At 37.8% G+C, this 144179-nt stretch overlaps 1 long non-coding RNA gene and 1 other non-coding gene across 5 annotated transcripts; both read left to right on the top strand.

Moving 5' to 3' along the window:
- Positions 1-49277: 49277 nt before the first annotated feature.
- Positions 49278-134663, top strand: LOC140608356 (uncharacterized). 4 transcript variants are annotated; one of them, XR_012010371.1, is made up of 5 exons: positions 49278-49341; positions 51716-51762; positions 73048-73128; positions 77534-77600; positions 134388-134663. It is a non-coding gene; the product is annotated as an uncharacterized lncRNA (long non-coding RNA). The 4 variants fall into 4 exon arrangements; XR_012010370.1 differs by lacking the exon at positions 77534-77600 and adding an exon at positions 122688-122772 and having other exon boundaries at positions 73048-73150; XR_012010368.1 differs by lacking the exon at positions 77534-77600.
- Positions 119664-119771, top strand: LOC140608478 (U6 spliceosomal RNA). Its single transcript, XR_012010503.1, has one exon. It is a non-coding gene; the product is annotated as a U6 spliceosomal RNA (small nuclear RNA).
- Positions 134664-144179: the final 9516 nt, after the last annotated feature.

Raw genomic sequence — 144179 nt, 5'->3', positions numbered from 1 at the left:
GTGATGTGCTTGAGAAAATTTTCATTTGTTCTAGCAAAGAAGTGAGTTTTTCATCTAGTTAAATGTTTTGCATTTAACGATTGTCTTAAATTCCAAACTACTTTAATTTTGAATGTTTTTCTTCTAGGAATATTTTGTACCTTTTCCTGGTCAGCAAAATCTAAGAGCCAGGGAGCCACTGGTATAGGTTTCAAGAAGTTATGTGTATCAAGAGAACTTTGGAGCTTTTTCAAGCTATGCACTTTGGTCCCTTGCCCCAAATTCCAACCTATCCCTGTTCTCCCAGGGTGTGATAAAATTTTTCAAAGTTCATATGTTCTGTCTCTTTCATAAGACTTTTCCAACTGTCTTATAGGGGCACATCAAAACAGGAAGAAAGGGGCAGCCTGGGTGGCTCAGTGGTTTAGCGCTGCCTTCGGCCCAGGGCATGATCCTGGAGACCTGGGATCAAGTCCCACATCAGGCTCCTTGGATAGAGCCTGCTTCTCCCTCTGCCTGTGTCTCTACCTCTCTCTCTCTCTCTCTCTATCCTGTGTCTCTCATGAATAAATAAATAAAATCTTAAAAAAAAAAAAAACAGGAAGAAAGATGTGGATGAGATTGCATAGGTTAAAAAAAAAAAATCTCACAGGACATTCTGATATTTCAACCATTCAACCCTAGTTTGAGAGCAATCACTTTCTACATAGTGTTAGGTTTTGAGTTTTACAAGTAGATTTCAGGGACTAGGAGATTAAGAATTTAAGAAACAGAGGTGCTAACAGTATAAGTACCTTAAGATTAACTGGATACAAGTCCCATAATCTGGAGACCAAATGCTTGGCCTGAAATATGGTAGATTATGATAATAGACATTTGCCATCATTAAGATTTAGGCAAGGGGAAAGGTATATTAGCTTTCAGTGGACAGGAACCTGCTAAACTAAACTTTTATGAAGATACAATCTGATTTTTGCTTGGCTGTTTCTTGGATTTTTCTATGCTTCAAATATCTAATGAATCTATATAGTATCTTCTGTTTTCTGGATCCTAGACACGTATTCTGAAATGGGACTCCCGACTTTTCTGAAATCCCCATAGCAGAGTGTGTGCTATTATATTATTTTTAAAGAATTTGTTTATATTTATGCATTCATTCAATTACTTATTCAACATATCCTTATTAGTCACTAAATGTAGATGATGGCAACACAATGAAATGATTAACACATCTTTGCATTCAACACTATTCATGATTCTATAAAACAAGTGGTACACATGCCAAAGAATCTCAAACTACATTCTGAATAGTTAATAACTTAGAATTATGAAGCTGCCCAGAAAAGAGTACATAGTTTAATCTCACATTTGTTCTTTAGCAGATAATTATGATTCTCCTGATTATATTGTTTCAAACTTTAAAGTATTTGGAAAAAAGATATTACTAAGAATATAGCTACTTGAAATGTAACCATCTACCACAGTAACATTAGAGGAAACATTTCTAAAACTTTAGAATCCTGTTAAGAGAGGAATGTGGGTTTGAGATTCAGATAGAAGTAAGGGCAGCTGAGTGGCTCAGTAGTTGAGCCTTTGGCTCAGGTCATGATCCTGGGGTTCTGGGATGAGTCTGGCATCAGGCTCCCCACAGGGAGACTGCTTTTGCCTCTGCCTATGTCTCTGCCTCTCTTTCTGTTTCTCATAAATGAATAAAATCTTTAAAAAAACTCAACACCAAAACCAAAAGACTAGTTCATAACAGCACTATTCATAACCAGAAGGTGGAAGCAACCCAAGTGTCCCTTTACAGATGAATGGAAAAACAAAATGTAGTGTGTGTGTGTGTGTGTGTGTGTGTGTGTGTGTGTATCAATCACAGAATATTCAGCTGTAGGAAGGAAATTGACACATGTTTAACATGGATGAACCCTGGGGACATCATGCTAGGTGAAATAAGTCACTCACAAAAAGACCTGTATGATTCTACTTATATGAAGTACCTAGAGTGGTCAAATTAATAGAGATAGCATGGTGGTTGTCAGGGGCTAGGGGAAAGGAGGGATGAGGAGTTGTTTAATGGGAATAGCAAAAGAATTTCAGTTTTGCAAGATGAAAAGAGTTCTGGATTGGTTATACATTGGTGTGAATGCACTAAATACTACAACATACATTTAAAGATGGTTAAAATGGCAAATCTTAAGCATATTTTACCACAATTATAGGATAGAGTGAAAAGCTCTAGAAAATAAAATAATTTTATTATAGTCTTTTTTTCTCTAACTTATGACCTTACATAGTCCGCCGTACAATTTTGAACTGTAATAACCTTGATATTAGGACATCGGGAATGTAATTTGTACAACTTGAAACATCTTTCCAGATGACCCTCGTTGCCCTTCATCAAGATTGTGTAAACAGTTCAGAGAGGTTAAAAACCTTGCTGGAACATAGCTGTTTGCGGAAATATGTAGATCAGTTTTCTCTGATCTTGGCCATGGTGGAGCACAGACCTTATTAACTTTTTCACTATGTTTTCAGTGTTTTCTTAGATTTCCATTGCTGCCAGTCAGGGGCCCAGGCACGTCCAGTTTTATCCCTGCCTGACAAGGTTAAGCCAGTTGATGATCTGCATTTCTGGTCAGCTTTATTTTCCATAGATTTCTCCTGATAACACATACTCTAGAGTTCACACTATGGTTAGCAGCTGAAAAGAAGTCCAAAGAATTTTAATATTCAATAATTTTCTAAGAGTAATTTTCTATGTGCCTGTGTCCTCTATGGAAAAAATATAGTTAGCATAAAAGACTTTTTTTTTTGGATTCTACATTAAGCAAAATTCAAAATCTAAACTTACTGATGATCCCTGCCTTTTATGCTGTCTCCAAATCAACCTATTTAGTGTTTCCTTCAGTTCTATTCTAAAAAGCGAACAAAGTATTCTGCTGTGTGCTCTGACATTCTGAACTAATATGGGGAATTATGATTAAGTTGATCATTAAGCTTCAGTAAATATTTTAGGAGTACTTGCATTCTGAAAACAGGTGTTAAAATGAAGATAAGGCTTGCTTTTACTCCTGTGTTGGATGGATACAAATATGACTAGTAGATATTTTGATTAAGTTCAGATTGTAACAAAAATAAATATAAATCCTCTGTACTAAACCTAGTTCTTTTCCTATTGCACTGACTGCTGGTTAATTGTTCTTTCTTTCAGAACACTGTTAACCAACTCATTTGTCTACCTCAGCTGATTCATTATTTTTTCAGTATTTGGTGATAGTAAATATACTTGTTTTTAATAACTAGAATAGATGATGAGTAATTTCCATAAATCAAAGCCCAAAGCTTTCTAATGGTTTGTAGGACTCCTCTCTCATCCTGAATTAAGAGATTTGGAAGTAAAGCAAAATTCCAGAGCTCATACTTGGAAAGAGGTCTTTATCTTGCTGACTATCACCTGCCTCTCATGAGCAGTCAGTTCTGGCGATGAAACAAGATGGTACCTCCTGCAAGGCTCTAGGGATGGGACAAGGAGAGTGAAATCCATGACATGGAGGGAATTGGGGGTAGGGGAGAAGAAAGTGAAAATTGAAGATGGGACCGTGTGAGGCAAAGTTCTTCCTCATAAGTTCACAGATCAAGGAAGATATTTAGGTCCAATCCCAGCAAGAAGCTCTTATCTGCCAAGGAGAGATAATAATGCTTCTTGATATCTCCTTTTCAGTGATGGAAATCCCTTGTATGAAAAGATACAAAACCCAAATTCATAACCTGATTCTCAACTAAAGGGGAACCAGAAACCAGCCCCTAGGAACACTGATTTGAGTTCCAGGTAGTCGACTGGATTTAAGAACTAGGGTCCTGCTTCTAAAGTGACCTGAGGGAGAACTAGGATCTGGGAACCTAAAGAAAAGAGTGTTTTCAGAGCCCATTTGTGAACATACCAGATGCCCAACACTCACTCATTTGGGACTGAAGTGGCAGGTAAAGTGTTACAGGCAGCTGGAATGGGGTTAGGACAGGTGGGCGCATTTATGAAGTAATGTAAGATAAAAACTGACAGAAGGTATTGGCATGAGGTTATCCACTCGCCCCCTCCCATCTTAGTTCTTTCTCCCTCGTAGTGAGGTCGACTGCCACCTGCAGGTCAAACCTTACCAGAATTCCAAGGTCATTTTCAACCATCAATAAGAGATTCCCTTTAGGATAATATCAATGGACTCTGCAAGAAGTCCTTACAGTTAGGTGGAAGTGACCATTTAGTTCTGATAACTGAGTTTCACTATCTCAGGAACTTTCTAGAACTGTCTTCTTGGATTCCCACATTTATTCAGTAATTATTTGTTGAAGATCTACTGACAGGCCTAGGGAATGCAGAAGTGTGCAGAATGGATAAAACTGTTTCCTGCCCTGTGACTTCTGACCCAAGGCAGAGGTCCCACTATCTGCTGCTGGTTTCCTAATGTACATTTATCTGCTTTGGAAGCAGGCCTCCTCACCTCTGGGTCACTTATGGTTGACATTCCATCCAGATATTTTATTCTTTCCCTTTAGATTTCCTACATTTATCTGTCTGATTGCACTACTGACACCCACCTAGCTCTGGCTCCCGGATGATCCTCCCACACTGGCTTTTCTCTATTTGCTCCCCATTCAGTGAGCACATCTGCTTCCAGGTCTGGCTCTGAGTCTGCATGATTCAATTAACATAATCTGGGACATAATGCCAAAAGGTGATAGGTTTTGATCCCAGGACCCTGGGATCAGAACCTGAGCTGATGGCAGATGCTCAATCACTGAGCCACCCTGGCACCCCAAGATTGATAGTTTTCTAAGTACAATGTCACAAGAATGTGGACTGGAGGCACATCTAAATTCAAAACTAGCTTTACCATTTCTAGCAAGTAACCCAAGACAAGTTACGTATACTTTTTCAGTCTATTTCATTATATGTAAGCTACTCAAAATACCTCTCAGGGTTTTTGAGAGGTCCAAATGGGATAATGTATGTCAGGCAAGTGGGATACAGTAGGTACTCTAGGATGGTTCTCTACCTCTTTAAGCAGCTTCATTATCTCATTTGATAATGACAGTAATCATGAAGAAAGCCAGACAGGGAGATAATTCCTATCCTGCAGATACAGACACTGAGCCTTAGGAGAGTTAAGTTACATCAAGTAGGTCAGAGGAGGAGCTAGTATGAAAAGCCAAGAGCTAACTTCTGTTCGGTGTTGTTGTTTTTTCCCATTAAATTGTGCCTCTTCTAACAACAACAACAACAACAACAAAACCAAATTAAATTCTACCACTACTTATTTTAGAAATGTTGGTCAAGGGGCTCCCTGGTAGCTCAGTTCATTAAGATTCCAACTCTTGATTTCCTCTCAAGTCTCAGTTCATGATATCTGTTCTCACTGGGTGTGGAGCCTACTTAGGACTCTAGTTCTCCAGGCACCTGGGTGGCTCAGTTGGTTAAGTGTCTGCCTTTGGCTCAGGTTGTGATCCCAGGGTCCTGGGACTGAGTCCTGCCTTGAGCTCCCTGCTTTTCCCTCTCCCTCTGCCTGTCACTCCCCCTGCTTGTGTTCTTTCTCTCTCTCTCTTTCTCTCTCTCTCGATTTGTCACATATATGTATTTTAAAGATTCTAGTTCTCCTTCTCCCTCTGCCCCCTCCTCCCTTCTCACAAGCATGTTTTTTTTTTCTCTCTGTCTTAAAAAAAAAAAAAAGTATTTGTCGATAGCTTATAGTTTTTTTTTTCTCTGCTCATTTCTTCCTGTCAATCTTCTGTTAATTTGTCCATGCTGAATATAAATGCGATGTGGAAAAGGATAATAACTGTCTGACAATAGACAAAGTATATTTAGTTCTTACTGTGTAGCAGGTCCTGAAAATATTGTAAATGTTTATCATTTACAACCCTTGTCTACATTTTAGAATGATAGAACTGAGAATGTTCATGAGCTCACCTTAGCAAAGCCAGCAAGGGACAGATTATGCATTTCACGGAAATCTGACATCGGAGTCTAAAATTACTTAATTCTTAGTTACCTCTTTATGTAAGTGATGAATGTACTTGTTATTTATTGCTATCTGTCTTAGCATTTTATATTGGTGGCTAAATATCTGCTTATACCAGTGTAGACTGAAGGGGGCACAGCCAGCACAAAGTGAAGAGAAGACTTTTAATTTCCAATTTACTGCCAACAGGAACAAGCTTAGAAATCTGTGCTGTGACCTCAGGCTATTTTTATGGAAGAGGAAGGATGACTCAGAGGGCAGAACCAACAGCACAGAGCCAGGAGTTACAGAAAATTATTCCGGGAGAGTGAGACTGGCCTATCATCAAGAAAGTGGTGCTAGCTTGTGCTGGAACCAGTGGCAAATGGGCGGGTGGAAGAAAGGAAAGAAGGAAGATGTTGAAAAGGAAGCAAGAAAAATATCATTTATTTTAGATGATGTGATAAGTTATTTTAGGTTTTACATATAAATTGAATTCTTAGATTTCAAAGATTAATATAAATTTGTTAAGCCTTTCAGGTAAAACCTTCAACTTTCAAAGGCAAACTATTAGATTGACATCAGGCTTTTGAAAACTCTTATGCAAAGAGAACAAGAGAGCACATTAAAAAAAATGAATGGGGGATCCCTGGGTGGCTCAGCGGTTTGGTGCCTGCCATTGGCTCAGGGCAGGAGTTCCCGGATCGGATCGAGTTCCACATCGGGGTCCCTGCATGGAGCCTGCTTCTCCCTCTGCCTGTGTCTCTGCTTCTCTCTCTCTCTCTCTCTCTCTCTCTCTCTCTCTCATGAATAAATAAATAAAATCTTTTAAAAAAATAAAAAAAAATGAATGATAAGAACATGAGGGCATGATAATAGGATATAGGAATTAAAGTGAAAGAGACTTCAGTATCCAAAACTGGACCAATTTGAAGAACAAAACAGTCAATAGTGTTGAATTATAACTTATAGATTGGTATTAGTGAGTCCACACTGCTATAAATAAGTGGGGCTAAGGAATAGCTCTTTCCTATGGAAGAACTCAAATGAGTAAATGTAGAAGGAATGGCAGAAATATAAGCACAACATTATATAGGCAAAGACCTTAGTAATAAAATTTTTGCAAGCCAATAATGCTAAAATCAGTGGGCAGAGGTTTGAAGAGAAATAGGATATTAACATAGATTGAAGTATCTCCCAAGATACCAGAGGGAAAACTTAAGTGGACAAACCTGGAAAAGGCTTTTTGCCAAAGTGATCATGGTTAAGCTATTGACTTTATAAATCCCTAGACATGTAAAGCAAGAGAAGGGTACAACATCACATCTATGATATTCCTTTTTTAAAGAGCCTTCTTTATTTCAGAGTACAAGCATGAGCAGGGGAGGGGCAGAGGGAGAAGCAGCCTCCCTCTTGAGCAGGGACTTCTCAGATATGGGGCTCCATCCCAGGACCCTGCGATCAAGACCTGAACTGAAGGCAGAGGCTTAATGGACTGAGCCACCCAGATGCCCTACATCTATGACATTCTTAACAAAAATTTATAATTTCATTATCATGAGAATACCAGAAAGGCCAAAATGGAGATGTATTTTACAAAACAACTAACCAGTACTCATCAAATTATCAAGGTGTGGGAAGACTGAGAAACCATCACAGATTAGGGGAGAGTAAGGACACACAGTTAAATGAGATGTGTGACTGTGGATTGGATGCTTGAACATAAAAAGGATCCTAGTGTGGGAAAAGCTGATGTAATTTTAATAAGGTTTGTAGCTGATAGTATTGTTTCAATGTTTTCTGTTCTTGATAACTATACTGATTATGTAAAATATGAGGGGAAACTGGGTGTATTCATTCCAGTTGATTAAAACTTTCAATGTTAAAGGCAAAACTATAAAACTTCTGGAAGACAATTTTGAAGCAGTATGGCCTTTGAGTAAGAAAGCATTTTGTAAGACACCCAAAACTTAAACCGTAAATAGAATGACTAATGAATTATCACATTAAAATGAACAACTATTGATGCTACAAAGTAAACAAAAAAGGAACAAAAACCTAGATGCTACAAACCTAAAGCTAAGAAAGAATTGGCATTATAAATATATAAAACCTATATAAAGAGTTCCTACTAATCAAGAAGTAAAACACAAATTTACTAAATAGTAAAGTAGGTAAAAGCATGAATATCCTTTCATTGAAACATACATGACTGGCTCATAAACATATGAAGATGTTTAATTTCATTAGTCATCAGTAAAATGAAATAAAATTCAAATGCCATTTAACATTTCTGAAACTTGCAAAAACAAAAAAGTTAGATACTAAAGTGTGGGAGAGGATATGGATCAATGGAAAGCTTGTTCACTGCTGGTGGGACTATTAATTGTTAGAACCTCTTTGCAAAAAGTGTAGCTCTATCCAGTAAAAGTAGAATTTGTGAATTTGTGTTTAGGAGTCCTTGATCTAAGTCCTGGAAGAATTTCTGCACAGAAACATCTTGAGATCTATATAAAAATGTTCATAGTCACAGGATTCTGAGGAGTCAAAAATCAGAAAAATTCCCAATGGTCATCAACTATAGAATATAAAAATAAGCGTATTTGTAATAAATGGCAGTATATACAAAGAAATGAAAGCTACAAAGTCAATCTAAGTGAATCTTAAGTATGTGAAAGAAGCAATGCATACTTTGTGATTTTATTCACACAGTGCTGTAAAAGATAGCAAAACTAAACTGTTTAGGGATTCACACATAAAAAAGCAAAACTATAAAAAGAAAGGAATGATAAATTCAGATGGAGATTGCCCTTGGAAGGAAGGGAGAGGTGATCAAAAGGAGACACACCCAGGAGTCCTGTAATATATTGGTAATGTCTATTTCTCTATATACATTCTATGTAAAATCTATATAAAAGAATGTTACGTCTCATATACCAAATAGTATTATAAAATGAAAACATTTTTCAAGAAAAGAAAAATATTGCCTGAAAAAATACCTATTTATCAAAAGCCTCTGCTCTTATAGAATGTTTTTTTGCAGCTTGAACATTGAACACATAGAAAATTCTCTCCCTAATTTGTTACTTCAAATGACCCCAGAATTCTTTTTTAAAAGAAGTTTCACTGTTTAAGAATGGGGTCATGAGTTTCCAGGCTGTTTTTCTGATCAAGAAAAAAAAAAGTGAAGATAAGTTAGCTTCAGTTCCATCCCACACTTAAGTCACTGAAGCACGTTAGTCCACACTCGGCCATCTGCCATGCGATGTGCAGCCAGGGCAGGGAAAGCAGCCCGTGTGAATTCAGAGACTTATCTCTCTGACATTCTGGTCCAGAAAAGAGAAACAGAAATCTAGTACTATCTATTGAGCTGACATTTTCCCACAGTCTGTCTCAAATTTCATAGTCCTTGTTAAGTAAGTTGATAATATCAGTCCTATCCCCAGTGGGCAGATGTTAATGTCATTTAAATAGAATATGAGGAGGGGATTCAATGAACCAAAAACCTCACTGAGAGTACTGAGACATCAAAGATGGAGAATGTAGGAGAAAAGCAAAAATTCTTTGCCTCACCATTTTTTTTTTCAAATTATTTAACCCTTGATGGAGGAGAGGCAAAGAGAGTCCACCTTTATTTATTTATTTATTTTCTTTAAGCAGATGCAGTTGTCTCTGGAATACCTGTTTTACTTTCTTCCCCTTTTTCCTTCTCTGCCTTTGCTTTATTCCTTCCAACTTTTAAAATACCCTTAATATTCTTACAGATCGGTTGAGTAGGGACAAAGCCAAGGTTAAAGATTAAGTGGGGGTGATTATGGATTTGTTTTTTCCTTTTTCTTCAAATACCAATCAATGCAGGCTGAGTGGGAGAATAATTGGTTTTCACTGCCACTTGCATTAAGACTTAGTGTGAGCAAAATATGTAACCTAAATTGTTCTCCACTGATGGAAAACTTTTCTATCGATTATCTTTTCAAATTTTAAGAAAATGTTAAAATGAGTGGCAGACTTTGGGGAAACAGCAAGATGGGAATATAATATGGTCAGTTTTGATGTGTGAGGTCCTGGTCCCACAAACAGATGTGGCTGTCGTCTTCCTATTCACAACTGTGTGTATTTCTATGCAGCATTAAGCAAAGGGGATATGTAACAAGTATTTAGGATTATTTATGTACTGAATTAAATGACTGGGATCATGACTTTGTTTAGCCATATAAGGGGATTAAAAACATTCACCTTCTAAATTCTAGAACAACACTTTCTGATTCGAAAATAAGATTTTTTTGTTGTTGTTTTGGTTGTAGGTGGTAAAATGAAGAATTCTGTATGGCTACTAAAAGGAATAGCAAATGAATTGCATCAATTACATTTCGAAGGACGTCTACTTATGCTAAATAAAATCAGTAATTCCACTTGTAGAAAAAGATTGGTATAGATGAAAATTTCTTAGGAATTTTTGGCCTATAAAACAAGTTTCCATATAAAACCTCTTCGGTTCTCCAAAACCATATGCTAATCTGCAAAAGTGTAATTTGAGGGATTGAAAAAGAGTGATTATCAGAGTGGGAAGACCTATCTGCAAAATTTTCTATTGGCTTGAAAATTTACGAATCAGAATAAATTTCCAGATGACTACTGATAAAATACAAATTACCTTGGGTGAGTAAGACCTTACATACAAACACCTATATTAACATTCTAGCATGGAGTTGTTTTTTAAACGAAGGAGCAAAAGTAAAAACATGATTAAGTGAGCATTCTACAACCAGATAAGAGAGAATTAGTATAAGTTGCAGTAAAGTGATCCAGCTAGGTTCTTTGCTTTTAGAGCCTTTGTTCTTGCAGTGTTTCCCGTTTTAACACAGGATCAAATTTTTAAATTAAAGGGATTAAAGCTCTTATTGGGGGAATTTCATGCTTCACCCAGTGGGTGAGACCGAGTGTTGTCTGGGAGGATGTGGAGGCGTTTTCATACCCCTGAATTCACATGGAGGAAGCAGCTGCTCACTCCCGTTGTGAGGGGTGATTATAAGCTTGAGACTCATTATCTTTTTCAGCTTGTAAACAGGCTCTGAGGACAGTTTTCAAATACAATTGTATAGCAAAATATTTACTTTCCCAAAAAACTCTAAGTATTTTGAAATATACCTATTTTTGTAAATGCTCTGGTAGATCTGATAAGAGTCCTATTAGAATATTTTCCTCCTAAGGAAGATTGCCACATGAAAATAGTAGAAGAGTTTTGAAGGGAAAGACAAAAGTGCTCTCACATTTAATAGCTGGGTGACTTTGATTTAATCTCCATGCTCCTCTAAGCCTCAGTTTCCATATTGGTAAAATTGGAATAATATCCTCTGTTGTATGGGGTTGTTCTAACATATATTAGAAAACAGTACATGAGGTAACACAATGTTTGTAACAAGTGGATTTCTAAATTCTTAGGAAGAATGACAGTGCTTTGCTCGGAATAGGCAAACAGTGAATACAGTATTGATGTATGTGAATTCAACACAGAACAATTATGTGTCTCTTCAAATAATTTCTTTGTGATACATTACTTTTCATTGATGTTGTCTTCAACTAAAGTATATTAAGGAGGAGTAGACTCTTTCTCAAGAAAATCCTCAGTCCTGTCTGCATTATCTGTACATTTGATGCCTATTGGCACTTCTCATAAATGTCATATTGATGCCGTTTTTATCCTGAATTTGGATTTTTGTAACTTTTCCTACAATGAAGTATGTATCTGCTACTTTAATTAGGAGCCATGGTATGTCCAACAATACTGCATGTGAGGCTATCATTGATATTACAAATTCAAACCTAGTCCAATTTGCTAATTTTTTTTAGTGATAAACAACTCTTAATGACGTTTATATATATCCTAGGTGATGATGAATGTAAACTTGATAGAAGAGATGGTATTTCATAGGGGTTTTGTTCTACCAAAAATCCTGGTTGCTTTGCTGAATTAAATTCTCTGCACACTCTGCTGGCCCCTAGTTCAGCTCAGATCCATATTTAATTGCATTCCTTTTCTAGGCTTTCTTAGAACTTCTGAAATAAATTCTTACTCTGTATTTATCTGGCTAAGTCCTACAGCAAGTGGCTTCTACCCTCACAGCAGTCCCATACATTGTGCTAAAGTAACTGGGCTGCTTAGAAGCCCCTGTTCTTTTTTTTTTTTTTTTTTTTAATTTTTATTTATTTATGATAGAGAGAGAGAGAGAAGCGCAGAGACAGAGGCAGAGGGAGAAGCAGGCTCCATGCACCGGGAGCCCGACGTGGGACTCGATCCCGGGTCTCCAGGATCGCGCCCTGGGCCAAAGGCAGGCGCCAAACCGCTGCGCCACCCAGGGATCCCTAGAAGCCCCTGTTCTTAATGCTAAATGGTGCTGCTGCCAAGCATGGCCCTCCTCTCTTTGCATGAGATCCCACTGATCCTCACTGGGGGCAAGATCTCCAGAATCCTGAGAAACTGAAATATACAAATGGATAGTAGCTAAGACCATACAAAAAGTCGAACTCTGATCTACCATCTGTAGCAACCAGCCAGGAAACCCAAGTTCTCTCCACTAACCAGTTGAGAAGCCAGCCTACTATCTATAAGTCAGACTTATAGGAAGTCAGACTACTATCTCTAATAACCAGCCTCAACCCACACCCCGTAAAATAACCTCTGTAACAATCAACCCCATATGGCTAGGACTTGATTTGTAACTGACAGCTTTCTTAATTTTATTTCTGCTTCCAACTTAGAACCAACCAGAGGGTGCTAAGTATGAATCCCTAGACAATGGCATATGATGCCCTGCTTCTAGTTAGCCTACCTCCAGCTCCCCTATGCCAACAGCCCCCAATCAGGGCATATTTGGAGCCTTCCTTTTTTTCCACTATGAAGCTTTCCTACCCCTCAGCCTGCCTTTGAGTTTTGACTAAAGTGCAAGTGACAGAGGGTGACTCACTTGCTGTAGCAAGCAAGCTCTGGATATGTAGCCTTTGCCTGTTCTCATTTGGTTGGTCTTTGTGTATTTCCCCACCTGGTTTTTGGCATGGTCACTATGGTTTGTTGAGGTTGGCCCTTATACCAGTGCTATGCCTGACCAAAGATTCCAGTTCTCCATGCCAAGTTTTACCTCCTCAGCCCAGAATTATGGTATATAGGTTGGCTGCTCCTTACCAGCTCTGTTCACCCACCCAGAGTTCAGGCTGAATTAGTCCTCTGGACACAAGGAGTGGTTCTTTCTTTCATTGTCATGCTCAATGGTTCATTGGGCAGGCTTATGTTTTAGACCGCCCATGTCTATTCCACTAGGTTTTCTTTGGGGGTGTACCTCTCCTGCAACAAGATAGTCAAGATCCTTTTTTTTTCTTTTGCTAGGACAGTGAAAAATAAAAATCTGAGTGAAATATCTGGTTTACCTTACTACAGTTAACTGAATTTCATCTCACTAGAATTTAAACAGCTTTTCTGAAAGTAGGCTTCGGCTGAACATTTTAGTTAGATAGATGTTCAGTATCTGAATGGCTAGATTTGAAAATTCTATGCTGAAATCCTTAGGATTGAGCAATTTATACTGCCTTTATACTGTCTACCTGCTATGCGGCAGACGGTACATTTATACATATCTCAGTGACTGTTCTTCCAGCCACTTCTCCTATGTCCTTCATCCCAGTTTATCTTCTTGTGGCTCTTTAGATTTTAGGGCCTGGAAAGTGCTCTTTTGTTGTTTTATGTTAAAAACAATCAATTTTTCATGATCAAGCATGTGGTTTACTTATTTCTTCTGAAGATACAATATCTTACTGTTTCAAGACTGCTTTATGGGGTAATCTCTATGCATGCACTAGATAAAACATGTTAAAATGTACCATTTGTGGTACACTTGGTGCAAATAACCTAGATGACTTGGCATCTGATGAGCAGATGTCTTGTATACTAGGCTAAGGTCATATATTGACAAGGGATGACAATGTTGTTACAGTTTACTTCTCTGGAGCTCTCCTTTGGCAGGGATGTTAAGATACATCCTGACTTCAGAAATATTAAAATATCTGAAAAATTCATCTTCGAATTCAGAAGCAGTCACTACAAAATGAGCCAAGTCCCATCCCTCCCCACTTCAAAAGCTTAGCCAGGTTGTGCCATCAAGTTAGGTGAGCACCTGAAAAAGACACCACCTTTAGAGGCTTGTTGCAGGAGTCAAAGGCCTAAAAAGAAACTGAATTCCTCCCTTTCTCTTCTCAAAGCAAATTCTATTTTTCTACCTTCAAAATACATTTCTGCTCTGTGCACTGGTGTGACATCTCTCTGCTGCAACCACATTTCAAGACCCTGCATTTTTGTTCCTGGACCACTGCAGGGGCTCTGCCTTCATCTGTTCCCTCCTCCTCTCTGTCCTCCACAGCACAGGGAAAATATCTTAACACATGTAATAACATCTCTTTCCTGTTCACAACACTTCAGTGGATGCCAGGTGCAAAGTGAGTGAAATCCCAACTCCTCCCTGATGGGGCTTGCCACCTTTTCCAACTCCATTTTGTGCCTTTCCCCCATCCCACTCCGGTTCTGCCCCCCATTCCCATTCCTTGTATCTGTCAAGCTCTTCTGTGGCAGGGGAACACCCACCCACCCTAATGCCACGATCACCTTCTCACTGCTAACTCACCATTTTTCAGGTCTTGACTTGAATGACAACTCCTCAGAGAGGCTTTCCTGCCAGCCCTGTTGACATAAGGCTTCCTCCCACCATTTCCTCCCCTCTGCCATCTGCAGTTCTTCTACTACGCCATTTATTCCTTCTGTAGCCCTCCTCATCATGTGAAATTGCATATTGATTTGTTGGTAAATAGACTAATCTCTATGAGGGGAAGCAGACTGTTTGCTTGGTCACTTAAGTGCTCAGCACATAGTAGTGATACATAATTAATGGTTTGTGGGATAGGAGCTTCAAATGACAGGACTCCAGACATGGGACTGGAGAACTGTGCCAGCAGCCAAGACCCCCTCCCCCAAGCCTAGAGGAAGAAGCATATCTAGTAGAGCAGTATTTCCTAGTGGAAAGAATATTGGATAGGAATGAGAGGCCTGGTTTTGCCATGTCATAGCTGTATTAACTGGAAGTGAGTACTTAACCTGACTATAATTCTGTTTATTTTTATAAAGGAGATAATCATGCCTACTCATTAATTATTGAGAGAGTATATGAGACTGATGTGCATGAAATTGCCAGGCAAAGTGAAGTCATTATTCAGATAGGGAGGCAAGGAGCAAGTTGTAGGAATTGTTTAAGGCAGAGACTTTGTCACAGCAGCTGATAAATGGCCAGGCACTGTCCCAGGTATAGGACCAGAGCCTGACTGGGAAAGGTGTGACAGATTGTAAGTTTCCAGAGTTACTGAGTTCAGGATCCGTAGTTTTCCACTGCCAGGGTCAGAATTTGTCCCATTGTTTTTTGGAGATGAAGGTGCCTGGGCAGGTACCAGGACTCTGGTGATAGGTTTGAGAAGGCCTCTGAGTAAGGGATGTGATAGCCTTGCTCCTGGTTTTTCTGTTTCCCTCCATACCTGTAGGCTCCCATTTTGTCCTATTTCTTTCACCCTATCAATTTCTTCTATAAAGAGCAGAAAGGCACTCACAACTGACACTCAGAAGAATGTTTGTCTTATAACAGGTAGTCACGGTCTTAACCTAAATAAATGAAACTTTGTAAAATCTTAGGCCTTACCTGACGAATTGGGCATTTGGGAATGATTTGCTTTGTATGCCTCCTCTGTAAATGTCTGTGCTTGTGGCAGAGGTGGCTGTCTCTTAGAATTCACGCCCTTCTGTCCTGTGTATAGACTGTGGGAAGTGGCTGCCTAGCCAGGACTGCACATGTGAGTCCCCTTCCAAGTCGAGCACCGTGTGTGATGTGTGTCGCTTCTAGGCCAAGGCATCTGGTCAGTGCTGTGCCTTCTTCATGCTCCCTGTCCCCTCCCACCACTGAATGCAGATGACAGGGCTCTGAAGAATGGGAGAGCCAGAGCTTGGAGCCTGTGTCCTTACCCCCCATATGGTGGAAAGCACTCTGCCCTCCCACCTTACGCTGTTAGATGAGAGAGAAATAAACTTCTGTTGGGTCAAACCATTGAATTTTTGCTTGGTTCGTTACAACCACTAGTGTTGTTACAAACATGGGAGGTATTTTCTGGGATTAAAATTGAAGACTGGAAGTAATTCTGCTTGATATTCAAATCGGAAGATCCCAAAGTATAACTAAACATATTAGGACGTAAATGATCTAATGCCCAAGCAGAAGTTAGCACCAGTTATATAATCTAAATACCAGTGACCAGGGAAACAACCATCAAAGATCAAAATACTGAGCAGCATTAGCAGAGTACAATTTCCTAATCTGTAAATCAGTTTGGAGACTCTTCTTTTTGTGCATCTTCTAAGATGATCAAACTGCTGGAGTTGAATCATGAAAACCTGTAAAGCAAGTTAAAGGCTGTAATCTCTGTATCTATCAGATGATGATTTATTTTTATTTTTGACACTGCATCTTCCTATCTTTTTTTTTTTTTTTAAATCTTTGTCTGCCTTATTGTTTCTCACATTACTTTGAGAGTAAGCCAGAAGGTGGTAAAAGCTTGTGTTTCTCCAGCTCACGGAAACAGCTGACATCCTGTCTCTCTCTATTAATGAGTAATAGACAGGTGGATACTTACCAGTGGCTCCAGCTGAATTATGACAAGACCCATCATGAGCCAGGCTGGGAGGCTTGTCTACTGTGTGAGTCAGGGTGGTTCAATAGAACAGCTCCTGGGTTTCTCAGCAAGTGGGGACAAGTCTGCACATCACTGGCACTCTCTAAATAGTCCTAACAGTTGTTTTTGTAAAGGCCCTTACAATTATTCTCTCTGCTGATGTTTGTTTTGTAGAAAATCTGTTGGGTCTTTTATAGGTGAAGCTAAAGCATGCAGAGTTTCAAAACCTTGCTGCATGTTAACAACGGCACCAGAATTCAGTGTTCATGAGAATGGGACACGTGAAAGAGGCCCCTGGCAAGTTATGGCCCTTGTCGCTGGGAAGCTATGCTAATATAATGTCAGGGTGAAAGAGTCTTCTTGGTTGCCCACAGAAATAATGCAGCTTGTTGCTGTTACCTTGGTGAAGCCTGTATGTGGTAACCTTCCTTCAGAAAGCTTCCAGGGTTTACGGGTATTATTCTTTCATCAAGCCATTCATGGAGCAGGTGTGAAGTATTAGCATCCCTTCATAAGGGCGGTGGAGACAAAGTCGTTTGCTGAAGATGTTATTCACCTCCAATGTTTTGCTGAAGGTGTTATTCACCTCCAATGTTTTCTTTCACCTTCTTGGAGCTGTGTCTCCTCTACCCAAGTGAACTGTGTAAATCAGAGTCAGGCATTACACTTGTAAGTGAGTCCATTTCTAGTGTTATCAAGCCTGGAGTGAATCTCATCAAACTTTGCAAATAACTGACTGAATGTATGAATCAAAGAGGTGAGGTGAGGTTTGAAATGACTGGGTGAATATGAGAGCATGCGGTCTTATTGTCAAGACTTTTCTTTTGTTAGCATTAAGAAAGCAGAGTGTGCAACTCCTACATAATTCTTATTGCAGGCAGTTTCTTTTTCTTTTTCTTTTTTTTTCCTCTTTTGTCTGTCTTTCAGATTTTAGCTATTCATTTGACAGCACAAGCAAGGGGAGTGACAGGCAGAGGGAGAGGGAGAAACGGACTCCCCTCTGAGCAGGGAGCCTGATGAGGGGCTTGATCCCAGGACCCTGGGATCATGACCTGAAACGGAAGCAGATGCTTAACCAACTGAGCCCCCCAGTTACCCCTACTTGTCATAGGCAATTTCTTAAGTAGGGCCAACCTTGCTTTCAAATGTGGATATTTTGTACACCATCAGTCTAGCTTATCTGATACATGATGGCAAAACTCCCTTGTGTTGGAAGAAGGGAACTCAATAAGTAAAGCCCCACAACTATGCCAATGGCAAAAAAGGTGAATGCAGTTGTTTGCCAGCTCAAATGATACGGGAAGAAGAATGATTGTGATTCCTGAGATAAATATAAGCAAAAACGAGTTTCACAGGGAAACTGAGAGACAAGAGCATAACCTAGGCTATATCCGTGTCTTCTAACTTGATGGCATAACTGTCAGAACACCAGGGTTGGCCCACTGGGCTGGATGCTGGAGAAGATAGGGAGCTGACTATAATTAAATGGTATGACTTAGATTTTTCAATTTGAGCCCTGTACAGGATATTTCAGAAGAAAGGCATCTGATAGAATTGAAAACCATGAGCTTTGACTTCGTTCAGACTTGTGTTTATGTATTTGGCTTCGTCACTCACCAGTTCTGTGAGTTTGGATTTGGATTTAACCTCTCATTGCTGCAGTTTTCCTATTTATGAAATGGATTACTTCTACCATTATTGTGAGGTACTCTTCTAATTATTTTATTGCATTTAATTAGGTAGTTTGACTAGTTTTTTGAGAGCAAAGTATCTTAGAAAATGAATGTGGGAATGGTTTTTGTTTTAGGATCCTTTCTAGATATTTTAACATATCAGGTACCATTATCTTGACATTGATCCGCCTTTAACAAGAAAATTCCCTATTATCCATTATGTAGTAAAATATGTGAAATATGAGTTGGGGATACTGTGGTGAATATTGAATTATAGATACCCACCAGCTTTTAGCACAGGCTTGATCCAAAGCCTAGTGGATGAAGTTAGCAAAGTATTATGAAACAGTGATCTTAAAGATAGAGAATAAATCTACTTGAGAATATTAATTAGAAGTCGATGCATATCCTCTGTAAATTTATATATAATATAAATATATTTCACTAAAGAGCAGAGCTGTTTGCTATCTGTAGTAGCTGTAAATATCACATGAGAGGACTTTATTTAGTAAACTATTTTTTATATTGATTTGTTATATATCAAACCAAAATTTAGAAATAAGTTTCTTAGTAATTGGTAATTTTGCTGATGTTTAATATAACAGTGTGTGTGTGGGGTGGGGAATGTAATCCCGGGCATTACTTTTTAACCTCATTTTCTTATTGAAAGTTATTTCTTTTTTAAACTTTTTCAATGGAAAAATGTAAACATATTTAGTAGACAGGACAGTGTAGTGAAACTCTACCCATAGTCCAAATTCAGTAATTACTAATTCTGAACCAAATCTTGTTCCATCTATTCCTTCATGAGTTCCCCTTCCTCGTATTTTTAAAAATATATTTTTTAGAACAGTGAAAAAACTTGCCTATGGTAGTTTTTTGGACTTTTATTGTTTTTGCTGGCCTTGACAGTTTTGAGTACTTCTTAGGATATCCTGTAGAATGGCCCTTATTTGGAATTTATCTCCTGTTTTTCTCATAGCAGACTGGAGTATGGGTTACTAGGAGGAAGACCACAGAGGTCAAGTGCCATTTTTATCACATTACACCCAGGATACATATTATCAACATGATTTCTGAATGATGTTGACCTTGGTCACTTGGCTGAGGTGACGTTTGTCAGGTCTCTCTGCTATAAAGCTAATTGACCCTCTGCTACCATCTCCATACTGGGGATGACACTATGTACAGCCCGTGCCTCAGGAGAGAGGGATTATACTCCTCCTCCTGAAGGAAATAATTACATAAATTATTTGGAATTTTTCTGCAGGGGACATGTCTCTTTCCCAATTAACACTCTATTCCATTATTATAATCATGTTATTCTGAGGCAAACTCCAGATATTTTTTCTCTTGTAAATATTTCAGTATTTACAAAAACATGATAAACCCCTTTATTTTATTTTAAAAAATCTTTTATTTGTCTATTCAACAGGTACCGGATATTTTTAATTTGGAATATGAATTTTCTAAAATAAAATTACATTCCAAAATTAAATACTTGAATACATGTGAACTCGATAAATACTTATTGAGCATCTGGTATATGCCAAGTGTTATGCCAAGTTCTGGGAATATAATGAATCAGAATAGAAGATGGATAGGAAGTCACATTTAAACCAATGTTACTTGTCTTGCTTCCTTTGCCTCAACATAGATAATGAAAAGGGCTTCGATTGTGCTGGACAGAAATAAAAACTATGTTCTCATTTTAAAGTTGAAATTGAATTATAACATAGTTAAGTGACTTCACCAAGGTCATTGGACTAGTGAGATGTTCTAATGTGACTTACTCTCAGACAGGGTGGTGTCAAAGTTTAACCAGGATCTGTGAACAGTTTCTGTAAATGGACAGATGTTTAATATTTTAGGCTTTATACCACTTATGATCTTTGTTGCTTTTTTAAAGTGTTGGAAGGAAGAAAATGTAAAATCCAGTCTTAGCTCAGAGATGGGGGTGCGGTAAAAACAAACTACAAGCTGGATTTTGCCCACAGGTCGTGTTTCTCCAATCCCTGCTAACCATTGCACTCTATTGCCTCCTATCATCATAATCATAGTCAGAATCCCTAAGAAACTCTGCCATCTCTGAGGGCTTAATTCTTCCTTTGACAGATTAGGTCCATTTCCTCTTGTCATCCTATAAAATTATGCTACACTAGGCTTGATTTCCCAGGTAATCTGTCCACCAGATATGTCCTTTTAGGGTCTAGGTAAAGGAATATAAAGAACTCAAAGACCCCCACATCTCAAGGAAATCTGAATTTGGTGGTGGATTTGAGTGATTTCCCACAGTACAAAAGGGTAAGTGGCTTACCTAAGCAGTGGAAATGCTATAAATAGTTCTTCACAAACAAAGAGGGCAACTTTGCCCTTTGTAGTCACAACTCCACCATTGAATCTTCCTCATTGCTTCTGTGGGAAACCCACTCACCCATTAGGCATGTATAGCCATCTGGAAGAAGGCTTTCTGATTGAGAAAGACACTCCAGCAACTCAATACCTTATTTTTAAAAAAAGACCTTCTCTCGTGAATTGTGAATGAGGACTAGACCCAGTCAAGGGTCAGGTCACGGTCCTGACTCTCACTGAAAGGCAGTCAGCTCCTGATTCTTCATGGTCTATACTTCTGAAAAATCATAAAGTGGGCTGAGATGTCATGGGTAAAAACTAAAGATGAATGTAAGCTCACTGGAATTTGGTATCGCTAGGTACATTTATTGGATCCTCAATGTGATATGGGCCTTGTTGAGCAATTCACGGAGATTATCTCCCTGATGCTCATAACTTGATGAGGTTAGCATCATGTGCCCATTTCACAGTTGAAGTGTAGATAAGTTAAACAACTCAAAAACAGATACGTCTGATTGTAAAGTTCCAATGGGTAATTGACTACCTACTAGCTAAGCACACAAGTTTTGCTGGAAGAGTACCTGCCATCTAATACCTTCTAAATACCAGGTAGGTTGCTGGGTGCTAAGGCTATTATGAGCAGGGTGATGGAGAGGGGAAGTTCCAGCTCTTAGGAGGTGTGTATCCTCTTCTCCCTTTGAGGTCAGCACCCCGCAACTTCCATGTGTCTTTCCACCTCCACATTCACCTTTGCCTGTGGTAACATTCATTATCTATGTCTTTCACACCCATGTAAGAGTTGCTATCTTTCCTTTACACCCTTTCTCCTATTGGTGGAAAATGTGGTGGGTCATGACAAACATGGATATTTTAGTGTGTCCACATGTCACCTGAAGAGGCCCTTGATGCACATTGACCTCCTGGACTCTTAGTTTCTCTAGCTATAGAGAGGACAAACTATATGTGACAACTATTGTCTAGGGAAATATAGGCACTTTCTACTTAGAAACATCCTCAGGGTGGATATTCCTTAAATATTTTTGTGGTCTGGATATTTGCTATGAGCTTTCTTGCCATTTTTAATTAACCAATTCATTTCCCTACATCTCAGCTCCATTGATCCTGGAGCATACCTTTCCAGTTTGATGAAGCAGGCCTGTGATTTTTTAGAGTCACAACAGTATAAGAATGCCACAATTGTGTGACAATGTGAGCTACTCATCTGCCAACTTTGAAGAGATCCAACCACATAATTTATTGTGAGCTTCCCTAGCTCCAGATCTCAGTAGTTGGTCCTGGAGAAACCCAGGGATCAGAAGCTTCATTAGACACTTTTGGCTAAGAATATTGTTTTTCACAATCAGGCAGCTTATATTATAGTTCTGAGACTTCCAAGCGGTTGAGTTGGACAATTTGTCTAATCTCTAATCTCCATTATAAAATGGGGTAAGACTACCTCCTAGAGCTGTAACAAAGGGTACTTCTTCACATTAGCCACAAATAATTCATAAATATTGGTCATTATTTAAAATAATACGAAGTTGTTAAAATGTCTAATTTATACTATAATTTTGGTATTGTATAGATTTATTCTGATCTTGGTCTAATTTTTTTTCCTTTTATAATCATTTTCAACTTATTTTATTCACTTACACTTTTATTCAACTCTTAGAATGTTCTTGGTATGCTTAATGTCCTAGGGGGAAAAGAAATAAGCTAGTTTCTGTCCTGAGGAATTGGTAATTTGCTAGAAGATTGGGTATATACAACCAGACATTTAAGCAAAAACAAAACAATATGTCGGCATTAATGTCACAGATCTGTGCTTCTCAAGCCTTACTGTACATGTGGATTTCTTAGGATCTTGTTAAAATACAGCTCCTGATTCAAGTCTGGAGTGAGGCCCATGCTGCTGGTCTGCAAATATACTTTGAATAGCATGATCAATGCTGCAGGATTGAAAGAGTGCAGAGACTAATATTGACCCTGCCTTGTCCATAATATTAACAAAAGCAAGAAAACTACATGAACTTTTTCGACACCATTTTGTAGGTAGAAGTTTAATATATTTTCATGATAATGAGGGCAGTTATTTTCTACCAGGAAGGCTAGAGCAGAGTTTGCAACTCCATTCACGGCAATCTTGCAAACCCTAAAACACAGAGTAGTCATATCTTCTGTTTTCTTCCTAGTTTTTCTAATTTTTTTTCTAAATTTCTATTTTATTCACTTTTTTCCCTAAATTTCTATTTTATTCACACTTTTTTTCTATTTTATTCACACTTGTAAAGTCACCTCAAATATTTACCTAAGAGAGGTAAACTAGAAGCCATTGCATTTCATTTCATTGTTTTAGATACCACTGGTTGGAAAAAAAAATTCAAAGGTTTTAAGTTGAAAGTTAAATCCGAATGAAATAGACCATCTGTTAACTAATTCTAATGATGCAACATCTTCAGTCAGTTAAATCAGGAGCTCTGTTTTGTTGTTGTTTGCTTTTTGTCAGGGGAAAAGCTTTAAGTGTTAGAACCATATATTAAACATCATCTACATATATTTTCATTTAGGTATTATGAAGATCAGCTAAGCTATGATAATGCTCTTTAGGAATGACAAGTAGTAATACGGCCTAGAATCCTGGATGGAAGATTCTGCTCAGCTATTTCTTCAGACTCGAGTGTTGGAATGTCAGTGAGTGTTGTCAGGACATTGCTGGGTTCAAAGGAGAGTGGCTTTGGTGGATCTCTCTTATTTATTTCACAAATATCTCTGTCCTATTCACTTTTATCTAAAGACTTGCTATTATTTCTGCTTTTGTCCTGCTTCACTTTCATCTCATGTATCAGGGATTGAAACCCTGGTTCCTCTAATTGTGTCTGACATGAAGCTGTCAATCTTATCTCTGAGGCCTTCATTGAAATGTTCCAGATGTGTGACAGGCTCTAGGATCGCAGGCGCGACTGGCCTCTCATTCTTAAATGGTCAGTGCATCCTCTCTTTCCCCAGCCTCTAGGCCTGTCCACTAAAGTCATGCATGTAATGTTACTTCAAAGCACCTTTCTTATCCAGCCTTTTATTTTCCTCCTTCAGAAAATGACCAGCATAGTGTGTCATTTTCTCTTATTGGCAGTGTGTAAGTCTTCAGTTCCCAAAGGGAGCACAAAGATAAATCCCTTTCTAGAGTTTTACATCTTCAACTCACTAGTCCAAGCTCTTATAAATTGGATTTATGAATAAAATTGCAAATATAGTTTCCACATTCGCGTAGGCCCCAGATCAAATGAAAGTAATTGAAGGGGAGTGTTCTAAATCCTTGATCATCTGCCTGTCCATTTATTGTTTGTAAATGACCTTTTAAAATTGTAAGTCTCCAGAAAGCTCACGTTGGAGCTATTCACATTTCTTTACAAGTGTTTCTTCTCCAGTCTGGACTATAGGTAGATGTATAGACAAAATGACTCATCTTCAGGGCATTACACTTCGATTGAACTGTATTCATTTTAGACTTAAGTCAATGTGTCTTATTTAAAGTCTAGCTGTACCCATTGTTCTTTTGTTGTTGTTAATATCCTACGAATCAGTATGACAGTGCTACTTTCTTACCCTCAATTCCTTTTGGCTTTATATCACCAGCTTATTCTTCCTTGATGGTCACAATTAAGGGCAAATGTTGTTGCTCCAACATTTTTATTCTACTTCTGAGTGGTTAAAAAGTCAGCAAGGTATGCGAAGACATTATTGGATATATATTTTTAAATTTTTCTTTTTTGTTTCAAAATTTTTAATTTTTTGTTTCAAATTTTTATTTAAATTCTAGTTAGTTAGTATATAATATTGGTTTCAAGAGTAGAATTTACTGATTCATCATCACTTACATATAACACTCAGGGCTCAACACAACAAATGCCCTCCTTAATACCCATCACCCACTTAGGCCATCCCTGCCCACCTTCCTCATAGCAACCCTCAGTTTGTTCTCTACAGGTAAGTATCTCTTATGGCTTCCTTCTCTTTCCCCCCACCTTTCCCTATGTTCATCTATTTTCCTTCTTGAACTCCACATGAGTGAAATCATATGGTATTTGTCTTTCTGACTGACTTGTTTCACTTAGCATAATACATTCTCACTCTATCCACATCATTTCAAATGGCAAAATTTCATTCTTTTTGATGGCTGAGTAATATTCTGTGTGTGCATGTACACCACTTCTTTATCCACTCATCAGTCGATGGACATTTGAGCTCTTTCCCTCACCGGCTACTGTTGATAATGCTGCTATAAACATTGGGGTGCATGTACCCCTTTGGATCAATATATTTGGCTAGAGAATATCCAGACTTCTGACCTTACGTTCCTACCAGTTTTGTGTATTATTCCATCTGACTGCTTATTTGTCTTTCACTTGACTACATCTCCTGGAATGTTTGGACTCCCCATCTCCATTAACAGAGCAGTACCCCTTTCCTCTCAGGGGCAGCCTAGTTCATTGCCACTGAATTACTGAAAATTAGTTTTTACAAAAACTTTTTCATCTTTAGTTCAGGTTATAAAATAAAGTAGCTGTAGATATTTTTATAAATTTTAAACATGTATTTTTATCATTTAAAAAGGAATTAAATGCATCAGATGAAGGAAGGAATACTTAATATGGGTAGTTGGCTCTTCTTCCACTTTAACACGAATATGAATATGGAAATAGAATGGGGCCTAAGATCCTGTATTTCCAAGAAACACCAAGGTAATGCTGCTGCTGGTGTTCTGGGTGCCACACTTTGAGTGTGAGGCCCTAGGAGCTTAGACTTTCTCTATTCTCAAATCACAACTAATGATTAGCTTTGCCTATTAATTGTATATCAATTTTTTCCCCAGCTACCAAGATCTGTTATAGAAATTTCAGACAATACAGAAATAAAAAACGTAGGAAGCCAAAGTTCTCAATAATCTTTCCTCCTAGAGACAGCTGCTGTCAACAATCTAATGCATATTCTTCCAAATTATTTTCTATGTATGACTATCTTTCAGGAAATGAACTCATTCAAAACCTTCTGTTCTTGCTTTTTTCACTTTCCAATATGTTTCAAGCTTTCTTCCCCCATGTAAGAACCTGTAGTCTTTCATTCTATTTTAAGGATGGTTCATGTATGCATTAGGTTTTTATGTTAGGAAATTTACATAAACAAATTTTTAAAAATAAAAATAGCATTTTTGGCAGGATCCAATGTTATATACATGAATAGTTTAAAATAGAAGTTAACTTGTCTCTAGATCATGCAGTGATGGCACTTTTTAAGGAAAGAGCAAGCAGAGTCAAATGAGACCCTCTGGTCTGGTTAGAGAGGAGACCTTTTCCTCTCTGAAATGACAGTCTCCTGGGGCTTACGTGGAGGCCTAGGTTTGGGTTACATAAGGATGAGGACTATAGAAGGATATAAGGATATCCTGGGGTTTGCCTAAGATCTACCACTCAGAGTCTGGAGATCTGTGAAAATATCTGGGGATGCTCACTGTCCTTCCTCCCATTGCCAGGGCTGGAGTCCCCAAAAGCCTTTAGCCTCAGGCATACAAGTGAGTTGCTCCACACAGCTGTAGGGCAATGGCTGGTGGCCTGAGCAGTTCCCCAGCCCAAGGCAGGGTAACTTTTAGAGGTAGTGGCTGCTTCAGAGGGATGAGAGTAGTACTACAGACCCAGCTTAGAGACCTACTCTCCCTGGAGGGTAAGAGTGGTGGTCTGTGCCACCTGCCAGAGACTGATATTCTCCATTTAGAAAGGGGGCCTGGGTGTCTGTGCAGAGAAGCTGTTTTATACAAACAGTAGGCAGATTAAACTAAAAATTGCTCTTATTGTACACCTAAAACCAATATTACACTGTATGTTAACTGGAATTTATCTTTTTTTATTTTTAAAAGATTTTATTTATTCATGAGAAACGCAGACAGAGGCAGAAACATAGGCAGAAGGAGAAGCAGGCTCCCCCACAAGGAGCCTGATGTGGGACTTGATCCCAGGACTCCGGGATCACAACCTCAGCTAAAGGCAGATGCTCAACCACTGAACCACACAAGCATCCCTGTTACCTGGACTTTAAATAAAAACTTAATGGGGCACCTGGCTCGCTCAGTCGGTGGAGAGCTTAGGACTCTTGATCTCCACGTCATGAATTCAAGCCCCATATTGGGCATATAGCTTACTTAAGACAAACAAACCCTTAAGCACACAGAATATAGTATATAATAAACAACATACAGGAAAAATTGCTCTTCAAGTGGCTGCTTAGGCTATAGGGACACCCATACTGGCTTGAGCTGTATACCTTTGATTCCATATCAGGAATCCGTGAAGCCAAATGTCTATGTCCTTTCTCTGTCTCTCACGTAAGAATAAGAATTTCTGGCCAGAATTTCTTCTTCCTTAAATTCCCATCAGAATAGGAATGACCGGCCTGAGATCTTTGCCATTAACTTCACTGAGAATCTTTCCACGATAAAAAGACACTCTTCACCTCCCACCCCCAGCCCCCACATAAGGCTAGAAATATGATAGATTCAGTTAATCTTCAACAGGCAATTTCAGACGTTTTAGATCCACTTCTACCGTGTGATTAATTGCTTCAATGTTTGGCAAGTATTAAACGGGAGAGTTTCTGGGGCGGAAGTCGGGTGCAGGCTGCAGCTGGCCCGCTGTTTGTTACTGCTCAGGCCCAGCCTCTGCTCTCCCTCAACAAAGCACAGCTGCTTCGTGTCTGTCACAATCAATGGGATGACATTTCCCAACTGGTAATTACCAAAAGGATTCCTGTTGATGCCTTTTGGAACTGCCAATCTGGAAGGTAGCTCTTGGCTCCTGCTGAGTACAGTATGTCTGCAGTTGGGCTTTTTATCTCCATTTTCATACTGGAACTGAAAGAAAGGTTTGTGTGGAGACTTGCAGCTTACTCCCTAGCACACCTCTTCCTTCCCCTCACCTGTCTACATGTTAAGAATATCACAGAAGGTTCTCAAATCCTCTGCATACGCAGGATAAGACTGGTCTAGGAGTCAACTAGGAAAAAAGGTGCTGAAGAAGCATGAACAAAAGCACTAATGTGAGTTGTAAATTAAAGTTTTTACCCCCTTTTCACCCCCCAAACAGAAAAGCATACAATTGGTTATTTTCTGGGTCCATAAATGAGAGTCTTCCTCATGGTTTGGTGTTCACTGAAGAGAAGAATTCAGAATTCACTGGATACAGGAATCTAGGAAAAACACTCTCTTCACATAATATGTACAGTCTTTCAGGCACCAGGATGCTGTTTAGTAGGTAATTTTTAAAGGAAAATAAATAAGGCTGTGGCCAGGTGGTTCTACAGGAGGGATCAATCTGTAAACATGTATCAGAGAGGATTACATTTACTCCTTCCTTCCGTTGATTCATGGCAGGGGTGCTATATGCCAGGCTTTCTGTTAGGTGCTGAGAACTGGAGCAGTGCCATGGAGGTGGGGATAGCACTGATGCTATTCAGATAGCATACCACATTGAAGTTGAGAGACTCTCTCCTTCTACCTGTACTATTCTTACCAATCCTGGGCTCATAAAGTCCTAGATTCTCAAACATATACTAGTTTCCTTACTTTTATCATATTTTGGTGAGGTAGTTATGGCCTCTGAGCCTTGGAGTTAAAAAAAAAAATAAGGCACATTGAATGTAATTGGATTAGAGGACTCAGGCACATGAGTGTGGCTAAGATGGACAGGCAATGAGAAATTGAGGGCAGAGTAGAAATTTAAAATGGTAAAAAAAAAATTCATGAAAAGGAAGAAAAACAAAGACTAACTTAGTACAGATTTATTGTTCAAAGATTGAGGTAGTTTGAGAAGAGTGCCAAGACCAAAAGCAGATTGGTGGCTGCCAGGGGCTGGCGATAGTGGAGAATGGGTACCACTGTTAATGGGTTAGAGTTTCTTTTTGAACTGAGAAAAATGTTCTAAAATTAGATAGTGATGGTTACACAACTCTGAATATACTAAAACTCACTGAATTGTATACTTGAAAGGGGTGAAATTTAAAGTATATCTATATCTATAGTATATCTATACATAAACTATATCTCAAACCTGTTATTAAAAAAAAAAAAGGCACTGATTCAAGCTTGACTAAGATCAAGTGCCATCTTTCTGTGAGGTAGGAACCTAAATAAGTGTTCCTGCAACAGACAGTCTTACTTCTGAATCCCTGGTAAACTTAGTTTCTCCACAGGAGGAACGTACCCAAGTAAATTTCACCCAAGTATATATTTTAAGGGGGAAACTTTATAGCTTAGGCAATGGTGGAAGGTGAGAGAATATCAATTATGAGAACTGTCAATATGGTAGAATTGATATTATAAATATTTGTGTATCTAAAATGAATACAAGAAACAAGCCAAAAACTGATATGTGGGAAAGCTATTTACCTTTGCTGTTCAAGATAGTAGCGTCTAGTCACACAAGGCTAAAAGTTTGAGCTAATTAAATTTAATCAAATAAATTTAAGTTCAGTTTTTTGGTCACACTAGTCATGTTTCAAGTGCTCAGTAGACTCATGTAACTAGTGGCTACAAGGTAGATATAGATGTTCCACTGGAGAGCTCTGCTCTAGGTGTTAGGTGGTGTGGTGCTGTATCTGCACAACATGCCACAGTTTGCCTTCACAGGATAACCTAGAACAAAGTCTCTTTCTCAAGAATCTGCATTGACAGTCCATTGAAACCTAGGTTCGTCCCATTGAAAATGTGAAGCCTCATTGCATCATTCATGGCTTCAATCAGCAGCAAGCCGAGCTTCCTCAGAATCCTTAGGTTAGCACTCTTGAAGCTTAGATTTTATTCTGAAATCTACATGAAATTTCTTTGTAGTGTTTCAGATATTTATTTCACTTTTTATGCCTTTTTTTTTTAGGTACATAGTTTAAAAAGCTGATATAGATATTTGACAAACACTCATGGCTACATCCCAAATATTTACCTCCCAGAACCTTACTTACTCTTGGGCAAATAATGTCTTTGTTTTCTTTGTCCTAATTTCCTGGCCTATCAAATGGAATTTTTACTTTCCTTCATTGTGGCATTATAAAATTAAGATTTGGGGATTATCTTTATAAGGTGCCACAAAGAAGAGAACGGTGTAAGGTAAATAATTATTATAAGATTTCTTTTAAAAATTATCTTTATTGACAGTAATATTAGGTAACACCCGAAAAAATACATAAAGGAGAAATCAAAAAGCCACCTGTTAAGATACCTCTCAGAGGGAAATGTTCTGAACATTTGGTTATAGTTGTTCATCTTCGCTTTATACTATATATACAGTTTCACAGAATTGGAAGTGTATTGCCTATACCTTTGATTTCTAGTCCTAAGCTTAGCCAGCTTCACTGTAGAATTGTGGTTAACAACATCAACCCTGGTGCCCTCACTGCCTGTCTACAATGGCCAGCTGTGCACCTTACTAGCTATATAACCTTGGTCAAATCACTTAATTGCTCTTTGTTTCAGTGCCTTGAATTCTATGATGGGGATAATAATAGTGCCTAACTCTCAAGGTAGTTGTGAGGTTCAAATGAGTTAACGTGAGTAAAGCACATGTAATGATGCATGGCAGACAGCATTTGCTATGGTTACTACAAATAGGACTGGTTTTAGCCACTATTTGAGCTTTGCAGGACTGAAGTCCCTCTTGAAAATTTCCTCTGCACTCAAGGGTTCCTGAGGTCTCCCAGGGGAAACCATCCAGTCTGTCCATTCCAGTCTGTGAGTAGAATCTACCACAGTTTTTCTCACTCTGCCTGCCTTCAGTTCTCTGCTCTTAAAATGGCTCTAGGTCTCTTGACTGTTAGTAGTGATTAGGATACATAAGAATCCAGAGCCATGCTAAATATGCTGCTTACCAATTCTTCCAAAGCCAGTACTCTTAGAGGGTACCAGACTGTTGGAGTTTTCGTGTAAAAATGGGAAGGCCCCTTCCGATTCTGTGTTGTAGAACCCAACTGTACTCCAAAGGGGCTGGCTTTTGTTTTGTTTCTATTCTATAGAGTAGATGATCATAAATCCAGAATTTCTTTCTTGCTAATACTGGTATTCTTTCAGGATTCATAGTAATAACTTATAGAAATTTAAGTCCCTCTCCTGTAAAAGGGTATGGAAGGAATGCAAAAAAGTGGGTGGAGAAGGGAGGGAGTAAAATCTTGTCTCATCTCTCACAACTCCTCACTTACGTAGAAGTTTAAGCTCCATGAAGATAGGTATTTGTCCACTGTCTCCTATAATACCATAAAATCTTAGGCCCATAAAAACTCATTAGAGATATTAAAATATATTATTTCCAATGTTAGAAGAAGAAGAAAAGAAAGTAATACTTACAAAGTAACTATATGCTAGAAACTCTGAATATGTGACCTCTTACAGCTTTATAGTGAACTCTCAGGGGGCACCTACTATTCTCATTTTCGTACAGATGAAGTAACTGAGTCTAAGAAAATTTAAGCAGTTCCCCAGGTCCCACCATGAGTAGGTGACAAAAATCTGGGTTCTCCTTCAGATCTGTGTAATAGACCCCAAGTAATTCTCAAAGGACAGAGCAATAATTTGACCATGGACAAAATTCAGTTTTACTTAATTGAATTTATTCTTAGGTTAGAATAAATTTAGGTTCATTTCTATTAGGAAGAACATCTATTACTTAGTAAAAAAAAAAAAAAAAAAGGTTTGGTAAAAACATTTCTCATCTGCCCTTGTTATCAAATAATTCTTAAACTGCATTTAGGCAAAGCATATAAATATACCTTGAAATATGAATTTTAAAATTCAACTAAACAATTCGAGTTATAGTCAACCTATACTTACATTTTATTTTAGAAGTTTTAAAGGGATTCCCAAATGTGTATTTCCACACTTTTGGTTCTCATCTAGCAGAGGAATAGAGGTGGTGGTTGAGTTTCTCTAAGACCATTTTTCAAGCATTCTTTTGAGTTTCTCTCTTAGGCTCTTTATTAAAGCTAGTTTAACTTTAGCCAAGTCCTTATTTTCTAAGGGGCACCATTTTCTCTCCTGCTGCCACTGTGGATTACTTTGGAAAAATGTGTTTGAACAAGGAGCCATGCTATCTTTCTACTTGAGCATTTGAGCTCCCCGGTTGCTTAGGACCATTCACATCTTTCCAGGCTTCAGACTCAATGGAATCTTCATGAAAAAGTGAAACACAGTGAAATAAATCATGAGAAGGTCTGTTTACTTTAGGTCAGATATTGAACTTCTGATATGTGGTCATTAAGGTGAGTGGAAGTAAACATCCTCTTTAACTATCCAGGATAAAGAAAGTTCACAATAATTTCTTTTGTTCCTTATCTCTGTTTCTCAATGAAGTGTCACCAAATGGCAGTTGCTGGAATGCAGCCATTTCCTCTGCAAGGTATTCATCGGCAGATCTATGTCAGTTGATTTTTAGATCTAGCTTTCCTGTTGTTTCACCGTGATGAAATAACAAGTGGTAACTTATTTAATCAATAGAGTCTGCTTTCTTAATATACTTCAGGTGTAATAGAAGCTAGCCTCATATAACTGACCTGGTGTATTTGCCTTCCATTTCTTCTCATACCAGTGACCCTTTAGTCAACAGAGTTCCACTTTCCTGTGAAAATCATGAGACTGAGTTGAGATGATCTCATCGGCTTGGTTTATGACATTGCTTATTTGGTAGATTTTATTAGACTTTTTCCAAAAGCACATTGCTCCTGTCAGATCTAAATATCTTACAATATTGGTAAGGTACCTTTAATATTTCAAGATAAACTATTAACTAGTTTTAACAAATATTGACCTCGCCATAACAGGTTGACTGGTTTGCGAAACTGGTGGCAACTGCTAGAGATAAAAGGAACAGTACAAAGAATTAGAAGCCCACATACAGCAAGCCCTATATCTAGACTCAATATAATGACTAGGGAGAAAGTTTACATAAGCATTACTACGGCATGCTTGGAAGTTTCTTTGATATGACATTAATTAGACCAACCTCTGGTGATAACATGACTCTTTTTGGTTGCTGAAGGCATATTGTATGCTGCATATTAACAGAAACAACTGGCTTACAAAAATAAATATGTGGCTATTGAGTATACAATCCGATAAACTCCTCAAATAAGAACATTCTCTCTCTAGGTAAAATGTGTTGTTAATCAATGTAATTGTTCCCATAAATTCATTTCATGACATAATTACTTTTATTTATAATACTTCCATAATAGCTTTTAACAGTTTTATTAGATACATTAATTCTCTAGATCTCCACTGAACACATACCATGTGAAAGGCAGTATGCCAGGAACTATGGATAGAACAGTGTGTTAGATACAATTTTATCTTTGAGGCATTTAATCTAGTTTAGGAGAAAGACAGCAGTGCATTATGATAAACACCGAAATTGAGTTATAATCAAGGTGATATGGGAATATTAAGGAGAAAAATATTAACTCTTCTGGGCAGACTAATCTGGGTAGATTTTTCAAAGGACATTTGCTACCCTTCACCCCCAGCTGTAACCCACATGAGGTTTAAGTCAAAAATTTCCAAAGATAGCCTTCCTCTTCACTGATATATTCTTACATCCCTCCCTACTGCACTCATCAGAATCTTGAAGATAGTGATAGATTGCAGGTATACTTAAAATTTAAAAGAGGGGCACCTGAGTGGCTCAGTGATTGAGCATCTGCCTTTGGCTCAGGTTGTGATTCTGGGGTTCTGGGATCGAGTCTCATATCGGGCTCCCCAGAGGGGGCCCACATCTCTGCCTCTCTCTCTCTCTGTGTCTCTCATGGATAAATAAAATCTTTAACAAAAATAAATAAAATTTTTAAAAAAGATACCAAATCTCCTTTATTTATAGAGAATGGAACTATTTTTTTTTTCTTTTTAAAAATAGTACAGCTTTGGTATCTAGCCATGTGCACCTAGTGGGATGTCATGTCATGGAACAGGTAGTAGGGAGGGGAGAAGAGAGTTCCAAGGATTCCTGCAGAAATATTTCCAGGCACTTTTCCTTTTATCTGGTTTTTAAAAAACAGATATATTTGTCATTGTATCGGGTGAATTTAGGGCAAAAGTCTGGGAAACTCTGGTAAGAACCTCCTCAACTATTTTTGCCAAGACTTTCTGTAAGGCTTTCCAGGCCGCTGTATTGTTTTCACTAATGGTCTGTGGTTAATTCCTAAGAAAGCCAAATATAAATGTACTAAAATCCAGCAAAACAAGCCAAAGTCCTAAAATTCAACCTAATAGCGTAACAATGGTGGTTCTACTTAAGCAAATACTGAGGATAAAAAAAATTATTTATGTTAAGCCAAACCACACCAACTATCTAAGGGGTAGTAGCACAATGGAATGATCCTCATGGAATAGCTGTTCAGGATATCAGCCCCACATAGTTCTATATTCCCTACTGACCACAGGAAGTTACTGTAATGATTTCTAGGATAGTTAATGGAAGATCGTTATTTGCCTAATCTTCAGAAATATAAAGGCAATTCATTGGGTCTATGTAGTAGGACTCCTTGAAAAGAGTTAATCTGTCCATAATTAGACACAGAAGGATTTTATAATGTAAATTTCAAATATCATGAAGCCATGTGTATCAAATATCAACACATTTTAAAATCCTGAAGTGTTTCTTTGCTTCCAGAGACATCTTTAAAAAAAAAAAAAAAACTTTATTGAGGTGTATCTTACAAACAAAATTGTCACCTGTCATAAGTATAAATTGAAAAAATTTTAGTAAATTTGTAGGATTTTGCACCCATCACCACCATCCAGTTTCAGAACCATTCTGTCATGTTCAGGAGTTCCCTTGTGTCTAAGGAAGAACCCATTCCCACTTCCAGTTCTAGGCAATTACTAATCTGCATTCTCTCTAAATTTGCCTTTTCCAAACCTGTCCTATAAATGGAATCCTGCAATGTATAGTTTTCTGTGTCTACTTTCTTTAACACAGTGTAATTAATGTATTGTGGTGCCATTCATGTTCTAGGCAGCATGTATTGTAGTTCATCTTTGCTGTATAGTATTCCATTTAATGGAATTGTACATGTATGGAATCTCATGCAAGGGATGTATGTACATTTTGTTTATCGTAGTATAACTGACACTAACATTGTGTTACCTTTTCCAATTCTCAGTGTCTCTTCTCTCAGAGAAACACTAGAGTGTCTTCTTAATGGCAGGAAAACAAAACAAAAACCCTGAGGGTCTCATTTACTGTTTGCATTCTTGGAAAGGTTAGGATTTATAATAGTTAAATGTAAATTGGTTATTTGTGTCACTTTTCCCCTCTTCTTGACTTTGAATCTTTGAATCATGGAGACAGTGAATCTCTTTAAATTCCATGCTTAAGGGCAGCCCCGGTAGTTCAGCGGTTTAGCGCCGCCTTCTGTCCAGGGTGTGATCCTGGAGACCTGGGATCGAGTCCCGTGTTGGGTTGCCTGCTTGGAGCCTGCTTCTCTCTCTGCCTGTGTCTCTGCGTCTCTCTCTGTGTGTGTGTGTCTCTCATGGATAAATAAATAAAATCTTAAAAAAAAATTCTATGCTTAAAATTTGTGTGAATATTTTTTTCTGGAGAGAGCGTCTAGAGCCATAATCAGATTCTTAAGTGGTCTGTTCCCTGAAACAATTTAAGAGCCAGTCTTACTCTTCCATTTGGTTTCATTCTTGACCCATTTTCCTTATTACTGTATATAAACTTTCTTTGGAAAACATTTGCTTTCACGGCTTTATGACTTCAACTACCAAAAGATAGAGCCTGGATAGTAATAAAATTTTCTCATCTAAATTATGGCAGTTTTAAGTGTATTTTGAATTATAAGGAAGCCTCCTTTTCTAAGCATAAACTGGGAGTTTGGAAGTTTGTGTTACTTATTTTGTGTCCCTTCTCAGTCTATCTTCAGCCTTAAATTTTCCCAATTCAAAAGGTTAGGCAAGCTGGAAACTTGTCTTGCCATTTTCTCTCTGGGACTCTATCACCTGTCATCATTTACATCTGTCCCACTGAGGCTGGAACCCACAGCACCTTCCCCAACACTTGCCCCCATGTGTTTACAGTAAATGATACCCTTTTTAATTTTTTTCTTTTTTTAAAAAAATTTAATTACAGTATAGTTAACATAGTGTTATATTAGTTTCAGGTGTACAGTATAGTGATTCAACAATTCATTACTTGGTGCTCATCATGATAAATATACTCTTTTTTTTTAAGATTTATTTATTTATTCATGAGAGAGAGAGAGAGGCAGAGACACAGGCTGAGAGAGAGAGAAGGAGGCTCCACTCAGGGACCCTGATGTGAGACTGGATCCCAGGACTCTGGGATCACACCCGGAGCCAAAGGCAGATGCTCAACTGCTGAGCCACCTAGGTGTCCTGATAAGTGTACACTTAATCCCTTCACCTATTTCACCTCCCCGACCCCATCCACCTCTTCTGTAGTAACCAACAACTTGTTCTCTAGAGTTGATTCTGTTTTGTGGTTTTCTTTTAAATTCCACAGATGAATAGAATCATGGTTATTGTCTTTTTGTGGCTTATGTTGCTTAGCATTATATTCTCCAGTTCCATCCATGTTATTGCAAATGGCAAGATTTCGCTCTTTTTTATGGCTAAATAATATTCAGTGTCTGTTAGACATCTATGTTTTTTTTTTTTTTTTTTGAGACATGTCTGTTCATGTCTTTTGTTCATTCTTGATTGTTTTGTGGTATCTTGTATAAGTTCTTTATTCTATTTAGGATAATAACCCTTTATTGGATAAGTCATTTGCAAATTATCTTCTCCTAGTTACTCAGTTGTCTTTTATTCTTGTTGACTATTTCATTTGCTGTGTAGAAGCTTTTTATTTTTGCCTTTGTTTCCTTGCTCCAGGAGACCTATCTACAAAAATACTGCTATGGCTGATGTCAAGAAATTACTACTTATGCTCTCTTCAACAATTTTTATAGTTTCAGGTCTCACATTTAGGTCTTTAATCCAGTTCAAGTTTATTTTTGTGACTATGTGAGAAAGTGGTCCAGTTTCATACTTTTACATGTAGCTGTCCAGTTTTCCTAACAGCAGTTGTTGAAAATACTTTTTCTATTGTATATTCTTGCCTCCTTTGTCAAAGATTAATTGACCATATAATAGTGGGTTTATTTCTGGACTCTATTCTATTGATCTATGTGTCTATTTTTGTGCTGGTACAATATTGTTTTGATTATCTCAGCTTTATAGTATATCTTGGAATCTGGGATTGTGATATCTCCAATTTTGTTCTAATAAGATTGCTTGGCTGTCTGGGATCTCCTGTGTTTCCATACACATTTTAGGATGACTTGTTCTATGGAAAAAATGCTGTTGATATTTTGATAGGGACTGCATTAAACCTGTAGATTGCTTTGGGTAGTATGGACATCATAACAAGATTTGTTCTAATCCATGAGCATGAAATATCTTTCAATTTCTCTGTGTCATTTTCAATTTCTTTCCTGAATGTTTTATAGTTTACAGAGTACAGATCTCTTCACTTCCTTGGTTAAGTTTATTCCTAGGTATTTTATGACTTTTGGCGTGATTGTAAATGGGATAGTTTTCTTAATTTCTCTTTCTGTTGCTTCATTTAGTATATAGTAATGAAACAGATGCCTGAATCCTGATTTTTGTGTCTTGTGGCATTATTGAATTCCTTTATCAGGTCTAGTAGTTTTTTGGTGGAGTCTTTAGGGTTTTTTATATATATTATTATATCCTCTGCTAAGAGTGAAAGTTTTAATTTTTCCCTAGCAATTCGGATGCCTTTTATTTTTTCTGGTCTGATTGCCCTGGCTAGGACTTTCAGTATTATGTTGAATAAAAGTGAGGAGAGTGGACATCCTTGTTTTATACCTGATTTTAGTGGGGGGAAAGCTCTCAGTGTTTCCTCATTGAGTTTGATGTTCTCTGTGGGTTTTCCCTTGATGGCCATTATTATGTTGGGGGATGTTCCCTCTAAATCTACTTTGTTGAGGGTTCTTATTATGAATGGATGTTATACTTTGCCATGTGTTTTTTTTAAATCTATTGAAATGATTATACAGTTTTTCTTTACCTTATTAATGTGATATATCATGTTTGATTTGCTAATATTGAAACACCCTTGTATTCTCTGACTAAACCCCACTTGATTGTGGTGAATGATTTTTTAAAATGTATTGTTGGATTCACTGCACTATTTTGTTGAGGATTTTTTCGATATTGTAAAGGATTTTTGGATCTATTTTCATCAGAGATATTGGCCTGTAGATCTCTTTTTGGAGTATCTCCATCTGGCTTTGGTATTAGGGTCATGCTGACCCCATAGAATGAATTTGGAAGTTTTTCATCCTCTATTTTTTTTTGGGGGGGGGGAGGAGAATACTTTGAGAAGAATAGGTATTAACTCTTCTTTAAATATTTTTAGTAGAACTCACCTGTGAAGCCATCTGGTCCTGGACTTTTGTTTTTTGGGAGTTTTTTGCTTACTGATTCAATTTCATTGTTGGTAATTGGTCTATTTCAGTTTTCTATTTCTTCTTGATTAAATTTGGGGGGTTATGAGTTTCTATGAATTCTTTTTTGTTCAGTTTAAATGACACCATTTTTAAATGCATAGTTGGGTATTCGAGTGGAGAGACGAATCCCCACTTGCAGGTAATACATTCATTAGTATTTTTCTTGGGTCTACCAATAGCTCTAACTTTTCTCTATCTACTAGACTCTTACCTATAGATGTTTTTCTTTAAGGGTCCTAGGAAAATGGTCTTAGGGTGTGGCATTCGATAAGGATGCTTGTTTAGGAATCTTTAGTGGTGAACTTGGAAAAGAATTATTTCCCATTTCGAGCTTTGGTAACTTTCTCAGATTGCAAGAAAAAGCAGTCTTCAGTCCTATGAGTTTTCTGAGAAGTAGGAACATCATGACTACTGATTCAGTCAACCCAAAATCATTTTTAGAGGCCCTAATTTTAACAGTTCCATGCAGGGAATGTATGAAAAACATTAAGGGGAGAAGAAACAAAGTCAACACACTTCTACCATCTGTATGTTATTACTGATGTCTGTATTAACATTCAAGTGTCAACCTATTTCCCAAACTCCAGACCTGACCCAGTGCCTAGCTCCATCTGCATGTTCTTTAAAAGCTTTATGAACTACATGTCTCTAGATGAACAACTTGCCTCTCCAAACTCCTCCTCCTTCTGTGTGTGCCATCTTAATGAGTGGATCTGACACCCAGATCAGCTCCCAGTTCCTTCCTCTTACTCTAACATTTAATCGTTAGTAAGGTCAGTTAATATCTGTCCTTTCTGGTTCCTCCTCTGCATCCCTACTGCCACTCCCTTATTTTGTGTTCTCCTTCTCTCTTGCTTAGATTTCCGTAGGAGTATTTCAGCTGATCTTGCCACTGCCAGACCCGCTGCCATCTATCCATCCCCATTCTGCTGCCAGTGTGATCCCCTGATTCAAAACCTTTGCTGCTTCCTATTGGCCAGGATAAAGCCTATATCCTGATTTATAAAGCATTCTTCACAGTGCTGACGTAGGTTCTCTTTTTGGCTTCTCTGTGCCATTTCTCACCATGCACTGAGTTCCAGCTAATCCAAATGTCTCTCCTGTTTCCCAAATGCCATTTCCTTTTCATCTATCCATACTTTTGGAAAGGCTAAGAAACTAACAGTAGATTGTCCTCTTGTCTTTTCTCTGGGTTTAGAATGCTCCCCATGCTCAGCCCTTCATCCTGCCCTTTTCTTTTGCCAGACTACTACTTATCCCACAAGTCCCTGTCTAGCTGCTCTCCCTTTTATACCACCCTTGCTCCCATTCTGAGGAAAAGTCAGAATTTCTTCTAGCTACATACCTCCAGTTCCCTTTATCTTGTGGATATTGTGTATATTTTAATCTCAATCACTATGTGGGCTCTTGGAGCCATGGCATTTTATAGACCCAATGGCTAATACAGTGCCTGGCATACAGTAGATTTTCAATAAATGAATAAGGAAGTTTGCCAAGACTGTGGTAATCTTATAGCTTGCCTTGCTCATTCTTACTAATGAGGAAATTGAGACCCAGTGGAATTTGGAGAGTTGCATAATTTAAGGCAAATTCTGGAATAGAACCAAGGTGTTTGGCTTAGTTGAATGCTCCTTCAGCATCGGCAAAATTAATTCGACAGATCTAAGGAAAGAATCTTTAGTTTTAGTGATAAAATGTAACTCAGTAAGATAAGGAGATGTTTTGGTGGGAAAAGAAAGAAAAGTTTGTTTTATTTCAGAGGTTATCATGTTATTCGATTAACTTTTGTAGCCAATGCAGAAGAGTATGAAGATAGTTAAAAGGTAGCAAGAATTGCAAGCCCGGAGAATGATCCTAATGAAGAAATGACAGCACTTTGCCTAAACTCATCAGTTAATGCTGGTTAGCTTAGAAAGGTTTCTTCTCTTAAACTCTAAAATAAGTAAGATGTGGAAACTTCACAGACCCCTAGGGATCAGAGCTTGGCTAAGGGACTGGCAGTGAGAGGAACAGGAAAGCAGTATTTCTTTTGAAAGGGAGCCAAACACATGTTTCATTATTCTGGGTTCCCTGTTTGAGGCAAGTGATTTGATTGAAAATATTCAGTTGTAGAAAGGAGCTGTAGTTTTTGTTTATATTTTCATGAAATCTTTAAATACAATAAACTAAAAGTCTGGAAAGAAGAATCAAAATTCATGTTTTATTTTCAAAAGATGTCTAGAGTTGGGGTGCACATTGTGGAACAGAAGAGATAGAATTTAGGATGTTTCTTTTATTCATAGTAAAAACAACTACAAATGAGAGTAATTTGGTAGGGAAGTGATCACTATAATACATTTCTTTGTACAGAATGTTTTTACCTCACCGTGCTAAATTAAAAAAGATACAGATTATCTGGCTAAAATATAGACTATATTTGAGAGGTAGATTTTAGGAATTAAAAATGAAAGCACACATATTTGGGCGAATGATCAATTTCAGCACCATTAGCACATTTGCTGATAGAGAGGAGCAGGGAGATGGTGAATTTGTATTGGCAACCAGCTGCTGCTCTGAGGGCAAAAGGAAGAGAGCCACAGGGGATCCATACTGGGGCTGGAGGTGGTGGGAGGACAAAGCTGACACCACAGAAGAAGGTTGAGGCAGGTCTGTGTTACCTTGAGCGGAAAGAAGAGATGCTAATCTGCTTCCAACAAGAAGGATGACAAGATTGGAAACAGTGGAGAAATGCTTACAAAAACTATATGAAATAATTTCCAAGGTTATAGAAGAATAGACATGAAGAATAGAAACTTGCTATACTTTCTACAGTATATTTAGCAGATAGAGATAGAAGAATTAGGGTTAATTTTTTGGTCTCACATAGAGCTAAAATTCTTATTATTTATTTTCTAAGATTGTCACCTAAATTCTAGGGCAATTTCTGTCTCCATCACTTCTCAGACAGCTGCTCTTAGCAATGAAGTTGGTTCTACCGATACCTATGTCAAGTAAGCTCACTGGGTTTGGGGACCATCTCTTTCTCTTTGGTCAGTCCATTGCTTCCACTGACTTTGTTTAGCTATCTTATTGCTCATCAGTCTCATTTTTGCCCCTTTTCATGGTCTGGAACTTTCACCCTCTTTTTTTCCTGCTCTCCACCCACAATCTAAATTTATTCACTTTATTCCATTTCTTTAGGACCATATTTTTACTTTTTAAGAGACTAGCCTGGGTCTGACAAAATAATCAGTTTGTGATGTTACCCATCCCAGAAAATACATTGTTTGAAACATGGCCTTTTGGAAATAGGAGTGACTCTAGGATTGTAGGCTCAGGTATCATGGAGTTATGGAGGTGTGGGTGCTATGGGACCAGAATCTGGGGAAATGTTAGAGGAATGAGAGGCCTTACTGAACCATTTTTAAAATGCAAAATTCTAATTAAGAATTATAATATGTGTGAAGAGTTTCTGGGTACCCTGTATGGAAAGTCCTAGTCAAATCCTAAATATTAGCATTCCTGTCATTATAGAGTCCCAGAGCAGGGAGGTACTGAGGAATTTGCAACCAAATATCCTCCTCCAGGCCCTTTAGCACCTTCTAAAGATTTCATAAATCAGGGAATATGCAACGGTTTGCTGAAGGGATAAGTGTTTGAGAGGTGATGAAGTTTACTCAGAGAACTTAGAGTTCAGTTTTATTTGAACTAAAGCTGTGAATGGACCTACAGTGCTGAGGATCCTTCTGGGCCTGTTTAAATAGTAGCTCCAATTCCCTTCTTGAGCAGCTTTGCATGTTAGCCAGTGAGTGCTACAAATACTGATCTGTACTGCATGGGGCCCTGTCCTGGGTCAGGGCATGGTGCAAACGCCTTGCAACCTAATCCTTCAAGCACCAACTCAAGGCACAAGCCTGCCATGAAGTTTTTCTTGACAACTTCTGGTCCTTCCCTTCTTTGAACTCCTGTGTGTTTTTTAGTGTTGCACTATTAATTGAACCTTTCATGTCTGTATAGCAGGATGGGGAATTTTGTTCACCAGAAATTCTGGGCACTGCTACTGCTTGGGAGAATGACATTTCCAGCAGCTGCCTGGTGAGGTCAGGCATGAGGGGAGGGTGAGTGAAGGCAGGGTGTAAATTGGCTCCAGGAGGGGAGGGCAGGAAGATTGGGAATGCTGCATGGGGTGAAGGGAACTCCCTGGATGAGAAAGAGTGGGAGAGTGTGTAAGTGGGTTCTCTTACCATGGGCTTTTTGAGAAGAGAAACAAAAGGATATCTAAAATCATTCAGCAAGGTATTATTTTTTTGGCGAGGTCCTAAAAATCCATAGTTAATATCTAGCTTAGTCTTAAGAGTTGCTCTAGTCTTCTTGTTCATTTGTTGTTCATGTGCAACATTCAATACATATTTATTGAGTAACTTTTATGAGCCAGGTACTGTTCTAGGGCTAGAGATTTAGCGAATAAGACTAACATTCTGGTGAGGAGACAGACAATAAATAACAGATAAATAGAAATGGATGAGATAATATTATTAGATCTATGAGGAAAATAGAACAGGCGAATTTAGAAATTCCAGCTTTTATGTGGGTTTCATGTGTGTGGCTTATTCTTCCAAAGTAGATGTGAACTGCCCAGGACTATGCCTTCACACCTTGATATCCTCCATTATTCTCATGAACTACCTTATGCCTTTGTAGATAGTTAATATTTCAAATATATTAATCCAAGAATAGTATTCTATAATGAGATAACTGTGTTTTTATTGCAACATTGAATATATTCCCTATGCTGTACTTTTTCATCTTCATGACTTATTTATTTTACAACTGGAGGTTTGTACCTCTTAATCTCCTTTATCCATTTCATTTATCCCTTGCTTACCTCCCTCTGGAAACCACCATTTTGTTCTCTATATTTTACAGTCCTTTTTTTTGTTTCTTAGTTTGCCCATTTGTTTAGTTCAGATTCCACATATAAGTCAAATCATGTGGTATTTGTCTTTCTCTGACTTCTTTCATTTAGCATAACATTCTTTTTAGTTCCATCCATGGTGTTGCAAATGGCAAGATCTCATTTTTTCTTTTTTTTGGGGGGGGGGGACTGAATAATGTTCTGTTGTGTGTATACACATACATATGTGTACATATACATACACACACATATATATGCACACACATATAGTACATCTACTTTATCCATCTACTGATGGACACTTGGGTTGCTTCCATATCTTGGCTATTATAAATAATGCTGCAATAAACATAGGGATGTGTATATTTTTGAATTGATGTTTTTGTTTTCTTCAGGTAAAAACTCAGTAGTGGAATTATTGAATCGTATGATTAACTTACTGTCAAACTCCCATTCAATTTTCCACAGTGACTGCCAATTCATAGTCCCACCAACAGTGCATAAAGGTTCCCTTTTTTCTACATCCTCACAAACACTTGTTATTTCTTGTCTTTTTGATTCTAGCCATTCTGACAAATGTAATCTCATTGTGGTTTTGATTTGTTTCCTTGATGATTAGTGATGTTGAGCCATCTGTGTCTATTGGCCATCTGTATGTCTTTGGAAAAACGTTTTAAGATCTTCTACACATTTTTCAGTCAGTTATTTTTTTTTGATAGCTACATGCAAGAAAATGAAACTGGACAACTTTATTACACCATACACAAAAAATAAGCTTAAAAATAAGCTTAAGATTGAAGGCCTAAATGTAAAACCTGAAACCTTAAAACTCCTACAGGAAAACATAGGCAATAATTTATTTGACATCGCCCTGAGCAACGTTTTTCTAGGTATGTCTCCTTGAGCAAGGGAAAAAAGAGTGAGCATAAACTGAGAACACCAAAATGAAAAGCTTTGGCACAGTGAAGGCAACCATCAACAAAATGAAAAAGCAACTTACTAAATGGAGAAGATATTTGCAAATGATACATTTGATAAGGGGTTAATATTCCAAAACATATAAAGAACTTATACAACTCAACATCAAAAATACCCCCAAAATAATCCCAGACATTTGGTTTTGTTGGGTTACTTAAACTTACTTGGGTGATTTTCATACTTTGAAGTCTGTAGTTACCTCTGTAGAGTAAAAACTTTAAATATGCACAAAAAGTTGATAAGATTACAGTGGAAACTAAGTCAATGGTTCGTTGATTTTGGGCTGATAATTATTAAGAGACCCTCGTAAGTGTTCTTCATAACAAGTATTGTGAAAGGAACACTAAATTTTGTATATTATGGCTCTTTCTATTTCTACAATATTGACAAAATGAGCACAGTGATCAAAGCAAACTACCTCTGACATTTAGGGAAAAGGATTGACCATTAGTCTTTTGGATTTACCTATCAGGTAAAGTTGGACACAAAGTAACTAGTAAGACAATGGTTCAGAAAGGAAATGCAAATTCACTGGTTTGGTATTCTTCTAGTCAGGGCTATGGGATGCTAGGTTAGAGCATGAGTTTTACACCTGGGAAAGTAATCACCTTATTGGAAAATTACTATGACACAATTTGGGAAGGAAGTAAACCATGAGGCAGGATGGAGTTGCCTGGAGCTAGTCTATAGAGAGCCCACTCAAAGGGGCCAATGCTACATAAGGACACAGGTGAGCAGGAGGTACAGATAAAGGTCCAGAGTAGAGGAACAATGGTCACTGCAAGGTTCCATGGGCTGTGGTGAAGGATGCAAGGCTTTGGTCTCTAGGGTTTCCTGGAAGCCCAATTTTAGGGGGAATTCCCTGTGAGATTACAGATTATTCAGAAGCAAGTCTAATTTTTCCATAAAGGTAAGCTATTGAATAGGGTTTCCTCTTTGGATTTACTTTAGGTGACTCAACAATGTATAGGATAGCAACAAAGCCACAAACCCTGAGGCTTCTAATTCTCTGAAAGCAGTAAGAGCTTGTGGCAGATTGCCTGGCACCATCTACTCTGCTTTTTCCACCCTTTTCTGGTCTCATATGGCCTGTCTTCAACTGGATATGTCCCATAATGACCTCACACTCAACATCTCCAAGGCCGATCTTATCTTCTACCTTTCCTTTGTTGGTTTATGATAACATTCTTTTCTAAGCTACATTAATTAGAAAACAATGGAGCTTTTAAACCTTTTCTTCATGTTTTGCTACATGTGGTACACAGTGCAAACCCAACTGCTCATACATTTAAAACATCTCATATCTTCCTTATTTAAGAGCAGCAGCTGTTAAGCAGGATATTAGCTCGTTTCTACATTTCTACCTAAGCCTGATAACTAAAGTTCTTTTTTTTTTTTTTTTTTTTTTTACATCTTCTAAGTTTCTTTCATTATATTTCTTTTACTTCCCATTTCTGAACCCGACACTTTCCCATTTGGGAAATAAATACACACTATCCCAATGATTCTCTTTTCTCTTCTGGTTACAGATCATAGTCCTATTCTTTGCATGCTAGATACTTTTTGACTAAGTGCCAAATATTGTGAATTTTACAATGTTGGGTGCTAGATTTTTTTTTTTTTTGTACTTTAACTATTTCTGGGTGTTGCTCTGGGGTGCAATTAAGTTGGTTGGCATCAGTTTGATCCTTTTGAGGCTTGTTTTTAAGCATTCTTAGGCAGGTCCAGAGTGGCCTGTAGTCTGTGTCTAATTTGGCACCACTACTAAGGCAATACCCTTCTGTATTCTCCTCAAGGCTCCTTGTATCATGAAGTCTTTCTACTCTGGCTGGTGGGAGTAGCAACTCCTTCTAGCCCTGTGTGAGCTCTGGGAATTATTACTCCTTCTTTAGGTGGTTCTGGCTTCAGTATTTTCCTCACATGCCATTCAATACTCAAGGAAGAAAGCCCTCCGTAGACTTCTGAGCTTGCTTTCTGTATACCCCCCTCTGCATACTCTGCCCTGCTAATTCTAGTTGCCATGATTTTCAACTGTCTTCAACTCAGGGAGACTGTCAAACTCCATTTGGGTCTCTCTCTCTCTCTTTCTCTTTCTCGGTCACACTTGAAGACACTCAGCCACACTGTAAGACACTCTGTCAGTCACACTGGAAAACATTCTCTCAGCCACACTGGAAAACTCTCTCTATACCTGAAACAGAAGTGAATTGGGCATTTGTGGGCCTTAGCCTGTTTACTTTCTCTCAAAGATCACTGTCCTATAGCCTGAAGTCAAAAAGTGTTTCATATATATTTGCCTGCTTTTCCTTTTTTTTTTTTTTTCCTTTTTACAAGTAGAGCAGGTGGGAAAATCTAAATCCTCTTATTGTCATGACTAGATGATGAGAGGTGGAAGTCAGTATCTCTATGATCAGGCCATACTTTACCTAGCTATCCTTATCTTCTACTGTTTTTGTTTTTTTTTTTTTTCCAGTTTGAATTATCTTTTAGTTGAATACTTACACCAGCATGATCAACCATCTATATCCATGGATGGTTAAAAAAGTGTCCGTTTTGTCTTGTTTATGTGCTATACTATAATATCTACAAGAGCTGTACAAATTCTAGACATAGTAGTATCCATACTTGAAAAAGCATATTTGTCCTTTAAAATGTAGAATGAAACCAATTTTCTCTTCACTTTGTAAGATGAATGATAGATGCTGAGTGAAAATGAGTCTCTATACACAGTTCTCTATTTAAAAAAAAATTTTTTTAAAGACTTTTAATTTGAGATAGAGCAAGAGAGAGTGCACATGCACGAGTGAGGGGAGGGGTAGAGGGAAGAGGGAAGGGGAGAAGCAGGCTCTTCACTAAGCAGGGAACCTGTTACAGGGCTCAATCCCAGGACTGTGGGACCATGACCCAAGCCAAAGGTAGATGCTTAACCCAGGTGTTCCCACAGCTCTCTTTAGTATCTCTCTGTATCCTACCTATTCCTTCATTTAGCGGTAGATGCTTGCTAAACAGGGTCCAAAGGGAATGATCAGAAACCCTCTTGTGGACCTCAGAATGTTCAATATGTGTTCATTCTAGTCCTAATGGTGATTGAAGTTTCTTATAATTGGAATGTTAAACTTGCCATAATTCATATTAAGTTGTATTATAAGACTTAAGATCCATTCTCAGTTCTACAGTTAACTAAGGGCTTAGGGTGATAACAATCCAATCTCTGAGGTTTACATTTCCAGACTCAAGGAGAATTTTCTTAAAGTACAGATAAATTGAGCAGATTTTGTTCTTGCATGTTTAAACATACACTGGGGGGGGGGGGAACCTAAGAACAATGAAAAATAACTTTTTGTAAAATTCTGAATCTTAAATTCTTTGCATGAATCATAATTGAGATCGCTTAAGATAAATTCTTTTTAGTTGACCTGAATTTTTTTTCTTGATTTTATGGTATATAAATCTTTGTGCTATAAAATATCTGTAATTATAACTTAACAAGAAACCATCAAATGTTCTTGATATAAGTAGGTCTTATTCAAACAAAAGAATAAGAAACTTTTGAAGTAGAGAAATTTGATTACATGACCTGAAAACTGTCCCACTACCAGTGTTTACCATTTTGAATGTTGACAATGAAGTTTCAAGACTGTTAGTCCTAATTTTGAGTGCAATTGAAATGTTATTTTCCTGCTTCCAAATGAATGTAGAGTTGACTCCTAACTTTTTGGTCACTTTCAATAATGCAAACTCTTCTAGACAATTTTAATTACCAAGAATCCAAGTTCAAAAATATGTATTTAATTGCACTGGGATTAGAAGGCATGGTTACCTCACTCTCTATTTTCATGCCTAGTGCCTTTACTCCATTCCCTTGGTCACTGGACTGACTTTTCTAGCATTAATTGTTGGGGGAGGGAGAGGGAAGAGGTAGAAGGGGCAGAAAGGATCTTTCTTGAATGTCTTTGACATGACAAAGGTTTACTTTGACCAAGGCAGATCTCATGATGCTTGGTTCTTTGAAGACCTCTCTTCATTCCCCATTGTCGCATTGGATCCTATTCATGAGTTTCACTGATGTGGATGAATGCATCTTCTGTCATGATCACCTAGGATTCCCCTGTCATTCCCTGAGAATTCTAGCAGTTTCTCCAGTAGCTTTCTGCTGCTGTCTTTGTTCTTGTTTTTGTTTTTTTCTCCCCTCCAGGGAGCTCTCTTATGCAAGATCTAAGATGACTTTGCCACTTGCTTGCTCATGACATTTAGTGTATGAAAAATGCACATCTGAGACTCTCTGTCCTTAGGAATGATACTATGTTTCAAATGATGGCTTGGACTCTGTTGCCCTAGTCAAACTCTTGTCCTTTAGATCATTCAGTTGAGTCAGACAACCAGTCTTCTCTGTCCCTTAAACTTCAGGGGACATAGTTCAAGCTCTCTGAATGGTCTTCTCAAAGTCCTTATAATTAGCCCTGAGGTTAGAAGACCATACCATTCTCCCATTCCATTCTCAAAGTGGGGGTGGATGAAGACTCAGCAAAACTACAATTGTCTCTAAAGAAATTCTCTTTCTAATTTCCAATTCCTTTCAGCTCTTCAATTTTACCCTTTTATAGTGGGTTTGAGGGGTCAATGTCACAATCAGTTTTTTTAAGCCACTTTCTTTGCCAATTCTGCATAAGTGATATTGAATTATATTTTTGAATGTCAGAGTAGTTGGCACTTCTATTAAGACCTCAGTTGAAACAGAGACCAAAATAGTTTTGTGTTAAAACTCTTCTATATTTATGTTTTAAGATGTGTTAGCTTGTCCAGACAAAAAGAAAAATATACTCCAAAGGAACTCTTAAGAAATGACATTAAATGTTCAGTTTTACATTTTTAATATGTATATAAGCAAATTTTGTGTTTTTTAAAAAGTTTATTTTCTGATTAATTTAGATATTTTTTAGGATTCATTCTAAGAATGGAATCTTAATTTATGGCATTGTATTTGTAGGAAATATGGTCAGAGGACCAATTAAATTGTCATTTTTTCCCCCAGAAAATTCCACTGTTGGTATGGTACTCAAAAGTAGAAACAATGGAGAATACACCTACCTCAAAATATGGAGTTCCAGAACTTCTAAAGGAGACATGCATGAGACTAGCATCTTCTTGGGAGGATAAGGTTATTCCTCTTGAGTGCTCTTTCCCATAAATATGGAACCAAAGACTTCTTCATACCTTCTTAAGTTCCTATATTTGGCCCTTTTTAGAATGTAAAACGGTTGTGTATCTTTCATGAAAAGCCTTTATTCTCTGTGGCCTAAGTCCTATCTGAATTCAGCACAGTGAGTCAGCAGGTGACCACCAGGGGGCAGCTATATACAGCCTTTGGGCTTAATTTTGCAGGCACTGGGGAATTATGGAAGGTTTCAGAGCAGAGGAGTGACCTAGTGAAAGTATGTGTTGGGAAGTTTAATTTGGTAGCCAGGGTGAAGGGGAAAGGATTATCCCAGAAAGTCTGATCTGAGACCATCGCTGTAATTTGAAGTAAAGAGGGGCAGCAGTGGCATTAAGGTAGGACTAGGAATGGAAAAAGAATTCCAGAATGTTCATTCCTTTTATTATTTTTTTAAAGATTTTATTTACTTGAGAGAGAGAGAGAGAGAGAGAAAGCACGTGCACGTGCCTGACTGAGTATCCATGAAGGGGGTAGGGAAAAGGAAAGGGAGAAAACCTGAAGCTGATCCTTGGCCAATCTGGGAGCCAGAGGTAGGACTTGATCATGACTAGCAGAAAGCAAGAGTCAGGGGCTTAACCGCCACCCAGGCGCCCCCAGAATGTTCATTCTTAATTAAAGTCAGAACCACATGACTGACTGGATATGGAAGAAGAAAATGGAGAACAAGTCTGCTTAGAGGATGTTAATTTTGAAAATGGAAATAAAGCTGCTTAGCTATATTCCCTGCCCTCTCCCCACTATGTATAATCAATTTCATTTTCATATAGAATTATAAAAACTTTTCAATGAAAATTTTAAGAATAACCTCAAAAGAGGCTTTTTGGAATATTAGACATTTCAGTCCCTGGTGGTTTCTGGAGATTTTGGAGGCAATTGTCGGTTGGCCTCTTTTCTTGGAAGGGAAAAAAATTAGAGTAAGAAACCATGGTGTTACTCTTTATTGTTAGACTTTTTTTTTTTTCTTCATTAAAATGGTAGATGTTTGGAGAAATAATGCCTGACTCTATCTCTCTGAATGGAGGGCAAGCCAATGGAAAATTGTGTTGTGGGAGGATATTACCTCAGAAGAGCTTTGTATTAGTACACATGTCCACATTACTTCCCAAAGCATACAGTCTCACCTTATTAATGAGTATTAAGAGAAAAGATCTCCCCCAAATATAAATACCCCAAATGTATCTGAGGGGGAGATCCCAGTGTAGTGCATGTTATGTATATTATACACTGTATTCTTAAAGCACACTAGAGAAAAGAAAATATTATCAAAATCATAAGGAATAGAGGATACTATAATTACCAAAAAAAAAAAAAAAAAAAAAGAAAAAGAAAAATCCACATACACATGGACTCATGTAGTTCAAACCTGTGTTGTTCTAGAGTCAGCTATACTCCCACAGTTTTGGTTGTAGTGAAAGTGGAAAAGACAAAATGCTCCAATAAACACAATAAGTTTTGAGGTTTGCCACTGGGGAATCCGTATCAATAGTTTTGATATAGAATTCTATGTACCATGCCAGGCCTTCTAAATTATGTAGTTAATTTCAGCAAACAGGAACTCAGGATAAAGATTCTCAAAAGTGTGATCCTGGTTTCTCTGTTTCTGCTCTCTGGAGTTCTGGGTCACCTGGTCTGGATCTTTACTACATTAGGCTACTGCACATTTGGTATCCATTGGAGTCACTCATATGGTGGCACTTACCCTCCTTGGATTGTCTAGATGGCCCTTTGGTACCTTAAAGGTGTCCATCACTTATGACTCATCCCACACAGAGATGCCTTTTCCTTTTCATAGCTTCAAAATATACTCAGACTGATTATTTCTCACCTACCCAGTGCTACTACCATTGACAAGCCACCATAGTATATTACCTGGATTTCTAGAATTGCATTTTATGCAATTCTATGCATCTACCTGTTCAGTCTGTTTTTCAACATTGGAGCTAGCAATCCTGATGGTCCATTCGTGTTACTTCTTAGCTGAAAATTCTGCAGTGGCTCCTAATTTCACCCTTAATCAAAGACTGAGTCCTTATAAAGAACTGGAGTTCTCTGCTACCTCATCTCCTGTGTTTCACACTTCACTCACTGCACTTCACTCACACTTAGAATATTCCAGACATGGCAAAATGCCTTCATTTCTTCAAGTCCTCTGGAGATTTAGGAGAAAATGAGGCCAACCCTGGCTGCCCTGTTTTAATTGCAAACTTTTCTTCCCACCAATTCTGATTACCTTTTCTTGTTTCACATCCCCACCCCCCCACACACACAATTCTCTATATAATTCTAATGTACTATGTAATTATGTTTTCTTTTTTAGATCTCTTCCTCTCTCTCTCTCTCTGCTAGAATATGTGCTCTGCAAAGGTAGGGATCTTTATCTGTTTTATTCACAAATGTATTGCATTTGTTTAAAGTGGGGTCCAGAGCAGTACCTAGAAAAGAACAGTAGATAATAAAGGAACTGTGCATTTTTCATTATTTGTGAAACTTGAGTAGGGCCTAAGAATTAAATATAGGCATGTATCTCTTATTTTTATGATATTGAGATTACATAGAAGAATGTCCTTGTTTGTAGGAGAATAAACACTAATGTATTCAAGGGTCATGAAACCTCCATTAACAAATGACTTAAATTGACTTATACAGTTTTAGCAACATTTCAGTAAGTTGAGACTATTTCAAAATAAAAAGTGCTTTTAAAAGTGTTTTTCTGGGGATCCCTGGGTGGCTCAGCAGTTTAGTGCCTGCCTTCAGCCCAGGATGTGATCCTGGAGACCTGGGACGGAGGCCCACGTCAGGCTCCCTGCATGGAGCCTGCTTCTCTCACTGCCTGTGTCTCTGCCTCTTTCTGTCTCATGAATAAATAAAAATCTTAAAAAAAAAAAAAAGTGTTTTTCTGAGGTGATGTGGAGGTAAAGATGAGTGGTATGCAGGAAGGGAAAGGAGATTCCACACAGAATTGCTTGGGTTCCTAGCAATAGGTCTTTAAAAAAAAAAAAATCATTTATTTATTTATTTATTCATTCATTCATTCATTCATTCATTCATTCATTCGAGACAGAGATGTGGAGACACAGGCAGAGGGAGTAGCAGGCTCTATGCAAGGAGCCCGATGTAGGACTCCATCCCAGACCCTGGGATCAGGCCCTGAGCTGAAGGCAGATGCTCAACTGCTGAGCCACCCAGGTATCCTGCAATATGTCTTTATTTGGGATTTAGCACCTAGTTCTCTGGGTTGGGGAGTGTCTCCTCGAACTGCTTAGGTTAAGAGTTTTTAGTTCACCACAGAACTTTCACCTTTCTGTAGTGCATAGGACACAGGAGGCTGGGCCAGCATAGGTTCAAGTACAACCTGCCCTTGTGTCTGGAATCAGCACTTTTGTGCTTCTCATCCCCCTGGTATTGAGTCTGAGCCACTCTGATTATTTTAGGTCCCTGGTTACTCTCTGACTTTCACCAAGATTCTCCATGTACCTCTCCATCTATCATATATGCTGGAAAACACCATGCAAACTCCTTCCTTCTAGTCCTTGCACACTGGAATGCTTCCCTCTTCCTGCCAGATATCCAAAGAGCTCACCTCTTATCTTTCACATGTTTTGCCATCTTCTCATATTTAAAATTCCTCCTCCCTGGTTCTCCTATCTTCCTTTCTTTGATTATCACTAACACATGATCTTATTCACTTGTTTATTTTCTCTCTCCTGAAGAAAATGTCAGGTGTAGGAAAACAGGGTTTTTTTTTTTTTTTTTTTTTTTTAAATTGATGTTATTTTGTTACTGATGTAAGCTCAGGTTATGGAATAGTACTTAGCACACCCCCAGGTACTTGGTAAATTTTCTGCAGATGAATTAAACAAATATATCCCCCATTGTGGATAGGATTCAATGAGTTGTAGAGTGTATGGGGAATGGTTTGGGACTGACCTCACCCTGTGGCCACTTAGCCAGAACCCCCTGTTTATATTTAATAAATGGGAAGCATCTGTTTTCCAAAACAACAATATTCTTTTCAGTTCCGTCAAGGATAGTGAGATTGTCTGGAGTAGGTTATCCCCACAGAAAATTTTCATTTTTATTCAAGTGTGCAAATAGTTTCTGTAAACATAGGTTGTAACAGGGATATTTGTGTTTCTGGAAGGGGAGGAAGAAACATTTTCTTTTTGATAGGATCCAAAGTCAGTTATTTCTCAAAACGTAGTGACTCGAAACACAACATTTATTTTGTTTATGAATCTGCAATTCGGTAGAGCTCAATGGAGACAATTTGTGTCTCTCCTCTTGGTATCAGCTGGGGCAGGTTCATAGTTTTCTGAAATTTTATCTGTTTTATGCTTTATCAAAAAGGAAAGGGACCAAGTGGTACTTACCGGCTAATGGGTAACATCAGCATATGCTGCAGTTAAGAAGCAGAGCCCTTTGGAATTACCAGTTTAGATTTGGCAGCATGTTTTGAAAGAATAAAATAATAAGGAGTACTCATGTTTGTGGTAAACTGTTCTATAAGTGGGTATCTAATATGAAAGGAGAAATATATAAAAGGAGGTCTACAGTTAGAAAATTCTAGAAGTTTGTTATTCTATTGTAGCCTAAAAGTTTAAACCCCTTGGAAAGATTCTAAAATAGGAAGATTTCAAGTTGGGAGGAAACATGGCAGGGGAAAATAAGCAAGGAAAATGTTCTGGTCATCTATCCATGCATAGTAAACTCTCAAAACTTAGTGACTTAAAGGAACCATTTCCTACACCCTCCTCCAATAATGTAGATTGGTAATTTGGGAATGGATCCAGACAGTGTAATCAAGGCCAACTCAGGCTGCAAAATCCACTTCCAAGATGGCCTCTTTAGGCACATTTTTGGCACCTCTGTGATCCTTGTCCTTTCTCTCCCCACGGTGTCCCAACTGGTAGGGCCTCTGCTGATGACTTATGCTTCTCACAACTTTTCACAACTTCTCATAACAATTTCTTACAAATTTTAAGATGCTCAGATATTTTACTTGGTGGCTTAGGGCCCTCAGAGAACATGTTCCAATGGACCCTGACAGAAGCTTCAAGAAGAAGTCACAGTATGTCACCTATGCTGTATTCTATAGATCAGGCAAGTCACTAACACCAGTCAAGACTCAGTGGGAAAAGTAGCTAAGAATTTGTAGACTCCTCTAACCTTACAGTCTGCCTTTTGGCCACAAGTTACTTACATTTCCCTGAAACACACAAAGCATTCATGTGTCCCAAAGCCCCCCAATTTCATTTTTTTTTTCCTTTTTCAGCATTGAAGCATTTTCTTTTTCAGCATTTTCTTTTTCAGCTTGAAGTCTGGGATCTGATCAGTTAAATCAGGTCCAGATGTAAGTTTCTCAGATGAAGTTTGAGTACAATTCTGAAGACTTACGAGCCAGAGATGAATTTTTCCCTCTCCCCAACACACAACATAAAATGGTAGAACTAGGTGGGAGAACCCCAATAAACACTAGTTCAAAAAAGACGAAAGCAGAATCCTATAAACACTTACTGGTTTGTAGCAATGATGAAATCTATTGGGGCATGTGTTGTCACCTCCTTGATTAGGGCCCCTTGATTGGTCTTGCCCCTTGAGAATGATTCTCTCTGGCTACTTGCTCTGCCCTCTGGACTCTTGGTTCTGCCACTGAGTCATGCTTCCTTTTCTATGAGAAATGGTCCTTGCTTCCAGCTGACTAGTTTACTTAGCCGGCTCTTCCCCCAAAGAAATTCAAAGGTTCAAAGGCCTCTTTTCATTTTGTAATTTCAGTTCAAACTAATATGATTCCTTTAAAAAGTTTGTGGGTTTGTGTGTATCAAATTATAATCCACTCTATTGGTTCAAAGCCAGACCACACTTTCTGAAATAGGTGTTTTGTTTGTTTTTAAACCTCGGACGAGGAGTCTGGATGCTTGGAGAAAACATCCTTAATATTTTTAGAGTACATTTGTCTAGGAGAGAGGATCTGAGAAACAGGACCTTATGATTTTTAGAAGCCCGAGTATACACATCTTTCAGTAATTCTTAGCCATATTCTGATATGATTATCATTAAGGTGATGCTTTACTGGTAGTGTTTGAGATTTAGTATTTACCTGGAGACCATTTCTTATTTTGAGAGCATATTGCTAACGAGAAAAACTAAGATTGGGCAGCCCCCGTGGCCAAGTGGTTTAGCGCCACCTTCAGCCCAGGGTGTGATCCTGGAGACACTGGATCGAGTCCCACGTCAGGCTCCCTGCATGGAGCCTGCTTCTCTCTCTGCCTGTGCCTCTGCCTGTGTGTGTGTGTGTGTGTGTGTGTGTGTGTGAGAATAAGTGAATAAATAAACAAAATTAAAAAAAAAAAAACCTAGGACTTAAAAACTCTTATTTTTAAATCCAGTGAGTCCTGGTTTCTTTCTTCTCAGTTCTGTTTGAAAGCTGAACAATTTTTTAAAAAAATTCTCTTGAGTGTTATCCCCACAGCTATAATGAGCTGATTGTCACTTTTAGCATTTTATCTGGAAATCTCTTTAGATAAATCCTTCAGTTCATTAGGGTTTTTTTTTTTTTTTTGCTTGTTGCAAATTAGAGGGGAGGAGACCCGTATTACCAAATCTTCAACCACTACACAATAGAGTGTACTCTTTTCTCCAGCCTCTGGTCACAATTTCCTCATAGTCCTTCAAGCCCAATAAACCCTTTCCAACTTTCTGCTCAACGCTGGGTCCACCAGCCAATGTTCCAGGTTTTAGGTTTTTGTTTATGACATCCCATTTCAGGTACCAAATTCTATTTTGTTTAATGCTACAAAACTACACTGACGCCTGATGACTTAGAACAACCGTTTCATTTTCCTAAGTATTTTCTGATCTAGGAATCCAAACATGGCTCAGTGGCCAGTTTGTTTCTGATCCATTTGCAGCATTAGCTGAGGCATTTAGAGCCAGTGAATCCACTTAAGTGGGTTCTTCACTCACATATTCAAGTGCTTCTTGGCCTCTTTCTCTTTCCATGTGCTGTCTTCAGGATTTCTCCATGTGGCTTGATCTTCTTATATCGTAATGATCTCAAGGTAGTCAGACTTTTTATATGGTGGCTCAGGGCTCCCACATAGTGTTCAAAGAGATCTGGGAAGAAGTTTCAAGTTTACATTTTCATCTAGTCTCTGAAGTGCCAGAATAACCTATCTACTATGTTCTACTGATCAATCAACGCACCAAGCCCAGCCCAGACTCCAAGAGAGGGGAGTTAGACTGGAACTCTCAATGGGAAGAATAGTAGAGAATTTGCTGCCTCAAGAATTTAGGTGTTGAGAGGTGTTGGTGGTCAATTAGATTTTAGGATTTTATTCATGTTAAAAGTATTCAGGCATTATTTACCTTTTATCACCTGTCCTTGAATATGTTTTTATGTTGTGTTGAAAAACCTACTTTCAGGAATTTGAGGGGTCAATGAGGGACTAGAGTCTGCTATAGAGTTTTTAAAGCTATCAGAATTTATGTATGTATTCATTAGTTTTGCTCTAACACTAAATTTAAACGAAGGGAAATTGGGTCATCAAAATATCCAAATCAATTACCACATTTGTTGAATATTCCCAGGCACTGAGACACTGGATATTTGCTTAGCTGACTGATGAATCTTATGGAGTGTCTGGCTTTTCTTGAATTTCAGAGAAATAAAGGATTTATATCTTAACCCACAGATACTGTGTATGTAGGGAAATGAAGCCAAAAAGAGCAGAAATAACCACAATCTTATATGGCTCTGGTTTAATAGAGAAAAATGCATGGAGAGCTTACACTTTGGTCTTTGTTCCCACAGTCTGGCTAGTGTCATTTCTGCAACTCCCTGCTGATATAGGAGGAAATAGGATCTAGGACCCCTGATAATGAAGACCCTTTGGGAAAGCAAGAAAACTCCTATTCAAAATCCCCATTCTACATATTTCTGACATTGTTTTGATCTTAAAAATTTTCCTAAAATAAAAAGGAAATAAGATAAAGTTACTTTTCCAGAACTTCAAGACACACTTAAAATTATATATTTAAAGGGAACTTTCAAGACACATTTCTAATTATAATGAGAATTATGAGATACATTTCTAACTGTCATCAATAATTAGAATTACACAAAATTTTTTTTCTAGTGGGCTTGTGAGATGTCAGATCTTTCTGAAAAAAATTGATATACTTGTGTATGCATATTAAAACTTCTAAACATGTTAAAGAAGCATAAAAGCAACTTGTTCACCAGGCCAATTTTTTTTTTCTGCCTTAACATCTTGCATAGCCAGTTGGATCTTAATCTTACCACAGTCTAGCTTTTGCCATTTCCCCAGAAGCCTGATGACTATTGGCACTAAGGTTTGGTTCTCAGGCTTAGAGTAGACAGACACACCACTGCCCGCACACACACAACTGATGGGCTAATAAGACAATGACTTGATAACATGCATATGCTCCTTGCTCTCTGGATACGAGCTCGGGCAAGTATCAGTTATGACAGATTTGGCCCCTTATCCAAGTTAGGTTAAATCAAGCCAAATATCGCTGGCAATTTTCTCCTATGAGTAAGATATTTCTTATGAAGTAGCTAGCTTCTGATTTGGAAATAATGATTTTAAAAACCAATGAATTTCTGTATACATACTGAGTAGTAATGATCAGCGAATTGTCAAAGCCTTTGAAGGTGCTGTTAGTTTGGAAGCTGGACAGTAATCCAGACAAAAAAAAATATGGTCATAAAAATATAGTTTAGAGAAGGAAATCAAGAAGTTTATTTTACTAAGGAGAAAAGAGGATAGTTGATAAAATTCTGATTAATAATGTATTGCTACTAATGTGTGAGAAAGTAAGGTGGTCACAGACCATACCAAACTCTAAAGAAGTTCTGTGCAGGGTCCAGTGTTGTCCATGTTAAATTGTTTTATGTGTTCCATCTCCCACCACTTCTGGTATGGGAAGAATATATCTGGGTGATATCTAGAATTTGAAGTTGGAAAATCCTTACTGATCTAGTAAGTATAAAATGCCTTGTTGATTGCTCTTGGAAATAGCTACTGAGTTCTATCATTTCACCCAGCTTAGTTTTTGACTAATCCATGTTGCCAAGCTGAAACCTACTGTTTTTGTTCTTCAAGTACATTTTGGGTGTCAGTGATTTTATGGTTAATCAATAAACCCCTGCCTTATGCTAGGAGTCAGGGCTACATGAATAGAAAGGTCTTCCCTCAGTGATCTTACTCTCTAGAGGCGAACAGTAAACAAAATGTTAAAGTATAATGAAATTAGTAGTAAAATAAGGGTATTAAGGTGCTATGGGAGTATGGCAAAGAGAAGATAAAACTCCACTTTGAGGATCAAGGACAATTTCACAGAGGAGGTAATATTTGAATTGGAATTTAAACATTACTTGGAATCTCCAGGCAAAATAGAAGGTCATACTCTAAATAGAGTAAATATGGACATTGGAATGGAAGTTTAAAGAATCCTGTGTTCCAATCTTGTTTTCAATACCAGATAAGACCTCCATTGTGTGTGGGGGAGGTAGGTGAGGGGGGCGAGGAGAAATGTTGTAGGTTTGATTTTCCTGGGAAGTAGCAGAGAGAATAGATGCTGGTCAGTGGAGAGAATTATCCCAAAAGACATCAGTGGGAATGTATAATTGAAGGATGAGGTCAAGTGGAGTCAGACTAGTGTGAGAGGAAAATAGGATTAGTCTCTATTCTAAATATAAGTGTAAAATTAGATATTAAGAGAAAATAGACCAAGGAAGAAGGCCAAAGATTCAGCAATGAACAGAGGGAAGTTGGGGTATTGGATGAAGAGTTAGAGGTAAGGAATAAGGAAACCAGTGGATAAAGCTTGAGTGTTTCAGAGTAACACAATGAGAGCAGGAATCTGCTTTCTGTTCACACCCTAAGCAGGCAGCCAGGCTCTAGGTAGTTACCTACAGGAGCTACATATTTGGAAGACCTAAAGGATACCTTTTTGTATGGATGAAATTTGAGAGCATGTAGTAGAGAAATGTGGCCAGAGAGGTAGACAGTAACAAAACTGTGAAGTCCTTCTAGTTCATAAGGAGTTTGAAATTTCTCTGAAGGTACTTAGAAGACACTGAAAGATTTTGAGCAGGGAGATTTGCATTTAAGAAAATTTTCTGGTAGCAGTGTCCAGGATGAATTAGGGTATAGGCAGTGAAGTGGAATGTAAGGGGATTAAATAGAAGACTATATCAATAATTCTGATGCAAGATTATAAGGACCTAAAAGGCAATGGCAATAGGGACAGTGAGAAAGAGGAGTATTTGAAAGATATTTAGGTACCAAAATAGACCTATTATATAAATGATCTTATGTAAGAAGGGAGAGAAAATGGAAGATTGACACTAATTTTCAGTATTCAGCCTGAGAGGCATTTTAGTCAAAGTGTATTAACTACTTATAACAACTTCAGAATTTCAGTGTGGGTAACCTAATAAGTGTTTATTTTTTACCATGCATTTTTATAAGGTGCGGGTGTCACTGTTCCATACAGTCACTCAGGGAACCAAACTACTTCCATTTCATGGCTACACACTCCCACAGGGCCTCAGAATCCTTCTCTAATACTTGGTCCAGCTTGTGGATACAGAAAAACAGTGTGGAAGATTGTAAGGAGATTGTTAGTATCTAGACAAGGAAATTATATGTATCATTTCTGTTCTATTCCTATTAGTCCAGACTGATTCATATGGCTACACTTAAGTGCAAAGGATCCTGGGAAATATAGCTTGGGTGTCCGGGAGAAGAAATTGAACTTTGCTGAAGATACCAGCACAGTCTGCCTTTCTAACCACCAACTGTATTTTTCACTATTCCTTTCTTGCATAGGAGACCTCTCTTTTGCAAGTGAGTCAACCTAAAGTTCCATCTAGTAATTCATTCTGATCAAAGCGCACTCTCCCAGGTGATTTACAGTGAGAGATGTAATGCCTCATTAGTTTGGTGACTTATGATCTAAAATAGCAAATTTTCTACCCTCCCTCTCCCATACACTGGTGCAACATAGGCACCATAAACATTTCCATTAAGAAATAGACAAATGGTTAATACATAGTCACTGGTGTATAGCAACTCAAATTCACTGGGTAGATATTATGAAATGTTTCCCATTCTGGAGATAGAGGCATTTCCTTAATAAGTCCCAGTTCTGTTCTCTTGGAGAAATTCCCTGGTTCTGTCCTCTGCGAGATGGTTGCCTGTCCATATCTTCCTTAACCACATCTGAAGTAGATGTTGGAGAGTATGTCTTGAAGGAGACATGGCTTTCACTGCTCATTCTTACTTGAGGGATGTCTTAGAACAGATTTGCAATTTCTTTTTTTTTTATTTTTATTATTTTTTTAATTTATTTTTTATTGGTGTTCAATTTACTAACATATAGAATAACCCCCAATGCCGTCACCCATTCACTCCCACCAGATTTGCAATTTCTTTGTCAGTATAGTTCCCTCAGAGTAGTAGGCTACTGATCTTAGTATTTCCAGTCAGTTTCATATGCCAATAACCATACCTTTTCTTAGTTCTTTTCTACACTAGTTCTCATATTTGCTTTTATTTTTCCTTTTAAAATGATTTTCTCTCACATTTCTCACTGAACATAACAGAGGCAACCTGAGGCTGAGACAGTAAACATGGGTTGGAGTTTAGGACCCTTAACCAATCTTTGCTATAAAGTTGAGTTATTTTGTTTGGGTAGTATTACTGGATTTTTTTTTTTCTTGAAGCGTTTCTCAATATTTTATTATTAAAGGTTTAGTAGCCATAAATTTTTCTAAACTTCTATGCTATCTTCTATTTTTGCTTGAAACAAGCCAATTCTTTTTAAAGTGCATCACTTTCTTATAATACCTTGCCTAACGAAGACAGTAGCAGGTAACACAGGATATTCTGATTCTTTCTAGCTACTTCTAGATCTTGAGATTTTGTTGTCATGTGGAAGATAGGCAACAGTTTTATTGTTTTGCAATTGTGTGATCCAATATGTCACTATCTTTTTTTTTTTTTTTTTTGAACTTATGTCAGCTGTTTCTTTACTGCTTGGTTTCCAATCAGTAAGCCAATGCCATGCCTTTTTGGTGTTTATCAGAATTCCTCACTTAAGATAACATTTTACTTGGGCAGGCAACCCTGTGTAAAATCTCTCAACTCAATGCCTCAAAACAGAAGTTTAGTTCTTGCTCATGTGTCAGTTTAGTAAGAGCCTGCCATAGGGAAGGACTCTATTTAAAGCAGTCATTCAGGTATCCATGCTGCTTCCTTTTAGTGCTTCTGCCTTCCTAGAGCTTGAATCTTTCATGGGGTTCTATGCATCTGGCTGTCAGACTAAGGAAGAGCAAGAATATATAAGATTAAAATCTGGAAGTGACATAAATCATTTTAGTTCAGATACTATTGATAGTCAGTCATATGGCCATACCTAACTGGAAGGAGAAAAAGAAAACAGGATTTGCTGCATCAGACTAGAAGATGACTAGGGGATACTATATACTCTGATAAGAAATACTGGGTGCATCAGGTTTAGATATATATTTGGGGGAGAAGAGTGAGTTAGGGAGTGAGTTAGGTTTGATTAAGAGAGACCTCTGATTCTTCCAGTGGGACCATATAAAAAGTATTATAAACCTCAATATGGAGCTCACATTAAAGGTATAATTTTTAGAAGTAGATGTGGTAGTGATTTACATATAGATTACTAATCTATACACCTAACATAATTTAGCCATGTCTGTTGCTTCTAAACTTCCCACTTTTTCTTACTTTGATACTACTTCTCTGCCCACAATGCTTTTTTTTTTCCATTTTATGTTTTCTCTTCTTTTTCTTTCACATTTTTACTCTTTTTTTTTCTCACTTTCCCCTTTACTCTTTATATTCTGCTAATACTCTTTATTTGAAGTGCCTAAAGGTCTACATTTTAACAACTAGAATTTTAAACAACAGAAGTTTTAAATTAAGTACACCAATAAAAATAAATGCATTAATTTTAGAATGAGTATTTAATAGTAATCTAGAAAAGCCATAGGCATTGATTATTACCACATGTATTTATATTTGAATTGACAAAACATTTTCTCAAGGAAGCTGGGTAGCAACTCAGAATTTCATTTTTCTAAACATCTCATATTGATATTTTTCCAAGTTGGTATCTAATACAGTTAATCTCTAGAGGTTTTCAGTTTGCTCTGACTGTAGCAGATGTTTGTGTATTTTCCTTCTCTCTCATTGCAAGAGAGATACAAGAAGCTTGCATTTGATTTTGTCTACTTAGTAAGCAGTTACAGACATTAATTCCAACTAGAATACTTGGTTTTTAGAAGTGACTCATGGTAAGCTATAAGTAGTTATATGTATTGTACTCCTGTGCCTATGAAAGGAACAAAAAGGACAATTAGAATGGGGAAAAAAGATATTTAAGGGGGTCATTGGTAATGCCAAGAATTTGTATCTAAATGAGCTATGGCATGGATATTAAATCATCATGTGCAGTTTATAATAGCAGTGAGGAAAGAACAATTTGGCCGGCAAATGGAAAGAAATTCTATTAGAAATTTCACTCATGAAGTTGATGTGAGGAATTGGTGTGTATGTTGTTTCACCAGCTGAAGGACCTGAGATGGAAGCCCTAGAAATAGTCCATTTTGGAGTGTTTAGAATTATGAGAATCTTCAGATTATGAAAATCCTTTTTTGGTGTACTTTTTGTCCCCCCTTACTTTATGTTAGGGCCTTTATGGTATTACTTGGAAGAGTTGAAGCTGGATTCCTCTCATAGTGTTCTAAGTCTAACCTAAAAGACCAACAGATTTTTCTTACTCCATTGCATTTTCTGAAGCACCAGTAAAAAGAGATGAACCAAGTTAAAACTTTTGTCATGTGATGAAATTTTAAGAAAGTTACTTGATATATGTGACTCCTTTTAGCAGTATGGATGGATTACAGGTTCTAAAAAATCCTCACACTGAGAAATATGTAGATAAACAGCACTAACAGCAAAAATACTTTTACACCTATTGCTTACATCATAAAGAAGAGAAACCCCCAAGGTGCCCACATAAAAGGAAAGCAAATATAGTAAGCATAAATTAGCTGAAACAAGAATGGTAGGTAGAAGAAACAGCTTGAACTGCCTTGGAAGAAAAGTCAAAATCAAGGAATTAGAGTTTGAATATTAATGGACATGAGAGAAAAGGGGAGAAACCATGTGGATCTGGAAGGGGATCAGCTGAATTTAAGACCTTAACATAATCCTGGGCCTCTTGAAGGGACTACATCCTCAGTGAAAAATGTGGCCATTTAAAAAATAAAAAAAAAAATTAAAATCTACTTGCTCAAAGCAAAAAATTTATGTCTCCAACTAGGCTCTCAAGAGAATTATGTTATATTTCCAGTGTAATTCACAAACTCTAAGCTCTAAAGATCATTTCAGATAGAAAGGGTAATCTTTCTATCCAGTAGACAAATACAAGCCTCTTTACTGAAAAGTATCCTAGACTCAGACTTCTATAGATTTCTACAAATTAAAATAAAAAAATAAATTACCAAAACAAGAGGAGGAAACAAGTGACAAGAGTTAGGAAAAATAGTATATTTATGCCTTCAAGGACTTTAGATACTGGAATGATCTGAAAGATAATATAAAACAATTATGTATGACATTAAGTAAATAAAAGATGAAATTGGAAAAAAATCTGATACTATTAAAATAAAATATGGAAATAAGATCATTGAAATTATGATTAATTTCTATTTTTTGGTAATGACTAAGATAATTTTACCAATAGTCACTGGGTGCAAAGGAGCAACAATAACACTTCAGTGTTCTTAGAACGTAAGTAATCGAAGGCAGAAATAGAAGGCAGAAAACAATAGAATGACATATTCTGAGTGCTGAAAGAAAATATAATGCCATCTAGAATTCTATATTTAATGGAAATATTCTGTAAAAAAAAAAAAAAAAAGGTGGATTAAAGAAATTTTCAGACAAAATCTGAGGGAATTCTTCACCATATCTTGAACGCCAAAGAAATAATAAAGGATATTCTTTGGGAAGAAAAAAAAATAGGGGTGTATAAAATTAAAAAAGGTTAAACATTTGATAAATGTAAACAAATGTTACTGTGAAAGAACAAATACTGTCTTAAGGGGTTAGGATGTATCTAGAATTATAAAATGAAAAAGTACAGAAGTCAGGAGAAGGTGAATGTAATGAAAGAATCTTAAGGTTCTTCCATCATAAAAATACTAATTTATAGACATTGACAAGGGAAGTTTGAATTTTGTAATCTCTAGGACAACTGGAAACTAAGATTCATAAAAGTGTGTAAAGTATAAAGCTGATGGAAGAAAAAATGGGATTAAAATATAAACTACCACCAGGGGCACATGGGGGGGTAGGGGGGTGTGTGTTCAAATATACCTCTTATCCACCAGGGGGCACCTGCCATCCTGGCTTATAGAATTCCTTTCTACTCCATGAGGCAGTACCACCAGATCCTGGTGAATGCTCCAGTAGTATCAGACAAACCAAGAAAACCAACTAACGCTGAAAAGGCCCTTAAAATCAAACTAGTGTTGGAATCACAGTACATAAAAATAGGCCAAGACTCATATGCTAAACCTGGATGGGGTGACTACTTTCTAAAATAAATGCTGTAAGCAATATTCAGTCTAGTGCATTAGACAAAATGTCCATTATACAATAAAAAAAATTACCTGTTCTTGCAAGAACCAAAAAACAAAAAAACCCACCCAACAACCACAACTTGAAAAAGTCAATCAATTAATGCTGACACTAAGATGAATTAGAGACCTTCCAGACAATGACAAAGACCCAATATTTGTATCCTTGCAATCTCAGAAAAGGACAGCATGTGGCTGAAAGACTATTTGAAAAAATAATAGCTAAAATTTTCAAAATTTGGTGAAAGATACAGACTTGTAGATCCAAGAAGCTGAGCAAATCTCAAACAGTAAAATCCCAAAGAAATTTATCCCAAGACACTTCATACTTAAACTTCTGAAAACTAAAAACAAATTTTAAAACCGCCAAAAGGAAATAGTGCATTACCTATAAGATAATACCAATTTGAACAATGGCCGATTTCTTTTTTGCAACCATAGAAGTTTTTTGTTTTTTTTTTTTTAAGATTTTATTTATTTATCCATAAGAGACACAGAGGCAGAGACATAGGCAGAGGGAGAAGCAGACTCCATGCAGGAAACCCAATGTGGGACTCGATCCCCGGACCCGGGATCACTCCCTGAGCCAAAGGCAGATGCTCAACTGTTGAGTCACCCAGGCAGCCCCATGGAGGTCTTAAGGGGCATGACATTTTTTTCTTTTTTATATTTTATATTTAAATTGTCACAAATAAGTTTCACTGAAGATTTAAAATAAGTTATTTCCTATCCTTCCAGACCAAGGTCTAAACCAGTATTTATTGAATACCTAAGTGCTGTGTCTTTAGACAAAAGCCAGGAGGGAAAGGAGGCTCTGGAAGAAGAGACTTGCAGGGGTCACCCAACTGGGAGTTGGGGACTGTCCCAGTCAGGGCTGACCCTGGGTCTTCTGGACTCCAGAGGTGGCTCTCTGTACCTGAGCACTTCCATGGGAGGAACTCAGGTATGAAGTCAGGGATCTAGACTCCCTCCCAGCTTCATACAGCATCAACTGTGACCCAGGTGAAGTCCCCTCTCCCTGAGCCTGTTTCCCCATGTGTGCAATGAGGATGGGGCTGGCCAGATCTTGAGGGTGTTGCAGTTCAATTCCTCTAGTCCCTATCTAGTCTAGTCCTCTGGCACACACCTACCTGAGTGGTCTGTTTCACCCACCTGCTGGACTTCAGAAATGACTCTGGCTTGGCTCTCAGACCCACAACAGTCCCTATCTAGTCTAGTCCTCTGGCACACACCTACCTGAGTGGTCTGTTTCACCCACCTGCTGGACTTCAGAAATGACTCTGGCTTGGCTCTCAGACCCACAACATTTTTCAATTGCTGAAAGAAAAGAACTGTCAATTATGAGTTCTATATCTAGTAAAATTATCTTTTAGGAAGAAAAAGAAATAAAAATACTTTCAGAAGGAAAGCTAAATGAATCTGTTGTTATAGACTTGCCCCTAAGGATTAGCTAAAGGAAGTTCTTCAAATAGAAAGGAAATGATAAAAGAAGAAATCTTGGAACACCATGAATGAAGACGGAATAACAAAAACAGAAATGTGTAATATAGACTGTCCTTTCTCTCATGAATTTTATGAATTCTACTTGGTTAAACCAAAAATTCTAATATCATCCAATACCAAGGATGATACTTAAAAGCAAGTAAAGTGGAGCCCTAAATAGAAGTTGCCACACTTCACACAAAGTAGTAAAATGTTGGTATCAGTATACTGTTACATGTGAATATTATAGTATCCAGAGCAACCACTTCAAAAGCTACACAATGTAATACGTTTATAAACACCAAAAATAGTCTTAACATGTAAACATGTCTACTACTTAACATGTAGTAAAGATGTCAATTCTTTCTATATTGATCTATAGGTTTGGTGTAGTTCCTATTGAAGCTCCATCAAATGTTTTGTGTAGATACAAACTAAAGTTCATATGGAAAGGGATAGAAGAATAAAGAGTGTGTGTGTGTGGGCGGGGGGGGGCAGGCCGGGGTGGGGAGAGGGGGGCGGGAAACTACCCAATATTAAAGCTTGTTATATGGTTACTGTGGTCAAAGACTGTGATATTGGTGGAAGGACCTGATCCACAGATCATTGGAACAGACTAGAAAAGCCAGAAATAAAGCAATACAAAGGTGCAAAATGAAGCATTAGAAGAAGGATAGCCATTTTATTTTTAAAGTGGCAAAAGTTTAGAAATGGAGAGCAGATTAATGGTGGCTAGGAATTAAGGATGGAGGTAGGGGCAATGTGGATGATCTTTGTAGTGCTGAACTGTTCATTATTTTGATTATAGTGAACATATAAGTTGATATGAGTGATAAAATTATATAGAACTTAATACACATACACACAAGCACAAATGTGGAAATTTGAATAAAATTGGATCATATCAATGTCAATATGCTGGTTGTGATATTTATACTATAGTTTTGCAATATAGTCTTTAGAGAATATATAGTCTTTAGAGAAAACTGGGAAAAGTGTAGGACCTTTTACATTTTTACATTTCTTACAACTGCAGGTGAATGTATGATTATCTCAATAAATACCTGAACTGAAAAAAATCAAAAAGAAGAATAGGAAAAGAAATAAAGAAGATATAGGTCAAATAAAAAGTCTAACAATGTAGGTTTAACCCCAAGACATGAGCGATTGTGTTAAATGTAAACAGACAAAATACTTCAGTAAGAAGACAAAGATTATTATGCTAGATTTTAAAAATCTGTGGCTAAATGGAGACATACTTCAGAATATGAAAAATTTGAAAGTAAAAAAAGAAAGTGACATGTCATTAGAAGACAACTTATTTTTTAAAACTAATATCTGTATTGTATAGTAGTATACATATGTTAGGTGTGAAACATTCTCAGAGCCAAAAAGGAATTTTATAAAGCTTATCAGGAAGATACAAAAATTTCAAATTTACTTAATCTTCATCATTTCTGGCTTTTTAAATATATCTTGAAGAACAAAGTGAGAGGATTTCCTTTGTCAAGACTATAATAATTAAGACAGTATGTCATTTTCTTAAATATACACAGACAGATGAATGGTACAGATAGATTTGAGACCCAAACATATAGATAACTCGATTTTATAAAGATGGCATCCTTATAGGGATATTTCCTGTAGGGAACAATGGACTTATTAATAAATTATATTGGGCTTGCTGATGTCTATATAAAAACATACTTGGCACTAACAGGATATACAAATATCAGTCCTGAATGGATTAATAAACCTAAGTATGTATAAGGCATAAAATTTCTATTAGCTGATTTGGAAAATCTCTTCAAGTCATTCAAGTTGTATTGCTGCAACTTAACAAATACCCTAAATAACAAATAACAAAAGTTGTCAAGTTTAGTGTGTGTGAAATTAACATAGAAAAATGAATTCCATTTCTGTGCACTAGCAACATATAGAAAGGTGTAACTTAAAATCATCTACACAAATTTATTTGTAGAATCAAAATTCAAGAACTAATAAGATTTTTCATAGAAGTTGACACAGTAATCTTAGATAAATATGAAATAAAACAAAAATAGCCAAGACTGAACAATAATGGGAGATGATTTAAAGATATCAAGGTTATTATGAAGCTATACCAACTTATAAATGTAATATTAAAACAGATATTAGAAAGTGACCCATTTATATCTAGAAATTTGTTATATAATGAGCAAAACACTAGAGCAGCAGAGAAAGATAAACTTTTCAATAAACTGTACTGGGATTTTTGGTTACCCATATGGAAAAAAATGAAATTAAATTGATATTTCACACTATACTAAAAACTTTATTCCAGATGTTTTAAATACATTAATGTAAAAAACAAAACTAAAAAATTTTAGAAGGAAATATAGGAGAATAGTTTTATGACCTCACGATAGGGAAATATTTCTTAAACATGACACAGAAAGGAAAAACCATAAAGGAAAAGATCTATAATTCACCTCTACTTAAATTAAAAACATCTGTTCATCAAAGGATATCATTAAAAAAGGACAAAAATACCACAATCTGGGGAAAGTATTTGCAAGCATAAAGCCAACAAAGGATTTGGGTCCAGAAAAGATAATCACCTGTAAGTTAACTCATTAGAAAATGTGGGTAAGACACAGATAAACTTTACTTACAAGAAGAAACACAAGTGACCGACAAATATATGAATATATACCTCATCGGTAATATGAAATGCAAAATTAAAACTACAATGAAGTATTTTCCATCCTCTAGATTGGCAAACATTAAGACATTGGACAATGTCATGTTTGTTAATCTCTTATATGCAACTGATGGATGTGTAAATTGGTACAATCACTTTGGACAACAATTTGGTATTATGAACTATTGGCTCATGGCCTGGGAATGAGCTTCTATGAAACATTCTCAAAACTCTTGCACATTTTCACTGTTATAGCAGCCTTAGTTGTATTCACAAACTGGAAGCAACACAAGTAATTCCTTTGCAGAGAATGGATAAAGTGCAATAGCATAGAATTATTTATGGCAGTAAATATTAACGAGTTATAGCTAGCTACTCATGTCAACATGAATTCAATTCAGGGACATAATGTTGGGTAAAAGACAGTAAATTATAGAAGATAGTACCAATTAAGTGCAGAAACATATTCACCAACATATGGTTTAAGATGCATACTATGTTGTGGATAGTTAACACACAATTCAGTATTTACTTTGGAATGATGAGTTAAATATCATAGGAAGGAGAACCCAGGAGCTTCACTAGTGAAATATCATTGGATTTCTTAAGCAGAGTAGTAGATAATGGGTGTTCATTTTTTTATTGTTCATAATACATGTATACATTTTATGTAGTATGTATTGTACATAAAATGAATAAAAGAAGTGATTGGTAATTTCAAATCTGAGGTAATACAGTGTCCCTTGCCCCATAACATTTCATCTTCCGTTTGCTCTACAAACGTAATGTGAAGAAAACTCAATGTGTGGTAATGCCTCCTATGTTGACTTGATGATATTTATATTGCAAGGCCATATAAAGGTCCCATTCTGTAGACCATGAATATGGTATTTGATGATATAAGAATTGAAGATGGTGAATGGGCTGGGCCACCATTCATCACTGTTCCCTGTTTGCCTGATAGTGTTAATAATTCAAAGCCATTAATCTCCAATTTCTCATAGGGATTGGACACAGACTCAGGTTCTTTCTGTAGGTAGCCATTGCCAACAGACCCAAATTAGCTCTCAAGTTGAAACTCACTTTCACATTACTAGACCACTGAGTCTAGTATATCATTGTGAATGAAGTTACAGGAAGGAAAAATCTGAAAGAAAGAAAAAAAAAACATTTTATGTAAAAGTAAACAAACTTGCATATGGTATAGTATATTTGTGCTTTTGACAAATACATAAATGGATGCATCGCCCATAACACGTACAGATTACAACCTTTCCATCACCCTGGAGAGCTCCTCTATGCCACTTTAGTCAATTTACTCACTTTTCTGGTGTTTTGTTGTTGTTGTTGTTATTTTCATAGAACAGCTTTATTTGTGGGAGAACTTCATATATATGGAATCTCATAAGACATATTCCTTTGTGACTGGCTTCTTCCACTTAGGGTGTTGGACATGAGATCCACCCATGCTGTTATTTATCACAAGCTCACTCTTTTTTCTTGCAGAGTAATATTCATAAAAATACCACACATGGTTTATTTTTTTGTTGATAGACATTTGAGTCAATTCCAGTTTGAGCTTTTTATAAATAAAGCTATTATGTTCATTCATACAAAGAAAACCAGTACTGAATGTTCATATGTTTTCACTCTAAGGTAATTATCTAGAATGGGGATGGGTGGGTAGAAGGTACATATGTGCTTAACGTTATGGGACACTGACAATTTTCTAAACTGGTTCCATTATATGTGCATCCCCTCACCCCCATCTCCCCAACACAAACTACGAAAATTCTCATGTTTCACAATCTCATTCACAGTTGATATTGTCAGAGTTTCTAATTTAACCATTTTAGTGTTGTGTAATGGTAGCTCCTCCCTCAATTTAATATTCAGTAGCTCATTTAATATGCATTTCCCTGATGAGAAATTATGTTGAGTACCTTTTTATGTGCCTGTTGGTCAATTGTATATCTTCTTTTGTGAAGAGTCTAAGTCCTTTGACAATTTTTATTGACAAGTCTTTTGTCAAGATATGTTTTGTGAATATTTTCTCTCAGTGGTTGGCTATCCATTTTCTTGATGACTTTTTTTTAAAATTTTTTATTTATTTATGATAATCACACAGAGAGAGAGAGAGAGAGAGAGGCAGAGACATAGGCAGAGCGAGAAGCAGGCCGGGAGCCCAAAGTGGGATTCGATCCTGGGTCTCCAGGATCGGGCCCTGGGCCAAAGGCAGGCACCAAACCGCTGCGCCACCCAGGGATCCCTTCTTGATGACTTTTGATAGAGTTTTTAACTTTGAGGTTTAATGTACTCATACTTTCTTTTATGATTATTTTATTCTATCTAGGAAAAGTAGTCTATGACAAAGTTATGAAAAATCAAATATTTTATTTTGGAAGATTTACAGTTTTGTCTTTGTCTATTGTCCATCTAAATTAATTTTTGCATTGTGAAGTGATGGTCAAGATTTATTTTTCCCATATGAGTAGTCAGAAAAGATTCTTTTCCCCCATTGAATCACCTTGACCTTTTGTTGAAAAGCACTTGACTGTATAATTGAGTCTACTTCTAAAGCCTCCATTCTGCTTCAGGGAGATCTGTGTGTCCTATCCCCAAACCCACATCTTTATTATCGTAGCTGTAGCATAAGCCCTTCTCCTCTGTTCTTCTACTTGAAAATTATTTTTGGTATTTTAGGGTCTTTGTATTCCCATTTAAGTTTTGAATTACCTTGTAACATTCTACTTAAAAAGGCTGTCAGAATTTTTATTTGAATAGGCATAAATGTATAGATAAACTTAGGGAAATTGGCACCATGCTAATATTGAATTTTGCAATCCATGAACATGGTTTATCTTTGCATTTATGTTCACTTTCTCCAATTTCTCTGAGAAATGCTTTTTATATTTTTAGTGTAGAGGTCTTGAAGTTTTTAGTAAATTTATTCCTAAGTATTGTTTTTAAAGTACACTTATGAATAGCATAGTTTTTAAAGTTTATATCTTCCAATTGTTTTTAGAATAGAGAAATGCAATTGATTTTTTTTAATGTCCTTGTATCTTGTGACCTTGCTAAATTTAATTTTGGGGTATGATATATGTTTTGTAGACCTCTTAGGATTTTCTACATAAGTAATTATTGTCAATAAATACAGGGTTTTTGTTCTTGTTTTTTATTTGACTTATTACATTTTAAACTTTAATGTTGAAAAGAAGTGGTGATGGCAGATATTTCTCCATATCTCAGGGGGGAAGGCATTTAATGTATACCTGCTAACTATGATGTTAACTATAGGTTTTCTGTGAGAGTTCTTTATCATATCGAGAAAGCTTCTATTGAAGGTTGCTGAGACTTTTTGTCAAGAATGGATTTTGAATTTTGTCAGATGCTTACTCTGTATATTTCTGATCATATTTTTTTTTCATGTTTAGTCTGTTGATACAGTAAAATACAGTGATTATATACTGAATGTTGAACCAACCTTACATTACTGTAATGAATCTCCACTTGCTCATGATGTAATTATCCATTTTATATATTCATGGATTTCATTTACTAATATTTTGTGAATATTCAGACTGGCCTACACAAGTTGTGAAGTGTTTTCTTTCTTTTCTGAAGGATTTTGTGTGGGATTACTATTATTGTGTCCTCAGATGTTTGACAGCCTTCACCAGTAAATCCATGAAGATCTTTCTATTCCTTTTCTTTTGCTCAATTATTTATGAGGTTTTTTCCTCCCTTCCTCTACTCCCTTTCTGACAATCAGACTTTGAAGTTCTCAAGATAATAAGATTACAGCTTTCTACTTGAGTTCTAGCCTCCCCAGGACAAATGGGCAAGAGACAACGTAAGTGAAAAGCCATATAAAGGTACATTTTACCTTGTGTACTTCTCTTTGAGTTTCCAATCCTCTCCCATCATTTTATTCTGCTTTCACTCTTCACTGTCTCCAAATAGTGTTTTTTATATTTATATATTATTGAGAGTTTACAATTATCTGGGAAAAGCTTAGTCCATTATAAACTACTCCCTTTTTGAAAGTTGAACCAATTTGTATCATAAAAATCCTCCTAAAGCTTACCTATCATCAGGAGTAGCTTGTTTCACGAAGTAGTGAGCTAACTGAATCTGAAATATCCAAACCTATCACATGGTTATTTAGACATAGAGTACACAGTACATAGTGCTAATAAAAATGAGTTTCAGATCAGATGAAACTGGACTGGAGGTACTTATCACTTCAAATTGTGTCTGAAGGTCTGAATATTTCATTCTTACAATCAGCAAAATACTTAAGTTCTCGTCAGAGAATGTAACCTTGACCTCACTGCCACTAAAAGTTATTTTAGAAGTTGTATTTATGTATTTTTTTTAAATGGTACACAGTCCACACATACCTTCATGGGTCATTTGAAAGTACACCAGGGACAGTATAGTGTTGAGTACAGGTTATGGGATTTCATTACCCAGGTTTGAACATGAACTCTACTGCTTTCTGCCTAGGTAATCTGGGGCAAAGTACTTAAACTCCCTGTACTTCAGTTCTCTAATTTATAAAGTAAGGATGAGAATAATAATCCTCAGAATTGTTATACTCAATGTGTAATACATGGTAAATGCTGGGAAAGTCTCTGGCACATAGAAATGATTAAAAATGTCGCCTATTATAACCAGAGACCTCAGCTCCTGAACCCAATTATGTTCTTGTTTCATAGATGTGGTTTCCATTATGGTATTGCTATGCAGTAAGGCTCACTAAAGAAAGTCTTATAAACTTCTTATGAGTGGGTAGTGATATTATCTCCATTTTATAGATGAAGAAACAGATGCTTAGAGAGGTTTGTCGTTTGTCCAGGGCTGTTTTATCAGTAATAAGCCCTCATACCCAAACCTGCATACCCAGACCTGTTAACCACTCGGCTCTGTTTTATTTGGCCTGATCAACCTCAAGCATGAGCGAGCATAGACTGGCTTGTTATGCAACTACAAGTAATAGTTATACTCCATTTTTGTGGTTCACATTTATGTCCTTATGACTTTGGGGGATGTGCTTAGCTCTTATGCTCAGCTTTTTTTAATGGGATTTAATGGGGTTTCAGTGAGCTAATGTTAGCATAAACTCACTTTGACAGGTAGAAAATAAAATTATTATTACTTTTATCACTATCATTACTGCTCCTGATAATTAATAACTGCGGTGATTGTGATACTAGTAGAATCATATGGCTGGAAAGCCTCATGAAAGGACATTTAATTTATCTCTTCCATTCAGATGGGATTTATCTAACTTCTCCCAGTCTTCCCCATCTCCTGTCTTAAGCATTCATGATGTCAGATGACCTACTGCTCCGGTTTTCCCAGGAGTTATGAGTTTCTCTAGTTGGGATTTTCATTGCTAAACCTTGGAACAAGTTGGTGACCCTATAAATGAACCCTAACCTATCCTGAAGAGTTTTTGCCTTCTTCCTTTGCTCTATCTACTGGGTGGTGACAACTGGTTACCATTTTTAAAAATAACAACCCTTGGGGTGACCTGGGTGGCTCAGTTGGTTAAGTGTCTGACTCTTGATTTTGGCTCAGGTCATGATCTCAGGGTTGTGAGATCAAGCCCTGCATTGGGCTCTGTGCTGGGCATGGAGATTGCTTAAGATTCTCTCCCCCTCTCCCTCTGCCCTTCCACTGCTTTTTCTATCTCAAAAAAGAAAAAAAAATAAATGAAAGGTGGTAGTTTTATTACTATTTTATTATCTGAACACTGTTGCCATATCATTTTCCTCCCTCTTTCCCCATTTGGCCAACCAACAGGTTTTTACAGAGGACTTATTTCACCTGGTATATTGTACTCATTTCTGAGTGATGTAAATGATACAGGGTGCTACTCTACTGCCCTGCAGGAGGCAAATAAGTTGGTTCCAGTTTCTTTTACCTTTGCCCATAGGCCTTGTTTCCTACCTCTTTAATTATATGTATTGATTTGCTTTGAATATTGTGCAAATTGACCATGCCTCTTGTAATTGGTGGAAACCAGAAATATGCACAATACTTAACTTTTAGGTGCTATTCCATTCTGGATAGAATAAGATCTCATAGGAGCCATGAGGACCCTACTTCTATTTTCATATTCATGTGTCATCTCTGCTTTGAAGTCATCTTAAATCATCACCACACCATAGCAGATTCTGGTTTGTCTAGAAGCTCTTGATGTCACTGCCAGTGGAGCTAATCTAATAATTTTTCATCACAAGGAGCAGGATTGCCCATCGACTACTCTGCTTTGTATTAATCTCAGTGGTTTGAAATACAAAAATTATACTTGACCTGGTGTTTACAAATCATTTTCACAATAAAAATGAACTGCATATTTTTCATAATTCTAACCATCAACTAACTTTCTCCAAATGCCATCTGCCTTTTATTAAATTGCATTTGGACTACTTTCTCTAGAAAAAAAAAATTCTTCCCTTGCCAATTACCCTACTACACATATTAGTGGAGGAATTCAAGCCCATGTCATAGTGACCTTATTTCTTGACTTGAATCTTTTCACATTTAAACAGAGAAAATATTTCCTTAAAACAGGTGTTTAGAAATATCTGGGGAACTCTAATAGCTTACAAAGAAATGAGTTCACTTTGTGCCTCTTTCTTAGGCCCTGGAAATACTTAACCATTTAGCATTTTGTTTTTGAAAAACAGTATCATTTATGGTCTAGACACCACAGACAGCTGTTCAAATTTAATTTAAATGGGCCCTGTTTCTGCCATATTTTTTTTAGCACATCTAGCTAAATCTCTGAATAATCTTGGCTTGAGTCATTAAACAGGAATTAGAAACTCCAATTGTTGATTTTCTTTTAAGGTACATACCAATGAGAAATTTTCTACAAATTTTGATTATTAGTTTTAAGCCAATAACTTTCAATTGTTCTTTCTATGGCAGCTAGTCAGCATGCCAGTATTTAGGGAAAATTACTAATAAATGTGTTAAATGAAGTTTATTTTTTAAAGGTATTAATTAATTAATTAATTTATGATAGTCACACAGAGAGAGAGAGAGAGAGGGGGGCAGAGACATAGGCAGAGGGAGAAGCAGGCTCCATGCACCGGGAGCCTGACGTGGGATTCGATCCCGGGTCTCTAGGATCGCGCCCGGGGCCAAAGGCAGGCGCCAAACCGCTGCGCCATCCAGGGATCCCTAAATGGAAGTATATCTTGAAATATAATCTCTTTTAAAAATAAAGATTTGGATTTCTCTCCTCTCTGTTGACCACATTGTATATTGCCACATCAGAAAGTATAGCTGCTTTCATGTTTGAGGAAACTAGATCATTTGAACTATGAACACATATAAACACATTGTTTTTTATTCTGTTCTCATTCATGCATATTTGTGTAAGTTTCATTAGGCTCGTCAATATTATTAAAGTCTAGAAGTTTTATGGGATCCCTGGGTGGCGCAGCGGTTTGGCGCCTGCCTTTGGCCCAGGGCGCGATCCTGGAGACCCGGGATCGAATCCCACATCGGGCTCCCGGTGCATGGAGCCTGCTTCTCCCTCTGCCTGTGTCTCTGCCTCTCTCTCTCTCTGTGTGTGTGTGTGTGTGTGTGTGTGTGACTATCATAAATAAATAAAAATTAAAAAAAAAAGTCTAGAAGTTTTTCCTAACTGTGGGTCACTAGTTAATTCATCAAAGGTATAGTAAAAATTTGGATGTATTGCTTTAGCATATAACCATGAATGTTTGAATGATATTACATTTCAGAACTATTTTTAGATTAATTTATATTTGCCTCCAAAGCATTGGGAACTGTAACATTATACATGTATTTTATATATTTGGGTCAAGGCTTAAAACTGCCACCTTTTTCCTTAGTATAAGAGATGAGAGGCAATGCATTGCTTTGCAATGCTAGCACATGTTTTGTTTTGAAATAGTTGTTTTTACCAGGAATGAGGTGTTTTGTATCTTCTATGCATTGACGGGGAAATTCTCTACCTCTGATGTCACTAGATTTTTCCCCCTCATGGTTTTTGCTCCTCATTGTGGGGAGCCAAGTAATTAATTCTAACCATTGTGATCAGTTTCATGCATTTGCAGTAATACTCCCCTTTTTATTTTGAAATGTCAAAACTTACAGTGAAATTTACCCTTTTCATTGTATAGTTCTGAGTTTTGATAGATGCATACAGTAATATAACCACCACCACAGTAAAAATATAGAACAGTTCTAATACCCTACCATTTATTTTAAAGGTGTAATCTGAAAGAAGTTTAGCACCTCATACATTCAGTTCAGGTATACTTGGGCTGACTGGGTCAGGTGAGTAAACAAGGAAAAACCCAAAGGATTAATCTATCCATTTTCTTACTATAATAATCATGTGGTTATAATGATGTTATGTAATGATGGTTACAAATCACTATGTTAAGCACTTATAAGCATACTGCATTCAACCTTTTTGATAATCCAAGAGCTATCACCTATTTTTCTGTGTGTGATACAGAATACAGGGAGATTGCATAACATTCCCTCTCCAATGTGGCCAGAAGGTGGTGGAGGTGGTGTTGCCACCTATCTGATTATTAAATGTATGTTCTCAAGCCAGGATGTTATCTTCCTGACTTTCACAGTATCAGTGGCATTTAAAGGACCTGATCTTTCTTTGTTGTTTCTGATCTATTGTCATGAACAATTGATAACATACTGAATTACACTGAAATTAATACTAATTCATTGATTCAAACTCTATTTATTGGATGCTTACAATATAGTAAGCACTGAGTATATAGCAATGAATAAAAGACAAAATCTCTGCCCATTTAGAACTTTATTCTAGACAATAAACATATGGTATGTATATGAAATATATACTGCTATGGAGAAAGAAAGATGGAGAAGAAATATTGAAGAGATGTGTCCAATTTTATCATGTTGGTCACCAAAAAGCTTACATCAGAGTAAATACTCAGAGGAAGAGGGGCATCTTAAACTATTTGGATATCTGGGGGCAAGAAAGTTTCATATAGTGGGATTGACGAGTGTAAAGGCCCTGAGTCATGTTTGTGTTTGACTTGCCTAGAGAACAGAATGTGGGAGAGAAGGAGTCTTATCACAATTACTCTAGCTCTTCTGAAAATTGATTAAAAGGGGGCAGCATAGGAGCAGGCCTATGAAGGCTTTGCAATTGTTGAGAGATGATGGTGGCTCAGATAAGGTGTTGGTGGAGGGGGTGGTGAGAAGTGTCAGGATTTGGGATATATTTTGAAAGTAGAATCCTTCTGCTAATGGATTGGATATGCAACAAATCTAGAAATTAATGATGAATCCAAGGGTTTGCGTCTAAGTAAAAAATTCAACAATTGTGTTAGTTTGAATTCTAGGAAAAAAGCAGTTTGTATTTTAGAAGCAGCTAAAAGGAATGAAAATTTTGATATTCTATTTTATTGGCATGGTTTTAAAATATTTAAAATCTTAATATTCAGGGCAGCCTGGGTGGCTCAGCAATTTAGCACCGCCTTCAGTCCAGGGCATGATCCTGGAGACCCAGGATCAAGTCCCATGTCAGGCTCCCTACATGGAGCCTGCTTCTCCCTCTGCCTATGTCTCTGCCTCTTTCTCTCTGTGTGTCTCTCATGAATAAATAAAATCTTAAAAAATAAAATCTTAATCTTCATAACTAGTGCTAATCTATAATAAATACATCATTTGATATCACCTTTCTCTGTTATGGATAGACATATATAAAAAACTTCATGTAAGTAGATTGCAAGCTGAAAAACACTTTTTGGTGCTTGAAGATTTTACCTCCAGATTCTCTTAACACAATACATGTTTCTCCTGGTCAGGCCTGACTACTTATTCAGTGGTTTAATTTCTCAACTAAATGGAGTTTTTTTGTATCTGAAGCTATGAAAAGGTTTTTTGACCATAACCAAAGAAATGGACAATTTAGAGAGCTTCATTGTCCTAACAGATTAGGGCATATCTTACTTAATTTATAAGCACTCGGAAATGATAGTACATATGAATAACACTCTGGCTTTGAAATAAAATTTAATGGAATTGAGTTATCATTTAAAGTAATGAAATATTTTACATCTGGACTCTATCTCAACACATGCTTTAGAATTTCTGAAAGAGCATGCTCTTGACTTCGCTTATCACTGCAACTCCTTTACCAAGTTGCCCTGCGAATGCCAAAATCTTCCTAAAACATCATTCTCATTATTCCCTTCCCTTCCCTTAAGAACCAAGATTCAAGTCCAAACTTATTTTTTTGGCATTTATGATCATGAATTATTTGTTTCCTTCAAATTTTTATTTAAATTCTAGTTGGCTCATTATTTTTATTAATCTATTTTCTCTATCCCACTCTTTCTACTTTCTAATACTTCATCCACTCTAGTCAAGACAAGCTCACTCTAGTTGGCCTCATACATACATGCACCATGGCTTTTGCCTTGCTCAGTGTTCTCTCTCATGGCCTATGCACTCTAAGCTATTCAACTAATGTGTGCTTTTTTTTTATTCAGTCAACAGTTATTTATCAAATACTCGTCAGGTGCAGGGAGCAACATGAGCTTCTATATGATGTGTGTGTCTTTTGGCAAGTTTTGTTTCTGGAACCATTCTCATTATGTGTCCTCCACCCCATAGCAATTCTCTCAGTAATGCCACCTCCCCTTCAGGCTGAATGATACTGTGCTCAGGGAACTGCAACTATGGTACCTATGAAATTTATTAAGATCTTTTACAGCCACCTACACTTGTGAATGTAAAGCCAGGTCTTTTTAAGCTAGCTCTAATAACAATAACAATTTAGTAACAAGCACATTTCAAACACAAATTATGTACGAAGTTCTATTCTAATCACTTTACGTATATTAACCTGGTGAATGCTCATGACATAATATATTAGCCCAAATACAGTGATGAAGCATTGAAAAGCTATTATAAAGTTATAACCTCCAAACTTGGTTAGTATAGTTCACTGGGGGCAATCTACTTGCTTAACCCATTGTTGGATGCCATGGGGACTGACTCGTTTATAAGCATTATTGCTATAGTGATCTTAGCTCTCTTCTGTGTGTCATCCAGAAGTTTCATCAGCAGGCCTTCAGTATCTCACCTCTATCAGATAAAACCCTTAAAAGACCAGCAATGGGGATCCTGGGTGGTTCAGTGGATTAGCCCCTGCCTTCAGCCCAGGGCGTGATCCTGGAGTCCCAGGATTGAGTCCCACGTCGGGCTCCCTGCATGGAGCCTGCTTCTCCCTCTGCCTGTGTCTCTGCCTCTCTCTCTCTGTCTCTCCCCGTGTCTCTCATGAATGAATAAATAAAATCTTAAAAAAAAAAAAAAAAAAAAGACCAGCAATGGAATAAGCCTAGTGGCAAACCTCTAGAGACTTCTCTTCAGTTGCAATGAGGGAATCACTTAAGCCTTGTGGAATTAATATTTTAGCTTGTGAAGATTTTCTAAGTGCTCTGTATTAGGCTTCTCTAGAGAAATATGTTTCTACACACACACACACATATATACTTGTGCATATACATGTATATACATATACATATATATGGAGATTTATTATAGGAGTTGGCTTATGAGGTTATTAATGCTGAGTAGGCCCTCAGTCTTGCTATCTGCAAGCTGGAAAACCAGGAAAGATCATCGTATAATTCAGTTCAAATCTGAAGGCCCTGGAACTAGAGGCTTGCCCAAGGTTGTGAGAAGTTGGATGTCCCAATTTAGGCAGAGTGCAAATTCTCCCTTCCTCTGCCTTTTTGTTTTATTCAGGCTCTCTGGGGCTGGGGTGGGGGCTGGGTAGGATCATGTGCACCTGCATTGGTGAAAGTGATCTTCTTCACTCAGGCTGGTGATTGAAATGCTACTCTCTTCCAGAAACACCTTCACAGACACATCCAGAAATGGTTTACTACCTATCTGACTACCCCCTATTCTGGTCAAGTTGACACATGGAATTCACCATCACTAGTCCATCCCTTGTCAGGTTGGCACTCATACCCACCTCCTTAAGCCGCACTTAATCTCTAAGAAAAGACATTAAGGTGGTCATAGTTCCACCTAACATAATACAACTATCCTGTGCACAACCCAAAACACACTAATTCCTTCCTTAGGAGAGGAAGTAAGGTCCCTGAGTGAAATTTACTCCTTTCCTAAACTTTTGCAGGGTCCAATTTTAATTTCTAGAGACCCCCTTTTCAGAGTCATTCACCAGACTCTGATCTTTCTGTACCCTTCCAACTCCCTGTGACTCCTGTTGTTCCTTTTCACAGTTCTATGATCACAATTGCACATTCTTATCACATAGAACCATATTTCTTCTGGACATAGATTAAGGCAGGATTCAGGATGGTGGGAGAGATACCAATAATATTAAGACACTGCAGGACACCAGTCAGGTTCTTAGTGGTAAGCAACGAGACACTTATTAAGGATCTTGGTTAGCTCATAAAGTCACTGGAAGGGCTGCAAAACCATCCATGAGGAGGTGGCTGCTCTCACTCCTCTAATCACCAGACGTGACAGTTTGCAGTACAGCTGCTTCGGCGTCAGGAATTTGCTACTATAGGCATTGCCAGGGAGAGAGAATGTGAACTCCCCAGACCTTTGCTCTCCTGTGTCCCAGTTCCGGAATCTAAGTCTGGTGCTTTGATTGGCAGAGTCAAGGTTACATACTTCACCCTGGGGGCAAAGGAGGAGGAGGCTGGGGAAATAAGTATCCAACATATTCAGCTCCTTGTGATCTTGGATCTCAGCCAAGACTGAAGAAATGGGGCATTCTTTCCCCAAACATATAAAAGAGTTGGGATTCATCTATTTTACGTGACAGATGTCCACTACAGACAGTAAAAAGACAGAAAAAAAGAAATCCCAGCTACAACATCTCCTTTGTTTGGGATCATCTATGTAAGTGAAAGCAGTCAGCCCATAAACCTTGATACCCTCTGCAGTTATCACTGAGCTTGAGCACCACCCATGGTATTCAAATGTAGAATGTGAAATGTGGAAAATCTGTTACCTGTCTGAAGTTACACATTTGGGGGATTGCAGAATCAAGACTCTGCACTCAAGTCTCTGTTAAAAAAATCTGTGATTTTTCCAGTGTACTCTTCTGAGAGATGCTTTCATATATAGACAGATACATATGTGGATATTGGCACTGTTAACCTAACAGTTTTGAACATCTACAAAGCACTAATAATTTCATTTAAATCATTTAATTTTGCCAACCTTTACAGATTGGCTCATTTTATAGGATTTTTAAAAAATATATTTATTTATTCATGAGAGACACAGAGGCAGAGACATAGGCCGAGGGAGAAGCAGGCTCCATGCAGGAAGCCTGATGTGGGACTCGATCCCTGAACCAAAGGCAGATGCTCAACCACTGAGCTACCCAGGTGTCCCTCATTTTATAGGATTATGAGAAAACTGAGAGTCAGTGGTAAATCACTCATGGGCACACTAAGTAAGTGAAAGATGCAGCATATACTTTTATGCTTCTGTGCTTTTTAAAATTAATACTTTTACAACTTTTTCCATCTGATCAGTTATATCTTGAAGTGTTATTTCATCCTAAAAGGAATGTGTCAAAATTCTAAAATTTTAAATTTTTTTCCAAACATTTTAACATGTGGTTGTACATGAAATTTGAAAACTATTTTAGAAGATAATCTCTACTCTTATTTAAAAGTATAAGTTTATTATTTGATACATATATTTAATTGCAAAAAGAATAAATGCATGGAATAAAAAACCAAATATATAGAGTAGAGAGTGAAAATTCCTGCTCTCTGGAAAGATAATGACAAAATCATTCTGGGTTCAAATAATCTGGGGATTATTTGATTTATTTAATTATATGTTTATAAAGGCCCTATTTCTCTATATGTAAACTTTAGGCATTACATCCCTTCATAAAATAGGGAGAATTTGGCTATTTTCTCCCACCTTTTCCTCTTCACTATGTTTTTGTTATATTTGCTCCAAATTAGATTTCCTTTATAACTTAGCATAATAACCTTTGAAACTTCTACTTCTCAGTCCTTTAACTTCAATTTGCTCATTCTCTTACATTTTACCCAGATTTTCCAGATCTTTATGTCTCATAGCTGTATCTTTTTACATTGCTAATGTTTACAAATGCTCCATTTTCCTCTTACTTATTTAATAGGTCTTAAGTAATCCTTACTCCCAAGGTGGAGCTTGAACTCATGGCCAAGATCAAAAGTCACACACTCCTCTGACTGAGCCAGCCAGGCACCCTGCTCTGTATTATTTAGTGTTCTGTGCCTGGATAGTAGGTTTATTTTTAAAATTGAAAAACAATAAATGTTTGCTATTGTTGTTCAGACTATAAAGAAAGGAACAAATTGTTACAGAACTTGTACCACTCAAAGGTCAATGTTAAATGGCTTCTCTCCTACTTCACTAAATGCTCTAAATCATTTCACAGTTAAGTTTGCCTTGGAGATAGAGCATGATTTTCTTGTTTTAGCTGGTTTCCTTTCTTTCCCCTCTTGTGGAGCCTCTGAATTTTTTTTTTCTGTGCTAAGAAACAACTCTTTCACCTCTTTACTACTTCTACATATTAATTATTTCAATGAATTGACTTTCCTTCTGAAGACCCACCTCTTGGTTGTAACTGACTTGCTGTGAGGGAGAAAGCAACAAGATGGAGCTTCTCCCCACCCTAAATATCAACCTGAGAGGAATTTTACCCCTGGGGATGACCTCCACACTAGCATTCCCCTGGGGATGATACAATTTCTGTAGTAAACTCACCTCTGTTTTAGTGCCAGCGCAAACACTCCTGCTCTCAGGTTCCTGCACGCATGGAGAGGAGGTGAGCACAGAGGTGAGCTGGCCCAGCTGTTTCTAGACTCCTCTGTTAGTAGCACATTGATTACGGCCTCCCATTCTTGCTTTCTAAATTGGCCCCACCTGCACTGACAAGAGGAAAGATTCTCACATCTGCTTGGTCTTTTTCTGGACTTTAGCTTCTACTCTGGCTAACTAGAAATAAGATTCCCATATGTTATCTCTTTTCTGGTAATTTGTGATTTCTCTGGTATGCCAATGAGATTTCCACCCTCTTTCAGTACTGTGATGAATATATTCCCTTTTATACATCTTTACTAACATTTCACTGGGATTTTGAGAAAATAGTTAACTTATCTAGCAGGTTTGTTATCTTGAACCAAAAAATCCTCTACTTCTGTTTTTTTGTTTTGTTTTGTTTTGTTTTGTTTTTTTAATTAAGGCACACTCTTTGAGACTTAAAGAAAAAGTTATAGTAAGTATGCTTTAAATATGGATTCAGGAATGGGCATAAGTATTTTACAAAGGGTTTCAAATATTATTTAGCCAAAATGTAAACCTAAAGGGATAATTTCAATAACTTGAATGTTTGCTCAACTCAACTACCTCATTCTTCAAAGATTCCAGGTATATGTAGCATCGTTGAATTTTATGATGATTTATTTTGTCTTAGAATTTGGAAGGTATTTTGTCTTTCTGGATTTTAATTGTCATGTCTGCGTAATCATCTGTCTTTCTTGGATCCCTGGGGTGGATTTATTTATATGTATCCTGCTTGGGATTAAATATGATCTTGAAATCTTATGATTCATGTCTTTTCATAAATCCTGAAAGATTCTATTTCTGTCTCATTATTGCCTGACATTCTTTTTTCTTTTTTCTTTATTTATTTATTCATTCATTCATGGGAGACACACAGGCAGAGGGAGAAGCAGGCTCCCTGCAGGATCAAGCCCTGGGCTGAAGGTGGCGCTAAACCGCTGAGCCACCCGGGCTGCCCCTTTCTTGTTTTGAAAATAACATAAGACATATTTTGGATTTTCTCATTCTGTCTCTGGGTCTCCTACTTTTCATCTACTGTCTGTGCAAGAAGAGTAATTTCTTAAGCTATATCTATCACCACTAATGTTCTCTTAAGCTGGGTCACATCTATGTTAAACCCATTCATTTGGTTTTACCTTTCAACAGAGTTGGTGTTTTTTTTGTTTGTTTGTTTCTGCAACTTCCATTTGGTTCTTTTACACCATTATACACCATTACTCTGTCTAAGTCTGTCATTTTTAATGTTTTTGAGTCTCTCTATTATGTGTTTAATCAACTTCAACATACTCCTTTCCTAGTGTATATCAGAGTTCTATTTGGATTTTATGAGAGTGATATTCCTGGTAATGCTGCTGGGTTTGCTGTTTCTTGTTCACATGAATTGTTCTGCATTCTGTAATTGTGGATTGTGACTTCATAATAAGCAGGGCTTCATCTGTGAGAATCCCTGTCTGAAGGCCTGTCCTTCTAGAAGAGTTTTGAGTTTGCTTTCACCAGGCATCTCAAGTTTATTACTGACTTTGTGTTAATAATTTTTTATGTTAATTTCTCATTCTAGGATTCCCAAACACCATGAATATTATAATTTCAAATCCCACACCCATGGGAGTTATTACCCCATAATGAGGAATTCTCAGGGGAGATTATTTTTCTAATCTAGAGTCTGGATGGAGATAGCCATGGTTTCTTGTGGTCTTCTTGTGTTATTGGGTGGATTATTATTTTCTAGCTGCGAGAAGGATTATAGTCTTTTGGGTGTCCTGAGGTTATGAGGTTCTTACAAATTCTTGCTCCTTGTAAGCCCAGGCCGTACTTTCTGTCGGCAAAGTAGGCATTAGAATTCAGACTCTAAAAAATGGAGATGAACATGAGGGTAGTTTCAGTTTGAAAAGTTACCACTTTGGTTTTCAACTCTTTCTCCAGGCTTTTGGGTATGTCAAAGCTCCACCTGTTTCCTTACAAATTTGCCTTGTGTTTTTAAGGATGCAGGTAGTTTTTAGTCAGAATTTCTAGGTGTTTTGCAATTGGAGATTTTCTCTCTTTTTTGAAGATTGTCTTTTCTGGCATTTTTTAGGAAAAGGAAGTTAGTTACTTTTTTAAAAATTACATAAAAATCATAGTTTCAAAAGAATAGTTTTCCTTCTAAAGCTGTTTTAGTCTTGTCATTTTCATGTCCTCTCTTTTTTTGAATGAAAATTGTATTCTGAAGAAGAAATGAACAGCAAAATATCAAATTTGGAATCATGACTGTTTCAGTAGTTTTAATGGTGATGCATTCTTGGCAAAATGTCCTGTTATTTCAATTGTGAATTGCTTTAATAAATACCTTCCCTATGGAAGAAGACAACCACATTTTTTAAAAACAAGGCATATTTTCTTACAGTAATTTTTAAAGATTTTATTTATTTATTTATTTATTTATTTATTTATTTATTTATTCATTCATTCATTCATTCATTCATTCATGAGAGACACAGAGAGGCAGAGACATAGGCAGAGGGAGAAGCAGGCTCCTCACAAGCAGCCCGATGCAGGAGACTTGATCCCAGAACCCTGGGATCATGACCTGAGCCAAAATCAGACGCTCCACCATTGAGCCATCCAGATGCCCCTACAATAACATTTTTAACAACTTTATTGAGCTATAACCAACACACAAGAAGCTACACATGCCTAAAATATATATAATTTAATATGTTTTTGACATATACATGCACTGCAACCATCATCTTAAGATAGTGAACATTTTCATCATCCCTAGAGTTTTCTTGCCTGCCTTTGTAATCTCTCCTTGCAACCCCTTCCTATGACACCCCTCTGTGTCCAGGCAACTCTTGATCTGCTTATTGGTACTATAGATTAGTATGGATTTTCTAAGGTTAAATAAGTGGATGCAGTTAATACTCTTTTATGTCTCTCTGTCTTTCATTCAGTATAGTTATTTTGAGATTTGTCTGTGTCCTTCTGTGTATCAATAGTTTATTCTTTATATTGACGAGTGCTATAATATACTAACGTATCACAATTTCTTACCCATGTACCTGTTGATGAGCATTGGAGGTGTTTGCAGTTTGGGGTTCCAAAAATAAGAGAGCTATAGACATTTATGTATAAATCTTTGTAAGAATATACAGAGATAACAAGCATGTCCATTGGTTGTAAAGTGTGGAAAAAAAGGAGTCAAGGATGGCTTGAAGATTTTTGGTCTGAGTAACAGCAATGATGTATTTCCCATGGATTGAAAAGAAAAAAGTTGCAGGAAGGACAAGTTTTACTGTGGATGGGTTTGATTTTTTTTTCTTTTCTTTTTTCTTTTTTTCTATAGAATCCAGTAGTTTGGATTTTGACATACTGAGTTCAAGAAGTAAATTACAAATCTAGATAGAGATAAGGAATAAGTTCTTGGATAATTGAATCTGATCAGTGTTAGCATGGTCTATTTTTCTTTACTTTTAATCCATCTGTGTCTTTATATTTAAGGGGAATTTCTTGTAGACAAAATATAGTTGTATCCTGTGTTCTTTTTATGATACACTTTGATAATCTGTATTGTAGTTGGTGCATTTTAGAGCATTGATGTTCAAAGTGCTTCTTAATATAGTTTGGTTAACACTACCATGTTCACTACTGTTTTCTATTTGTTACTGTTCTTTTTTTCTGTTCTTCCATTCTTTTTCTACTTTTTGTGGTTTTAATTGTGCATTTTATGATTCCATTTTCTCTCCTTCCTTCACATATCAATTATACTTTTTATAGTGGTTGCCCTTAGCATTTGCAATACATATTAGAGCTAATCTAAGTGCACTTTTAAATAACGTTGAGCAGTGTGAATACTTTATAATTATAAAAAAATCTTAATTCCTCTCTTATTCTTTGCATCATTGCTATTACTTATTTCACTTATATATAAGCACACATTAATGTATACACATGAGATATATACATAAGCATGTATAATCAAATACATTGTTGGTATTGTAGCAGACTTCTATCTGTTAGAACAATTAATAAGTTTTTATTTTATCTCACTTATTCCTTCTTTGATGCTTTTATTACTTTATGTAGATCTGAGTTTCTGGCCTAGATAACTTTCTTTCTCTCTAAAGAACTTTAACATTTCCTGTAAGTCGGGTCAGCTGGTAACAAATTCTCTCAATTTTTGTCTGAAAAAGTCTTTATTTCTCCTTTCCATTTGAAGAAAAATTTCACAGGGTACAGGATTCTAGGTTGGTGGGTTTTTTTTTTTTTAATTTTCTCTCAATATTTTAACACTTTATCTCAATATTTTAACATTTAATATGTTAAACATATTTAACTTCCCACTCTCTTGCTTATATGGTTTATGAAGAGAAGTTGGATATACTTTTTTGATCCTCTCTACATGTGTTTTTTAAATCCTGGCTTCTTTTAGGATTTCTTTTTTTTTATCTTTGATTTTCTGTAGCTTGAAAACAAGATGGCTAGGAATAAGAGTTTTTTTGGTTGTTTTGTTTGGAGTTTTTTTTTTTTTTTTTTTCAAATATTATGTTTGGTATCCAGGTACTCATGTATTTATGGTTTGTTATCTGACATTGACTTGAGGGAATTTTCAGTCATTGTTTTAAATACTGCTTCTCTCCCTTTCTTGCCTCCCCTTCTGGTATTCCCTTTATATAACAGCTTTTGTAGTTGTCCCTTAGGGTTTGCATATACTTTTTCTTTTCTTTTTTTCCCCCAGTCTTTACTATTATTTCAGTTTTTGAAAATTCTATTGATGTATCCTCCAGCTCAGATTCCTTTCTTAGTGTGTCTGGTCTCCTAATAAGCCCACTAAAGGCACTCATTTCTTTTACAGTGTTTATTTCTAACATATCTTTTGGGTTCCTTCTTAGGATTTCCTTCTCTCTGCTTACATTGCCCATCTGTCCTCTCATGCTGTTTACCCATTAGAGACCTCAGTGTATTAATCAGAGTTGTTTTTAAATTCCTGGTCTTGATAATTCTAGCATCCCTACCATGTCTGGTTCTGATGTTTGCTCTGTCTGCAGATTGTGTGTGTGTGTGTGTGTGTGTGTGTGTGTGTGTGTGTTTCTCTTTTGGTATGCTTTGTAATTTCTTCTTGATAGCTAGACATGATGTAGTGGGTAAAACGAACTGTTGCAAATAGGCTTAAGAAATGTGGTGGTGGGGTGTAGCAGGCAGGGAAGCATTTCCAGAATCCCATGATTAGTTCTCAGTGTTCTGTAAGCCTGTGTCTCTGGACTGTAAGCTTCATGAGTGTTTCTCACTTTTTAAAAATCTCCTCTCAGGCAGGAAAGAATAGCTACAGTGGGTTAAAGTTTGGTATTACCCTTTCTCCAGCTCACTTAGATTCTGATAACACCCCAGCTGATTAGGCTCTGGTTAAATAGTTTCCCCTGAGGGTAGGCCTTGTTAAGAACAAAGTACTCTAGCAGTAGTTTAAAAATTGTTTCTCCCTCTCCCCTGCTGGATGCCTGAAGGGATTTTTGTCTGATATTTACTGTATCAGCCTGGTTGAGCTCCAGTTGGTAAATCTCACAATGCTGTAGGCTCCCTCATCCTCATGATTGGATCCTCTCCGAGGTTTTAACACTCAGTGTTCTCCATACTGAGCTCTAGCAGTTTGTCAATTATGGTTTAGGTGTCCATACCCTCTACCAGTTCCTGGAGATGAACCCTGGTCTAGTAAGAAGTAAGTCTCTGTATTTGCCTGTTTCTCCAATCTTCAGGGGAGTGGCTCTGCCTTTTATCCTGTCCTGTCACAGATTTGAGATAGTTGTTGATTTTTTAGTCTGCCCAACTTTTTACTTATTGTTAGGATGCAGTGGTGACTTCCAAGCTCCTTAGATGCAGAATCAGTAAATGGAAGTCTGATGACTGAGTCTGAAGCTCACGAGTGAGGTCTAATCTTGAAATATGAAGTTGAAATGTCAGAATGTTATTTAAATGGTGGTAGGTGGAATAATGTCCCTCAAAGATGTCCACATCCTAATCCCCTATGAATATATTAGCTTGTGTGGAAAAGGGAACTTTGCAGGTGTTATTAAGTTAGGGATCTTGAGATTGGGCTCACAAGGACAATTCAGGGCAATCTGCCATTGTAATCACATGTATCCTTATAAAAGGCCAGAGTCAGAGAGAGGAAGAGTTGGAAAGGGAAAAACTGGAAGATGCGATGCTGCCAGCTTTGCAGATGGAGGAAGGAACCATGAAGCAAGGAATGCTGACAGCCTCTAGAAGATAGAAAAGGCAAGGAAATAGATTTTTGCCTGGAGCCTCCAGAGGGAATACAGCTCTGCTGACACCTTGATTTTTGGCCAGTGAGCCTTCTGATCTCCACAATGGTTAAGATAACTGTTAATTTATGCTAGTAAGTTTGTGGTACTTTGTTAGGATACTAATAGGAAACTGTTGGCTGGATGATATCACCTGGAGAGTGCGTGACAGCTGCTAAATATCATTAGAATGTTCCTGTTCTTACCTTTTATCTAGACTGCTTTGTTCCTTTTGATCTCACTGGATATAGAAACTACATAGGCCCAATTCAATTCTCACTTCAAATCACTTTCTGCCCTGTCAGGATGGAATGGATGCAGGATTTGCTCCCTATGACCTTCTGGCCTTAGATCCAAAGGCTTTTCTTTACTTAATCTCCAGGATTTTGAATTGTGTGTCTTGATCATCAAGTCTACCACTTGATCTCCAGCTGTGTGGGTACTTTTAAGACTTCTAGCAACTTCGACCTTGTTTTTGTCACTGTAGTTCCTCAACTTCTTGCTTGTTAGTTTTTGAGTTCTTTTGGAGACTGGATATGGTCCTCTTTGCTTCCCTTTCTGGTTTTGAGACTCTTGCCTATACTCAACTATATATGGCTTTCAGGGATTTGCTCTTTCATTTAGTCAACATAGCATGCCCACAGATAGTGTAAAATGCGGGAAATAAAATTAGTCCCCTAGGCACACCTAGGTTTGAAGGAAGAGTCTATGCTTTTTGTTAGGATATTACCCGGACTCTTGATTTCTCAGCCTCGTGAAAGTCGATTTGCCTCCCATGAAAGTTGACAACAACTCTCCCCAGCTGAACTGAGGAAGAGTTAATGCCTCACCTGCCAGTCCCAACCCAGATCTCCCACTGCCACTGTTCTGGCAAGTGAACCTGTTTTAGCTGCTACCCATGTCTGTCTACCTTTGTAAACCTTTCACCTATATTGAAACACTTTAGCTAAATGTGTTTTAGAACATTTACATTTATATTATCATTTTGATGATCAGCAGAAGAGTAAAACTTCAATTCTTTCTCTTGTCAATGGAATTGAAAAGTGTACATCAAGACATTAAAAAAAGAAAAACCCTTCAATCCTTTGCTGGGGAAGCTCTAGCATCTTCCATCAAACCAAGCAGTCAATGAACAAAAAAGTATGCCAATAAGAATGCTATGGTTTCAAAATGTTGCCATTGTGCCTGAGAAAATTATTTCTGCAAACTGCTCCATTCATTAGTTCTGATTTCATTCCGGATCAAAGTCCTGGCTTTCCACTGAAGACAGAAACCCAAGAGGAGCCCAAGCCAGTGAATCAGCAATACAGCCCCCTCACATCCCCAGGAGTTTAGTGGCAGGAGGCTAAATGTGAAACTTCTATAATGAAAAGTAGCAGCAGAATTGTTATTTTTATTCAACCTTTACATAACTGGAGAATTCTCAGCCCCCAGATCCAGGCTGTTTCTGAGTATGGCAGGCCTCCAAGGAGAACTTTCACACGTCCGTGGTTCTGGTAAGGCTGGATAATGTCCCTCAAGGTTGTCTCTGATTTCCTCAATGGGCCACTGCTGACCTCACCATGAATCCTGGGGAGAAGTCCGGCCCAGTAGAAGGCAGGTAAATGCTCAGGGCTTTGGGGGACAGCCTGGCTTTACTGCGGTCTCCACAGCAGGTTGAAAGTGATCTCTGAGTTTGGTCCCATGTCAGTAGTTCCTCTAACACAGCTGGTGAGGTGCTGGAGACCACAGAGCCCCCAGAAGCGCAACCACTCATGTTTTAGGGGGGAGTATACTGCTCCTCAGACCACCTCTGCCATAAGGACACACAAAGATGAATGGCCAGCCCGAATGACAGGGCCACTTCTCTCTGCAAGCTGCATACAGAGCGCTTTGTGTTCCTGACGATTGCAATACTTCCCTTCTGGCAGAGGCAAGCTGGCTTCTCTGGGGCTGCGGAAAGTAACGCTTGTTTCTGAATTGGTTAGAGTTCAATCTCAATTATGTCTGGGAACAGCACACGTTCCTTTCCCCCTTCTCTATGACTGCAGTGTTAATTTTCAAGTAAACTTGTGCAAGTTACTTTCAAGTTGAGATCGCCACACAACATTGACATTCATTGGGCACTGCCTTCGGAGCCTTCCTGGCAGCGGAGCCACAGAGGTGTCACCCCTAGGCCGGGGGCTCGGGGGCTCGGAGGCTCGGAGGCTCACTCTTTCCAGACTTCACGTACCACTCTCGACTGAGGCTGGAAGACGTTATTTGAACAGGATCACATTCAAATCTGCCTCTCCTCCTCCCACACCAAGCCTGATTTCCCTTTTTCCCTACGTGGGATAAAACCGGAACCCCAGACCAAGTCCAAGAAGGAGAAGAAAGCTGATATAATTGCATTCGTTTGCCATTTAATATATGTGCTGCCGAAGCGAGCACCATTTGTTTGCCATTTCAAAGTGACTTTTATTAGGCGCACAGCCGGCTCCGGAGATTTCCACCAGGTAGCATGCCCACCAGCCGCAAAGCAAGAGTAATCTCTCTTGTACAATTTCAAGTTCTACTCTTGTGGCTTTTTTTTAAAGCCTCGGTATTTCAGCTGACCCTGTTTCTGAATTCCTTTACGTGGCTCCAATGTCTTATGTGGATCTTGATGAAGAAATGAATGCTGTGCACTTTTTTTTTTTCCTCCCTCCCCAGTGGCACACAACAGCTTCCGACGTGAGGTGCACCTGTTTCTACTATCTGCACATACTCAGCCGGGGCGTATTGCCGAGGCTGCCCATGCAGCTGTTGTTTTGTCATTAAAAAATACAACTGTATTCATGTAGGTTTAAGCCTCGTGAACTCTGTAACTTGGACTTGTTAAAGGGAGGCAATAAGACTCTGTCTGGACTGCTGATAATAGGTTAGATAAAGATCCCACACTGACCCTCAAGCAGCAGTGTTTATAATAATGGAAGGAAAAAAAAATAATGGAAGGAAGTCTCCCCAGCAATATACAGTCCGGCAGACAGCAGATGCGGACCATGCGAAATTAATGATTAACTGCATGCCAGGGTGTTTGTCAGGGAACAGTACTGCTCTTTAAGGGGCTTACATAGTCTATGAAAGAAATTAGCTCATGAGAGGGACTCATAAGGATAAAAGAGAAAACTTAAGTAGAGGCTTGACATATCCTGCTTTTCTCACAGGGCAAAAAGTTAAACATAATGGTCTCCTTTTTACAGTGTGAAGTTCTGACTCTGAAGTTGGGGCAGATCATCCACTTGTTAAAACAAGACAAGAACATTCCTGTTGCTCCTTCAAGGGGGAGAGGGACGGTGTGCACTCGCATTGAACTCTAAGTGTAACCAGAAAGAAGGGGGGAAATTATCCAACAATTATCTCAGACACAGAAGACCGTGAAACCAAAAATATTAGGAAAGTGACAGCAAAGTAGTAAATATGACTAGACCTTCATAATTCATGATCCCTTGGGATTAAAGGGGCTTGAAAATGCCCAGAAATTCTCGTCAACATTTACAGGTAAAAGTAAAGGTAAATATTAGGTAAGTATTAGCAGCCTTGGAATTCACTGAAGACATGTTGCAAGGAATATAATCTCCCAAGATATCTAATTAAAATGAATTTCATAATGTCAGTTTCTTCACACTACTTGAATTTTCATATGGAATCCCAGTGATGGTTCAGCAGATTAAAGATAATAGGAACCCAAGAACTTCTGTGACCAATATCAATCTTGGAATGTTTGTTTGGCTGAAGGACCCTTGGCGTCCCTGTGCCTCAGCCAGCCCCGAGGTCCCTCCACAATGTCTCTTCTCTGCTCCAGGAGCACATCTTTGCAAAGACAAAATTTTATCCCAAAGTTTTGAATGACTCGCTTGTAGAATTTAGTGTCTGGTACCTTTTGTTTCCTTTTGAGTTAGGGCTAAGGTCAGTGGAATTCTGTATAGAGAAATTGGGAGTAGGAGTAGGAAAACATGTTAAAAGTAGCTCATAAAAGAGGAGGAGGAGGAAACTCCAGGTTTTGTCTTTGCAAAGTCCTCCTGTAGACTGACTTAGGTTTCCTTCTTGGACTTTGTTTCCTCCTGCCTGCACCCCTATCCTGCCTCTTCCATCCAGAAACCCTGGTTTATTTGCTGTTTCTTTATATGTTTTCTACTTCACGAAGTTCCTGACATTAATCATTCCAACACAGTTCTCTCTCTTTTCTGAGTTTGATTACTCTTCTCTTTATTATGTCATTTAATTAGTTCATTCTCACATAGTGTCTTTTGTTTTTAAAACATTTTAAGGTCCTTGAGAACAGGGAATATATACACATAAATCACCACACACACGCACATACATGTGTTTAATATATATACATATATACGTGTGCTTAATATATATTCTCAAATTGTTCCCTAATATGCCAATTGTATTTCAACAAATTTGTGTTATGTATGTTTATAACACAAATCCATTGCAAATTATTTTTTACACATACACACTGATATATCAGGCATAGACCTGGACGTGATGAAACAGATGATTGCTTAAACCTGAAGAACACATGTTTATTATTTTTAATCCAGTTTACTTCCTCTTTGCATTTTAGATGGTATAGTTCTCTTCATATAAGAATGAAATAGCCACATTGTAGCTCCCGAGACCACTTCCTTTCCTACCAAGTGTCATTTGCCCTGGCTAAGCCACTTTGGTCCTCGAATTTTTTTTTTTTTTTTTCCTCCCAGGTCTGGTGCAATTCCTCACTATCTATGCTAGTGTGGAAGGACGTGGGACTGGACACTTTTTAAATGTTATGTACATTGAATTTCCTTTCTTTGTGTCTACAACTGACAGCTGTCCTCATACTATTTGAATGTGAAAGTGGCAGATTAACTTTAGATATATATCTATATCTGTAGATATAGATATAGATATCTTATTTACTTATATTAGAGAGTGAGAGAGTGCAAGCAGGGGGAGGGACAGGGAAAAAAGGGAGAGAATCCCCAAGCAGCCTCCTTGCTAAGTGAAGCCCAGTGACTCTTGTGGCTCCATTCCAGGACCCAAGATCATGACCTGAACCAAAATCAAGAGTCAGACACTTAAGCAACTGAGCCACTTGGGTGCCCCAATGTAAAATTTTTATTCTGACAGATGCCTGGGTGGCTCAGTGGTTGAGTGTCTGCCTTGGGCTCAGGGAGTGATCCTGGGGTACTGGGATTAAGTCTTGCATTGAGCTCCCTGCAGGAAGCCTGCTTCTCCCTCTGCCTATGTCTCTGCCTCTCTCTCTGTCTCTCATGAATAAATAAGCAAAATCTTTAAAAAAAAAAAAAAAAAGAAAAGTTTTTATCCTGAGCATTTCAATAAAGAGTCCAGGTTGTCTCTTCAGGGACAGTTATGGGGTCTGGGCTCTTGATAGTGTATCTGCCAAAATGCCACTATCAGGAAAATAGTAGCAGGCCAGCATGTCTACAGAGGAGTTGGCAAACCAGAAACGTATGTCTGAAGATAATAGGAACTGGATTATATAAAATTCCTAGATGTTCGAATTTTATATAATCCAGTAAACTTATTAGAAGTTGGGGCACAAACTTCAAACTGTAAGTAAGGATGTTAAAAAATAAAAAGTAATGACAATTTCACATAAAAATGTCCAAAATAAAGGATAATCCTTAAAATTCAACACATCTCAGTGTATGAAAAAAATATTCATGTTATTTTTAGTTTCCTTATTTTCCTAAAACCTCTACGAACTTCAATACTGGCCATCACTAGTTGATGGTTTGGTATTAGGAATCTCTAGCTTAGACCAAGTGGAAGAGGTTTAAAACCAAATTTCTTCTCGTTACCTCTCCGGTTGGGAGAGTGGGCTCTGTTTTCTTTTGGTATTTTTGTTCATGGCCTAGTAAACATTTGAGGAGAAAAGCCCTCAGGATAGATTTGGGAAGAGAAAGGGCTCAAACATGTGCAAGGAAAAGTAGGAGACTCTTTAAGAGTGGCCATGGTGGGCAGCCCGGGTGGCTCAGTGCTTTAGCATTGCCTTCAGCCCAGGACCTAATCCTGGAGTCCCACATCAGGCTCCCAGCATGGAGCCTGCTTCTCCCTCTGCTTCTCCTTCTGTTTCTCCCTCTGCTTATGTCTCTGCCTCTCTCTCTGTGTCTCTCATGAATAAATAAATAAAATCTTAAAAAAAAAAGAAGAGTGGCCATGGTATAGTTTGAATGTACTCAATTTTGCTAACTAAATCTATGCTTTCTCAGGAGTGTCTGTGCTATACAAACTCATGCATGTTCATAGAAAGTTATAATATCAGATTTGCATGGGTATGGCTCCTACACACAATGAACAGAGATAGTTGGTAGATATTTAATGTATGTATTTTGTATATTCCTATGTTCAGATTGTTCAGATTTCTATATTTGCTATAATGTTTTTGCTGGACAAAAGTATGTATGTGCAAACATGGGATTTCTGTTATACTCAAGGTATTCCCTAATTTATCAATAATGTGGCAAAAAAATTGTGTTTTCACAACATAGTGTAGCAGAACTGTATATGTAGATTTCAGAACAATGACAAGTTCAACAAACATTGGATATAACTTTAAGTGAACTCTACCTCTATGCAAACTAGATATCAAATGGAGTGAGTGTCTCCAATTCTTCACTTCTATACACAATAGTCTTAAACCCCTAATTGTATAACTTGGAGAAAGGCTAAGCCTCCTTGATATTTCCACGTCCTTGGTCTGGTGGGCCTCTTAGGTTCTAGGGTTTTGAATTCTCAATTTCTGTGCTGTACTCATTCACTCAGGTGCAAGACTCAAAAAGCCCTCAGCAATATCACAAAAAGCATTGGCTTTATATCTAGTCAGTGCAGGGTACCAGCAGAAAGAGGGATGGGTGTATGGTCAGAGTACTGAACCAATTAGCTCCCTCTCTGCAGTAACCAGGGCTGGCTATGTCCTTGGGAGAAGTCATAGTTCCTAAAGGACCGTCCTCTCCAAACAATGTGCTGTTAAGACCCACCTCATCTGCGCTTTGAGCCAGAATTGTGATGGCTACACTAGAACTAGCCCTGAGTAGTTTCTTGGTCTCCTACACCTTCCTTGTTCATTTGTTAAACTTCCCAGGTTCCAATTTGTGTAAGTCCCATCTATTTCTTACTGCAACCATGACTTGTATACCTGGGTACAAATTCTGCATGTTTAACTTTAAGCAATTTCCTTAATCTGCCTGGCTTCAGTTACCACTTACAGTTGCTGTGAGAATTAGATTGGAATAGAATGATGGAGAAATCAGTACAGTGAAAAGAACATAATAGTCCGTGATTGAAAACTATTATTGTGATTGCTACTTTTTTTAATCACTTCTTTCTCATTCCTTTGTATTAAATCTGAGCAACAAATAACCTTGTTTGGGCAACGATCTGAAGGTTGAATTCAAGATAACAGAAATGGGTGTTTTTCCTTTCAGATTAAATAGCTTCACAAAGTTTACTCCTTGCTACCATTTCATTAACGGAAGTTAAACACTGATTGTGAAGAATTCCGTAGAATCCTCTCCCACTGAGAGATTCCTCAATGGGCCACCTGTCATGAATGTGGCAGGTTAGGGCATCTCCCTCAGAGAGGCCTTTCTTATTCGGGAGGGCAAATGGTACTATAATTTTACAGGAGAGAAGTTGGAATTAATATTTACATTGAGCATTACATGTAGAACAACTTTTAAATTTGAATGCGACCTTTCTGTTTTTATGACCTTCTTTTAGGCCACTTCTTTGAATTTGATAGTTTTTTTTTTTTTCATTCAGAATTTTTCCTCTCACAGTATCTAGCTTCTATCTTTCCTCTTTTTTTCTACTCAGATTCTCTTCATTTCCCTGACTTCCTAGTTTCAACTCTTTGCCTCTTTATATTTCTGGATCTTACTCCTAAACTTACAACCCAAAACACAGTCAACACAAGGCAGAGGACCCATCTCTGTTGAGCAGCCGGCAGAGTTTCAGGTGGCAAACTGTTTTTGCTGACATACATTCCTCTCCCTACCTCCTGCGGACTTTAATCACTTTTCACAGCAACCCGTTCGCCTGTGAGGGATCATTGCACAGGGCAGGTAGTGGAGTCCGTATAGCTTTGGGCAGGCTCTCTCACTGGTTAGTATTTGAGATAATCTCAGGCAGCTACAGTGGCTGGGGAAGATCAAAGGTATTTTGACTGCCTGAGGTCAAGATCACTCTTGCTTTGGTTCTAAAGCTATGCCTGCAGATACTGCTTTCTCTCCCAGAAACTTTTAGCAAAAGATACGGTGTGGAAACAAAATGTTAAAGGCAGCTTTTAAGTCCCACAAATTCAGTTCCCTATACTCTTCTTCTGAGATAATTTGTATGTCATGGCTTGAGGTTTACAGTACCTCTTGACCAGTCCTTCCCTTCCACCTGTGAACCACTTTATTTGTACCTTTCTGGATAGAGGAAATGAGCAAGTCACCCTCTAATTAATTCTATACCTGACTCCTCACTTTAACCCACCCAAGCTTTACCCGCAGGTGGCATGGATTAGCTTGGACTATGTTTAAAAATTAAAAATTAAAAATTAATACCTCCTGCTCAGTAAGTTCTTGGACTTTTCACCACAGGTAAATACAAAAGAAACACCCTTCATATTGTAGACAAAAACTAAGGGAGAAATAGCACTGTCCATGTAGTTCAGTGCTACAGTGTGCTGGAAAAGAAGATGGGGAGAACTAAAATGATTCAGGTTGTCTTAAGCATCTTTGAATTGTAAGTAAAACATTCTAAACAAAGTAGCTTAAGCGAGAAAGGAGAATTACAGGGATAACGGCACACATATTAATGGAGTTTCAAGGCAAGGAACAGTTGAGTCCTAATGGAGACAGAACAAGGACCTACGAAAGAGAGCCAATGAATTTTCTACCTTTAGTTTCTTGGTTCTACTTCTGTGTACAAATCTACTCCCTGCTCCTGTCTCTGCCCACGGGCTTTCTCTCCTCCTCCAAGACGTGGTAAATCAATGTTATTCAACAAATTACTGCGGTGATAAATATAGTCTATATCTGCATTGTTTAATATGGTAGCCACTAGCTAGAGGTGGCTGATGAGCACTTGAAATAAGTCTGGGGTGAAAAAGAATCTGAATTTTTAATTTCAATGAATTTAAACATTAAAGGTTTACATGTGGCTAGTCTCTACCATTTTAGGCAGCAACACAGTGAAAGATAACTCTCCAGTAGTGTCTGCATTTGCATATCCTCAATATGAGCCACTAGCAAAGACTAACAATCTTAAATCCCAATTCCAGCTTCCCAAGAGAGAAACATTGACTGGCCAAACTTGTATTAGCTACCATCCCTGGTTCAACCAGCTTTCCCAGAGGGATAGGCATATATACTACCAATATGTAGCCAGGGCCAACCGTGATATAGGGAGAAGAGGATATAATTCTTAGAGGAAGATGATCATGTTAACTTTCTACACTGATTAATTTTCAAATCCCCTTTACTGACCAATGCAAAATAGACTTAAGATTCTTGTTTCTGCAAAAACAAATTTGTGCTTTCAGTAACATCAGGGAGGTAGGTAAGTGGGAACAAATAAAAACTTGAGAATAATTCAGAAATCAGAAATCCATTTCTGGAGGCATTGCCCTCTCTTTAGTTTTCTCTTTTACAGGCAATTTAGTTTGAGAGAGTAATAGAATACTTGACTAGCACCTATCTAGGAGCACAGGAATATTATGGACTATTATTTTCCTTTTATTTTTTTCTGCTGTCAAAATTTATCTCTAGTCTTTAACCAGTGGAACAGATAGAAGAGGCCACATAGCTTTGCAACACTTGACCCTGAGATGGAGCCTTCTGCCCTGAGGTTAAGCAACCTTTCTAGTAGGGATAGATGAGGAGTGCCAAGTATAGTCTAAGGTCAAATCTCTAACATTTCTTCGGTGGTGCCCTTTGTTTAGTCTAAGTACTTTGGCCCTGTCTATCTGACCACCTCATCTGTCCTGATCTTTGAGAACTGTTGGTTCACTAAAGTCTTAGTTATTGACATCTGACTTATTATAGCCTCGAGCTTTGCTCTATCGCTTTCCAACCTTGCATGCTCCTTGATCCCAGTTTTTAAATCCCTTTCCCAAACTCTAGCATACTGTGGTCCATATCAGGCATGGTTCCTGATTACTCAGATTTTCTGTCTTCATGATCTTCCTTGAAGGTACCAGCCTGATGAGTTCCATTGTCTGGCATGACAGGTGTGCTCTTTAGCAAATGTTTTCAGTTGAGCGTGTTTCCTACCTTTTTGTTAAAAAGCACATGTATGTGGTGCACTGGTACTTCAACTAGTGAAAAAAAACCTATGTTCTAACAACCTTCCTTAAATATTGCCAGAAACTTTATACACTGGATTGGAATAATAATAAAGCAATAGGACTTGCATTCCTATTTTCAAGAAAAATTTTTCCAAAATAGGGCCCAGAGGATGGCTGCATTTTCTTTTAATGTCTATTTTAGACCCATTTTCTGATTATTTTTATTTCATAGGCCAATGTACTATTTGACCCTGAAATTATTATTGATTTGTGCCCAGACATGTGGCATTACATGTTTGTATGTAGTTTTTATCCTACAGAGATGCAACTGATTTGGGTCTGGTAAAAAGATATATAATGGTTTATTGCCTTGTAGGACATTAATCAGTTTTGTGTCACACTAGTTTACACTGATACTCATTTTTGTATTTAAGGAAATAATAGTTCCTTAAAATGTTTTTGGAAACAACTTTACCACCTACTGGTGTCCTCATTAATTAATGAGTTGAATAAATTGTGCCCATGTTCATTGCATATTTGAGTCAATTCTCAAGTTATGAAAATTTTGCCAATGCACATGAGATAAAAAGTTTCAGAGTACTAAAATAGTATTAGAAGCAAAATCAAATGCGAATCTTGTAGGGGGAGGAAGAGGAGCTGCGCTGAAAATAGTGAGGTTGAAAGGAGAGAACGGATAGGCATTGAGTCAGGGAAGAACATACCAGAAAGAAAACTTTAGACAGAACCTGGAGCTCCAATAAGTACACAAGAGTTTCCTGGGCCAATTCTCCTCCTCACCCTGCCACCAAGAAGTCATGGAGGAATAGTCTTATGATTTGCAGAAATATATATATTGTATATACATATATATAATAAAAAATAGAAAACTATCTCTTATGTCTGAAGTTTTCTTTATAGGAAGCATAAACTTCAATACATTAAAAAACATGACATTTCCCCCCCATTGTTGCTTAGGGCAATACCCTGAAACTAGTTACACTAAGGTTTTCTTTGACTAGCTGATGTTAAGTGATTCATTTTAATAGAGAAGAAAGTGATAGTTTTAGAGGAAACTAGAGTGGGATGAGGAGGGGTGGGCATCAAAGAGAAGAAGAGGCAGAAGTTGGAGGAACAGAAGGCAGTCTGTGTAATGATTTATCTTCAAATATTTATTTTCAAAAGTATTTTCATTTCTTTTTAAAATAGAGACTTCATTATTGAAAGTTTATACCTAAATAATTCATTAAATGAGGTGTTGTTACAACTTTTTCCCTTCTCTCAAAGATAATAATGCTAGTGCCAGGGGATCCAACATCTAGTCACATCAACCATTTGCAAACTGTGTGGTTGGCCAGAGTCAGTATATTCTTTCTTTATCCAGCTATTTTTAAGAATGAGTATAACCATCTATTTTAACTTCTGAGTCAGATTCTATTTAAACATCACACTTTTAATTCTGGTTTTTATCTAACTTGTGAAGGAGAATGCCATATTAATAAAACAAGATAAGTGATCTCACTTTGAAAAAAGAGTTTTCACTTTGTAAATTCCTAATGTGAATTCTCTTAGTAGGGATTTTCCCCAAAATATTTAAAATATGAATTTATTAAGGGAGGAGAGGAGAGTTCTAGATACATACCTGCTATGTAATTTGAAGTACTACAGAAACCTTTCTACCTCTATCAGGATAATAAGATGAAGAGCCCCTATTTCATGTTAGCTGGCATCTTCAGTTTCTGGAATGGCACCAAGAAATAGCTATAATGAAAAGAGTAGACTTTTTGCTTTTTTTCCTCCCCTGCATTCCTCTCTCTTTTTTTTCTTTTCTTTTCAGGATGTGTTATTGCATAGACAGGTCCAGTGCTCTGTGTTGGGGCAAAAATGATTTATTCCTGTTTGGGAGAGGACTCTTCTGGGGATTGACTACTCACCCCCAGCCAAGGTAGAAATTGTAAAGTAGTATCTATCTTGCTTCAGTCCAGGTGCTGAGATAATGGCCAGGAGTCTGTCACTTAAATTATTATTCAGATTTATGTTCCTAAGAGGCTCTGGGCAGATACCCTAGAAGGCTAGTCTGTGAAATTTGGATGGCAGCTACTTTGAGAGGGTTCTGAGGGACTCTGGAGCATGCATGGGAAGACCACTCTGCTTGGTCTTTTCCCTCAGAACTATGAAAAATGGGACTCACAGATGCCTGGAGAAACTGCTTAGAAACCACTAGAAACTGTTCACATGGAGTGTGGAGATTGTTGACTGTTGTTATATCCCTCAATGAGGAGAAGCAATAAATTTCTCGTCCAGAAATCTAGTTGCATGGGGTCTCCAAATTACAACAAAGATTTTTCCTTCTCCCAGTGTAACCGGAAACTTAGCCATCAGATTCTTGGCAGGAAAGAAGTCGAGTTAAGTGTGACGACAGACTGAGAAGCTTCAAGCTCCGTTGGTAAAGCAAGTAGGGGGAAAGGCAAGAAAAGCACTTCCTTAACCTCCACCCAGATTGTAAATGTATTTTTGTGACTTTGAAATAGGTTGTGTTCAAGCTTTTTGGCAAAATGACAAAAATGAGATTTTTCAAATCTTTCTTTACATTTCACAGATATGAATGGTACCAGACCTACCATTTAAAACAAAACAAAACCCCAAAACACAGTTGAGCTACTAGCCTGTAGTGTTTTTTTTTTTTTTTTTAATCATTAATAGGTTCTTTCCAAGACAGGAAATCAACAAGAGAGAAAATTTATAGCTAGTCTAAGTAAAAGAATGCTGTTCTGAGCCCTGGATTTTCTTTTCTGCTTTTAAATATCCCCATTTGTCTTCACATTTTCTTTTCCAAACCCCTCCCCATCCCATTCCATGCGGTAGATGCTTAATATGCTAACACTTAGGAGAACAGAAGGCTTTCTCCAGGGAGAGTCACAGAGCTGTTCTGTGTGACTGCCAGAACCACCGACCTGAACTCTCTCTGCACTGCCAGGATGCAGTCTGTCTCCAGTCCCTCAGCAGACGAGAGGCCCAGGGGCACCTAGGATTAGCTTTCTCCTTCCAGAATTGGAAGATGGCTTCAAAGATTGAGGGAATTCTCCAGAGAGATTTTTTTAATAAGGTTATCTATAGAGGTGACCATTTGAAAAAGACACTGTCTAGAGACATACATTTTTGTTAGCAGTTCCTCTATTCACTCTAGACCCTCATTCTGTTAAAGCATTTTTCTTCAAAAAAGTTGTTTCTTCTAATATGCCTTTTAGTAGTATGCACTGAGATGATTAAAATAGGGCTCTGGTCTTATAATTATATGAGTCATGATACATAATTATGTGAGAAAACTTTAAAAAGGAAAGATAAAATATTTGTCTATTCTGGTCACAGAGACAGAAGGGGATATTATGGACCTCAAGAACTTTTTTTATTCATTCTTTTTAATTTAAAAATAAAAGAATTGAGATTTTTCAAGCAATGAAATTGGCAAAGATTACTTTTATATCATATCTGCTAGTATGAGCAGGGGACAAGGCAATTGGCATTTTAAACATTACTCCTAGTATAAATTTTTGGAAGACAATTAAAATACACAATTTACAGATGAGATGACAGGATATCTGGGGTTTGGTTTAAAACTGACTAATAGGATGTGGTTGGAGGGAAGTCGAGTAGGAAGAATAAAACAAGGTCAACTTTGTATTAATAATCGTGGAAGTTCACTAATGAATAAATGTGAATACGTTACACTATTCCCTCTAATTTGTATATGTTTAAATTTTCATAATTTAAAAAGAAAAAAACACCCATGTCTTTTCATTTATCTGTTTATTCGTTAAATGCATTTCTCTGTACCAGGCATAGTTCTAAGTGCTGGGGATACAGTAAGGAACAAATTTATCTCTGCTCTCAATGAACTTAATTCTAGAGGCAAGGAAAAGGGCTATAAAGACATAAAAAATGAACATAAAATATAGCAAGTGGTGATCACTGCTATAAAAACAGGAGCAAGTTAAGGGAGTGTTGAGGTGAGACTAGTGTGCTTTTCAAGACAAGGTCCTTATGGGAAGCTTAAGCAAAGAAATAGAGAAACCCAGGAAGCAATCTCCATGAATATCTGGCAGAAAAGTATTTCAGCAACGTTCTGGGAAGAAGAAACAGTAAATGAAAAGGCTGTGAGGTGAGAGCATGCTCGGTGTGCTTAAGAACTACCAACGACAATCTGTGATGGTGAGAGGGGTGTGAGATTAGAGAGATAACCAGAGACAAGATGATTTAGGGCCTTGCAAATCATTGGAAAGCTATTGGCATCATTCTGAATGAGATGGAAAGCCATTAGAGTTTTGAGCTGTTGGGGGACAGCATCTAGCTGTTCTAGGAGTCTGTTGGAGATGGGGCAAGCAAGAGTGAAAATAGACCAGAGGCAATCTCTCATCAAGGTGAGAAATTATGCTGAAGAGAGCTGTTGAGAAGCCATTTAATTTCTGGACATTTTGATGGCAGAGTCAGTGGATTTCCTGATAGATTGAATATGTAGTATGGGAGAGAAAAAGATGACTCCAAAGTATTTTGGCCTGAGAAATCAGACCCCATCACTTCTGTTAGGGAGTCGAAAATCAGAGTATAGCTTTTGACTCCCTGAAACATTTAAGAGCCTACTGTTGAATGGAAGCCTTACCAATGATGGTTGATTAACACATATTTTATATGTTATATGTATTATATACTTACTATTATAATAATGTAAGTTAGAGAAAATGTTTGAAAAAAAGCCTAAGAGAAAATACCTTTACAGTATTGTACTGTATTTATTGCAATATATCTGCATGTAAGTGGACCACAATTAAAACTCCTGGTGTTCAAGAGTGAGCTGATTGAATGTGGAGGTAGTTGCTATAGAGAAGATACTTAAGGCCATGGAACTAAAGGAAATCACCAGAAGCAAGTGTCAACAGAAGAGAAAAGGTCCTTCAAAGACTGGGATACTTACAATTTCAGTGTTAAATGTTAAGGAAAGTGAGGAAGAAGCAGCACAGGAGGGTGGAGAACCACAAATAATGTCCCTAAGGTGAAGTGACCAGATTGCTTCAAGAAGTAAGGACAGATTCATTGGGCCAAGTGCTGCTCCTGAGGCAAGGAAAATGAGGACTGAAGTCTGCCTCGGCTTTGGCCCTGTGGGAGGCCACGTGAACATGGCTGTTCACAACAGTGGTGGAACAGAAGTGTGATTGGAGTTTTTTAAGATAGAAAAGGAGACAGCGGTGACAAGAAGTAATGACAACTCATGTAAGGAATTTTGCAGTAAAAGAGGTGGCCCAGCAGTGTGGCAGGGAACTCATGGCATGTCCGGTTCAGGAAACTTGGGCTTTTAATAAATGGACTGCTTACAACAGTTTGGATAGGGAGTAGGGAAACCACAAAGGCTAGTGCATTATTGTAGGGCTATTTCTTCCCTGTCACTTCTGATGAGGTAAGAGGAGGGAGCCATTACCAGAACCTGGAGAGAGAAAGGGAGAAGAGCTCTATGGGGTGGGCTGACCGACCAGAGTTGAGATACTCAGCTGAGAGATGCAGCTAGTCTGAGGCCAACCTTCCAGGTAAAGGAGAAGTCAAAGGAGTAAGTATGCCAACTTCTCCCTCCTCTCTTTCCCTCCATTCGTTCTCTTGCTCTATGCCTCAGTGCTGGAACCAAACCCAAAGCAATAAGCCCTAGGAATTTGTCAAGGAAGTCCATGCAGATCCCTTTGCTGAGATGAGAGAGTCAGGGAATGGGTCTGGAGAATTAAAAGGAAGATATCCAGCATAAAGATCAGAAATGAACCAGTAACTGGAGGGAAAACCTAGAGTTAAGAGAATTAGAATTGATAATACCAGAAATTCCACTCCCAGGAATTTCTCCTAAAGATATAATAAAGGACAGACAAAAGCTTTAACTATAAATTTAAAAGCTAGGATCACCAATAGCATAAAACGGAAATCCTGTAAAAATTAATCTACTCAATGGAATACTATGTGTAGTTAAAAGTAATCTTGTAGATTATAGATTAACATAAAAATAGTGATAATTGAAATAAATATAGTTATTTCCAAAATGCATTAGGTACATTATTATCCCAATTTTTTTTCAAAGAAAAATACATCTGTTTACCTGGAAACAAAACTAGAAGCATTAATTTATACTAAAAATTTTTTCTCATGTTCTTCACTGCATAGACTTCATTATGTCTGACTTTTCATCAATTTGAATGTACTCCCTCCTTAAGAAACACTTAGTTCTCATCCCACATTGACCTACTCCTGCTTCTTGCTCCTACGAATTCTGCAGATGTGTTGTATTTTTTGAAGTTGATCTCCAAAGCATCTATGTGGGGCCCTGATAACACGTTCCGCTTTGGCTCCATTTCTTACACTAAACTTCATGTACTCAAATGTCTGGTTGCCACACATCCTTCCCACAAGAGTTGTGAAATTCCAGTTCTATGCTGAGAAAGTAGAAACATGCTTTAGTCACATGCATTATTGCTGATGCTAGGATACTAGTAGATATTAATGATAGGTCAAAGGTCGAGCTTGAGAGAGCCTATCACCCGAGCAGAATATTGTTGCAGTCGAACCCATTTGTGGACACTGGGTAGATGGTGGATGTATAGGTAGATGGTAATTGTGATGAAACTGCATCAATTATTAATAATTATCAGTTCACTAGACAGCATTTATTGAGCAGCTACTCTGAGCTGAAAGCTAGTTTGGCAATTGTGTGGAAAGAATACAGGAAGTGGTCTTTGTACTTAAAGAACTTATTTAGTTGGTGGTACAATGAATCCATGAGCCAATAAGAATAATAAGATAAAATTAAATGTAAAATTATTTCTTACAGTCCATAAATTCTATGCATTTTAGAGGAAATGGAGAGGGTGGTATTGATGAGGAGTGTGCTACAAAGATTTTGATCTAAACTTGGAGGGAGGAGTGGGGTTTGAAAAAGTGTTGGGAAGGATTCAGGGTGGGGGAGAACTAAACAACCAAGGACTTTGGGGACTGAACTAAAAGGTTCAAGGAGCAAATAAGGGCAGAGATGATGGTAGATAAAAACTTTTTTTTTTTTAATAAACTCAAACTTTCCCAAGTTAAGGAAAAAAAAAAAACAACTTTACATTCTTGAGCCAATTGACTGTAACATGACATGAGGATTAACTTCTTTAAAAATCTTTGGAGAAAGGCAACCACTTGGTAGGGAGGTGATTTAGTTTAACAGGTCATTAAACAGGTTAGGAAACATGAATTTTAGTCTCTGTAATGACTCTCTTTTGATATCAAGTCCTTCAGCCACTCTGACCTTACATAAGGGAAGGCCTATGTATCAACTGTTTCCTGTCTGCTGGGCCTCTTCTATATCTTCTATCATTTTGTTCTCATACAAACCCTCAGAGTTGTTTTGGCTTTTGTTTTGTTTTTTGATCTATGTTATGCAAATGAGGAAACTGAGACTCAGAGAAATCAAGAAACTTACTCAAGCTTATGTCACTAGAAGTGGTAGGGTTGTGATTCCAACTGAAGCTACCTGACTCGGTGACACCACAATGTCTCAGACTGCTCTGGTTTCAGAACGTCAAAGCATCCCATAGCCATGCAAGGAAAACACATCCAGGGAGGTTTACATAAATTCCACTCTTCTAACCTTGTCGATTTCTGTTTTTCCATCTTGTGATAAGGCAAGATTTAATCATAACATAACTGCATGTTTCACAAGAACACGCCTTGAAAACTGAAGTATCTGTTTTCAAATAGCACTGAAATTCTAGAGGCCAATATGTTTTCTAAGAGTGAAAAGTTCTTGGCCCAGTACCCAAGCACAAGAGTCTCCTGCTATGTGCCTCCATGGAAACAGGCCAGAGATGTCCACAGCTACGCAGCAGAGGAATGTAGCCCTTGGAGAGATAGTCGGGGATGGTGCTCAGCAACAGGAGGAAATGGCTACATTTCAGTAACCTGCAGGACTTGGAATTCACAGGAAATGATTTCTTCCCTTGTGGGAGCTAAGGAATCCAGTAAATCTGAGTGCCTGTCAGAGAAGCAGCCACCACTAGGCTTGCTGATTACATTTGCAGTTAAAACCAAAAAAACCCCACTCGTGATATTTCTGACTTTGAAAATTATATCTTACAGGGATCTTTGCTAATGCCTCCTCTACAGGGCAGATTTACTCTTCACTGAAAATCCCTGTAGCCCACAGAGATAAGCCTCTTGTGTAGATGCAAAGCAATGACTTTTCCCCCAAAACGTGGGTAGAATGGGACTTTGGTGTGTTAATCAATTTCTACAAAGTCCAATCTGCCTGGAAGCTTGGGTAATTCCTAACAATGCTACCCTTTACCTCTGATTCACAGAAAACCATTCACGTTACTTTTGAGGTTTTAAGCCTAGTGTCTGATTGGTTTCCCCGATGGGGCTACGGTTTGGTTAAGAGCACTGCATTCTTAAGTCAACTGAAAGGCTGACTATTTAGCGACCCAGGAGATGTGGGTGCAGATTCTTGAAAGTTCTTCATGAACCAATGCTGGTTCCTCAGGAGGCGCATTCAGCTGGGAAGTCACTGTGGCCCTTTCTTTTTCCTTTGCCGGACCTGGAATTTTAGAAGTCTCTGATGTGTGGAACAGGGGAAAAAGCACTTGGTAAAAGTCTTTAAAAAACATATGTCTGTTGTACACACACCCACCTCCAAAGAGGCCCTGCAAAAAAGTCAGACTAGAAATGATGATTTAATGCAGCTCCTTTAGTCTGCAGATCCATCCTCTTCTATTCCACAATGGGAATCTCCACCAAATAAGAATGGTAATATAATTGAATATTTGGCCAAATTTCAGATTTCAGAGTGAAACCCTCTACGTTATTCCCATGCTTCCTGTTAACGTTTAATAGGAAAAGTAAGCAGGTAAGCAGGCTGCACATTTGGACTCAGACGGAGCTTGCTCTATAGCTTCGGAACCACGCTAGGCTTCTCTTTTTATCTCCCCTTCAACCGACTCCATGTGAAGCACCTTTCTCTCCATCGTCCTCTCCATCTTTCTTTGCTCTGCTCTCACCTTCTACTTTATTCCTCCTTCCCTTCCTTCTTTCTTCCCTTGTATCTCTTTCTACTTCTTCTCTTTCCATCCCTCCTCCCTTCTCTCAAAAACAAATGACAAACACAGATAGACTCAAAACCCTAGAATATTCATTGTACTGAGGGACACAATGGCCTCCAACCAGTTTGACATCAAGTTTAGTTCAGCCTTCTTTGGTTATCTGCCTTCTGAGCAGGGCAGGGCCCAGCCCATTTCCAGTATGTTCTTGCCTTTAGACTGCTTTTCTAAAATTACTTACATAGCAATGGAATTAGAAACAATTTAAACTACTGTCATGGACTATTATCTCCATGCACAGTTTTTTGTTTTGTATTTTTTATACCAAAGTATAGTTGACACACAATATTACATTAATTTCAGGTGTACAGTCTAGTGATTGGACGAGTCTGTACATTATGCTATGCTCACCACAAGTGTAGCTACCATCTGTCATTACACAATGCTCTTATGATACTATTGATTATATTCCCTACATTGTACTTTTTATACTTATGATTTATTCATTCTGTAACTAGAAGCCTGTATCTTCCACTCCCCTTCACCCATTTTGCTTATCTCCCTTTACCTTCTTCCCCTCTGGCAACCATCAGTTTGTTCTCCATATTTATGGGTCTATTTTTATTAATTTGTTTTAGATTTCACATATACGTGAAATGATATTTGTCTTTCTCAGTCTGACTTCTTTCACCTAGCATAAAACCATCTAGGTCCATCCATGTTGTTGCAAATGATAAAATCTCATTCCTTTTTATGGTTGGGTAATATTCCATTGTGTGTTGCATCTGCAACATATATCTGTATATATGTGCACATATATACACATGCCACATCTACCTTAACCATTCATCTCTTGATGGACACTTGGATTGCTTCCATATCTTGGCCAATAATGTCACAATAAACATAGAAGTGTGCATATCTTTTTGAATTGGTGTTTTTGTTTTCTTTGATAAATAGCTGGTAGTAGAATTACTAGACATATGATGTTTCTGATTGTAAGTTTTTGAGGAACTACATACTTTTTTTCTGTAGTAGCTGCTCCAATTTGTGTTCTTACCAACACTGCAAGAGGGTTCCTTTCTCTCCACATCTTGAGCAATTTATTTCTTTTTGATTCTAGCCATTCTGACAGGTATAAGGTGATAGCTCATTGTGCTTTGGGTTTGCAATTCCCTTTCATTTGCATCACATGATTAGTGATATTGAGCATCTTTTCAGTGTCTATTGGCTCTCTGTGTCCTCTTTGAGAAAATGTCTATTGAAGTATTCTGCCCATTTTTAGATCAGATTCTTTTCTGGCATTGAGTTCTGCAAGCTCTTTATATATTTTGGATATTAACCCCTTATTGGCTATATCATTTGTGAATATTTTCATTCATTCATCCATTGCTTTATTGTTTTATTGATGGTTTCCTTCACTGCACAAAATCTTTTTATTTTAGTGCAGTCCCAATAGCTTATTCTTACTCTTATTTCCCTTGCCCGAGGAGATCTAGAAAAATGTTTCCAGGCCTATCTAGAAGAAGGCCAATATCAAATAAATTATTGCCTATCTTTTTTTTTTTTTTCCTAGGAGTTTTATGGTTTCAAATCTTACACTTAGGTCTTTAATCCATTTTGGGTTTATTTTTGTATATGGTGTAAGGAAGTGGTCCCATTTCATTCTTTTGCAAATAGCTGTCCAGTTTTCCTAACTCAATTTATTGAAGAGACAGCCTTTTCCCCCATGGTATATTATAGCCTCCTTTGACATAGATTAATTAACCATATAAGCATGATTTGTTCCTGGCTCTTTATTCTATCAATTTTGTTGATCTCTGTGTCTTTTTTTGTGCCACTACCATACCATTTTGATTACTAGAGCTAGGTGGTATATCTTGAAATCTGGGCTTGTGATACCTCTAGTTTTCTTCTCTTTCCAGATTACTTTGGGGTCTATTGTGATTCTCTACAAATTTTAGTATCATTTTATTCTTGTTTTGTAAAAAAAGCTGTTGCATTTTGATAGAAATTGCATTGAATCTGTAGATTGCTTTGGGTAGTATGAACCTTTTATTAATTCTTCCTATCCACAAACATGAAATATATTTCCATTTGTGTCATCTTTAATTTCTCTCATCAATGTTTTATAGTTTTCAGAGTACAGGTCTTGTACTTCCTTGGCTAAATTTTCTCCTAGGTATTTTATTCTTTTTGCTACAATTATAAATGGGATTTATTCTTAATTTCTCTTTCTGCTACTTCATTATTATTGTTTAGAAACACAACCAATTTCTGGGCATTAATTTTATATCCTGTACAGAATTCTTCTTATAATTTTTTGGTAGGCTTCATACAGTTTTAAGAGTTGAATTAGCAGAATTCATATCTTCATATATAGAAAAACAACACAGTAATGACTGAGAATCAGACAAAGTAAGAACTATCAAGAAATCAACAAAACACTGTTGAATTCCTATTTTTAGACCATTAGAATGAGCGAGATAAACATACAGACATCATGCATCCTCAGTCTCACGGAGCTTATGATCATGTTTGGGATGACAGGGAACTTACACGTTAAAAAATAGCTAGAAGCAGCACTAGCTGAAAGTCATTGAGCACGTATTGTTAGCCACCATGGTGCATTCTTTGTGTTCTGTCCTGAAATCCCTGAAACGACTCTACAGTGTATGCTGGACCCACCACAATCAGCATTTTATGGGTGAGAAAACTGAAGCTTAGGGAGTAAGTAACTTGCTCAGATCCCTTGGCTAGCGTGTGGTAGAGCTTGGAGTTAAGCTGTCATAATCCATAAATGTTTTGTATGGGTGAACAGGACAGAAGAACATTCTTGAAGTTCAGAGCTGGCAAGTCTGTGTTCTGGGGAGGTTGCAAAGAGACAGCATTGGGGTGCCTGAGTGGCTCAGTTGTTCGGTGACTGCCTTCAGCTCAGGTCATGATCCCAGGGTCCCAGGATCGAGTCCCATGTCAGGCTCCCTGCTGGGTCTGGAGCCTGCTGCTCCCTCTCCCTCTGTCCCTTCCCCTGCTTGTGCCTGCACTCTCTCTCTCTCTCTCTCTCTCTCTCTCTCTTTCTCTCTCTCTCTCTCCATCTGATGAATAAATAAAATCATTAAAACAAAAAAACAAAAAGCATTTCAGGACTTGCAGACACCTTTGGAAGTTGAATCTTTTCCATTAATGTCACAATTGGGGGAAATTGGGACACAGAGACAGAGATAACCTGCTTGAAAGCAGTGGCCTCTGAATGCCATTTGTAGGATGAATGAGTAGGGTTTTGACTACCTAGATGGAGGGAGGTAGATGGCATTCTGTGGGGGAGGAAATAGGAATGATGGTCTTGGGGTGCCTGTATGGCTCAGTCAGTTAAGTGTCTGCCTTTGCTTCAGGTCATGATCTCAGAGTCCTGGAACTGAGCCCCACACTGGGCTCCCTGCTCAATGAGGAGTCTGCTTCTCCCTCTGCCTCTGCCCCTTTGCCATTTGTACTCTCTCTCATGCCGTGTCTCTCTCAAATAAATAAAATCTTAAAAAAAGATAGTCTCCCAAATCATATTCCAATTGTTTTTGGTGGTGTTTCTTTTTCACTAAGAACATTTCATCAATATCTGGTGTGTTTAAAATGGTTTCAGGGAGAGGAGTTTGGGAAAGGAGGGCTAAGGGGACCTTTTATAAGTGTTAGCACTTGCTGCAGTCTGAGGGTTCTTACCCCCATGGGACTTCCAGTCAAAGCTGCATATTGCTCCTGTCTGTTGAAGTCTCATGGATGTCAAAAGGTATAGCCCAGGACTTGTGAGCAAGACTGGAATAAGGCTACGGTAGTGACAGAAATGCAATAGAAAACACGTCAGCATACAGTCTAGAGCTCTGAAGATGAGAAAGTCAAGCTTGTAGGGAAGCATGCTGTAGTCTCTTTCCTCTGTGTTATCCTCGAACAGAGAACAGTTTTATATAGAATGTTTGCTGCAAAACTAGACACAAATAGTTCCGAGGATTAACTTTGAATTTCCTGGATTTGGTGGGCATAAATCAGGGCCTTCATGCTATTTTAACACTTTTTGAAAACAAGGTCCTTATGAATAAATGGCAAAACTGGGTCAAGAAATGCTTATTCATTAATAAGTAAAATCTAGAACTTGGAGTAATGCTCCCTAATTATGAAATGGGCAGCGCTCTGTACTGTTTTCTGATTGGCTGACATCAGTTTGAATGCAAAGCTTTATTTCACTGCAGAGTCCTGGCATACTTCACACATTAACATTCTAAGCTGTCTAAGTAGGTGTGAAACTAATTTTGTGTTTATTTTTTAAAACCCACCTATGATCATTTAGGACCATCCACTTCACTTTGGGAGGGCAGCACCCGGTTGTAGGTGGGCCCTGGGAGACAATAAAGGAGAGGATAATTTCTTAAATGGCTTAAACCAGAATATTTATAGTTTCCTGGAATAGTTGTAACTACTTATCCATTTTTCCAGCCACAACTTTTCCTAATAAGAAGGGCTTTGAAAAACCTGCTAAATCTGGGCATAAAAGGAAACAGAAGTTTTCCTAGAGCAGTGGAATTTTTTAAAGTCACATAGTAACCTTATTGATGAAATCAGGAAGAGAGCACTTTCAGATCAGACTTGAGGGAGGTTATTTACAAAACATGGGATTTTCTCAGCACACCAGGCACATTCTGCAAGGTTTCCTGCAATATGAAGACACATACTGTCACTGGTTTCTAATCGTGTCAGACCATCTTGGAGACTCGTCTTCAATGGGGAATGTTAAATGGCATTACTAGCCACTGATTCATTCAGAATTAGCAGGAAAACTTTGCAGAGGTCATGTGGCACTTAAAAAAAAAAAAAAAAGCAAATAAAAAACTCAGATTCATTAGTGGTTAAAGTGGGAAAGAAAAGTGTATTTTCTACTTGGATCTAATGTATCTATCTTGGATTAGTCTCATAAGAGCACTTCTTATTTATGAATATCTAATAAAATTTCATTAAAAATTTAGTGCCCTTTGAACCATGGACAATCTGATCAAATATACATTTTGGAAAAGCCCAATTCACATTGACCATCATTATAAACAGTTGGTTTGGTACCTTCACCCCTGGAGATTTTAACTTGGTTGCAAAGGAAGCGTCACTAACTCAAAATAAGTTCCTTGGAAGATCTATGACCAAGAATTTTTTCCCCCTCCTCTTCCTTATTGATCCTCTTCCTCCTCTTCCTCTAAAAAAATAAGTACCAAGTAAAATAATTCTGACTGTGGTGAGATGTTGCTAAAATAACGTCTCCCTCTCAGACTGGTGGTCTTCTACTTCTGAAGTCACCATCCCCTCTCAGTTGGGTCCCTTGAACAGAAAACTGATGAGGGGAAGGTGGAGTGAGTCCCATGCCTTGCTGCCATGTTTTCCTTAGGCCGCTCAGCCTGACCAGGGTTCTGCAGCTTTGTTTCATTAATCCTAAAGCATAGTGGTTAAGCTGGGAGACCATCACTGTGCTGCAGATTCTGTGGAACACAGTCTGTTATAGACAGGTCGGAGGCATCAACTTTGAATGTAAAGGGCACGTATCATAGCTAAATAATAAGATCAGTCTTATGGTGAAGACATGATATTAAATGCAAATCCCTTTTATCTTTCAACAAATTTTATGGGGTCTTTATGCAAATTGTAGAGTATTAAGAAAAGCGCAAATGTATATAAGATGAAAAGTCTTCCTTCAAGAAGTTTCAAGAGTAGTAGATGAGATAGCACATAAACATCAATAACTGAGATAAAGGGCTGGAAAATAATTACGCTTATGCTAAAAAATAATGCTACATTTTTTCTTCATTAAACACCTACTATCAGACATTGTGGAATCATTTTACACATTATCTCATTTAATCTCATAGCAATGAGAGGGAGAAGGCTTTTTGTTGTTGTTGGCTCATCAAGTAAAGCTGCAGGAGTAGAAAAAGGAACAAAGAAATCTGTAACTGGCTGTGATCAATTAATTGTAAACACCCCTGCATTTGGACCATCTTGAAGCAGGCACTATTTCCCCATGTTGACAAATGAGCAAGCTGATACTTGGCCAATTTAAGAGACATATGCAAATTATATGTGTGGCAGAGCTAGGACTTGAATATTTGAACATCCATATCTCTGTCCCAAAGGCTATATCCTTAATCACAAATTAATCCTGTTCACATCCCAGTTATTAACCAATCCCTCATGTTTAGATAGTCTAGTTCCTCTTGTCTCCTACAGAATCTTCTCCTTATAGAATCCTGCCAAAAAGCAGCCTATAAGAGCTCCCAAGTAAAAGGCCAGACCAATCAGAGCCCAGGAGAGTAGAGAAGAAAAGAGAGGGCTGAAACATGAGAGGAGAAAAGGAGGAGGAGGTTTGGATGAAGTGGCCTAGGAGAAAGAGATTGATAAAGACATGAGGATGCTTAATAACAAAGGAACCAAGTAGGAGTTTAGACAAATATGCATATAACAAAAAGCATATTAAAGGGTGGCTCCATTGTAGTGGCGCTTGATCTGCCAATTACAGACCTTTGGGACATGTATCCTGCTTTTCATAACCAAAGAAACATTACTGATAGTTCAATATTATTGGGTTAGTCAGGAATTAGTTAATTTAGTTTCTTTCTCTGATGCTCATCTGTGGGAATGAAGGCATCAGTACTTTACCCATTCTAATATCCACTTCTATATATTTTGGTGAGTTAAATCTCTACTTTGTGTTGCCAGTTAAGGTCACAGAAGTGATGGGGATGATATAAGGAAGGCAATGCTATTTATCTAAATATCAGGGGGAAAGGGGCCCCCTAAAGGGCAGCCACTTAAAACACTTTCCTGGAAAGATGTCAGGTTCTCATCAGACCTCATCTCTGAATGGACTACCAGGGCACATACCACACTCAGGGCACTGACCCTTGGCTTCATATTTGTTGGGCAAAGGAAATGTAAAAAACAAAAATGCATTTGGAGTCCAATGATCTACATGGAAACCTCAGCCTTGCCCTTTAGCATCTACCTACATCTGAACATATTTCAATCATAAGTAGCAATAATACTTTACCAAAATGTCAGGGCTATTGCAAAGAGTAAAGGAAATAATAGACGTGAAAATACTCTGCAAGTTTCAAAAGCTACTCTAGAGTTTCCTACTGCAGTTCTGAATTCTCAGGTGTGTGCTCATCTACCCTTCCGGGTTCTGACTAGTAAAGAAGAAACACTGAAATTGAGGGTAGGGGGCGATAATCAACAATATTAATGGAGGTCCAATTTTTTAAGATGTGGTTCCCAAATTAAAGTTGAATTAAAGAATGTGGCAAGACCCTAAAGCCAAACCAGGGAGCCTTCTAATATGGGTCCTTAGAACATGACCTTGCAATCCTTGTGCAGGAAGAGTTGGATCTGTGAATCAGACTCCGGCCTATGGCATGAAGCATCATCTCTCCTCTCTCCAACCCCATGGAAGGCAGATTCAATGTTCTCTGGGCCCTGACTCAAATGTGTTTTTTTTCCAAGAAAGGAATAAAAGAAGAGGTCATGCTTACTCATTATTATTTGTTCTGTGTGGCTGACAGTCATGAGAGAGAGACAGGGTGGCATCTCTCCCTACTTTTGAGACAAAGAAGTGCCCCCCACTGGAGAAAGGAAGGCGATCTGATGGGAATGGCTAAGAGAGGGTCTCTAGTGTGGTCTATTCCAATATAGTAGAAGTTGCCTCCTCTGGGGACTGCTGCTAGATTTTTTTTTTTTTTTAATGAAAATTTTGTTTTTTTTTTTTTTTAATTTTTTATTTATTTATGATAGTCACACACACAGAGAGAGAGAGGCAGAGACACCGGCAGAGGGTGAAGCAGGCTCCATGCCCCGGGAGCCTGACGTGGGATTCGATCCTGGGTCTCCAGGATCGCGCCCTGGGCCAAAGGCAGGCGCCAAACCGCTGCGCCACCCAGGGATCCCTGCTGCTAGATTTTAATCGTTTTGGCAATACTGGATACCTTTGAGAATCAATAAACTGGTGAATATTCTCTCAGAAAAAGAATTTATTAAAATGCATTTAAGGGGCAGCCTGGGCGGCTCAGCGGTTTAGTACTGCCTTTGGCCCAGGGCGTGATCTTGGAGACCTGGGATCGAATCCCACATCAGGCTCCCTGCATGGAGACTGCTTCTCCCTCTGCCTATGTTTCTGCCTCTCTCTCTCTGTGTCTCTCTTGAATGAGTAAAATCTTAAAAAAAAAATAAAAAAATAAAATGCATTTAAGGCTAATGTTTTTATATAAGTCCAGAAAGTTCAGAGACACCATCCATGGACTCTCACTGGAAGCTAGATTTAGAGTTCCAAGGCTGTACAAAAGTTACCTATTAAGAATTTTCCTTATCTTGAAGGAATACCAAAGCCTACTATTAAAAATACTGTTTCTCAGAAAGTGAAGGCAGAAAAAAAGGTTGTATGTATGTATTTGAGAGAGAGCAAGCCTATGTGCATACATGTGAAAATGGAGTGAGGGCTGGAGAGGGAGAGAGAGCGACAGAGAATTCTTAAGTAGACTCCCCACTGAGCGCAGAGCCTGTGGTGGGGCTCGATTCCAGAACCCCTAAATCATGACCTTAGCCAAAACCAAGAGTTGGCTGCTTAACCAACAACCACCCAGGTACCTCAAAAAGGTTGTTTTGAAAATGATTGCTGATGTATCAATTAATTTGCATTTTTATTTAATTAATCAGGGGTTTGTTTTGTGTATCCTACCAAACCAGCCTACACAGCACAACACTATGCTTATTTATTTTAAAGTTATTATTATTTTATTTGAATTATGGAATATAATATCTTAGGAAATAAATTGCTGTCCACATTAGTCAATTGAACATTGAAACAGAAACTTATTTTGGTGACAAGTTTTAATCTGAGTCTTTATTTTCTTCAAACTGATTGGTACACAGCAACTAACTTGATGGAACTTTGGAAGATGATGATTATGCTCTCCCCTTCAGCCCTGCTCCATTTTTCTCTCCTCTGCCCTGGGGCTGTCTGTATCCAGGATGCAGCCTCCAGCAATGGTGACATGTATGGACCTTAAAAAAAAAAAAATGATGAAACAAAGTTAGCCTTCCCTACCCCAGCCAACTCTCCATCTGTCGATTTCTCCCCAAATGTGCTTCTGCACCCTCACCTCCACCCAGCCTGTTCATGGCCTTGCTCACTTCCCTTATAGAACCCCTTCACCTGGATTTCAGGCCCCCTAAGGCCACTTTCCAGTCACAAGAAGACAGTTGCCTTCATGGCTGAGTTCCTCCATCTTTTAAAATTTTGCAATTCCAGAAGAGATCTTGATTTTTGCATTGAATAATCCAAAGGTCTACATCTCAAAAAAAGAATGGGGCAGGGGAGCTTTTTAACACAGAATATAAGGCTCTACCTCTATAGAAACAGTCTGTTTGCCCTTTAAAATAAGAGCTTATTGGGGATGCCTGGGTGGCTCAGTGGTTGAGCCTCTGCCTTCAGCTCAGGGTGTGATCCTGGGGTGCTTCAGCTCTTCACATGAAGCTCCCGCAGGGAGCGTGTTTCTCCCTCTGCCTATGTCTCTGCCTCTCTCTGTCTCATGAATAAATAAATAAAATCTTTAAAAACAAATTAGAGCTTACTCAGTAATTCCAGAGAATAAAGTTTTATAAGGAAGCAAAACCTTGGGAGAACAATACTCCCCATTACAAAAAACATTTCTGGGGGCACCTGGATGGCTCAGTTGGTAAAGCATGCAATCTTGATCTTGGGATTATGAGTTCAGCCCCACATTGGGCATAGAGCTCACTAAAAAACCCCAACAACGTGCTCGCTTCGGCAGCACATATACTAAAATTGGAACGATACAGAGAAGATTAGCATGGCCCCTGCGCAAGGATGACACGCAAAACCCCAACAACAAAATGCATTTCTGTGCACATCAATTTCTAAGTCTAATTTCTGTTCTAATTAAAGAACAGTAGGGTTCATAGATGAATCCTAAGATATAAATTAAATGTTAAAATATCAGTAATACATTGATGCTTTTTTCCCCTTTATTGTTGATTTAGATCAAAGACCATTTTCATGTTGGATTATTTTCTGTACAAAATTCTTGAAATCAAGATAGGCAAAATACTTTAGGGTCTAGTTCAGCTAGTGGCTGCCTCACAGTGGCTGGCTGCACCTCATTTAGACATCCATCCATCACATTTTTAATGACATCTGATAATCAATTTAAGCTGCATAGGCACCAAACTCATGAATTGTGAGGAATTTCCAAGGTAATGTATAATCATGTCCAACATTTTAAATAAATACAAAATTGACTTTATAAATTGTTAGCTTTAGAGTTGAAACCAATGACAAATCTTAAAATAATTTTCTTTGGCAACCATCTAAAACAAATTTATATTGCACTACAAAATGTTTAGTGAATATGATTTTTATATTCTGGCATTACTTTATTATATTTTAAACATATAATAGTGACATAGTCTTGATGGAATAAAGAATTGATATTAGTGAAAGTTACTTAAGACAGACTATTTCCTGCACTGGCTTAAACTTATTTGGAAGAGAAAATCTTCTGTCTATATTGGCAATTTTTATTTTCCTCACTTTCTCTTTCTGCTCATCAGACAACAACACATCTAGTAGAAAGATGAAATTTTGGACTAGTCCATTTTTTTTTTTTGCATCTTTATATGATCCATGTTTGTTTGATTACTCCTCACACGGATTTCCTAAATATTAGATGACAATAAAATGATATTAATTGCTTCATTTTATGTTTCATTTTATAAAGATTTTCAAACCCTGGAGTAGATATTATTTTCATATTTATATAGATAAGGAAATAAATATTTGTCTTTTACCCTTTTTTAATATTACTTTGTCAATATTTCCCTCATGGGAGTACTTTATGTATTTTATATCTATACATATATATAAATTTAAAAATTAAGATTTTGTGTATATCTTGATATTAAATAAAAAATTAATATATCTAAGAAGATAATATATACTTTTCATTGAAAATCATTTGCCTATAAAACCTTAAATATATTGCTAAGTTATCTAAGAGCATCTTTTGATGATGATAGTCTGATGACAATTTCTTCATAGTTAAAAAAACTTTACTATCTGGAAGTTTTAGATCCATTCAATATTAGAATTCTGAAACTTATCTATAAAGTGCTAAGACATAGTATTTTTCCCATTCATTTTGACACTTGGAGTGGTTTCTTTCATTTTGGCACTTTTACTGTATTTCAGTTTAGGGGAAAATTAATTTCTCTCAATTTTTAAAAATTTTATCCTCTCATTCGTTTTCCCTTTTCCCTCTGGAGATCTTATAAGGCCAGGTTTCATGCCCACTGGATTTATCTGCCATTTCTATGAACTGTTATATTTATATTTCTATTTTTTTGTTTTGTAATCAGAGAAAGTTATTTTACCTCTGTCCTCTCCTATTTTTAAAAATTTGCCAGTCTTATGTTGCAATCACAAGAATTCTTTCGAGTTATCTGGTTCTTCCCTTTTCACAGCAACTTGTTTTGTGGATGAATTTCTTTATGAATCTCTTTGAGGATATTGTATCAGTTATAAGTGCATTTGATCATGAGCAATAGAAAATCCACCTATAGTAGCTTAATAAACAAGGAGCTTTATTTGTGCCTTGAGGCAAGAATCTGGGGCTAGGCAGACTGAATTTGGTCTAGTAAAGAGGATCTTTCTGGGAACCCTGGGTGGTGCAGCAGTTTGGCGCCTGCCTTTGGCCCAGGTCGTGATCCTGGGGACCCGGGATCGAGTTCCACGTCGGGCTCCTGGTGCATGGAGCCTGCTTCTCCCTCTGCCTGTGTCTCTGCCTCTCTCTCTCTCTCTCTCTGTGACTATCATAAGTAAATAAAAAAAAAAGAAAAAAAGAGGATCTTTCCATTTTGGGCTCTGCCATGTTTAACATGTGGACCTCTTTCCTCATGCTTATCTCTAAATGGTCATAAGAGAACTTCTCTTTTAGACATATTTTCAGGTTCTAAACAAGAAAAGATAAAGACAAAAGACTGAACCGAATCTATAGCTTTTCTTTATAGATAATTATTTTTTAAAATGCTCCTTAAGGCTAAATGGGCAGGAGAAGAACCAAGAGACAAAAACTCTACTAAAGTGATTTCTTTTTATAGGTCACTATCTAGAATTGCGCCACATGGCTACCATAGACCAATCATTGGAAGGTTTTTAAAAGAAGGAATTGCAAATGGGATTGAGTCAACTAACCAATATTGTCTACCAAAGATACTAATAGGAATTTTAATAAATGTTCTATTCTTTGAATCATCTCTTTTATACTACTGCTCTTTCTCAAATACTTGAGAAAAAGTCATAGTTCATGCTACTTGTAGCTAAAGACCCAGATGAAGTTTTGTCTCTTTATTTCAAGTTATTTTTCTTAGTTATGTATTTACCATTTATACTAAAGTTAAGATTTTTCAAATCTTGTTATGTTTATTCTAGCATTTGTTAATTTGAAAAGTTTACTATATTACTTTACTATTTTAGATGGTGTGGCTGGAATAGTCACAATTCCTTGAGGTCCTATATGAGGAAAGCTTCTGATTTTGCTTGATTACTAAAGCTAGCTCTCTAATTAAATGGAAATTGGTCAGCTCTCCACCAGGTACCCTCTTTACTCTTCACTGTGGATATGTGATCTTGGTTCTTATTTGATTCTGGATCTTTGCCAAAAAATTTGAAATGAACCAGAACAGCTCATTTTCCAAAGTTTGCAAAAAGTTTAACTTAACATTTGTTTTCATTATTTTTCTTTCTTCATGGACTTCTGGGAAGAATCTGCCTTGGGTTTTGAATTTTGAGGGAGAGGGAGGAAAGAGAAATAAAAACATTATGGAATTGACCCAAAAGAATCAAAAAGGTAAGGGTGTTCTTATTGAAAGCTTTGCCTCCTTGAATTAGTATAGTTTTACAAGTATGGGTATTGATTTTGTTTTGATTATCCTTAACCTTTACTAATTCACAAAATCTGGAGAAGTAAATTTTTTAAAAAGATTTATTTATTTATTCATGAGAAACACAGATTTATTAATTAATTTATTTATGAGAAACACAGAGAGAGGCAGAGACAGAGGCAGAGGGAGAAGCAGGCTTCATGCAGGGAGCCGGACGTGGGACTTGATCCCAAGTCTCCAGGTTCACGCCCTGGGCCGAAGGTGGCGCTAAACCGCCAAGCCACCAGGGCTGCCCTGGAGAAGTAAAAATTTAAAAACATATTAGGAAGATACTGAATTAACCCTACACTAACATAACAAAACAGGGCCTGGGATATAAGTGAAGGTGGATTGTGGGAGGAGAGAAGATGGTAGATACGTGAGAAGCAAGCTCCAACATTTTTGAGCCTTTGCTAGAAGGTGAGAAAAAAAGACATCTTAAGATGATCTTGATCACATATTAGGCTTTTAGGAGCTCAGCAAACATGTATGCCCAAGGTAAGATTTGAACGAACATTTATTTAGACTTTGAAGTGTTTGTCTGGGTGGTGAAATCCATATGAAGAATTCACCCAGATATGCTATCTATACAGTCTGGATTGCTTAGAGTAGTTTTGATTTCATATATATTTCTTCCCACAAGATATACTGTTAAATATAACTAGTTACATTTAATATATATTCACAAATGATATTTTATCAATATTTATTTTAAAATATTTTATCAAGTTATGTACACATAGACCAAGTGACTACCGGAAGAACAAAAAACAAATGTGAAATTACATTCCAAAGATTATTCAAGTTCACTTGACAGTAGAGGGGGAATTCAGGAAGGGGAAAAATTAATGTTTGAGCAACTATTTGTGTTAGCAACATAGGAGGCCATTTATATACATCATCACTTTTAATCTTAAAACTTTCAAAATATTATCTGTATTTTAAGTATAAGAAATCTGAGAACATGAGTAATTTGCTCAAAGTCAGAGTTAGGTCAAGAGGTATATGGACTTGCTAGGGCCACCATACAAAATACCACAGACTGAAGGGCTTAAACAATGGAATTTTTTTTTTCTTGAGTTCTGGAGGTTGAGTCCAAGATCAAGGTGTTGGTAGGATTAGTTTGTTTGTTTGAGACCTCCTTTCTTGGCTTGCAAATGTTGCCTTTATCTGGGCCCTTCTCACCATATTCACATATGGTCTTTCCTCTATGGGTGCATTCCCCCATGTCTGTGTATGTGTCTGAATTTCCTCTTATATGGACATCAGTCAGAGTGGATTAGGGCCCACCCTAATGAATGGCTTCATTTTAACTTGATCAACTCTTCAAAAGCCCTATCTCCACAGTTACTTTTGAGATACTAGGGATCAGGACTTCAATATGTGAATTTTGGGGGCATGCAATTATCTCATAACAAGGAGACAATTGTATTAGGAATAGTGAAATGAACATCAGCCATGAAGGCTTTCCTCCTCTTCTGGTCTCTGAGTGTCCTGGAGGGCATTGATTCTCAACCATTTATCAAGCGTAAGTGTACCCCAAATACAGAAATGGGTCCAGCTGGTATGAGTAGAGAGGATGTCAGACTCAAAAGCCTTATGTTAGAACATTTAACCCAGGAGGAATCTGGAAAATACTTAAAGTATCACGTTACAAATAAAGAAGCAAAAGTCCAATTATGAAATGACTTGAAGATATCATAAAATTGGTGTAACAGAACTAACATTTTTATAAGCTGTTGTATGCTTGCTATTCATTGAGAATATATTCAGAGAATAAATATATACATTTATGTGTATGGATATATAAATATATATAAAAATGTCTTCTAATCTTTAAAATGATATTTGAAGGTAGTCTTTACTATCTCCAATTTACTGATGGAAAAAAAAAGTCCTGCAGCTGAGATTTAACTTTTTTTTTTTAAAATTTATTTATTTTAAAGAGAGAGAGCCGGAGGGGAGAGAGAATCTCAAGCAGACTCTCTGCTGAGTGCATAGCCCCAGGTGGGGCTTTATCTCACGAGCCTGAGATCATGACCTGAGCTGAAATCAAGAGTTGGTTAGTTAATCGACTAAGCCACCTAGGTGCCCTGAATTTGTTTTATGAATACAGTTTTTTCCTTCTCTCTTAGCCTTAGTATTTTTTAAAGATTTTTTTAAAGATTTATGTATTTACTTGAGAGAGAGCATGCATGAACAGGGGAAGGGGCAGAAGGAGAGAGAGACAATACCAAGACAGCTCTGTGCTGAGTGTGGAGCCTGACATGGGGCTTAATCTAATGACCCTAGATCATGACCTGAGCTGAAATCAAGAGTTGGAGGCTTAACCAACTGAGTCACCCAAGTACCCTATCTTTAGGATTTTTTTAAATCAGTAAAATGGAGACAATAATGGCTACCTTCACATGTCATTTTAAAGATTAGAAGATAATTTTGAAATATAATAATATATATAATATAATCTATATAGTCATATACACACACATATCTATAGATATAGGTAGAGATATATAGATGTATAGTGTCATGGAGAAGAGTTCACAAAATCTCCAGAGGGGAGAGAATCTATCCAAAACAATTCAAACTCTCACATGTGATAACATGCTAACTGACATAAAGGAAAATCTCTCCTTGTCACTTATTTTCACATGACTGTATAGCCATGACAATTACAATTAGATGTGACTAAAGACCTGGGTAACTTGATTTCATTTTGTTTCATTTGTTTGTTTGTGAGCAGAGGGGCTGCTACTTTAAAGTTCTGCACCCCCTACCCTCAAGGTGGTTTAAAGAGATTGTGGTTGATGGAGCTAATAAAATTTGTCATACCTAAATCTATTTTTCTCAGGGCACTTGATCAACAGTCTATGGGTACCAACTGTGTCTTTCCATGAAAAGGAAAAAGAACTTGCTTTGTCGAACTATGTAAGCCTCTGCTCAAGTCCCAGCTCCTTCTCTTGAAATTGAGCCTATAGGTGGCAGCAACTGTTAGCTATTGAGCTTGGGTGACATGTGCCAAAAGTTCTCTTGAAATACTTTGAATACTTTAAATATTCTTAGATACTTGAAAATGCAATTTTCTCTAGATAAGAAAGTGAAAGGTCAAACTTGAGTTGTGATTGTTGAATGATTCATACAATATAGTCAACATTAAATAGATTAAAAAGTTGTAGAGGCTAAAACATTCTGTATTTTAGAAGTTTAAGATGTGATCATGGTTGGGTTCAGTCTCCACATTTGTGGCTGCTGTGGTCAGATTCCTTATCCTTTGCTCTCCATGGTTTTGTGTAAGATGGATTTTTTTTTTTAAGATGGATTTTTGAACCTTGATTATTCTTCCATCAATTCCTCTGTGCTTATCATTCCATAAAAGTTGAGATTTAAATTCATGTACTGTTTTACACAATAAATATATCACAGAAACATTGAATTCAATTCAAGTTTTTGCAAATCAAACAATGTTTACATGCATAAAGCAGCCTAAACCTTAAGGGTAACTCTCAAGGAAAATCCTACTGCAGTTTGAATTATTTCGTAGGAACTTTTTTTTGAGAGTTTGGAATTTTGTTAATTTGTTTTCCTGGATGAGAGACACCTGTATTCAATACACCTTCCAAGAATCCATTAGGCTCTGGGAGAGTGGAGGCAATATGGAGTTTAGTTGGAGGTCTGTAGGTGACTGCTACACCATATTTTGGCATGACTAATCTGAACACATTAATCATCCTTATGGTTTATATAGCTTGTGGCTCAGTCTACTGGGGAGACAGAGGGTTACATCAGCCACATTTCAATCAGCTGGACCTAGCCTTTGTGTTTCCTTATTCTCAAGAGCACTGAAAATGATGCTGCTCCACCCACTACGCCTCTCTAACCCCTGAGACATCACACAGAGAGACTAGCTACTTCTAACACAGATCTTTGACTATTCAGCAAAAACATATTTCTTCATAATTTCCAAAAGAAATTTTTTTGTGAATTATTAGTTATTAGGCTATTTCTAGTGTATAAAGAAAATGTCCAGTTTTCCTTTGCTATCCTGACCAATTTGAAGGAAAAAAGAAGTGGCATCACTTTGGGAACACAAGTTTTAATGCGTGCCATCAGTGAGACTCACTGAACCAGAGCAGAAGGTAAAAAATAATTTAGAATAGATATGTCTATATTATACATGTCAAATGATTTTAGAAATATAAGGGAGAGCCTTTTTATGTTACAACTTGTAATATTCATAAATTTTTATTTTAAAATAAGATGGCTGAAACTGAATATCGTACTGCAGATTCCCTGAGATAAAAATCAAAGTGTTAACGTCCTCCCTTGGGATTAGCCTGCAGTGACTTCACTAGAGTTTTTTGTTTTGTTTTGTGTTTTGAGGGAGATTGTTGGTTTTGGTTTTTGTTTTTGTTTTGAGTGCGCTGTATGGAGATAAAGACGATATAGAACAGTTACATAGACAGTGACCTGTAAAAGCAATGTTTTATGTATCCAAATCAGCTATAACCTCTCTAGAATCCTGAGCAAAAGTTACTAGGTGCCCCAAGAGAATGTGCTGGAAAACAAAAGTATCATATACCTTTTAGGGCACTGCTGAAGGAAGAGTCTAATACAAGGCAAAGGTGGAGAAATGAAAGAAAGTGCTTCAAACAGATGGTCATTTTCTACAAAGAACTTCCTTGTTGTCCTTGCACTTGAAAATACAGTATACTGTGTTTAATCCTTTAATCCTTATCTTTAAAGATAAGAATTTGTCCCAATGATTATTTTATTATTGTTCCAACGCTTATATAAAATGTAACAAGGCAGGGTTTATATACACATATTTTTAAAGGATACTACCTTTCTACTTTTTGACTTCAAGTTTTATCATCACTAGATAATACCTGTCTCCCCAACAAACTTGGTCTGTTTCTATGCACAAAACAATACTTAGCAGAAGCAGTATTTAATAAACAGTTAAATTTCAGATCCTTTCTTTCCTTTGTAACACATAGGCTTCTCTTGTATCCTTAGGCTTGGTCCTCATTATAAATTCCCTACAATCAGTGAATATTCTTGATTCTGTTCTCCTTTGCCTTGAGTTGGGTAAACTGTAACCACTTGGTCCTGAAGGAAGTATCTTAGGGGATTCTAGAAAATAATTTCCCTTCAGCAATTATTTTGAAGGGAAAAAAATAGAGTGATTTTGTGGAAAAAAAATAGAGTGCCTCCAGGAAGGCCAACCCCCTTTACTCAAAATGACTCCCTTCTCTGTAACATTTTCTGAAGTCCACATTTTAAAATTCCATCTTCTCCCCCGCCCCACCGCACTGTCAAATTAAACTGTGATTAATAGTATTATGTCTCATAAAAGGGATCTTTTCTCCATGGATTGGATTAATCAGAAGGCTTCAGCATTATGTATTAAATGTCAGTTTTTAGAGAAAAATGGCCAAGATGATTAAGGCCCATCTTTGCAGTCTCCACATGGCTGTAGTGATTGTGTAGCAAAATGCTAGTAATTTCTAGGACAAAAGCTCTATGATGGCAAGATTCTCACCTATTTTGTTCTGTGCAATTTTGCCAGCACCTTAACAGAGTGTGGCAGCTAAAAGTTGCTCAATAAATATTTGTTGAATGAATGAATCATTAAGACAATTACTGGAGTAAATTGAATGGTTTGCTGGGATACAATGTCTAACTTTTTCCAGCACTGAATTAAATTGTTTCATCCAAACACTCTATTATTGTAACTTCTAATTAAGTTCTTTAGTTTTCCAGGGACGACTTCTGTGCCTATTCACTCATCAGTACTTTGGCACCATGACTAGATTACCAGCCATTTTTCTCTTAAACATGCAACAAGCTTACCTCCAACCCAAGAAAGAATTCTTTCATAGTCGCCTCACTCTTGAGTGCTCTAAGGCATTGCGAGTTTTTGCTGTCTACTTGAACAATTGATAGTAGTCCTTTGAAGTAGAGCTTTGAACAAGAGATAAGAAATAGTAATCTAACCATAGCCTATGCTGATAGTCAACAGGACCATCTTGCTATTCAAGCCATTGAAGATTATTAATCTCAAAATTATGTTTGAAGTCATAGAATATACTTTCTAATTCTCAACTTCTTTTCCTCTCCTTCCCTTTGGTATCCTTTATTTGTGTTAAGTTGTGCTGGCACGATATAAATATAAATGATAGTGGTATTCTATATCCACCCTCCTTCTCATGGGCAGAAACAAAGTAAGGTCTCAGTGTAAATGTATGTGTCTTTTATTCTGATTAAACAGTTTCAAACAAGAATCTCACAACAGATGTGTTCTTTTTAAGAAGTGTCAATAACAGATATTAGGAACTTTTTTTTGAGTGGGAGGGACATTGAACAAAATGCACTGCTGTCCATACTAGGACCGATATTATGCTTACCTACCAATTCAACCCAGATCCTGGAGGTGACAGATCCAGTGCTATTGAGTGTCTATTCTTGCATTCTTCTTCAAAGAGTCTTGAGACAAATTCTCAGAAATGGGCTAAATAGCCAGAGTAAAGTTTGTTACTCTTAAAAGGCTTATCCATCCCTCCAGCCTCCCCTCATTTGGTCTTTACATTGTCCAGGAGAAAACTAGTCATAGAGCTTATTTAGAAACATTTTCATGCTGTCGAGACTGGTTCAAACATTTTCCCAAAACTTCTTTCTGGACTGATCTGGTTTTTCTGCCAAGAAACTTATTCTCACTGCTACTCTGTTTCCTGGGATTTGGACATGAGCTATTGATGGCTTTCTGTGGTTTTCTCTCTTCGTGTCCCCATGTTGAGGTTACTCACCTTAATATATCTAAGTTATCTCACTCTATGAAACGTCTTTGTCCTCAAGTTGAAAAGCAGAGCCAGGGGGAAAAGAAGCTCATGTCCTCTTACTGTGTGGCAGAGACAGAGGCTTGGGACACCCCCAGTGGCTCCCTCCAACTCCCCCCACCCCTTCCCAGGGGGTATGGCAGCAGGTTCCTGGAGTCAGACAAGGTATTGTCATGAGGATTACACTGATTAGCTCTAAGTCAGTTAGGTAACAGGAGCCCTTTCAATGGTGTCCTAGGATTCTGTCAAATTGACTATTCAAGTGCTGGTTTTTGGGATCCCCTCCAGCATTCCTGAATGTAATCCAGGCACGTTATTGCAGGTTTTATTTGAGAAGGGGCTACTTACTTGTCACTTAGAATATTTTCAGTTTTAAGTCAAAACCTTCTTAGCCAAAGGGGGAAAAAAAGAAGAAGTAGAAAGTAAAAGAAATGAGGGAATATGGTGTAAATTGGAGCTGGTTGGGGGAGGCAGAAAGGCACAGAACAAAATGCAGTAGTGTATCAAATGCCAAACTTACATTAAGTGCACGTGTGCTCTGGGGAATGCAGTTTCTGCTTTGTTTTACATAGTAACTGTAGTGATTTTGTGCTGTTTAGTGTTTTGCTTCTTTAAGGAACTACTAACATCCATGAAGTCAAAAGCCAAGGAATATAGGCAAGAGTGCAAGTCTGAGCTGTTTACAGGACTTGTGTGTCTCTGTTCCACCCCTCGCCTGGAGGGAGTGCTATAGACTACCGGTGGATACATGGTTTACCATCTTAGGGGGTTGAACTGGATGCTATTAAGAAGATAGCTTGGGTGCCAGGGTAGAGGCAGTGGCTCCAAATGAGTCAGATCCTGGAGGTGACAGATCCAGTGCTATTGAAGGGAAAAAAATAGAGTGATTTTGTGGAAAAAAAATAGTTATTGTTGTTATTGTTGCCAGAAGGACAAGACTCAGCAGCCCCTTGGAGGTGTTCAAAACTTGGGGTACAAGCAGAGGAGATGAGGTCTTAAAAAAACAGCCACTGGGATCCCTGGGTGGCACAGCGGTTTAGCACCTGCCATTGGCCCAGGGCGTAATCCTGGAGACCCGGGATCGAATCCCACGTCGGGCTCCCAGTGCATGGAGCCTGCTTCTCCCTCTGCCTATGTCTCTGCTCTCTCTCTCTCTCTCTCTATCATAAATAAATTTAAAAAATTAAAAAAAAACAGCCACTGAAGAGTGTCTTTTAAGTAAATATGAATTGTTGAGTTTTCACAGAATTTTACTACGCTTCCCCTTTGTATGTGCATTTTTCTATACACAATTTTTTTAAAAGTGTCTACCTAGCTTGATGCTTGACACATTCTTATAAAGATCTAACAAATGGGATTTTCATTTCTCTTTTCCTATGGCTTAAAGGTCTTCTCAAAAGACTAGAAATCTAAAATAAGTCAATTTGTGAATATTCTAGAAACTGAAGTACTTTGAAGAATGCATCTCTCCCATCTGTTTTCCTGGATAGTCTTCTTTGCAGTTAAAAATGTCTTTAGGATAAAACATAGGTACTGCCTTTGCTTTGTAGTGCTTAGTTAGCCCTGGTGAATTATTAGGTAAATAAGATCGTTGAAAAAATGCAGACAGTGAGAGGCAAGAATATCTCTCTCAGTTGGTCCACATTACATAACCCTGCTTCTAAAATTGTCATTCATTCTGAATTCTCTCAAATGACCCCAAAATAGATAATCCATCTCTGATGCTATTTACTGTGGCTATTTTCATTCTCTGAGTGCAACTTTCTAGCACTTAAACATAATAATACTTCCCTCAACACTATCTTCAGGACTTCCTGCCAGTTAGAGACTTTTCTATATCCTCCCCCGCTCCTCCCTTCTGGCTTCTCCCAGCTGTTGGAGCCGGCTGGTGATGCTGCCAGCTTCCACACACTCCCTGGAGAAGTGGCCTCCTCTCCAGGTCGGGATGGGGCAGGGGGTTGCAGGTGCGCAGCTCTGTTCCCTCCAAGACAGAGACAATACCGGCCCCCGTCCACATCTCGGTATTTCCTTTCCTCACATGTGATTGTTAAGTTGTTAATTCTGTTTCTGAAAGTCAGGTTTTGAAAGACCAGGGAAGAAAAGAAGTGCTCTGGCCAAAAGACTCTGGAGAAGGGAGCAGGAGCGGTTGCTATGAGCTTTGAAACATGCACGCGTGCGTGTGTGTGTGCGCAAGCACACACACACACACACACGCATACACAAATACACGGACAAAAGGATAAATTGAAAAAGAATGCAGCAACCCCTGCTTGGTTTAGCAGTCTGGTCAGCCCCACAGATGAGGAAGTAGAGCTTTGTTCCAAGCTAAAGTCTTGTTTTCTCGTTCATTGTCTTTCAGGGTAAAATCGGGGGGGAAATTCACCTGTCTGAAGCAAAGTTAAACTGCCAGCTTGAATGTGACTGCATGGGAACTTGGGTTTATTAATGAATACAACATACCCTCTTTGATTTGAAAGCTTTCACCCTGCTGAAAAGATTCAAAAGGCATCGCTTCCTGCACCAGCGCAATTCCTTTATCCGACTCAGTGGTTTACCCCTACCCAGCTGCTATATCTCATTAACAAGCATTTGACCACTGCAGCCGGCCTGGGAGTGTTGACACTTGAAAGGCCCAGGCAGGCGTGGGCAGGCCATCAGCTATGGCAACAGGAAACTGCCCCGGAGACAACACTGAGAAAACAGCAGCTGCAAAAGCCAAAGTCAGAACAGACATAAAGGGTTGCCTATATCCACGTCAGGCTGGACTATCAGTGCGTGCCTGTGGGTCTGAAGTCACACATCCATTTACTATATTTATGGGACAGGCAGGTCGCTATCAACATGTATCAGAATCTGGACTTGTTGACAACCCAGAATAATTTTTTTGACTTACAGTGTTCTCAAACCTTAGGTTTCAAAAAATCTTAGTCTCCTTCTAATGCATGTTCTCGCCAATGTACATAAGAATGTTCACTAGAGGCTTAAACTTGATATACACATTCACTCTGGTGGAAGTCCAAAGTATAGATACCTGAATCCTCATCCATTTTCATGCCATCACACTTTTTTAAAAAACAAATCAACTAGTAAAGCTGTCATATAAATATGTAAGATTTCTTAGAGTTTGGCTCAGGGATCAAATTGTGATAATTTTGTGTAAGAATATCTAAGAATGAAACAGTTGTGTAAGGATAGCTCATAAAGTGGGATAATCCACATATATAATTGTAATAATTTTAAATACTCATTCTAATGAAATTTATGTACTAGTCATTGAATTGTTGGCAATAAAGTACCATACCCCTGAATCTGCTCCCAAGTGGTGTGTCCGTAGTCATCAGAGGAGCTCAAAGTACAGATACAAATTAGACGGTCTCATGCAATGTTTGAAGCAAGTATTTATCCAAATCTTGTGTGTCCATGTTCAAGCCTATAAAAGCATTTTGAGAGGATAGGTAAGCAATAGTTCAAAATCTCAAAGTTTTTTATTCATAACGAAAATGACCCTTTTCAAAACAGGAAAATGAAAGCTAAATGAAAACAGATACTAATGCAACATGTAATAAGTGAAGTTCGTTGTCGTTCAAAGAGTGGTACATTGTTTTCCTTTTATCATTAGGTCAATAGACTATTAGTAATTATTACACTGATGTGTACTAATACTTTATTTTTAAAATAATTTAGATTTACTTATCCCATTATGTGTATATCACTCATAAAAACTACTCTAAATTATGTTGCTACTCTAAAATTATTAGAGAAAAAAATGTATGAACTTAACATTGCTGATTAACTTTTTTGTTGTTAGAAAGTGTTAGATTTAGACATGTCTTCCTCATGGTTATTAAGATATTTCCATTTGACTTCAGTTTTTCCATGGCAATCATATTGGGTTAAATTTATGTTCAATAGGCAGGGAGATAACAAGGCTCTGGAAACAGACATCTTGGGAGCAACTTCCAGTCCTGCCACCTACCAGCAAAGCAGACTTTAACTAACTTTGTTGTGTTACACTCAGACCCCTAGTTTGTTAAATAGGAATAAGATCAATAATACTTATTCATAGGGTATTGTAAGTGCCAGATAAGTATGGATCCACACATATAGTGCCTATCACCGACTAAGCACTCAATAAATGTTAACTATTAATATCAACCCTTTCCCCACTAAATCATGCTCTCTCTCTACACTATTTTATGTTTTCATAGAAATTATTGTATCTTATGTTGTCATATGTATGTTAACTTGCTTATTTTATAAGAAAACCTCTCCCCTATCTTTTCCTACTCTGTGATATATATACTCATAAATATAAGCTCTAAGAAATAAAGGACCTTATCTTTTTTGTTTACAATTGATTTGCTTGAGTCTACTATACTATTGGCATATACTCATTGAGCCATTGCTCAATAGATTTGTTGAATCTTAAATAGTGAATGGATGAATTTGCGTAGCTCTAGGCTCAGAGGTAATAAAAAAAATAACCAAGGATGAGTTTTGTAGATTAATCCCAAAATGGAAAAATGCCTGATGTATACAGTTCTAGGGATAGGGTGAATACTATTTCAAGGAATGTATATATTCTTCTATTATAAAATTGATGCCAGTGCCCTGGAAAATGCCTCAGTAATGTGACATTTTCAGCTCTATTAGACAGATTCAAAGTTTCTGTCCTATTTTAAAGATTTATTTATTTGTTTATTCAGGATAGACATAGAGAGAGAGGCACAGAGACACAGGCAGAGGGAGAAGAAGCAGGCTCCATGTCGGGAGCCTGACGCAGAACTCCATCCCGGAACTCCAGGATCATGACCTGGGCCAAAGGCAAGTGCTAAACTGCTGAGCCACCAAGGGATCCCCAGTTTCTGTCCTATTTAACTTGCATTCTACTCTTATCCAAAGAATACGTTGTTTATATTTCAGGGCCCATGGTTAAATCCCCCATAATATATATACAACATTCTTATTATCCACTAACATGATTTCACAGTGTTGTTTGGAGTTTTTGTGAATTGAACTTTTTAGTTTTTGGTAAAATGTTTATTTTCTGGTAAAGAATTAGAGGATTTGAGGATAGGGGAAATGATGGCACCAAAAAGGAGAAGACTGACACCTGAAGGACCGTGGGGAGAAAGTAGGGGCTCTAGCAGTGAAGTAGAGGATGATCTCAAAGTCTTAACCACATGGAAACCTGACGGTAATAACCTCAACTCCGCAAATGTTGGGCTACAGTCTGCCAGCCCCCCAGGGTAGGGACAAACTATGGATTATTTGGGAGACGGGTGGGGAGATCAGATTTTTCAGAGTTGAAAAATGTCCAAAATCCAAAAAGCACTGTGATGAGCTCCCGTCTGAAGCTTCCCATCAGTCCAGCTTAACTCTGACTCGGTGATCTACAACAGAATTGACTCCATCTTAGCATTAATTGACTTAAATTCTGTCTTTTTATAGCTTTGCTCACACCTAAAATCTTCTCCATCCCCAAGTCACCCTTTGTGATTTGGGACTAGCATGTATGCTGGACACTGTTCTGGGATGCCACACACTGTCTTATGTAATCCTTGCCACAATCAGTATTTATGTTCCCATCTTGAAGATGATGGTAAGGAGCTAGAGGCCAGTTTGGCCATTCTCCTAAGGTAAGTAGTAAGTATGCCATTTGAACTCAAGTAACATGCTGAACTTTAAATTTTCTTTCTATTACATCCCATTGCTTGTAGGATGTCTAACATTGCTTTAAATAATACAGAGAAATTGAGTCATTCTGATATCTTATATTTCAGAGATACTTTTCAAAAATGTTTCAAAGGTGCTGGTTCCTTTGAGAAACCAAGTGGCCATTAAGGCACTGACCCTGGGGTAGCAATTGAGAGTATGTGTCAGAAACAGGCACAAAGTTGCATGTCACCCCATGAAGAGGACAGAAAAGAGAGGAAGAAAATGGGCAAAGGGAGGAATGGAAAAGATGGAGTTGCTCTACATTTGCAGGCACATTTTGGATCTGATGAATGTGAGGTCTGTGGTGGGAGAGCAAAGTATTGTGGCAATAGCCTCCTGTATCATTTCTCCTGCAGAACCCTCTAAGTGCTTCCCCATGGAACTCATCCCCATGGTTTGTATTCTCATCCTTTCATGTCCCTTTCTGATTCCCTGCACTAGTCACCCTCTCTAAAATTTCCTTTATACTTCAACTCCCATCTCCTCCTTCCCTTTTCTGTATGAATTCACTCCTTGACCCTTATCACTATTAACAAGTGATATAGTTGACTTTCTTTTTTACTTATTACCTGCCCCTGCAATTTAAGCTCTTTAAGGAAAGAATTTTTGTTGGTATTGCTTACTATTATATCCCCGGCATGTGAAATAGGATATAGCATATTATAAATGCTTTTTTTAATGTGTTAATTATTAAAACTGTAGTTGCTGGGCAGCCCTGGTGGCTTAGCAACTGCTGCCTTCAGCCCAGGGCATGATCCTGGGGACCCGGGATTGAGTCCCACATCGGGTTCCCTGCATGGAGCCTGCTTTTCCCTCTGCCTCTCTCTCTCTCTCTCTCTCTCTCTCTCTCTCTCGATCTCTCTGTGTGTGTGTGTGTGTGTGTAATAAATAAAAATTTTAAAAAAAATCTTAAAAAAACAAAAAAAAAACTGTAGTTGCCCAGGATGTGGTAGATTGAAAAAGTGAGCCAGTTAGTGGCTTCCCTGTATCTATGCTCTTTACAATATGACTTTGCAGCAACTCCTGTTATATTTGGAGTCTATTTTCCCACTCTTAGAATTTGGGCTCTATTGGTTTTGGTTGGAACAAAAATGGTGTTGTGCTTATTCCCAGTCCAGGCCTCAAGAGGCCATGCATACCTCTTAATTCTTTTGAAACTCTGCTTCTACCATGAGGACATGTCCAAAGAAGCCTGCTGAAAGATAAGTTATTTCTGTTACCTTTTTCTTATCTCAGCTGAGGTCATCTCAGAGTTACCAGCTGTAGCCAACCCACCACTGATCACAGATGCATGAGCAATCCCAGCTAGGATCAGCCAAGCTGACCTAAACCAACAGAACTACTAGTAAACTCAGACCATAAACAAAAAAATATTGATACATGCTACTGACAATTTGTGGTTGCTTGTTATGCAGCATTGTGTGTAGTAATAGCTGATATATAAAATCAGCTAGTGAGTAGCAGGAGGTAAAATTTGACCCCACATTCTGTTTCTAGTGTCTATGTTCTCAACCACTATGTAGGTTCCACCCTTAGGCGCATTCACAGTCTAGTAGAAAAAAACAATATCTAAGCAAATGAAGTACCTTGTGATAACCAAAATAATACAGGCACTATTCATTAATACCAAGAGAAGAAAGTACTTAATTTTGTCTGGAGAGGAGAAGGCAAAGAAAATTACATGACCAAATACAGTATCACAGGGGAATCATCATCAGAGCTGAATGTAGATAGAGCTATCCAGGTACATAGGAAAGAAAAGGACTTGGGGAGGAGACAGTAACAACCCAACAGCTTGTTTGGAAATAGTTATGAGGCTCAGTGTTGCTGAAGGGTAAAGTATGAAACAGAAATGCCAGACTTAAGTTTGGAGAGTTGGATGGTATATCCAGATTATTGTTTGTAATATTGAGGAGTTTGAGTTGAATCCTATGCAAAATAATATCATTGAAAGCTTTGTAGGTAGGAAATGCTGTGATGAGACTCATGTTTGGAAAAGTCAGCCTGGAAGCAACCTGGTAAGTGCATTTGGTGGTGGCTATGACTGAAAGGAGGAGGAGACTCCAGTGTCCATTATAATATAGAGTTCTGATGGTGGTAGTGGAAGATTGAGAGGAGGGAACAACACTACTTATTGGGAAGAGAAAGAAAGAAAGAAAGGCTTTCTGAAGAAGTGAATTTGAATAGGTCCTTGAAGAATAGACAGGCTAAAACAGTAGAAACAGGTAGGAGGCCAGCCATTCCAGTCTCAAGAAATAGTACAGATGAGGTCATAGAGGTAAGGAATTACAGATTATTCTCAGAAATGGAATATTCCCTGTCTTGTAGGCAAATTCACCTGAAGACTAGAATATGAGGTTGATTACTATTGAGAAGGAGGCGTATGTAGAATCATAAAGTCCCAGGGTATTGGAGCTGAAAAAGATCATCAAATTGGGTCGAAGCTATAGTATTTAAGATCTTGAAAGCCAGTCTAAAGGAGTTTTAATTAATTTAGTGGTCCTTTGGAATCACTACTAATTTTTGAGCAGCTGTAAGTATTTTGTAATATCGAGAGAGAGGAGATTAGGGCTGAAGGTGCTTCTATTGAGGGTGGGAAGTAAATGGGTTTGGAACATGTTCATCCAAATGAATTTATGGGGAGTGACATATGATCCTATTGGCAAGTTGACTTTACAATATTGGGTTTCATTAGCTTTCTTTAACAGAAATAATGATACCAGAGAAAAACTGGTCTGAAAAAGAGGGACAACTTTATTATTTGTTGAGTCTAAGTTCTAGAAGGACTCTCATATAGACATACGTAGAACAGAAATGGAACTGTCTGGAGTTTGGAAGGGAGAAAAGAGCTAGGAGAGTAATTTGGTACATAGTCATATTGACATGGTATTTTGATACAGAAATAGGTATTACCGATATAATAGAAGGAGGGAGGGAAAAAGGCAAGATATCAAGAGGGCAACTATATAATTTTTCCTCCAAGATGGAGCACTCTTGAGAGTGAAAGGCAGTGGTATTAATACTTATTGAAAGACAACAGACTCTACCAAGATGTTCCCAAGCAAGCCTGGATGTGTAGACACCTTAGAGGAGAGAGCAGGCTGTAGAGACTTTGGGGTTCGTGATCAGCAAGGAGGAAACCAGGGAATGGCTCGCGGAAAGCTTCTGCATTAGGGAAGGGTTGCCTACAGAGTTCATCCTGCATGGGGAGACCTGGTAACCAGGAAGGGGTCTGTTAAATTATATGAGGAACTGTGGGGCCTAAAGAAACCCACTATCACTACAGCTCTGGAATATTTAAAAATTTCTATCCACAAAATAGCAACTGCTTTTGAGGGGTTAAAACTGGCTATCCCTCAGCTCTGCCACCTACATTTTCCTCATGTTAGGGACTAACTCACATTGTCCTCTCAAACACCACTGGCCACCTCTTCAGCATGTCCCAGGACAGTTTTACAGTCCTGAACGGAGGGCAGATGAATGGCTGCCTGTTTCCATTTTATGCTTTGGATTTACAGGTGCAGGTTGTATAGCTTCCCATTGTTACTTAACTTGGAAAACATTTTAAAAGCTTCCAGCATGTCAAGCTCTGTGATTTTGGATAAAATTGGATTTTGAGTTTGTTGTGTGCCTTTAATATTTCCTGTGCTGAGAAAATTATAATGATAATGCCAAACAAAGCACCTGCTCTGCATGAAATGTCTTCTGACTCTTCATTTGGTGACGTTTGAATTGGGAAGGTGAAATTGCTATAAGCATAAATTATCATGAAAATATTAATTCTTAAGTTGATTTAGGGGTGTTGTGGTAGATCTATGTTCAGTTCCTCAGGAGGTGAATGTGACTCTTTTGTTTGGGTGGTAGCTTTTAAACCGGAGCTGCTGCTTGGGCAGGGGCAACTTGACCCTGGAGGGATCATTTTTGGCTGAGGTGGTAAATTATCTTGACCCAGGATGTTCTGAGAGGCTGCAGAAAATTTCCTTTGCAGCTCCTGTGTGCCTCTGCTTCTTGCCAGTTGTCCTAGTTGGGTAATGAATCGCACTCACTCCAACAAAGTGCTCCAAGCAGACAAAATAGTCATTTTCTACTTTTCTCCAGTTCTTTGTTACTATAAAATAAATTCCTCTGGTCTTTTTGTCCTAGCTTATATCTATTAAGAATCTGCTGAACCAAGTTTGCAAAATTGAGTATGCTTAAACGTAAAACCGTTGTGCTCTGGCTAATGGAGGGCTTATTTTTGTAAAAAGGTCCATTATACTTTATGATGTCCATAATATCTCACAGATTTGTTGGAGGGTGAATATAGGCTCGATTTCTTTTTTAAAGCAAACCTATACAAAATAATTTTCTACAAAGTGCTATCCTCTAAGGCATCTAATAACCATCAGCTCCAAAGAAGCTCTTAGAAGAGAGTGAAATAAGTTAGCATTGCCTTGTTGGGTTATAAAATCGTATAATCACAGGTGTCTTAAAGCTCGTGTAATCACGCATCAAGTGAGGAAGTGGTGGCCTAGAGATGATGGAACTAACCCACACCCACACATTCCTGATGGCCAAGTCAGGCCCAGAACCCGGTGGTTGGCATCCCAGCTCCATGCTTTTCCCACAGCGTGACCAGCATGACAGGTGTCTCATGATCACAAAACCAGAGCACTTCAGAGAGCAGTTGCCTGACACCACGGGTGATATGTGAGCCAGCTGCATGGCATATGCTTTGTGTTCCTTAGAGAAAATTTCAGAAGTTCAACTGCTTGTAGACGTAGGGCACATTTTTGGATGCATAGGTCATTCCGAAGTGGCAAAGATGGTCTCCAGGGTCACCGACCTGGCTTCAACACCTGCAATTTGTGCAGGTGACAAGTGGATCTTTGATGAAAGGTAGACATTTATGGGAAAGGAAGAATGTAAATTGTTCGCCATGCAAATATTTACTTGAATTGTGTTTCCTTAGCAAAGGAAGTATTTATATTAGCTTCTATGGTGTGAATTCCCTCGTAGTCTGATCAATCTCATCCTGCTTCCTCAAGAACACCGTGCAATACCATCACACAGTATTCCACTGATGCAGCTCACTCGTTCCGTACATGTCCTGTGGCCATGCTTTCAAATCTCAAACTGGGACACATAGTCTGATGTGCCTGAATATGTTGATGTGGCCTGTGAAGGATATTAAAAACCATGCTGTCCAGAAAACTCTGCAATGGATGATTACCTAGCCTTAGGTACTAAAGAAACATTATGAGAGAAAATCGGAATGGCTTTGAGGGAATTTGGTAAAAAAGACTTTAAAAAGCCATGGTCCCTGATTCTACTTCTATTCACAAGTACAGATGTTGCCTAAGATGTCCCAAGGAAGCCTCTATTGTGAGCCTGTGGTATTCCAATTATTAAGTGAGAGTCATTTTAGCTGTGACTGTAGAAATTTTAAGTGTGCTATTTGTGTTCAAATTATTTGGACAGTTAGTTGTAGTAACTGTGAAGGTTCAAGTTCCAGTTGATTACCAACATCAGAGGTGTTGGTAACCCTACTGTGTGAAAAAAAATACATGAGCTAATATGTAGCTCTAAAAGAATATTTGTACTAATCTTCCTTTCGGCTTTCACTGGGAAGAACAAGGTATACTGTCATGATACACAGAGAAATATATCCGTTCTTTTTCTCTTGGTGCTCTGGCCATGTGAGATTTGGGAAAGACATTTTTGATTCACAATCATTGGCTGATGTGCTCTTTTCAATGGCACAATGCTACACCCTCATACAAACATTAAAATACATTAGCATGCCTTGGGAAGTACTCTACAAAACAGGTCTTAAAAGCTTCTTCCCTAGGATAAATTCCTAGTGGAAAATTCCTAAATATTCTATAGAACTGAAGCAATGATACTCCATTGCAAAAGATTTGAAGAGGCCCCTAAGGTTGCTAATTAGGTACAATAATTTTTCTGAGGATTGCTCAGGCATTTGGAAATGGACATGGTATTTTCATTACTCTTGTCTCTGTTCTTGACTGCAATCCATTCTCCAGAATCAGAGGCCACCATCCCCACCTCTTCTATTTTATAGTCTATGTATATGGGATCATTAACAATTTGCTAGAGCAATTTAATATGATTGAATTAACTCCGAGTAGAGGAGGAAGCTATAAGTGAAATCATACTGCTCCAACAAAAATAGTGTTAAGCCTTCCAACAAAATCTCATGAAATGACAATGTACTCCCTGAGTTGAAATAGCTTGGTGGTTACAAGCAGATAATTTGGATTCTGTATTACTACCTATTTGTCCTTAGGCACATTATTTAACCTCCTCACATCCAATTCCCTAATCTATAATCTGGGGAATAACAAGTTCCCTCTCATAGCATCGTTGTCAGGATTAAAAAGATGGAGTATTTAGTTCAAAGCCCATTTTCATTAGTGTCTGGACTTTGTAAAAGTTCAACTAATGGTAGCTACATTATTTTTAGTAGTAATAGTATTACTAGTGCTACTGCCACTATAAAATTACTCACTGGATGGCTATTTATGTAAACCACATAAGTGCCTACTCATTCATTCATTCAACATTTATTAGAATTGTGTCAGACTGAGGGCTAGAGAGACAAAGGAAGACATATATAATATATAAAATATGTGCATTTGTACACAGACACACACACACATTTATTAAATGTATATAAATATGTAAATGTCCTGTGCCTGCCTCAAGAGTATCTAGTATGCCCCTTATTTTTGTCACACGGCAAAATAAACTTTGGCATAGAGCATTGGCATTGCTGACACAAAGATTGATAGGGCCATGGCCAGATGTCACATTTTAAAAATTTGGTCCTGTGACCCCATGTTAAGGATTCAAACAAGCTCCAAATCAATCAGGTCATCATCAGCTAATGACAGGTATTTTGACTTTATTGTTAGAACCAACCCAGGGAGGACAATAAAGAGAGTGAACTCAATTTGGTTTTGGTTTTGTTGCAGCTGGATTACTATCATCTAGGAGCCATTTAGCAAACAGACGAGAGACACATGGCTTTATTTATAGCAGTCTGTAGGGAAGGAATGCAGTCGATTGCGCCATCCCTTCCGCAGTAGTTTAGCTACACAATTATCTCTATCAGGTGGAGGATGCATTAGGCAAACATAGGCTCATGCTGGAATGGAGGCAAATTGATCTCTAAATGGATGGTGCAGGTTAATTAGGCAACGCAGTTTCACCTGGAGAGTGACAGTTTTACAAGTGGGGAGATTTAGTACGAGCTGTGTTTTTAATTTCTTGAAATAAACATCACAATTGCTCCCAGTTTTCTTTAAAAATATATTTTTACATTGTTCTGCCAATTCAGAGACTTTGAGTTAAAATTATCCTAATGATTTATATCATTGATACTTCCGACCATGTGTGGGTACTATTTCAAGTGCACTGCTCTGATGGTATAGCACTTATACCCTTCACTCTGAAATAAACATTCCCCAAAGCTCTCAAACAGATAGTGCTCAGAGCTTTCCCCTGGGTCCTCTTTTGAATTAAATCAATTAGGAGAAGGCCATATGTTCACCATATGTATGTCAACTTGCCAGGGATTCTTGAAAGGAGAAAGACATTTGAAAAAATTACAGATCACTTGGAAGCACACAAACTGAAAAAGGATTAATCAACCAACCAGTTAAATCTCTATTTCTATCATTCAAAAGTTGATTAAAATTAGACAAGATAACGTACGTACCTTCTGATGATTATTATATATTGCACTTCCAATTTTTTTTTCCATTCTCATATGTAATTAATTTCTCAGGCAGTATAGAGAATCAATCACTCTTTATCAAGTTTTCTTCACCTGTTCACCTGGAAAAAGTAAAATGATTGCCAGGCCAGTGGTAGTAGATCTTAACAAAACTCTTCAGAGTTCAATAGTCTACAGACTGTATGCAACAACATTTGGTGAATATTTTGGCTGTCCTTCATTAACTGGGTTGGGAATCTAGTTGGCTGGAGCCTGATTGTCATATCAGATATATTAGAGTTGGGATGTGTAGAATAGGTCTTTCAGTCCAGCTTTTAATTGCATAGATGCTGTTGTTCCATTGTGAATCCTTTAGAGGCCTCACATGGTGTTTGGCACATTGCAGAAGTTCCATACATATTTTAAAAATTGAAACAATAAGGAGACTGAGGGCTAGAGAAGCTAAGGGGCATGAGCAAGGCTATCTAGTTAGTGAACAGGTCTTCTGACTCCTAAACCTTTTGCTTCTACACTATGAACACCATCAAGTATTTTCCACAGATCCCCACATCCTCTGGTATTGCCCCCCAGGTTAAGTGACTCTCACCTTGGCATTCACCATGTCTGTCCAGTCCCATCTCCCTTGCTCCTTCACACTACATGGGTACTTGTGTGCTAGTTCACATGTTCTCTGGATTTACTCTCGTTTCCTTTTTGTTGTTGTTGTTCCTTTGCTTAGGCTCTCCTTATCACAGCGACAACATTTTCTATCCATTTCTACTTTTCAAAATCTTAGCTCCTTCTAGATTAGGGGAAACCTTAAGTAGAGGTTTGAGGGCTGGGACCTAATCTGTTTTTTTAAAAAAAGTTTTATTACAGATAGCAAATACCTTAGGTGGTTTCCAGGAGGGTGGCCGAAGCACATCCTTGAATGTGTGCAGTGACTTGAATATTTAGTCCCCATTACAGGGAGTTGAGGTGTTAAAAAATGTGGGGATAAAGGGTCTGGTTGGATGGAGCTCTGGAAAAAATTTAAACCATACAGAAATTATTTTTAATA

This window comes from Canis lupus, chromosome 17 (genome assembly GCF_048164855.1).
Source record: "Canis lupus baileyi chromosome 17, mCanLup2.hap1, whole genome shotgun sequence".
NCBI classification, from domain to species: domain Eukaryota; kingdom Metazoa; phylum Chordata; class Mammalia; order Carnivora; family Canidae; genus Canis; species Canis lupus.
The sequence above is the reverse complement of the archived record's forward strand: the minus strand, read 5'-3'. Positions and strand labels throughout refer to the sequence as shown.